The following is a 143114-nucleotide window of genomic DNA, read 5'->3' on the forward strand; positions in this document are numbered from 1 at the left end:
GCCACTAGAAGGTGTCAATGTGAACAACAGAAGTATCTACCTTCTACAGCACCGGCAAGCCCCAAAGACCGAAGGAAGGCAAAGGGAGAGTGCTTTGTGGTGCCTTTGGAAAACAGGCTTTGAAGGGATTCACTAAGGATTGTTAGTGAATAGGTAAACCACATGGGACGACTAGCCTCGAGCTCAAGCTCTCTTTTTCTCATCACACAGACAAGCAAGCCGCAGGTCCAAGGCAGCGTGTGTCAAAGCGGTGCTTGAAATGCAGGAAGCGTTTACGGTGTCTTAGGCCATGGGCCTCTGCACTAGGATGCAACATGTAAACGACGGACTGCCCGAAACTGCCGGGACCTGTAGGCCACGTTCAGTTGAGGACAACTATACGCCAAAAGAAGGGCAATGGAGGCCTTCTTTCCTTAAGCCACTAGAAGGTGTAAATGTGAACAGCAAAAGTATCTCCCTTCTTCCACACCTGGGAAGTACAAAACTCAAAAGGAAAGTGCAGGGAGAATGCTCTGTGTTTTCTTTGGAAAAGAGAGCTTGAAGGGAAACGTTTTTCTCCTCACTGGGATTTAGAGTGTTGCAGTCTCAATTGTGGCAGGGAAACACTGTTGTTCCATATCTTCTCTTCTTAACACAATCCGTTTCTCGTCACAGAAATAGGCAGGCCCCAGGTCCAAGGCAGCCTGTGTCAAAGCAGTGCTTTAACTCCAGAAAGCCCTTACGAAATCATAGCCCACTAGGCTGTGCATTAGATTCTAAGATGTAGGCGAAGGCCTGCCCGACAGTTGTGGGACATGTAGGCCACGTTCAGTTGAGGACAACTATATGCCAAAAGAAGGGCAATGGAGGCCTTCTTTCCATAAGCCACTACAAGGTGTAAATGTGAACAGCAGATGTATCTCCCTTCTACCGCAGCTGGGAAGTACAAAACACAGAACAAAGGCGCAGGGGGAATGCTCTGTGGTCCCTGTGGAGAACAGGGCTTAAAACCTGACCTGAAAACGTTCAGAGTTTTCTTAAGGCACTAGAAGGTGTCAATGTGAACAACAGAAGTAACTACCTTCTACAGCACCGGGAAACCCCAAATATCGAAGGAAGGCAAAGGGAGAGTGCTTTGTGGTCCCTTTGGAAAACAGGCTTTGAAGGGATTCACTAAGGATTGTTAGTGAATAGGTAAACCACATGGGACTACTAGCCTCGAGCTCAAGCTCTCTTTTTCTCGTCACACAGACAGGCAGGCGGCAGGTCCAAGGCAGCGTGTGTCAAAGCGGTGCTTTAACTCCAGGAAGCCTTTATGATGTCATAGGCCACTAGGCTGTGCACTAGATTCTAAGATGTAGGCGATGGACTACCCGACACTTCCGGGACCTGTAGGCCACTTTCAGGTGAGGACAACTATATGCCAAAAGAAGGGCAATGGAGGCCTTCTTTCCTTAAGCCACTAGAAGGTGTAAATGCGAACAGCAGATGTATCTCCCTTCTACCGCAGCTGGGAAGTACAAAACACAGAACGAAGGCGCAGGGGGAATGCTCTGTGGTCCTTGTGGAGAATAGGGCTTGAAACCTGACCTGAAAACGTTCAGGGATTTCTGAAGCCACTAGAAGGTGTCAATGTGAACAACAGAAGTATCTACCTTCTACAGCACCGGCAAGCCCCAAAGACCGAAGGAAGGCAAAGGGAGAGTGCTTTGTGGTGCCTTTGGAAAACAGGCTTTGAAGGGATTCACTAAGGATTGTTAGTGAATAGGTAAACCACATGGGACGACTAGCCTCGAGCTCAAGCTCTCTTTTTCTCGTCACACAGACAAGCAAGCCGCAGGTCCAAGGCAGCGTGTGTCAAAGCGGTGCTTGAAATGCAGGAAGCGTTTACGGTGTCTTAGGCTATGGGCCTCTGCACTAGGATGCAACATGTAAACGACGGACTGCCCGAAACTGCCGGGACCTGTAGGCCACGTTCAGTTGAGGACAACTATACGCCAAAAGAAGGGCAATGGAGGCCTTCTTTCCTTAAGCCACTAGAAGGTGTAAATGTGAACAGCAAAAGTATCTCCCTTCTTCCACACCTGGGAAGTACAAAACTCAAAAGGAAAGTGCAGGGAGAATGCTCTGTGTTTTCTTTGGAAAAGAGAGCTTGAAGGGAAACGTTTTTCTCCTCACTGGGATTTAGAGTGTTGCAGTCTCAATTGTGGCAGGGAAACACTGTTGTTCCATATCTTCTCTTCTTAACACAATCCATTTCTCGTCACAGAAATAGGCAGGCCCCAGGTCCAAGGCAGCCTGTGTCAAAGCAGTGCTTTAACTCCAGAAAGCCCTTACGATATCATAGGCCACTAGGCTGTGCACTAGATTCTAAGATGTAGGCGAAGGCCTGCCCGACAGTTCTGGGACCTATAGGCCACGTTCAGTTGAGGACAACTATATGCCAAAAGAAGGGCAATGGAGGTCTTCTTTCCATAAGCCACTAGAAGGTGTAAATGTGAACAGCAGATGTATCTCCCTTCTACCGCAGCTGGGAAGTACAAAACACAGAACAAAGGCGCAGGGGGAATGCTCTGTGGTCCCTGTGTTGAACAGGGCTTGAAACCTGACCTGAAAACGTTCAGAGTTTTCTTAAGGCACTAGAAGGTGTCAATGTGAACAACAGAAGTAAGTACCTTCTACAGCACCGGCAAGCCCCAAAGACCGAAGGAAGGCAAAGGGAGAGTGCTTTGTGGTCCCTTTGGAAAACAGGGTTTGAAGGGATTCACTAAGGATTGCTAGTGAATAGGTAAACCACATGGGACTACTAGCCTCGAGCTCAAGCTCTCTTTTTCTCGTCACACAGACAGGCAGGCGGCAGGTCCAAGGCAGCGTGTGTCAAAGCGGTGCTTTAACTCCAGGAAGCCTTTATGATGTCATAGGCCACTAGGCTGTGCACTAGATTCTAAGATGTAGGCGATGGACTACCCGACACTTCCGGGACCTGTAGGCCACCTTCAGGTGAGGACAACTATATGCCAAAAGAAGGGCAATGGAGGCCTTCTTTCCTTAAGCCACTAGAAGGTGAAAATGCGAACAGCAGATGTATCTCCCTTCTACCGCAGCTTGGAAGTACAAAACACAGAACGAAGGAGCAGGGGGAATGCTCTGTGGTCCTTGTGGAGAATAGGGCTTGAAACCTGACCTGAAAACGTTCAGCGATTTCTGAAGCCACTAGAAGGTGTCAATGTGAACAACAGAAGTATCTACCTTCTACAGCACCGGCAAGCCCCAAAGACCGAAGGAAGGCAAAGGGAGAGTGCTTTGTGGTGCCTTTGGAAAACAGGCTTTGAAGGGATTCACTAAGGATTGTTAGTGAATAGGTAAACCACATGGGACGACTAGCCTCGAGCTCAAGCTCTCTTTTTCTCATCACACAGACAAGCAAGCCGCAGGTCCAAGGCAGCGTGTGTCAAAGCGGTGCTTGAAATGCAGGAAGCGTTTACGGTGTCTTAGGCCATGGGCCTCTGCACTAGGATGCAACATGTAAACGACGGACTGCCCGAAACTGCCGGGACCTGTAGGCCACGTTCAGTTGAGGACAACTATACGCCAAAAGAAGGGCAATGGAGGCCTTCTTTCCTTAAGCCACTGGAAGGTGTAAATGTGAACAGCAAAAGTATCTCCCTTCTTCCACACCTGGGAAGTACAAAACTCAAAAGGAAAGTGCAGGGAGAATGCTCTGTGTTTTCTTTGGAAAAGAGAGCTTGAAGGGAAACGTTTTTCTCCTCACTGGGATTTAGAGTGTTGCAGTCTCAATTGTGGCAGGGAAACACTGTTGTTCCATATCTTCTCTTCTTAACACAATCCGTTTCTCGTCACAGAAATAGGCAGGCCCCAGGTCCAAGGCAGCCTGTGTCAAAGCAGTGCTTTAACTCCAGAAAGCCCTTACGAAATCATAGGCCACTAGGCTGTGCACTAGATTCTAAGATGTAGGCGAAGGCCTGCCCGACAGTTCTGGGACCTGTAGGCCACGTTCAGTTGAGGACAACTATATGCCAAAAGAAGGGCAATGGAGGCCTTCTTTCCATAAGCCACTACAAGGTGTAAATGTGAACAGCAGATGTATCTCCCTTCTACCGCAGCTGGGAAGTACAAAACACAGAACGAATGCGCAGGGGGAATGCTCTGTGGTCCTTGTGGAGAATAGGGCTTGAAACCTGACCTGAAAACGTTCAGCGATTTCTGAAGCCACTAGAAGGTGTCAATGTGAACAACAGAAGTATCTACCTTCTACAGCACCGGCAAGCCCCAAAGACCGAAGGAAGGCAAAGGGAGAGTGCTTTGTGGTGCCTTTGGAAAACAGGCTTTGAAGGGATTCACTAAGGATTGTTAGTGAATAGGTAAACCACATGGGACGACTAGCCTCGAGCTCAAGCTCTCTTTTTCTCATCACACAGACAAGCAAGCCGCAGGTCCAAGGCAGCGTGTGTCAAAGCGGTGCTTGAAATGCAGGAAGCGTTTACGGTGTCTTAGGCAATGGGTCTCTGCACTAGGATGCAACATGTAAACGACGGACTGCCCGAAACTGCCGGGACCTGTAGGCCACGTTCAGTTGAGGACAACTATACGCCAAAAGAAGGGCAATGGAGGCCTTCTTTCCTTAAGCCACTAGAAGGTGTAAATGTGAACAGCAAAAGTATCTCCCTTCTTCCACACCTGGGAAGTACAAAACTCAAAAGGAAAGTGCAGGGAGAATGCTCTGTGTTTTCTTTGGAAAAGAGAGCTTGAAGGGAAACGTTTTTCTCCTCACTGGGATTTAGAGTGTTGCAGTCTCAATTGTGGCAGGGAAACACTGTTGTTCCATATCTTCTCTTCTTAACACAATCCATTTCTCGTCACAGAAATAGGCAGGCCCCAGGTCCAAGGCAGCCTGTGTCAAAGCGGTGCTTTAACTCCAGAAAGCCCTTACGATATCATAGGCCACTAGGCTGTGCACTAGATTCTAAGATGTAGGCGAAGGCCTGCCCGAAAGTTGTGGGACATGTAGGCCACGTTCAGTTGAGGACAACTATATGCCAAAAGAAGGGCAATGGAGGCCTTCTTTCCATAAGCCACTACAAGGTGTAAATGTGAACAGCAGATGTATCTCCCTTCTACCGCAACTGGGAAGTACAAAACACAGAACAAAGGCGCAGGGGGAATGCTCTGTGGTCCCTGTGGAGAACAGGGCTTGAAACCTGACCTGAAAACGTTCAGAGTTTTCTTAAGGCACTAGAAGGTGTCAATGTGAACAACAGAAGTAACTACCTTCTACAGCACCGGGAAACCCCAAAGATCGAAGGAAGGCAAAGGGAGAGTGCTTTGTGGTCCCTTTGGAAAACAGGCTTTGAAGGGATTCACTAAGGATTGTTAGTGAATAGGTAAACCACATGGGACTACTAGCCTCGAGCTCAAGCTCTCTTTTTCTCGTCACACAGACAGGCAGGCGGCAGGTCCAAGGCAGCGTGTGTCAAAGCGGTGCTTTAACTCCAGGAAGCCTTTATGATGTCATAGGCCACTAGGCTGTGCACTAGATTCTAAGATGTAGGCGATGGACTACCCGACACTTCCGGGACCTGTAGGCCACTTTCAGGTGAGGACAACTATATGCCAAAAGAAGGGCAATGGAGGCCTTCTTTCCTTAAGCCACTAGAAGGTGTAAATGCGAACAGCAGATGTATCTCCCTTCGACCGCAGCTTGGAAGTACAAAACACAGAACGAAGGCACAGGGGGAATGCTCTGTGGTCCTTGTGGAGAATAGGGCTTGAAACCTGACCTGAAAACGTTCAGCGATTTCTGAAGCCACTAGAAGGTGTCAATGTGAACAACAGAAGTATCTACCTTCTACAGCACCGGCAAGCCCCAAAGACCGAAGGAAGGCAAAGGGAGAGTGCTTTGTGGTGCCTTTGGAAAACAGGCTTTGAAGGGATTCACTAAGGATTGTTAGTGAATAGGTAAACCACATGGGACGACTAGCCTCGAGCTCAAGCTCTCTTTTTCTCATCACACAGACAAGCAAGCCGCAGGTCCAAGGCAGCGTGTGTCAAAGCGGTGCTTGAAATGCAGGAAGCGTTTACGGTGTCTTAGGCCATGGGCCTCTGCACTAGGATGCAACATGTAAACGACGGACTGCCCGAAACTGCCGGGACCTGTAGGCCACGTTCAGTTGAGGACAACTATACGCCAAAAGAAGGGCAATGGAGGCCTTCTTTCCTTAAGCCACTAGAAGGTGTAAATGTGAACAGCAAAAGTATCTCCCTTCTTCCACACCTGGGAAGTACAAAACTCAAAAGGAAAGTGCAGGGAGAATGCTCTGTGTTTTCTTTGGAAAAGAGAGCTTGAAGGGAAACGTTTTTCTCCTCACTGGGATTTAGAGTGTTGCAGTCTCAATTGTGGCAGGGAAACACTGTTGTTCCATATCTTCTCTTCTTAACACAATCCATTTCTCGTCACAGAAATAGGCAGGCCCCAGGTCCAAGGCAGCCTGTGTCAAAGCGGTGCTTTAACTCCAGAAAGCCCTTACGATATCATAGGCCACTAGGCTGTGCACTAGATTCTAAGATGTAGGCGAAGGCCTGCCCGACAGTTGTGGGACATGTAGGCCACGTTCAGTTGAGGACAACTATATGCCAACAGAAGGGCAATGGAGGCCTTCTTTCCATAAGCCACTACAAGGTGTAAATGTGAACAGCAGATGTATCTCCCTTCTACCGCAGCTGGGAAGTACAAAACACAGAACAAAGGCGCAGGGGGAATGCTCTGTGGTCCCTGTGGAGAACAGGGCTTGAAACCTGACCTGAAAACGTTCAGAGTTTTCTTAAGGCACTAGAAGGTGTCAATGTGAACAACAGAAGTAACTACCTTCTACAGCACCGGGAAACCACAAAGATCGAAGGAAGGCAAAGGGAGAGTGCTTTGTGGTCCCTTTGGAAAACAGGCTTTGAAGGGATTCACTAAGGATTGTTAGTGAATAGGTAAACCACATGGGACTACTAGCCTCGAGCTCAAGCTCTCTTTTTCTCGTCACACAGACAGGCAGGCGGCAGGTCCAAGGCAGCGTGTGTCAAAGCGGTGCTTTAACTCCAGGAAGCCTTTATGATGTCATAGGCCACTAGGCTGTGCACTAGATTCTAAGATGTAGGCGATGGACTACCCGACACTTCCGGGACCTGTAGGCCACTTTCAGGTGAGGACAACTATATGCCAAAAGAAGGGCAATGGAGGCCTTCTTTCCTTAAGCCACTAGAAGGTGTAAATGCGAACAGCAGATGTATCTCCCTTCTACCGCAGCTTGGAAGTACAAAACACAGAACGAAGGCGCAGGGGGAATGCTCTGTGGTCCTTGTGGAGAATAGGGCTTGAAACCTGACCTGAAAACGTTCAGCGATTTCTGAAGCCACTAGAAGGTGTCAATGTGAACAACAGAAGTATCTACCTTCTACAGCACCGGCAAGCCCCAAAGACCGAAGGAAGGCAAAGGGAGAGTGCTTTGTGGTGCCTTTGGAAAACAGGCTTTGAAGGGATTCACTAAGGATTGTTAGTGAATAGGTAAACCACATGGGACGACTAGCCTCGAGCTCAAGCTCTCTTTTTCTCGTCACACAGACAAGCAAGCCGCAGGTCCAAGGCAGCGTGTGTCAAAGCGGTGCTTGAAATGCAGCAAGCGTTTACGGTGTCTTAGGCCATGGGCCTCTGCACTAGGATGCAACATGTAAACGACGGACTGCCCGAAACTTCTGGGACGTGTAAGCCACGTTCAGTTGAGGACAACTATACGCCAAAAGAAGGGCAATGGAGGTCTTCTTTCCTTAAGCCACTAGAAGGTGTAAATGTGAACAGCAAAAGTATCTCCCTTCTTCCACACCTGGGAAGTACAAAACTCAAAAGGAAAGTGCAGGGAGAATGCTCTGTGTTTTCTTTGGAAAAGAGAGCTTGAAGGGAAACGTTTTTCTCCTCACTGGGATTTAGAGTGTTGCAGTCTCAATTGTGGCAGGGAAACACTGTTGTTCCATATCTTCTCTTCTTAACACAATCCATTTCTCGTCACAGAAATAGGCAGGCCCCAGGTCCAAGGCAGCCTGTGTCAAAGCAGTGCTTTAACTCCAGAAAGCCCTTACAAAATCATAGGCCACTAGGCTGTGCACTAGATTGTAAGATGTAAGCGAACGCCTGCGCGACAGTTCTGGGACCTGGAGGCCACGTTCAGTTGAGGACAACTATATGCCAAAAGAAGGGCAATGGAGGCCTTCTTTCCTTAAGCCACTACAAGGTGTAAATGTGAACAGCAGATGTATCTCCCTTCTACCGCAGCTGGGAAGTACAAAACACAGAACAAAGGCGCAGGGGGAATGCTCTGTGGTCCCTGTGGAGAACAGGGCTTGAAACCTGACCTGAAAACGTTCAGAGTTTTCTTAAGGCACTAGAAGGTGTCAATGTGAACAACAGAAGTAAGTACCTTCTACAGCACCGGCAAGCCCCAAAGACCGAAGGAAGGCAAAGGGAGAGTGCTTTGTGGTGCCTTTGGAAAACAGGGTTTGAAGGGATTCACTAAGGATTGCTAGTGAATAGGTAAACCACATGGGACGACTAGCCTCGAGCTCAAGCTCTCTTTTTCTCGTCACACAGACAGGCAGGCGGCAGGTCCAAGGCAGCGTGTGTCAAAGCGGTGCTTTAACTCCAGGAAGCCTTTATGATGTCATAGGCCACTAGGCTGTGCACTAGATTCTGAGATGTAGGCGATGGACTACCCGACACTTCCGGGACCTGTAGGCCACTTTCAGGTGAGGACAACTATATGCCAAAAGAAGGGCAATGGAGGCCTTCTTTCCTTAAGCCACTAGAAGGTGTAAATGTGAACAGCAGATGTATCTCACTTCTACCGCAGCTTGGAAGTACAAAACACAGAACGAAGGCGCAGGGGGAATGCTCTGTGGTCCTTGTGGAGAATAGGGCTTGAAACCTGACCTGAAAATGTTCAGGGATTTCTGAAGCCACTAGAAGGTGTCAATGTGAACAACAGAAGTATCTACCTTCTACAGCACCGGCAAGCCCCAAAGACCGAAGGAAGGCAAAGGGAGAGTGCTTTGTGGTGCCTTTGGAAAACAGGCTTTGAAGGGATTCCCTAAGGCTTGTTAGTGAATAGGTAAACCACATGGGACGGCTAGCCTCGAGCTCAAGCTCTCTTTTTCTCGTCACACAGACAAGCAAGCCGCAGGTCCAAGGCAGCGTGTGTCAAAGCGGTGCTTGAAATGCAGGAAGCGTTTACGGTGTCTTAGGCCATGGGCCTCTGCACTAGGATGCAACATGTAAACGACGGACTGCCCGAAACTTCTGGGACGTGTAAGCCACGTTCAGTTGAGGACAACTATACGCCAAAAGAAGGGCAATGGAGGCCTTCTTTCCTTAAGCCACTAGAATGTGTAAATGTGAACAGCAAAATTATCTCCCTTCTTCCACACCTGGGAAGTACAAAACTCAAAAGGAAAGTGCAGGGAGAATGCTCTGTGTTTTCTTTGGAAAAGAGAGCTTGAAGGGAAACGTTTTTCTCCTCACTGGGATTTAGAGTGTTGCAGTCTCAATTGTGGCAGGGAAACACTGTTGTTCCATATCTTCTCTTCTTAACACAATCCGTTTCTCGTCACAGAAATAGGCAGGCCCCAGGTCCAAGGCAGCCTGTGTCAAAGCAGTGCTTTAACTCCAGAAAGCCCTTACGAAATCATAGGCCACTAGGCTGTGCACTAGATTCTAAGATGTAGGCGAAGGCCTGCCCGACAGTTCTGGGACCTATAGGCCACGTTCAGTTGAGGACAACTATATGCCAAAAGAAGGGCAATGGAGACCTTCTTTCCATAAGCCACTAGAAGGTGTAAATGTGAACAGCAGATGTATCTCCCTTCTACCGCAGCTGGGAAGTACAAAACACAGAACAAAGGCGCAGGGGGAATGCTCTGTGGTCCCTGTGGAGAACAGGGCTTGAAACCTGACCTGAAAACGTTCAGAGTTTTCTTAAGGCACTAGAAGGTGTCAATGTGAACAACAGAAGTAAGTACCTTCTACAGCACCGGCAAGCCCCAAAGACCGAAGGAAGGCAAAGGGAGAGTGCTTTGTGGTCCCTTTGGAAAACAGGGTTTGAAGGGATTCACTAAGGATTGCTAGTGAATAGGTAAACCACATGGGACGACTAGCCTCGAGCTCAAGCTCTCTTTTTCTCGTCACACAGACAGGCAGGCGGCAGGTCCAAGGCAGCGTGTGTCAAAGCGGTGCTTTAACTCCAGGAAGCCTTTATGATGTCATAGGCCACTAGGCTGTGCACTAGATTCTAAGATGTAGGCGATGGACTACCCGACACTTCCGGGACCTGTAGGCCACTTTCAGGTGAGGACAACTATATGCCAAAAGAAGGGCAATGGAGGCCTTCTTTCCTTAAGCCACTAGAAGGTGTAAATGTGAACAGCAGATGTATCTCACTTCTACCGCAGCTTGGAAGTACAAAACACAGAACGAAGGCGCAGGGGGAATGCTCTGTGGTCCTTGTGGAGAATAGGGCTTGAAACCTGACCTGAAAACGTTCAGCGATTTCTGAAGCCACTAGAAGGTGTCAATGTGAACAACAGAAGTATCTACCTTCTACAGCACCGGCAAGCCCCAAAGACCGAAGGAAGGCAAAGGGAGAGTGCTTTGTGGTGCCTTTGGAAAACAGGCTTTGAAGGGATTCACTAAGGATTGTTAGTGAATAGGTAAACCACATGGGACGACTAGCCTCGAGCTCAAGCTCTCTTTTTCTCATCACACAGACAAGCAAGCCGCAGGTCCAAGGCAGCGTGTGTCAAAGCGGTGCTTGAAATGCAGGAAGCGTTTACGGTGTCTTAGGCCATGGGCCTCTGCACTAGGATGCAACATGTAAACGACGGACTGCCCGAAACTGCCGGGACCTGTAGGCCACGTTCAGTTGAGGACAACTATACGCCAAAAGAAGGGCAATGGAGGCCTTCTTTCCTTAAGCCACTAGAAGGTGTAAATGTGAACAGCAAAAGTATCTCCCTTCTTCCACACCTGGGAAGTACAAAACTCAAAAGGAAAGTGCAGGGAGAATGCTCTGTGTTTTCTTTGGAAAAGAGAGCTTGAAGGGAAACGTTTTTCTCCTCACTGGGATTTAGAGTGTTGCAGTCTCAATTGTGGCAGGGAAACACTGTTGTTCCATATCTTCTCTTCTTAACACAATCCATTTCTCGTCACAGAAATAGGCAGGCCCCAGGTCCAAGGCAGCCTGTGTCAAAGCGGTGCTTTAACTCCAGAAAGCCCTTACGATATCATAGGCCACTAGGCTGTGCACTAGATTCTAAGATGTAGGCGAAGGCCTGCCCGACAGTTGTGGGACATGTAGGCCACGTTCAGTTGAGGACAACTATATGCCAAAAGAAGGGCAATGGAGGCCTTCTTTCCATAAGCCACTACAAGGTGTAAATGTGAACAGCAGATGTATCTCCCTTCTACCGCAGCTGGGAAGTACAAAACACAGAACAAAGGCGCAGGGGGAATGCTCTGTGGTCCCTGTGGAGAACAGGGCTTGAAACCTGACCTGAAAACGTTCAGAGTTTTCTTAAGGCACTAGAAGGTGTCAATGTGAGCAACAGAAGTAAGTACCTTCTACAGCACCGGCAAGCCCCAAAGACCGAAGGAAGGCAAAGGGAGAGTGCTTTATGGTGCCTTTGGAAAACAGGCTTTGAAGGGATTCACTAAGGATTGTTAGTGAATAGGTAAACCACATGGGACGACTAGCCTCGAGCTCAAGCTCTCTTTTTCTCGTCACACAGACAAGCAAGCCGCAGGTCCAAGGCAGCGTGTGTCAAAGCGGTGCTTGAAATGCAGGAAGCGTTTACGGTGTCTTAGGCCATGGGCCTCTGCACTAGGATGCAACATGTAAACGACGGACTGCCCGAAACTTCTAGGACGTGTAAGCCACGTTCAGTTGAGGACAACTATACGCCAAAAGAAGGGCAATGGAGGTCTTCTTTCCTTAAGCCACTAGAAGGTGTAAATGTGAACAGCAAAAGTATCTCCCTTCTTCCACACCTGGGAAGTACAAAACTCAAAAGGAAAGTGCAGGGAGAATGCTCTGTGTTTTCTTTGGAAAAGAGAGCTTGAAGGGAAACGTTTTTCTCCTCACTGGGATTTAGAGTGTTGCAGTCTCAATTGTGGCAGGGAAACACTGTTGTTCCATATCTTCTCTTCTTAACACAATCCATTTCTCGTCACAGAAATAGGCAGGCCCCAGGTCCAAGGCAGCCTGTGTCAAAGCAGTGCTTTAACTCCAGAAAGCCCTTACAAAATCATAGGCCACTAGGCTGTGCACTAGATTGTAAGATGTAAGCGAACGCCTGCGCGACAGTTCTGGGACCTGGAGGCCACGTTCAGTTGAGGACAACTATATGCCAAAAGAAGGGCAATGGAGGCCTTCTTTCCTTAAGCCACTACAAGGTGTAAATGTGAACAGCAGATGTATCTCCCTTCTACCGCAGCTGGGAAGTACAAAACACAGAACAAAGGCGCAGGGGGAATGCTCTGTGGTCCCTGTGGAGAACAGGGCTTGAAACCTGACCTGAAAACGTTCAGAGTTTTCTTAAGGCACTAGAAGGTGTCAATGTGAACAACAGAAGTAAGTACCTTCTACAGCACCGGCAAGCCCCAAAGACCGAAGGAAGGCAAAGGGAGAGTGCTTTGTGGTGCCTTTGGAAAACAGGGTTTGAAGGGATTCACTAAGGATTGCTAGTGAATAGGTAAACCACATGGGACGACTAGCCTCGAGCTCAAGCTCTCTTTTTCTCGTCACACAGACAGGCAGGCGGCAGGTCCAAGGCAGCGTGTGTCAAAGCGGTGCTTTAACTCCAGGAAGCCTTTATGATGTCATAGGCCACTAGGCTGTGCACTAGATTCTGAGATGTAGGCGATGGACTACCCGACACTTCCGGGACCTGTAGGCCACTTTCAGGTGAGGACAACTATATGCCAAAAGAAGGGCAATGGAGGCCTTCTTTCCTTAAGCCACTAGAAGGTGTAAATGTGAACAGCAGATGTATCTCACTTCTACCGCAGCTTGGAAGTACAAAACACAGAACGAAGGCGCAGGGGGAATGCTCTGTGGTCCTTGTGGAGAATAGGGCTTGAAACCTGACCTGAAAATGTTCAGGGATTTCTGAAGCCACTAGAAGGTGTCAATGTGAACAACAGAAGTATCTACCTTCTACAGCACCGGCAAGCCCCAAAGACCGAAGGAAGGCAAAGGGAGAGTGCTTTGTGGTGCCTTTGGAAAACAGGCTTTGAAGGGATTCCCTAAGGCTTGTTAGTGAATAGGTAAACCACATGGGACGGCTAGCCTCGAGCTCAAGCTCTCTTTTTCTCGTCACACAGACAAGCAAGCCGCAGGTCCAAGGCAGCGTGTGTCAAAGCGGTGCTTGAAATGCAGGAAGCGTTTACGGTGTCTTAGGCCATGGGCCTCTGCACTAGGATGCAACATGTAAACGACGGACTGCCCGAAACTTCTGGGACGTGTAAGCCACGTTCAGTTGAGGACAACTATACGCCAAAAGAAGGGCAATGGAGGCCTTCTTTCCTTAAGCCACTAGAATGTGTAAATGTGAACAGCAAAAGTATCTCCCTTCTTCCACACCTGGGAAGTACAAAACTCAAAAGGAAAGTGCAGGGAGAATGCTCTGTGTTTTCTTTGGAAAAGAGAGCTTGAAGGGAAACGTTTTTCTCCTCACTGGGATTTAGAGTGTTGCAGTCTCAATTGTGGCAGGGAAACACTGTTGTTCCATATCTTCTCTTCTTAACACAATCCGTTTCTCGTCACAGAAATAGGCAGGCCCCAGGTCCAAGGCAGCCTGTGTCAAAGCAGTGCTTTAACTCCAGAAAGCCCTTACGAAATCATAGGCCACTAGGCTGTGCACTAGATTCTAAGATGTAGGCGAAGGCCTGCCCGACAGTTCTGGGACCTATAGGCCACGTTCAGTTGAGGACAACTATATGCCAAAAGAAGGGCAATGGAGACCTTCTTTCCATAAGCCACTAGAAGGTGTAAATGTGAACAGCAGATGTATCTCCCTTCTACCGCAGCTGGGAAGTACAAAACACAGAACAAAGGCGCAGGGGGAATGCTCTGTGGTCCCTGTGGAGAACAGGGCTTGAAACCTGACCTGAAAACGTTCAGAGTTTTCTTAAGGCACTAGAAGGTGTCAATGTGAACAACAGAAGTAAGTACCTTCTACAGCACCGGCAAGCCCCAAAGACCGAAGGAAGGCAAAGGGAGAGTGCTTTGTGGTCCCTTTGGAAAACAGGGTTTGAAGGGATTCACTAAGGATTGCTAGTGAATAGGTAAACCACATGGGACGACTAGCCTCGAGCTCAAGCTCTCTTTTTCTCGTCACACAGACAGGCAGGCGGCAGGTCCAAGGCAGCGTGTGTCAAAGCGGTGCTTTAACTCCAGGAAGCCTTTATGATGTCATAGGCCACTAGGCTGTGCACTAGATTCTAAGATGTAGGCGATGGACTACCCGACACTTCCGGGACCTGTAGGCCACTTTCAGGTGAGGACAACTATATGCCAAAAGAAGGGCAATGGAGGCCTTCTTTCCTTAAGCCACTAGAAGGTGTAAATGTGAACAGCAGATGTATCTCACTTCTACCGCAGCTTGGAAGTACAAAACACAGAACGAAGGCGCAGGGGGAATGCTCTGTGGTCCTTGTGGAGAATAGGGCTTGAAACCTGACCTGAAAACGTTCAGCGATTTCTGAAGCCACTAGAAGGTGTCAATGTGAACAACAGAAGTATCTACCTTCTACAGCACCGGCAAGCCCCAAAGACCGAAGGAAGGCAAAGGGAGAGTGCTTTGTGGTGCCTTTGGAAAACAGGCTTTGAAGGGATTCACTAAGGATTGTTAGTGAATAGGTAAACCACATGGGACGACTAGCCTCGAGCTCAAGCTCTCTTTTTCTCATCACACAGACAAGCAAGCCGCAGGTCCAAGGCAGCGTGTGTCAAAGCGGTGCTTGAAATGCAGGAAGCGTTTACGGTGTCTTAGGCCATGGGCCTCTGCACTAGGATGCAACATGTAAACGACGGACTGCCCGAAACTGCCGGGACCTGTAGGCCACGTTCAGTTGAGGACAACTATACGCCAAAAGAAGGGCAATGGAGGCCTTCTTTCCTTAAGCCACTAGAAGGTGTAAATGTGAACAGCAAAAGTATCTCCCTTCTTCCACACCTGGGAAGTACAAAACTCAAAAGGAAAGTGCAGGGAGAATGCTCTGTGTTTTCTTTGGAAAAGAGAGCTTGAAGGGAAACGTTTTTCTCCTCACTGGGATTTAGAGTGTTGCAGTCTCAATTGTGGCAGGGAAACACTGTTGTTCCATATCTTCTCTTCTTAACACAATCCATTTCTCGTCACAGAAATAGGCAGGCCCCAGGTCCAAGGCAGCCTGTGTCAAAGCGGTGCTTTAACTCCAGAAAGCCCTTACGATATCATAGGCCACTAGGCTGTGCACTAGATTCTAAGATGTAGGCGAAGGCCTGCCCGACAGTTGTGGGACATGTAGGCCACGTTCAGTTGAGGACAACTATATGCCAAAAGAAGGGCAATGGAGGCCTTCTTTCCATAAGCCACTACAAGGTGTAAATGTGAACAGCAGATGTATCTCCCTTCTACCGCAGCTGGGAAGTACAAAACACAGAACAAAGGCGCAGGGGGAATGCTCTGTGGTCCCTGTGGAGAACAGGGCTTGAAACCTGACCTGAAAACGTTCAGAGTTTTCTTAAGGCACTAGAAGGTGTCAATGTGAGCAACAGAAGTAAGTACCTTCTACAGCACCGGCAAGCCCCAAAGACCGAAGGAAGGCAAAGGGAGAGTGCTTTATGGTGCCTTTGGAAAACAGGCTTTGAAGGGATTCACTAAGGATTGTTAGTGAATAGGTAAACCACATGGGACGACTAGCCTCGAGCTCAAGCTCTCTTTTTCTCGTCACACAGACAAGCAAGCCGCAGGTCCAAGGCAGCGTGTGTCAAAGCGGTGCTTGAAATGCAGGAAGCGTTTACGGTGTCTTAGGCCATGGGCCTCTGCACTAGGATGCAACATGTAAACGACGGACTGCCCGAAACTTCTAGGACGTGTAAGCCACGTTCAGTTGAGGACAACTATACGCCAAAAGAAGGGCAATGGAGGCCTTCTTTCCTTAAGCCACTGGAAGGTGTAAATGTGAACAGCAAAAGTATCTCCCTTCTTCCACACCTGGGAAGTACAAAACTCAAAAGGAAAGTGCAGGGAGAATGCTCTGTGTTTTCTTTGGAAAAGAGAGCTTGAAGGGAAACGTTTTTCTCCTCACTGGGATTTAGAGTGTTGCAGTCTCAATTGTGGCAGGGAAACACTGTTGTTCCATATCTTCTCTTCTTAACACAATCCATTTCTCGTCACAGAAATAGGCAGGCCCCAGGTCCAAGGCAGCCTGTGTCAAAGCAGTGCTTTAACTCCAGAAAGCCCTTACGAAATCATAGGCCACTAGGCTGTGCACTAGATTCTAAGATGTAGGCGAAGGCCTGCCCGACAGTTCTGGGACCTGTAGGCCACGTTCAGTTGAGGACAACTATATGCCAAAAGAAGGGCAATGGAGGCCTTCTTTCCATAAGCCACTACAAGGTGTAAATGTGAACAGCAGATGTATCTCCCTTCTACCGCAGCTGGGAAGTACAAAACACAGAACGAAGGCGCAGGGGGAATGCTCTGTGGTCCTTGTGGAGAATAGGGCTTGAAACCTGACCTGAAAACATTCAGCGATTTCTGAAGCCACTAGAAGGTGTCAATGTGAACAACAGAAGTATCTACCTTCTACAGCACCGGCAAGCCCCAAAGACCGAAGGAAGGCAAAGGGAGAGTGCTTTGTGGTCCCTTTGGAAAACAGGCTTTGAAGGGATTCACTAAGGATTGTCAGTGAATAGGTAAACCACATGGGACTACTAGCCTCGAGCTCAAGCTCTCTTTTTCTCGTCACACAGACAGGCAGGCGGCAGGTCCAAGGCAGCGTGTGTCAAAGCGGTGCTTTAACTCCAGGAAGCCTTTATGATGTCATAGGCCACTAGGCTGTGCACTAGATTCTAAGATGTAGGCGATGGACTACCCGACACTTCCGGGACCTGTAGGCCACTTTCAGGTGAGGACAACTATATGCCAAAAGAAGGGCAATGGAAGCCTTCTTTCCTTAAGCCACTAGAAGGTGTAAATGCGAACAGCAGATGTATCTCCCTTCTACTGCAGCTTGGAAGTACAAAACACAGAACGAAGGCGCAGGGGGAATGCTCTGTGGTCCTTGTGGAGAATAGGGCTTGAAACCTGACCTGAAAACGTTCAGCGATTTCTGAAGCCACTAGAAGGTGTCAATGTGAACAGCAGAAGTATCTACCTTCTACAGCACCGGCAAGCCCCAAAGACCGAAGGAAGGCAAAGGGAGAGTGCTTTGTGGTGCCTTTGGAAAACAGGCTTTGAAGGGATTCACTAAGGATTGTTAGTGAATAGGTAAACCACATGGGACGACTAGCCTCGAGCTCAAGCTCTCTTTTTCTCGTCACACAGACAAGCAAGCCGCAGGTCCAAGGCAGCGTGTGTCAAAGCGGTGCTTGAAATGCAGGAAGCGTTTACGGTGTCTTAGGCCATGGGCCTCTGCACTAGGATGCAACATGTAAACGACGGACTGCCCGAAACTTCTGGGACGTGTAAGCCACGTTCAGTTGAGGACAACTATACGCCAAAAGAAGGGCAATGGAGGCCTTCTTTCCTTAAGCCACTGGAAGGTGTAAATGTGAACAGCAAAAGTATCTCCCTTCTTCCACACCTGGGAAGTACAAAACTCAAAAGGAAAGTGCAGGGAGAATCCTCTGTGTTTTCTTTGGAAAAGAGAGCTTGAAGGGAAACCTTTTTCTCCTCACTGGGATTTAGAGTGTTGCAGTCTCAATTGTGGCAGGGAAACACTGTTGTTCCATATCTTCTCTTCTTAACACAATCCATTTCTCGTCACAGAAATAGGCAGGCCCCAGGTCCAAGGCAGCCTGTGTCAAAGCGGTGCTTTAACTCCAGAAAGCCCTTACGATATCATAGGCCACTAGGCTGTGCACTAGACTCTAAGATGTACGCGAAGGCCTGCCCGACAGTTGTGGGTCATGTAGGCCACGTTCAGTTGAGGACAACTATATGCCAACAGAAGGGCAATGGAGGCCTTCTTTCCATAAGCCACTACAAGGTGTAAATGTGAACAGCAGATGTATCTCCCTTCTACCGCAGCTGGGAAGTACAAAACACAGAACAAAGGCGCAGGGGGAATGCTCTGTGGTCCCTGTGGAGAACAGGGCTTGAAACCTGACCTGAAAACGTTCAGAGTTTTCTTAAGGCACTAGAAGGTGTCAATGTGAACAACAGAAGTAACTACCTTCTACAACACCGGGAAACCCCAAAGATCGAAGGAAGGCAAAGGGAGAGTGCTTTGTGGTCCCTTTGGAAAACAGGCTTTGAAGGGATTCACTAAGGATTGTTAGTGAATAGGTAAACCACATGGGACTACTAGCCTCGAGCTCAAGCTCTCTTTTTCTCGTCACACAGACAGGCAGGCGGCAGGTCCAAGGCAGCGTGTGTCAAAGCGGTGCTTTAACTCCAGGAAGCCTTTATGATGTCATAGGCCACTAGGCTGTGCACTAGATTCTAAGATGTAGGCGATGGACTACCCGACACTTCCGGGACCTGTAGGCCACTTTCAGGTGAGGACAACTATATGCCAAAAGAAGGGCAATGGAGGCCTTCTTTCCTTAAGCCACTAGAAGGTGTAAATGCGAACAGCAGATGTATCTCCCTTCTACCGCAGCTTGGAAGTACAAAACACAGAACGAAGGCGCAGGGGGAATGCTCTGTGGTCCTTGTGGAGAATAGGGCTTGAAACCTGACCTGAAAACGTTCAGCGATTTCTGAAGCCACTAGAAGGTGTCAATGTGAACAACAGAAGTATCTACCTTCTACAGCACCGGCAAGCCCCAAAGACCGAAGGAAGGCAAAGGGAGAGTGCTTTGTGGTGCCTTTGGAAAACAGGCTTTGAAGGGATTCACTAAGGATTGTTAGTGAATAGGTAAACCACATGGGACGACTAGCCTCGAGCTCAAGCTCTCTTTTTCTCATCACACAGACAAGCAAGCCGCAGGTCCAAGGCAGCGTGTGTCAAAGCGGTGCTTGAAATGCAGGAAGCGTTTACGGTGTCTTAGGCCATGGGCCTCTGCACTAGGATGCAACATGTAAACGACGGACTGCCCGAAACTGCCGGGACCTGTAGGCCACGTTCAGTTGAGGACAACTATACGCCAAAAGAAGGGCAATGGAGGCCTTCTTTCCTTAAGCCACTAGAAGGTGTAAATGTGAACAGCAAAAGTATCTCCCTTCTTCCACACCTGGGAAGTACAAAACTCAAAAGGAAAGTGCAGGGAGAATGCTCTGTGTTTTCTTTGGAAAAGAGAGCTTGAAGGGAAACGTTTTTCTCCTCACTGGGATTTAGAGTGTTGCAGTCTCAATTGTGGCAGGGAAACACTGTTGTTCCATATCTTCTCTTCTTAACACAATCCATTTCTCGTCACAGAAATAGGCAGGCCCCAGGTCCAAGGCAGCCTGTGTCAAAGCGGTGCTTTAACTCCAGAAAGCCCTTACGATATCATAGGCCACTAGGCTGTGCACTAGATTCTAAGATGTAGGCGAAGGCCTGCCCGACAGTTCTGGGACCTGTAGGCCACGTTCAGTTGAGGACAACTATATGCCAAAAGAAGGGCAATGGAGGCCTTCTTTCCTTAAGCCACTACAAGGTGTAAATGCGAACAGCAGATGTATCTCCCTTCTACCGCAGCTGGGAAGTACAAAACACAGAACAAAGGCGCAGGGGGAATGCTCTGTGGTCCCTGTGGAGAACAGGGCTTGAAACCTGACCTGAAAACGTTCAGAGTTTTCTTAAGGCACTAGAAGGTGTCAATGTGAGCAACAGAAGTAAGTACCTTCTACAGCACCGGCAAGCCCCAAAGACCGAAGGAAGGCAAAGGGAGAGTGCTTTGTGGTCCCTTTGGAAAACAGGGTTTGAAGGGATTCACTAAGGATTGCTAGTGAATAGGTAAACCACATGGGACGACTAGCCTCGAGCTCAAGCTCTCTTTTTCTCGTCACACAGACAGGCAGGCGGCAGGTCCAAGGCAGCGTGTGTCAAAGCGGTGCTTTAACTCCAGGAAGCCTTTATGATGTCATAGGCCACTAGGCTGTGCACTAGATTCTAAGATGTAGGCGATGGACTACCCGACACTTCCGGGACCTGTAGGCCACTTTCAGGTGAGGACAACTATATGCCAAAAGAAGGGCAATGGAGGCCTTCTTTCCTTAAGCCACTAGAAGGTGTAAATGTGAACAGCAGATGTATCTCCCTTCTACCGCAGCTTGGAAGTACAAAACACAGAACGAAGGCGCAGGGGGAATGCTCTGTGGTCCTTGTGGAGAATAGGGCTTGAAACCTGACCTGAAAACGTTCAGGGATTTCTGAAGCCACTAGAAGGTGTCAATGTGAACAACAGAAGTATCTACCTTCTACAGCACCGGCAAGCCCCAAAGACCGAAGGAAGGCAAAGGGAGAGTGCTTTGTGGTGCCTTTGGAAAACAGGCTTTGAAGGGATTCACTAAGGATTGTCAGTGAATAGGTAAACCACATGGGACTACTAGCCTCGAGCTCAAGCTCTCTTTTTCTCGTCACACAGACAGGCAGGCGGCAGGTCCAAGGCAGCGTGTGTCAAAGCGGTGCTTTAACTCCAGGAAGCCTTTATGATGTCATAGGCCACTAGGCTGTGCACTAGATTCTAAGATGTAGGCGATGGACTACCCGACACTTCCGGGACCTGTAGGCCACTTTCAGGTGAGGACAACTATATGCCAAAAGAAGGGCAATGGAAGCCTTCTTTCCTTAAGCCACTAGAAGGTGTAAATGCGAACAGCAGATGTATCTCCCTTCTACCGCAGCTTGGAAGTACAAAACACAGAACGAAGGCGCAGGGGGAATGCTCTGTGGTCCTTGTGGAGAATAGGGCTTGAAACCTGACCTGAAAACGTTCAGCGATTTCTGAAGCCACTAGAAGGTGTCAATGTGAACAACAGAAGTATCTACCTTCTACAGCACCGGCAAGCCCCAAAGACCGAAGGAAGGCAAAGGGAGAGTGCTTTGTGGTGCCTTTGGAAAACAGGCTTTGAAGGGATTCACTAAGGATTGTTAGTGAATAGGTAAACCACATGGGACGACTAGCCTCGAGCTCAAGCTCTCTTTTTCTCGTCACACAGACAAGCAAGCCGCAGGTCCAAGGCAGCGTGTGTCAAAGCGGTGCTTGAAATGCAGGAAGCGTTTACGGTGTCTTAGGCCATGGGCCTCTGCACTAGGATGCAACATGTAAACGACGGACTGCCCGAAACTTCTGGGACGTGTAAGCCACGTTCAGTTGAGGACAACTATACGCCAAAAGAAGGGCAATGGAGGCCTTCTTTCCTTAAGCCACTGGAAGGTGTAAATGTGAACAGCAAAAGTATCTCCCTTCTTCCACACCTGGGAAGTACAAAACTCAAAAGGAAAGTGCAGGGAGAATGCTCTGTGTTTTCTTTGGAAAAGAGAGCTTGAAGGGAAACGTTTTTCTCCTCACTGGGATTTAGAGTGTTGCAGTCTCAATTGTGGCAGGGAAACACTGTTGTTCCATATCTTCTCTTCTTAACACAATCCATTTCTCATCACAGAAATAGGCAGGCCCCAGGTCCAAGGCAGCCTGTGTCAAAGCAGTGCTTTAACTCCAGAAAGCCCTTACGAAATCATAGGCCACTAGGCTGTGCACTAGATTCTAAGATGTAGGCGAAGGCCTGCCCGACAGTTCTGGGACCTGTAGGCCACGTTCAGTTGAGGACAACTATATGCCAAAAGAAGGGCAATGGAGGCCTTCTTTCCATAAGCCACTACAAGGTGTAAATGTGAACAGCAGATGTATCTCCCTTCTACCGCAGCTGGGAAGTACAAAACACAGAACGAAGGCGCAGGGGGAATGCTCTGTGGTCCTTGTGGAGAATAGGGCTTGAAACCTGACCTGAAAACGTTCAGCGATTTCTGAAGCCACTAGAAGGTGTCAATGTGAACAACAGAAGTATCTACCTTCTACAGCACCGGCAAGCCCCAAAGACCGAAGGAAGGCAAAGGGAGAGTGCTTTGTGGTGCCTTTGGAAAACAGGCTTTGAAGGGATTCACTAAGGATTGTTAGTGAATAGGTAAACCACATGGGACAACTAGCCTCGAGCTCAAGCTCTCTTTTTCTCATCACACAGACAAGCAAGCCGCAGGTCCAAGGCAGCGTGTGTCAAAGCGGTGCTTGAAATGCAGGAAGCGTTTACGGTGTCTTAGGCCATGGGCCTCTGCACTAGGATGCAACATGTAAACGACGGACTGCCCGAAACTGCAGGGACCTGTAGGCCACGTTCAGTTGAGGACAACTATACGCCAAAAGAAGGGCAATGGAGGCCTTCTTTCCTTAAGCCACTAGAAGGTGTAAATGTGAACAGCAAAAGTATCTCCCTTCTTCCACACCTGGGAAGTACAAAACTCAAAAGGAAAGTGCAGGGAGAATGCTCTGTGTTTTCTTTGGAAAAGAGAGCTTGAAGGGAAACGTTTTTCTCCTCACTGGGATTTAGAGTGTTGCAGTCTCAATTGTGGCAGGGAAACACTGTTGTTCCATATCTTCTCTTCTTAACACAATCCATTTCTCGTCACAGAAATAGGCAGGCCCCAGGTCCAAGGCAGCCTGTGTCAAAGCGGTGCTTTAACTCCAGAAAGCCCTTACGATATCATAGGCCACTAGGCTGTGCACTAGATTCTAAGATGTAGGCGAAGGCCTGCCCGACAGTTGTGGGACATGTAGGCCACGTTCAGTTGAGGACAACTATATGCCAACAGAAGGGCAATGGAGGCCTTCTTTCCATAAGCCACTACAAGGTGTAAATGTGAACAGCAGATGTATCTCCCTTCTACCGCAGCTGGGAAGTACAAAACACAGAACAAAGGCGCAGGGGGAATGCTCTGTGGTCCCTGTGGAGAACAGGGCTTGAAACCTGACCTGAAAACGTTCAGAGTTTTCTTAAGGCACTAGAAGGTGTCAATGTGAACAACAGAAGTAAGTACCTTCTACAGCACAGGCAAGCCCCAAAGACCGAAGGAAGGCAAAGGGAGAGTGCTTTGTGGTCCCTTTGGAAAACAGGGTTTGAAGGGATTCACTAAGGATTGCTAGTGAATAGGTAAACCACATGGGACGACTAGCCTCGAGCTCAAGCTCTCTTTTTCTCGTCACACAGACAGGCAGGCGGCAGGTCCAAGGCAGCGTGTGTCAAAGCGGTGCTTTAACTCCAGGAAGCCTTTATGATGTCATAGGCCACTAGGCTGTGCACTAGATTCTAAGATGTAGGCGATGGACTACCCGACACTTCCGGGACCTGTAGGCCACTTTCAGGTGAGGACAACTATATGCCAAAAGAAGGGCAATGGAGGCCTTCTTTCCTTAAGCCACTAGAAGGTGTAAATGTGAACAGCAGATGTATCTCACTTCTACCGCAGCTTGGAAGTACAAAACACAGAACGAAGGAGCAGGGGGAATGCTCTGTGGTCCTTGTGGAGAATAGGGCTTGAAACCTGACCTGAAAACGTTCAGGGATTTCTGAAGCCACTAGAAAGTGTCAATGTGAACAACAGAAGTATCTACCTTCTACAGCACCGGCAAGCCCCAAAGACCGAAGGAAGGCAAAGGGAGAGTGCTTTGTGGTGCCTTTGGAAAACAGGCTTTGAAGGGATTCACTAAGGACTGTTAGTGAATAGGTAAACCACATGGGACGACTAGCCTCGTGCTCAAGCTCTCTTTTTCTCGTCACACAGACAAGCAAGCCGCAGGTCCAAGGCAGCGTGTGTCAAAGCGGTGCTTGAAATGCAGGAAGCGTTTACGGTGTCTTAGGCCATGGGCCTCTGCACTAGGATGCAACATGTAAACGACGGACTGCCCGAAACTTCTGGGACGTGTAAGCCACGTTCAGTTGAGGACAACTATACGCCAAAAGAAGGGCAATGGAGGCCTTCTTTCCTTAAGCCACTAGAAGGTGTAAATGTGAACAGCCAAAGTATCTCCCTTCTTCCACACCTGGGAAGTACAAAACTCAAAAGGAAAGTGCAGGGAGAATGCTCTGTGTTTTCTTTGGAAAAGAGAGCTTGAAGGGAAACGTTTTTCTCCTCACTGGGATTTAGAGTGTTGCAGTCTCAATTGTGGCAGGGAAACACTGTTGTTCCATATCTTCTCTTCTTAACACAATCCGTTTCTCGTCACAGAAATAGGCAGGCCCCAGGTCCAAGGCAGCCTGTGTCAAAGCAGTGCTTTAACTCCAGAAAGCCCTTACGAAATCATAGGCCACTAGGCTGTGCACTAGATTGTAAGATGTAGGCGAAGGCCTGCCCGACAGTTCTGGGACCTGTAGGCCACGTTCAGTTGAGGACAACTATATGCCAAAAGAAGGGCAATGGAGGCCTTCTTTCCATAAGCCACTACAAGGTGTAAATGTGAACAGCAGATGTATCTCCCTTCTACCGCAGCTGGGAAGTACAAAACACAGAACAAAGGCACAGGGGGAATGCTCTGTGGTCCCTGTGGAGAACAGGGCTTGAAACCTGACCTGAAAACGTTCAGAGTTTTCTTAAGGCACTAGAAGGTGTCAATGTGAACAACAGAAGTAAGTACCTTCTACAGCACCGGCAAGCCCCAAAGACCGAAGGAAGGCAAAGGGAGAGTGCTTTGTGGTCCCTTTGGAAAACAGGGTTTGAAGGGATTCACTAAGGATTGCTAGTGAATAGGTAAACCACATGGGACGACTAGCCTCGAGCTCAAGCTCTCTTTTTCTCGTCACACAGACAGGCAGGCGGCAGGTCCAAGGCAGCGTGTGTCAAAGCGGTGCTTTAACTCCAGGAAGCCTTTATGATGTCATAGGCCACTAGGCTGTGCACTAGATTCTAAGATGTAGGCGATGGACTACCCGACACTTCCGGGACCTGTAGGCCACTTTCAGGTGAGGACAACTATATGCCAAAAGAAGGGCAAAGGAGGCCTTCTTTCCTTAAGCCACTAGAAGGTGTAAATGCGAACAGCAGATGTATCTCCCTTCTACCGCAGCTTGGAAGTACAAAACACAGAACGAAGGTGCAGGGGGAATGCTCTGTGGTCCTTGTGGAGAATAGGGCTTGAAACCTGACCTGAAAACGTTCAGGGATTTCTGAAGCCACTAGAAGGTGTCAATGTGAACAACAGAAGTATCTACTTTCTACAGCACCGGCAAGCCCCAAAGACCGAAGGAAGGCAAAGGGAGAGTGCTTTGTGGTGCCTTTGGAAAACAGGCTTTGAAGGGATTCCCTAAGGCTTGTTAGTGAATAGGTAAACCACATGGGACGACTAGCCTCGAGCTCAAGCTCTCTTTTTCTCGTCACACAGACAAGCAAGCCGCAGGTCCAAGGCAGCGTGTGTCAAAGCGGTGCTTGAAATGCAGGAAGCGTTTACGGTGTCTTAGGCCATGGGCCTCTGCACTAGGATGCAACATGTAAACGACGGACTGCCCGAAACTTCTGGGACCTATAGGCCACGTTCAGTTGAGGACAACTATACGCCAAAAGAAGGGCAATGGAGGCCTTCTTTCCTTAAGCCACTAGAAGGTGTAAATGTGAACAGCAAAAGTATCTCCCTTCTTCCACACCTGGGAAGTACAAAACTCAAAAGGAAAGTGCAGGGAGAATGCTCTGTGTTTTCTTTGGAAAAGAGAGCTTGAAGGGAAACGTTTTTCTCCTCACTGGGATTTAGAGTGTTGCAGTCTCAATTGTGGCAGGGAAACACTGTTGTTCCATATCTTCTCTTCTTAACACAATACGTTTCTCGTCACAGAAATAGGCAGGCCCCAGGTCCAAGGCAGCCTGTGTCAAAGCAGTGCTTTAACTCCAGAAAGCCCTTACGAAATCATAGGCCACTAGGCTGTGCACTAGATTGTAAGATGTAGGCGAAGGCCTGCCCGACAGTTCTGGGACCTGTAGGCCACGTTCAGTTGAGGACAACTATATGCCAAAAGAAGGGCAATGGAGGCCTTCTTTCCATAAGCCACTACAAGGTGTAAATGTGAACAGCAGATGTATCTCCCTTCTACCGCAGCTGGGAAGTACAAAACACAGAACAAAGGCGCAGGGGGAATGCTCTGTGGTCCCTGTGGAGAACAGGGCTTGAAACCTGACCTGAAAACGTTCAGAGTTTTCTTAAGGCACTAGAAGGTGTCAATGTGAACAACAGAAGTAAGTACCTTCTACAGCACCGGCAAGCCCCAAAGACCGAAGGAAGGCAAAGGGAGAGTGCTTTGTGGTCCCTTTGGAAAACAGGGTTTGAAGGGATTCACTAAGGATTGCTAGTGAATAGGTAAACCACATGGGACGACTAGCCTCGAGCTCAAGCTCTCTTTTTCTCGTCACACAGACAGGCAGGCGGCAGGTCCAAGGCAGCGTGTGTCAAAGCGGTGCTTTAACTCCAGGAAGCCTTTATGATGTCATAGGCCACTAGGCTGTGCACTAGATTCTAAGATGTAGGCGATGGACTACCCGACACTTCCGGGACCTGTAGGCCACTTTCAGGTGAGGACAACTATATGCCAAAAGAAGGGCAAAGGAGGCCTTCTTTCCTTAAGCCACTAGAAGGTGTAAATGCGAACAGCAGATGTATCTCCCTTCTACCGCAGCTTGGAAGTACAAAACACAGAACGAAGGTGCAGGGGGAATGCTCTGTGGTCCTTGTGGAGAATAGGGCTTGAAACCTGACCTGAAAACGTTCAGGGATTTCTGAAGCCACTAGAAGGTGTCAATGTGAACAACAGAAGTATCTACTTTCTACAGCACCGGCAAGCCCCAAAGACCGAAGGAAGGCAAAGGGAGAGTGCTTTGTGGTGCCTTTGGAAAACAGGCTTTGAAGGGATTCCCTAAGGCTTGTTAGTGAATAGGTAAACCACATGGGACGACTAGCCTCGAGCTCAAGCTCTCTTTTTCTCGTCACACAGACAAGCAAGCCGCAGGTCCAAGGCAGCGTGTGTCAAAGCGGTGCTTGAAATGCAGGAAGCGTTTACGGTGTCTTAGGCCATGGGCCTCTGCACTAGGATGCAACATGTAAACGACGGACTGCCCGAAACTTCTGGGACGTGTAAGCCACGTTCAGTTGAGGACAACTATACGCCAAAAGAAGGGCAATGGAGGCCTTCTTTCCATAAGCCACTACAAGGTGTAAATGCGAACAGCAGATGTATCTCCCTTCTACCGCAGCTGGGAAGTACAAAACACAGAACAAGGGCGCAGGGGGAATGCTCTGTGGTCCCTGTGGAGAACAGGGCTTGAAACCTGACCTGAAAACGTTCAGAGTTTTCTTAAGGCACTAGAAGGTGTCAATGTGAGCAACAGAAGTAAGTACCTTCTACAGCACCGGCAAGCCCCAAAGACCGAAGGAAGGCAAAGGGAGAGTGCTTTGTGGTCCCTTTGGAAAACAGGGTTTGAAGGGATTCACTAAGGATTGCTAGTGAATAGGTAAACCACATGGGACGACTAGCCTCGAGCTCAAGCTCTCTTTTTCTCGTCACACAGACAGGCAGGCGGCAGGTCCAAGGCAGCGTGTGTCAAAGCGGTGCTTTAACTCCAGGAAGCCTTTATGATGTCATAGGCCACTAGGCTGTGCACTAGATTCTAAGATGTAGGCGATGGACTACCCGACACTTCCGGGACCTGTAGGCCACTTTCAGGTGAGGACAACTATATGCCAAAAGAAGGGCAATGGAGGCCTTCTTTCCTTAAGCCACTAGAAGGTGTAAATGTGAACAGCAGATCTATCTCCCTTCTACCGCAGCTTGGAAGTACAAAACACAGAACGAAGGCGCAGGGGGAATGCTCTGTGGTCCTTGTGGAGAATAGGGCTTGAAACCTGACCTGAAAACGTTCAGGAATTTCTGAAGCCACTAGAAGGTGTCAATGTGAACAACAGAAGTATCTACCTTCTACAGCACCGGCAAGCCCCAAAGACCGAAGGAAGGCAAAGGGAGAGTGCTTTGTGGTGCCTTTGGAAAACAGGCTTTGAAGGGATTCACTAAGGATTGTCAGTGAATAGGTAAACCACATGGGACTACTAGCCTCGAGCTCAAGCTCTCTTTTTCTCGTCACACAGACAGGCAGGCGGCAGGTCCAAGGCAGCGTGTGTCAAAGCGGTGCTTTAACTCCAGGAAGCCTTTATGATGTCATAGGCCACTAGGCTGTGCACTAGATTCTAAGATGTAGGCGATGGACTACCCGACACTTCCGGGACCTGTAGGCCACTTTCAGGTGAGGACAACTATATGCCAAAAGAAGGGCAATGGAAGCCTTCTTTCCTTAAGCCACTAGAAGGTGTAAATGCGAACAGCAGATGTATCTCCCTTCTACCGCAGCTTGGAAGTACAAAACACAGAACGAAGGCGCAGGGGGAATGCTCTGTGGTCCTTGTGGAGAATAGGGCTTGAAACCTGACCTGAAAACGTTCAGCGATTTCTGAAGCCACTAGAAGGTGTCAATGTGAACAACAGAAGTATCTACCTTCTACAGCACCGGCAAGCCCCAAAGACCGAAGGAAGGCAAAGGGAGAGTGCTTTGTGGTGCCTTTGGAAAACAGGCTTTGAAGGGATTCACTAAGGATTGTTAGTGAATAGGTAAACCACATGGGACGACTAGCCTCGAGCTCAAGCTCTCTTTTTCTCGTCACACAGACAAGCAAGCCGCAGGTCCAAGGCAGCGTGTGTCAAAGCGGTGCTTGAAATGCAGGAAGCGTTTACGGTGTCTTAGGCCATGGGCCTCTGCACTAGGATGCAACATGTAAACGACGGACTGCCCGAAACTTCTGGGACGTGTAAGCCACGTTCAGTTGAGGACAACTATACGCCAAAAGAAGGGCAATGGAGGCCTTCTTTCCTTAAGCCACTGGAAGGTGTAAATGTGAACAGCAAAAGTATCTCCCTTCTTCCACACCTGGGAAGTACAAAACTCAAAAGGAAAGTGCAGGGAGAATGCTCTGTGTTTTCTTTGGAAAAGAGAGCTTGAAGGGAAACGTTTTTCTCCTCACTGGGATTTAGAGTGTTGCAGTCTCAATTGTGGCAGGGAAACACTGTTGTTCCATATCTTCTCTTCTTAACACAATCCATTTCTCATCACAGAAATAGGCAGGCCCCAGGTCCAAGGCAGCCTGTGTCAAAGCAGTGCTTTAACTCCAGAAAGCCCTTACGAAATCATAGGCCACTAGGCTGTGCACTAGATTCTAAGATGTAGGCGAAGGCCTGCCCGACAGTTCTGGGACCTGTAGGCCACGTTCAGTTGAGGACAACTATATGCCAAAAGAAGGGCAATGGAGGCCTTCTTTCCATAAGCCACTACAAGGTGTAAATGTGAACAGCAGATGTATCTCCCTTCTACCGCAGCTGGGAAGTACAAAACACAGAACGAAGGCGCAGGGGGAATGCTCTGTGGTCCTTGTGGAGAATAGGGCTTGAAACCTGACCTGAAAACGTTCAGCGATTTCTGAAGCCACTAGAAGGTGTCAATGTGAACAACAGAAGTATCTACCTTCTACAGCACCGGCAAGCCCCAAAGACCGAAGGAAGGCAAAGGGAGAGTGCTTTGTGGTGCCTTTGGAAAACAGGCTTTGAAGGGATTCACTAAGGATTGTTAGTGAATAGGTAAACCACATGGGACAACTAGCCTCGAGCTCAAGCTCTCTTTTTCTCATCACACAGACAAGCAAGCCGCAGGTCCAAGGCAGCGTGTGTCAAAGCGGTGCTTGAAATGCAGGAAGCGTTTACGGTGTCTTAGGCCATGGGCCTCTGCACTAGGATGCAACATGTAAACGACGGACTGCCCGAAACTGCAGGGACCTGTAGGCCACGTTCAGTTGAGGACAACTATACGCCAAAAGAAGGGCAATGGAGGCCTTCTTTCCTTAAGCCACTAGAAGGTGTAAATGTGAACAGCAAAAGTATCTCCCTTCTTCCACACCTGGGAAGTACAAAACTCAAAAGGAAAGTGCAGGGAGAATGCTCTGTGTTTTCTTTGGAAAAGAGAGCTTGAAGGGAAACGTTTTTCTCCTCACTGGGATTTAGAGTGTTGCAGTCTCAATTGTGGCAGGGAAACACTGTTGTTCCATATCTTCTCTTCTTAACACAATCCATTTCTCGTCACAGAAATAGGCAGGCCCCAGGTCCAAGGCAGCCTGTGTCAAAGCGGTGCTTTAACTCCAGAAAGCCCTTACGATATCATAGGCCACTAGGCTGTGCACTAGATTCTAAGATGTAGGCGAAGGCCTGCCCGACAGTTGTGGGACATGTAGGCCACGTTCAGTTGAGGACAACTATATGCCAACAGAAGGGCAATGGAGGCCTTCTTTCCATAAGCCACTACAAGGTGTAAATGTGAACAGCAGATGTATCTCCCTTCTACCGCAGCTGGGAAGTACAAAACACAGAACAAAGGCGCAGGGGGAATGCTCTGTGGTCCCTGTGGAGAACAGGGCTTGAAACCTGACCTGAAAACGTTCAGAGTTTTCTTAAGGCACTAGAAGGTGTCAATGTGAACAACAGAAGTAAGTACCTTCTACAGCACAGGCAAGCCCCAAAGACCGAAGGAAGGCAAAGGGAGAGTGCTTTGTGGTCCCTTTGGAAAACAGGGTTTGAAGGGATTCACTAAGGATTGCTAGTGAATAGGTAAACCACATGGGACGACTAGCCTCGAGCTCAAGCTCTCTTTTTCTCGTCACACAGACAGGCAGGCGGCAGGTCCAAGGCAGCGTGTGTCAAAGCGGTGCTTTAACTCCAGGAAGCCTTTATGATGTCATAGGCCACTAGGCTGTGCACTAGATTCTAAGATGTAGGCGATGGACTACCCGACACTTCCGGGACCTGTGGCCACTTTCAGGTGAGGACAACTATATGCCAAAAGAAGGGCAATGGAGGCCTTCTTTCCTTAAGCCACTAGAAGGTGTAAATGTGAACAGCAGATGTATCTCACTTCTACCGCAGCTTGGAAGTACAAAACACAGAACGAAGGAGCAGGGGGAATGCTCTGTGGTCCTTGTGGAGAATAGGGCTTGAAACCTGACCTGAAAACGTTCAGGGATTTCTGAAGCCACTAGAAGGTGTCAATGTGAACAACAGAAGTATCTACCTTCTACAGCACCGGCAAGCCCCAAAGACCGAAGGAAGGCAAAGGGAGAGTGCTTTGTGGTGCCTTTGGAAAACAGGCTTTGAAGGGATTCACTAAGGATTGTTAGTGAATAGGTAAACCACATGGGACGACTAGCCTCGTGCTCAAGCTCTCTTTTTCTCGTCACACAGACAAGCAAGCCGCAGGTCCAAGGCAGCGTGTGTCAAAGCGGTGCTTGAAATGCAGGAAGCGTTTACGGTGTCTTAGGCCATGGGCCTCTGCACTAGGATGCAACATGTAAACGACGGACTGCCCGAAACTTCTGGGACGTGTAAGCCACGTTCAGTTGAGGACAACTATACGCCAAAAGAAGGGCAATGGAGGCCTTCTTTCCTTAAGCCACTAGAAGGTGTAAATGTGAACAGCAAAAGTATCTCCCTTCTTCCACACCTGGGAAGTACAAAACTCAAAAGGAAAGTGCAGGGAGAATGCTCTGTGTTTTCTTTGGAAAAGAGAGCTTGAAGGGAAACGTTTTTCTCCTCACTGGGATTTAGAGTGTTGCAGTCTCAATTGTGGCAGGGAAACACTGTTGTTCCATATCTTCTCTTCTTAACACAATCCGTTTCTCGTCACAGAAATAGGCAGGCCCCAGGTCCAAGGCAGCCTGTGTCAAAGCAGTGCTTTAACTCCAGAAAGCCCTTACGAAATCATAGGCCACTAGGCTGTGCACTAGATTGTAAGATGTAGGCGAAGGCCTGCCCGACAGTTCTGGGACCTGTAGGCCACGTTCAGTTGAGGACAACTATATGCCAAAAGAAGGGCAATGGAGGCCTTCTTTCCATAAGCCACTACAAGGTGTAAATGTGAACAGCAGATGTATCTCCCTTCTACCGCAGCTGGGAAGTACAAAACACAGAACAAAGGCGCAGGGGGAATGCTCTGTGGTCCCTGTGGAGAACAGGGCTTGAAACCTGACCTGAAAACGTTCAGAGTTTTCTTAAGGCACTAGAAGGTGTCAATGTGAACAACAGAAGTAAGTACCTTCTACAGCACCGGCAAGCCCCAAAGACCGAAGGAAGGCAAAGGGAGAGTGCTTTGTGGTCCCTTTGGAAAACAGGGTTTGAAGGGATTCACTAAGGATTGCTAGTGAATAGGTAAACCACATGGGACGACTAGCCTCGAGCTCAAGCTCTCTTTTTCTCGTCACACAGACAGGCAGGCGGCAGGTCCAAGGCAGCGTGTGTCAAAGCGGTGCTTTAACTCCAGGAAGCCTTTATGATGTCATAGGCCACTAGGCTGTGCACTAGATTCTAAGATGTAGGCGATGGACTACCCGACACTTCCGGGACCTGTAGGCCACTTTCAGGTGAGGACAACTATATGCCAAAAGAAGGGCAAAGGAGGCCTTCTTTCCTTAAGCCACTAGAAGGTGTAAATGCGAACAGCAGATGTATCTCCCTTCTACCGCAGCTTGGAAGTACAAAACACAGAACGAAGGTGCAGGGGGAATGCTCTGTGGTCCTTGTGGAGAATAGGGCTTGAAACCTGACCTGAAAACGTTCAGGGATTTCTGAAGCCACTAGAAGGTGTCAATGTGAACAACAGAAGTATCTACTTTCTACAGCACCGGCAAGCCCCAAAGACCGAAGGAAGGCAAAGGGAGAGTGCTTTGTGGTGCCTTTGGAAAACAGGCTTTGAAGGGATTCCCTAAGGCTTGTTAGTGAATAGGTAAACCACATGGGACGACTAGCCTCGAGCTCAAGCTCTCTTTTTCTCGTCACACAGACAAGCAAGCCGCAGGTCCAAGGCAGCGTGTGTCAAAGCGGTGCTTGAAATGCAGGAAGCGTTTACGGTGTCTTAGGCCATGGGCCTCTGCACTAGGATGCAACATGTAAACGACGGACTGCCCGAAACTTCTGGGACGTGTAAGCCACGTTCAGTTGAGGACAACTATACGCCAAAAGAAGGGCAATGGAGGCCTTCTTTCCTTAAGCCACTAGAAGGTGTAAATGTGAACAGCAAAAGTATCTCCCTTCTTCCACACCTGGGAAGTACAAAACTCAAAAGGAAAGTGCAGGGAGAATGCTCTGTGTTTTCTTTGGAAAAGAGAGCTTGAAGGGAAACGTTTTTCTCCTCACTGGGATTTAGAGTGTTGCAGTCTCAATTGTGGCAGGGAAACACTGTTGTTCCATATCTTCTCTTCTTAACACAATCCGTTTCTCGTCACAGAAATAGGCAGGCCCCAGGTCCAAGGCAGCCTGTGTCAAAGCAGTGCTTTAACTCCAGAAAGCCCTTACGAAATCATAGGCCACTAGGCTGTGCACTAGATTCTAAGATGTAGGCGAAGGCCTGCCCGACAGTTCTGGGACCTATAGGCCACGTTCAGTTGAGGACAACTATATGCCAAAAGAAGGGCAATGGAGGCCTTCTTTCCATAAGCCACTACAAGGTGTAAATGTGAACAGCAGATTTATCTCCCTTCTACCGCAGCTGGGAAGTACAAAACACAGAACAAAGGCGCAGGGGGAATGCTCTGTGGTCCCTGTGGAGAACAGGGCTTGAAACCTGACCTGAAAACGTTCAGAGTTTTCTTAAGGCACTAGAAGGTGTCAATGTGAACAACAGAAGTAAGTACCTTCTACAGCACAGGCAAGCCCCAAAGACCGAAGGAAGGCAAAGGGAGAGTGCTTTGTGGTCCCTTTGGAAAACAGGGTTTGAAGGGATTCACTAAGGATTGCTAGTGAATAGGTAAACCACATGGGACGACTAGCCTCGAGCTCAAGCTCTCTTTTTCTCGTCACACAGACAGGCAGGCGGCAGGTCCAAGGCAGCGTGTGTCAAAGCGGTGCTTTAACTCCAGGAAGCCTTTATGATGTCATAGGCCACTAGGCTGTGCACTAGATTCTAAGATGTAGGCGATGGACTACCCGACACTTCCGGGACCTGTAGGCCACTTTCAGGTGAGGACAACTATATGCCAAAAGAAGGGCAATGGAGGCCTTCTTTCCTTAAGCCACTAGAAGGTGTAAATGTGAACAGCAGATGTATCTCCCTTCTACCGCAGCTTGGAAGTACAAAACACAGAACGAAGGAGCAGGGGGAATGCTCTGTGGTCCTTGTGGAGAATAGGGCTTGAAACCTGACCTGAAAACGTTCAGGGATTTCTGAAGCCACTAGAAGGTGTCAATGTGAACAACAGAAGTATCTACCTTCTACAGCACCGGCAAGCCCCAAAGACCGAAGGAAGGCAAAGGGAGAGTGCTTTGTGGTGCCTTTGGAAAACAGGCTTTGAAGGGATTCCCTAAGGATTGTTAATGAATAGGTAAACCACATGGGACGACTAGCCTCGTGCTCAAGCTCTCTTTTTCTCGTCACACAGACAAGCAAGCCGCAGGTCCAAGGCAGCGTGTGTCAAAGCGGTGCTTGAAATGCAGGAAGCGTTTACGGTGTCTTAGGCCATGGGCATCTGCACTAGGATGCAACATGTAAACGACGGACTGCCCGAAACTTCTGGGACGTGTAAGCCACGTTCAGTTGAGGACAACTATACGCCAAAAGAAGGGCAATGGAGGCCTTCTTTCCTTAAGCCACTAGAAGGTGTAAATGTGAACAGCAAAAGTATCTCCCTTCTTCCACACCTGGGAAGTACAAAACTCAAAAGGAAAGTGCAGGGAGAATGCTCTGTGTTTTCTTTGGAAAAGAGAGCTTGAAGGGAAACGTTTTTCTCCTCACTGGGATTTAGAGTGTTGCAGTCTCAATTGTGGTAGGGAAACACTGTTGTTCCATATCTTCTCTTCTTAACACAATCCGTTTCTCGTCACAGAAATAGGCAGGCCCCAGGTCCAAGGCAGCCTGTGTCAAAGCAGTGCTTTAACTCCAGAAAGCCCTTACGAAATCATAGGCCACTAGGCTGTGCACTAGATTGTAAGATGTAGGCGAAGGCCTGCCCGACAGTTCTGGGACCTGTAGGCCACGTTCAGTTGAGGACAACTATATGCCAAAAGAAGGGCAATGGAGGCCTTCTTTCCATAAGCCACTACAAGGTGTAAATGTGAACAGCAGATGTATCTCCCTTCTACCGCAGCTGGGAAGTACAAAACACAGAACAAAGGCGCAGGGGGAATGCTCTGTGGTCCCTGTGGAGAACAGGGCTTGAAACCTGACCTGAAAACGTTCAGAGTTTTCTTAAGGCACTAGAAGGTGTCAATGTGAACAACAGAAGTAAGTACCTTCTACAGCACCGGCAAGCCCCAAAGACCGAAGGAAGGCAAAGGGAGAGTGCTTTGTGGTCCCTTTGGAAAACAGGGTTTGAAGGGATTCACTAAGGATTGCTAGTGAATAGGTAAACCACATGGGACGACTAGCCTCGAGCTCAAGCTCTCTTTTTCTCGTCACACAGACAGGCAGGCGGCAGGTCCAAGGCAGCGTGTGTCAAAGCGGTGCTTTAACTCCAGGAAGCCTTTATGATGTCATAGGCCACTAGGCTGTGCACTAGATTCTAAGATGTAGGCGATGGACTACCCGACACTTCCGGGACCTGTAGGCCACTTTCAGGTGAGGACAACTATATGCCAAAAGAAGGGCAATGGAGGCCTTCTTTCCTTAAGCCACTAGAAGGTGTAAATGCGAACAGCAGATGTATCTCCCTTCTACCGCAGCTTGGAAGTACAAAACACAGAACGAAGGCGCAGGGGGAATGCTCTGTGGTCCTTGTGGAGAATAGGGCTTGAAACCTGACCTGAAAACGTTCAGCGATTTCTGAAGCCACTAGAAGGTGTCAATGTGAACAACAGAAGTATCTACCTTCTACAGCACCGGCAAGCCCCAAAGACCGAAGGAAGGCAAAGGGAGAGTGCTTTGTGGTGCCTTTGGAAAACAGGCTTTGAAGGGATTCCCTAAGGCTTGTTAGTGAATAGGTAAACCACATGGGACGACTAGCCTCGAGCTCAAGCTCTCTTTTTCTCGTCACACAGACAAGCAAGCCGCAGGTCCAAGGCAGCGTGTGTCAAAGCGGTGCTTGAAATGCAGGAAGCGTTTACGGTGTCTTAGGCCATGGGCCTCTGCACTAGGATGCAACATGTAAACGACGGACTGCCCGAAACTTCTGGGACGTGTAAGCCACGTTCAGTTGAGGACAACTATACGCCAAAAGAAGGGCAATGGAGGCCTTCTTTCCTTAAGCCACTAGAAGGTGTAAATGTGAACAGCAAAAGTATCTCCCTTCTTCCACACCTGGGAAGTACAAAACTCAAAAGGAAAGTGCAGGGAGAATGCTCTGTGTTTTCTTTGGAAAAGAGAGCTTGAAGGGAAACGTTTTTCTCCTCACTGGGATTTAGAGTGTTGCAGTCTCAATTGTGGCAGGGAAACACTGTTGTTCCATATCTTCTCTTCTTAACACAATCCGTTTCTCGTCACAGAAATAGGCAGGCCCCAGGTCCAAGGCAGCCTGTGTCAAAGCAGTGCTTTAACTCCAGAAAGCCCTTACGAAATCATAGCCCACTAGGCTGTGCACTAGATTCTAAGATGTAGGCGAAGGCCTGCCCGACAGTTCTGGGACCTATAGGCCACGTTCAGTTGAGGACAACTATATGCCAAAAGAAGGGCAATGGAGGCCTTCTTTCCATAAGCCACTACAAGGTGTAAATGTGAACAGCAGATGTATCTCCCTTCTACCGCAGCTGGGAAGTACAAAACACAGAACAAAGGCGCAGGGGGAATGCTCTGTGGTCCCTGTGGAGAACAGGGCTTGAAACCTGACCTGAAAACGTTCAGAGTTTTCTTAAGGCACTAGAAGGTGTCAATGTGAACAACAGAAGTAAGTACCTTCTACAGCACCGGCAAGCCCCAAAGACCGAAGGAAGGCAAAGGGAGAGTGCTTTGTGGTCCCTTTGGAAAACAGGGTTTGAAGGGATTCACTAAGGATTGCTAGTGAATAGGTAAACCACATGGGACTACTAGCCTCGAGCTCAAGCTCTCTTTTTCTCGTCACACAGACAGGCAGGCGGCAGGTCCAAGGCAGCGTGTGTCAAAGCGGTGCTTTAACTCCAGGAAGCCTTTATGATGTCATAGGCCACTAGGCTGTGCACTAGATTCTAAGATGTAGGCGATGGACTACCCGACACTTCCGGGACCTGTAGGCCACTTTCAGGTGAGGACAACTATATGCCAAAAGAAGGGCAATGGAGGCCTTCTTTCCTTAAGCCACTAGAAGGTGTAAATGCGAACAGCAGATGTATCTCCCTTCTACCGCAGCTTGGAAGTACAAAACACAGAACGAAGGCGCAGGGGGAATGCTCTGTGGTCCTTGTGGAGAATAGGGCTTGAAACCTGACCTGAAAACGTTCAGCGATTTCTGAAGCCACTAGAAGGTGTCAATGTGAACAACAGAAGTATCTACCTTCTACAGCACCGGCAAGCCCCAAAGACCGAAGGAAGGCAAAGGGAGAGTGCTTTGTGGTGCCTTTGGAAAACAGGCTTTGAAGGGATTCCCTAAGGATTGTTAGTGAATAGGTAAACCACATGGGACGACTAGCCTCGAGCTCAAGCTCTCTTTTTCTCATCACACAGACAAGCAAGCCGCAGGTCCAAGGCAGCGTGTGTCAAAGCGGTGCTTGAAATGCAGGAAGCCTTTACGGTGTCTTAGGCCATGGGCCTCTGCACTAGGATGCAACATGTAAACGACGGACTGCCCGAAACTGCCGGGACCTGTAGGCCACGTTCAGTTGAGGACAACTATACGCCAAAAGAAGGGCAATGGAGGCCTTCTTTCCTTAAGCCACTAGAAGGTGTAAATGTGAACAGCAAAAGTATCTCCCTTCTTCCACACCTGGGAAGTACAAAACTCAAAAGGAAAGTGCAGGGAGAATGCTCTGTGTTTTCTTTGGAAAAGAGAGCTTGAAGGGAAACGTTTTTCTCCTCACTGGGATTTAGAGTGTTGCAGTCTCAATTGTGGCAGGGAAACACTGTTGTTCCATATTTTCTCTTCTTAACACAATCCATTTCTCGCCACAGAAATAGGCAGGCCCCAGGTCCAAGGCAGCCTGTGTCAAAGCGGTGCTTTAACTCCAGAAAGCCCTTACGATATCATAGGCCACTAGGCTGTGCACTAGATTCTAAGATGTAGGCGAAGGCCTGCCCGACAGTTGTGGGACATGTAGGCCACGTTCAGTTGAGGACAACTATATGCCAACAGAAGGGCAATGGAGGCCTTCTTTCCATAAGCCACTACAAGGTGTAAATGTGAACAGCAGATGTATCTCCCTTCTACCGCAGCTGGGAAGTACAAAACACAGAACAAAGGCGCAGGGGGAATGCTCTGTGGTCCCTGTGGAGAACAGGGCTTGAAACCTGACCTGAAAACGTTCAGAGTTTTCTTAAGGCACTAGAAGGTGTCAATGTGAACAACAGAAGTAACTACCTTCTACAGCACCGGGAAACCCCAAAGATCGAAGGAAGGCAAAGGGAGAGTGCTTTGTGGTCCCTTTGGAAAACAGGGTTTGAAGGGATTCACTAAGGATTGTTAGTGAATAGGTAAACCACATGGGACTACTAGCCTCGAGCTCAAGCTCTCTTTTTCTCGTCACACAGACAGGCAGGCGGCAGGTCCAAGGCAGCGTGTGTCAAAGCGGTGCTTTAACTCCAGGAAGCCTTTATGATGTCATAGGCCACTAGGCTGTGCACTAGATTCTAAGATGTAGGCGATGGACTACCCGACACTTCCGGGACCTGTAGGCCACTTTCAGGTGAGGACAACTATATGCCAAAAGAAGGGCAATGGAGGCCTTCTTTCCTTAAGCCACTAGAAGGTGTAAATGCGAACAGCAGATGTATCTCCCTTCTACCGCAGCTGGGAAGTACAAAACACAGAACGAAGGCGCAGGGGGAATGCTCTGTGGTCCTTGTGGAGAATAGGGCTTGAAACCTGACCTGAAAACGTTCAGGGATTTCTGAAGCCACTAGAAGGTGTCAATGTGAATAACAGAAGTATCTACCTTCTACAGCACCGGCAAGCCCCAAAGACCGAAGGAAGGCAAAGGGAGAGTGCTTTGTGGTGCCTTTGGAAAACAGGCTTTGAAGGGATTCACTAAGGATTGTTAGTGAATAGGTAAACCACATGGGACGACTAGCCTCGAGCTCAAGCTCTCTTTTTCTCGTCACACAGACAAGCAAGCCGCAGGTCCAAGGCAGCGTGTGTCAAAGCGGTGCTTGAAATGCAGGAAGCGTTTACGGTGTCTTAGGCCATGGGCCTCTGCACTAGGATGCAACATGTAAACGACGGACTGCCCGAAACTTCTGGGACGTGTAAGCCACGTTCAGTTGAGGACAACTATACGCCAAAAGAAGGGCAATGGAGGCCTTCTTTCCTTAAGCCACTAGAAGGTGTAAATGTGAACAGCAAAAGTATCTCCCTTCTTCCACACCTGGGAAGTACAAAACTCAAAAGGAAAGTGCAGGGAGAATGCTCTGTGTTTTCTTTGGAAAAGAGAGCTTGAAGGGAAACGTTTTTCTCCTCACTGGGATTTAGAGTGTTGCAGTCTCAATTGTGGCAGGGAAACACTGTTGTTCCATATCTTCTCTTCTTAACACAATCCATTTCTCGTCACAGAAATAGGCAGGCCCCAGGTCCAAGGCAGCCTGTGTCAAAGCAGTGCTTTAACTCCAGAAAGCCCTTACGAAATCATAGACCACTAGGCTGTGCACTAGATTCTAAGATGTAGGCGAAGGCCTGCCCGACAGTTCTGGGACCTGTAGGCCACGTTCAGTTGAGGACAACTATATGCCAAAAGAAGGGCAATGGAGGCCTTCTTTCCATAAGCCACTAGAAGGTGTAAATGTGAACAGCAGATGTATCTCCCTCCTACCGCAGCTGGGAAGTCCAAAACACAGAACAAAGGCGCAGGTGGAATGCTCTGTGGTCCCTGTGGAGAACAGGGCTTGAAACCTGACCTGAAAACGTTCAGAGTTTTCTTAAGGCACTAGAAGGTGTCAATGTGAGCAACAGAAGTAAGTACCTTCTACAGCACCGGCAAGCCCCAAAGACCGAAGGAAGGCAAAGGGAGAGTGCTTTGTGGTCCCTTTGGAAAACAGGGTTTGAAGGGATTCACTAAGGATTGCTAGTGAATAGGTAAACCACATGGGACGACTAGCCTCGAGCTCAAGCTCTCTTTTTCTCGTCACAAAGACAAGCAAGCCGCAGGTCCAAGGCAGCGTGTGTCAAAGCGGTGCTTTAACTCCAGGAAGCCTTTATGATGTCATAGGCCACTAGGCTGTGCACTAGATTCTAAGATGTAGGCGATGGACTACCCGACACTTCCGGGACCTGTAGGCCACTTTCAGGTGAGGACAACTATATGCCAAAAGAAGGGCAATGGAGGCCTTCTTTCCTTAAGCCACTAGAAGGTGTAAATGCGAACAGCAGATGTATCTCCCTTCTACCGCAGCTTGGAAGTACAAAACACAGAACGAAGGCGCAGGGGGAATGCTCTGTGGTCCTTGTGGAGAATAGGGCTTGAAACCTGACCTGAAAACGTTCAGGGATTTCTGAAGCCACTAGAAGGTGTCAATGTGAACAACAGAAGTATCTACCTTCTACAGCACCGGCAAGCCCCAAAGACCGAAGGAAGGCAAAGGGAGAGTGCTTTGTGGTGCCTTTGGAAAACAGGCTTTGAAGGGATTCCCTAAGGCTTGTTAGTGAATAGGTAAACCACATGGGACGACTAGCCTCGAGCTCAAGCTCTCTTTTTCTCGTCACACAGACAAGCAAGCCGCAGGTCCAAGGCAGCGTGTGTCAAAGCGGTGCTTGAAATGCAGGAAGCGTTTACGGTGTCTTAGGCCATGGGCCTCTGCACTAGGATGCAACATGTAAACGACGGACTGCCCGAAACTTCTGGGACGTGTAAGCCAAGTTCAGTTGAGGACAACTATACGCCAAAAGAAGGGCAATGGAGGCCTTCTTTCCTTAAGCCACTAGAAAGTGTAAATGTGAACAGCAAAAGTATCTCCCTTCTTCCACACCTGGGAAGTACAAAACTCAAAAGGAAAGTGCAGGGAGAATGCTCTGTGTTTTCTTTGGAAAAGAGAGCTTGAAGGGAAACGTTTTTCTCCTCACTGGGATTTAGAGTGTTGCAGTCTCAATTGTGGCAGGGAAACACTGTTGTTCCATATCTTCTCTTCTTAACACAATCCGTTTCTCGTCACAGAAATAGGCAGGCCCCAGGTCCAAGGCAGCCTGTGTCAAAGCAGTGCTTTAACTCCAGAAAGCCCTTACGAAATCATAGGCCACTAGGCTGTGCACTAGATTCTAAGATGTAGGCGAAGGCCTGCCCGACAGTTCTGGGACCTATAGGCCACGTTCAGTTGAGGACAACTATATGCCAAAAGAAGGGCAATGGAGGCCTTCTTTCCATAAGCCACTAGAAGGTGTAAATGTGAACAGCAGATGTATCTCCCTTCTACCGCAGCTGGGAAGTACAAAACACAGAACAAAGGCGCAGGGGGAATGCTCTGTGGTCCCTGTGGAGAACAGGGCTTGAAACCTGACCTGAAAACGTTCAGAGTTTTCTTAAGGCACTAGAAGGTGTCAATGTGAACAACAGAAGTAAGTACCTTCTACAGCACCGGCCAGCCCCAAAGACCGAAGGAAGGCAAAGGGAGAGTGCTTTGTGGTCCCTTTGGAAAACAGGGTTTGAAGGGATTCACTAAGGATTGCTAGTGAATAGGTAAACCACATGGGACTACTAGCCTCGAGCTCAAGCTCTCTTTTTCTCGTCACACAGACAGGCAGGCGGCAGGTCCAAGGCAGCGTGTGTCAAAGCGGTGCTTTAACTCCAGGAAGCCTTTATGATGTCATAGGCCACTAGGCTGTGCACTAGATTCTAAGATGTAGGCGATGGACTACCCGACACTTCCGGGACCTGTAGGCCACTTTCAGGTGAGGACAACTATATGCCAAAAGAAGGGCAATGGAGGCCTTCTTTCCTTAAGCCACTAGAAGGTGTAAATGCGAACAGCAGATGTATCTCACTTCTACCGCAGCTTGGAAGTACAAAACACAGAACGAAGGCGCAGGGGGAATGCTCTGTGGTCCTTGTGGAGAATAGGGCTTGAAACCTGACCTGAAAACGTTCAGGGATTTCTGAAGCCACTAGAAGGTGTCAATGTGAACAACAGAAGTATCTACCTTCTACAGCACCGGCAAGCCCCAAAGACCGAAGGAAGGCAAAGGGAGAGTGCTTTGTGGTGCCTTTGGAAAACAGGCTTTGAAGGGATTCACTAAGGATTGTTAGTGAATAGGTAAACCACATGGGACGACTAGCCTCGAGCTCAAGCTCTCTTTTTCTCATCACACAGACAAGCAAGCCGCAGGTCCAAGGCAGCGTGTGTCAAAGCGGTGCTTGAAATGCAGGAAGCGTTTACGGTGTCTTAGGCCATGGGCCTCTGCACTAGGATGCAACATGTAAACGACGGACTGCCCGAAACTGCCGGGACCTGTAGGCCACGTTCAGTTGAGGACAACTATACGCCAAAAGAAGGGCAATGGAGGCCTTCTTTCCTTAAGCCACTAGAAGGTGTAAATGTGAACAGCAAAAGTATCTCCTTTCTTCCACACCTGGGAAGTACAAAACTCAAAAGGAAAGTGCAGGGAGAATGCTCTGTGTTTTCTTTGGAAAAGAGAGCTTGAAGGGAAACGTTTTTCTCCTCACTGGGATTTAGAGTGTTGCAGTCTCAATTGTGGCAGGGAAACACTGTTGTTCCATATCTTCTCTTCTTAACACAATCCATTTCTCGTCACAGAAATAGGCAGGCCCCAGGTCCAAGGCAGCCTGTGTCAAAGCGGTGCTTTAACTCCAGAAAGCCCTTACGATATCATAGGCCACTAGGCTGTGCACTAGGTTCTAAGATGTAGGCGAAGGCCTGCCCGACATTTGTGGGACATGTAAGCCACGTTCAGTTGAGGACAACTATATGCCAAAAGAAGGGCAATGGAGGCCTTCTTTCCATAAGCCACTACAAGGTGTAAATGTGAACAGCAGATGTATCTCCCTTCTACCGCAGCTGGGAAGTACAAAACACAGAACAAAGGCGCAGGGGGAATGCTCTGTGGTCCCTGTGGAGAACAGGGCTTGAAACCTGACCTGAAAACGTTCAGAGTTTTCTTAAGGCACTAGAAGGTGTCAATGTGAACAACAGAAGTAACTACCTTCTACAGCACCGGGAAACCCCAAAGATCGAAGGAAGGCAAAGGGAGAGTGCTTTGTGGTCCCTTTGGAAAACAGGGTTTGAAGGGATTCACTAAGGATTGCTAGTGAATAGGTAAACCACATGGGACGACTAGCCTCGAGCTCAAGCTCTCTTTTTCTCGTCACACAGACAGGCAGGCGGCAGGTCCAAGGCAGCGTGTGTCAAAGCGGTGCTTTAACTCCAGGAAGCCTTTATGATGTCATAGGCCACTAGGCTGTGCACTAGATTCTAAGATGTAGGCGATGGACTACCCGACACTTCCGGGACCTGTAGGCCACTTTCAGGTGAGGACAACTATATGCCAAAAGAAGGGCAATGGAGGCCTTCTTTCCTTAAGCCACTAGAAGGTGTAAATGCGAACAGCAGATGTATCTCCCTTCTACCGCAGCTTGGAAGTACAAAACACAGAACGAAGGCGCAGGGGGAATGCTCTGTGGTCCTTGTGGAGAATAGGGCTTGAAACCTGACCTGAAAACGTTCAGGGATTTCTGAAGCCACTAGAAGGTGTCAATGTGAACAACAGAAGTATCTACCTTCTACAGCACCGGCAAGCCCCAAAGACCGAAGGAAGGCAAAGGGAGAGTGCTTTGTGGTGCCTTTGGAAAACAGGCTTTGAAGGGATTCCCTAAGGCTTGTTAGTGAATAGGTAAACCACATGGGACGACTAGCCTCGAGCTCAAGCTCTCTTTTTCTCGTCACACAGACAAGCAAGCCGCAGGTCCAAGGCAGCGTGTGTCAAAGCGGTGCTTGAAATGCAGGAAGCGTTTACGGTGTCTTAGGCCATGGGCCTCTGCACTAGGATGCAACATGTAAACGACGGACTGCCCGAAACTTCTGGGACGTGTAAGCCAAGTTCAGTTGAGGACAACTATACGCCAAAAGAAGGGCAATGGAGGCCTTCTTTCCTTAAGCCACTAGAAGGTGTAAATGTGAACAGCAAAAGTATCTCCCTTCTTCCACACCTGGGAAGTACAAAACTCAAAAGGAAAGTGCAGGGAGAATGCTCTGTGTTTTCTTTGGAAAAGAGAGCTTGAAGGGAAACGTTTTTCTCCTCACTGGGATTTAGAGTGTTGCAGTCTCAATTGTGGCAGGGAAACACTGTTGTTCCATATCTTCTCTTCTTAACACAATCCGTTTCTCGTCACAGAAATAGGCAGGCCCCAGGTCCAAGGCAGCCTGTGTCAAAGCAGTGCTTTAACTCCAGAAAGCCCTTACGAAATCATAGGCCACTAGGCTGTGCACTAGATTCTAAGATGTAGGCGAAGGCCTGCCCGACAGTTCTGGGACTTATAGGCCACGTTCAGTTGAGGACAACTATATGCCAAAAGAAGGGCAATGGAGGCCTTCTTTCCATAAGCCACTAGAAGGTGTAAATGTGAACAGCAGATGTATCTCCCTTCTACCGCAGCTGGGAAGTACAAAACACAGAACAAAGGCGCAGGGGGAATGCTCTGTGGTCCCTGTGGAGAACAGGGCTTGAAACCTGACCTGAAAACGTTCAGAGTTTTCTTAAGGCACTAGAAGGTGTCAATGTGAACAACAGAAGTAAGTACCTTCTACAGCACCGGCCAGCCCCAAAGACCGAAGGAAGGCAAAGGGAGAGTGCTTTGTGGTCCCTTTGGAAAACAGGGTTTGAAGGGATTCACTAAGGATTGCTAGTGAATAGGTAAACCACATGGGACTACTAGCCTCGAGCTCAAGCTCTCTTTTTCTCGTCACACAGACAGGCAGGCGGCAGGTCCAAGGCAGCGTGTGTCAAAGCGGTGCTTTAACTCCAGGAAGCCTTTATGATGTCATAGGCCACTAGGCTGTGCACTAGATTCTAAGATGTAGGCGATGGACTACCCGACACTTCCGGGACCTGTAGGCCAGTTTCAGGTGAGGACAACTATATGCCAAAAGAAGGGCAATGGAGGCCTTCTTTCCTTAAGCCACTAGAAGGTGTAAATGCGAACAGCAGATGTATCTCACTTCTACCGCAGCTTGGAAGTACAAAACACAGAACGAAGGCGCAGGGGGAATGCTCTGTGGTCCTTGTGGAGAATAGGGCTTGAAACCTGACCTGAAAACGTTCAGGGATTTCTGAAGCCACTAGAAGGTGTCAATGTGAACAACAGAAGTATCTACCTTCTACAGCACCGGCAAGCCCCAAAGACCGAAGGAAGGCAAAGGGAGAGTGCTTTGTGGTGCCTTTGGAAAACAGGCTTTGAAGGGATTCACTAAGGATTGTTAGTGAATAGGTAAACCACATGGGACGACTAGCCTCGAGCTCAAGCTCTCTTTTTCTCATCACACAGACAAGCAAGCCGCAGGTCCAAGGCAGCGTGTGTCAAAGCGGTGCTTGAAATGCAGGAAGCGTTTACGGTGTCTTAGGCCATGGGCCTCTGCACTAGGATGCAACATGTAAACGACGGACTGCCCGAAACTGCCGGGACCTGTAGGCCACGTTCAGTTGAGGACAACTATACGCCAAAAGAAGGGCAATGGAGGCCTTCTTTCCTTAAGCCACTAGAAGGTGTAAATGTGAACAGCAAAAGTATCTCCCTTCTTCCACACCTGGGAAGTACAAAACTCAAAAGGAAAGTGCAGGGAGAATGCTCTGTGTTTTCTTTGGAAAAGAGAGCTTGAAGGGAAACGTTTTTCTCCTCACTGGGATTTAGAGTGTTGCAGTCTCAATTGTGGCAGGGAAACACTGTTGTTCCATATCTTCTCTTCTTAACACAATCCATTTCTCGTCACAGAAATAGGCAGGCCCCAGGTCCAAGGCAGCCTGTGTCAAAGCGGTGCTTTAACTCCAGAAAGCCCTTACGATATCATAGGCCACTAGGCTGTGCACTAGATTCTAAGATGTAGGCGAAGGCCTGCCCGACATTTGTGGGACATGTAAGCCACGTTCAGTTGAGGACAACTATATGCCAAAAGAAGGGCAATGGAGGCCTTCTTTCCATAAGCCACTACAAGGTGTAAATGTGAACAGCAGATGTATCTCCCTTCTACCGCAGCTGGGAAGTACAAAACACAGAACAAAGGCGCAGGGGGAATGCTCTGTGGTCCCTGTGGAGAACAGGGCTTGAAACCTGACCTGAAAACGTTCAGAGTTTTCTTAAGGCACTAGAAGGTGTCAATGTGAACAACAGAAGTAACTACCTTCTACAGCACCGGGAAACCCCAAAGATCGAAGGAAGGCAAAGGGAGAGTGCTTTGTGGTCCCTTTGGAAAACAGGCTTTGAAGGGATTCACTAAGGATTGTTAGTGAATAGGTAAACCACATGGGACTACTAGCCTCGAGCTCAAGCTCTCTTTTTCTCGTCACACAGACAGGCAGGCGGCAGGTCCAAGGCAGCGTGTGTCAAAGCGGTGCTTTAACTCCAGGAAGCCTTTATGATGTCATAGGCCACTAGGCTGTGCACTAGATTCTAAGATGTAGGCGATGGACTACCCGACACTTCCGGGACCTGTAGGCCACTTTCAGGTGAGGACAACTATATGCCAAAAGAAGGGCAATGGAGGCCTTCTTTCCTTAAGCCACTAGAAGGTGTAAATGCGAACAGCAGATGTATCTCCCTTCTACCGCAGCTTGGAAGTACAAAACACAGAACGAAGGCGCAGGGGGAATGCTCTGTGGTCCTTGTGGAGAATAGGGCTTGAAACCTGACCTGAAACCGTTCAGCAATTTCTGAAGCCACTAGAAGGTGTCAATGTGAACAACAGAAGTATCTACCTTCTACAGCACCGGCAAGCCCCAAAGACCGAAGGAAGGCAAAGGGAGAGTGCTTTGTGGTGCCTTTGGAAAACAGGCTTTGAAGGGATTCACTAAGGATTGTTAGTGAATAGGTAAACCACATGGGACGACTAGCCTCGAGCTCAAGCTCTCTTTTTCTCATCACACAGACAAGCAAGCCGCAGGTCCAAGGCAGCGTGTGTCAAAGCGGTGCTTGAAATGCAGGAAGCGTTTACGGTGTCTTAGGCCATGGGCCTCTGCACTAGGATGCAACATGTAAACGACGGACTGCCCGAAACTGCCGGGACCTGTAGGCCACGTTCAGTTGAGGACAACTATACGCCAAAAGAAGGGCAATGGAGGCCTTCTTTCCTTAAGCCACTAGAAGGTGTAAATGTGAACAGCAAAAGTATCTCCCTTCTTCCACACCTGGGAAGTACAAAACTCAAAAGGAAAGTGCAGGGAGAATGCTCTGTGTTTTCTTTGGAAAAGAGAGCTTGAAGGGAAACGTTTTTCTCCTCACTGGGATTTAGAGTGTTGCAGTCTCAATTGTGGCAGGGAAACACTGTTGTTCCATATCTTCTCTTCTTAACACAATCCGTTTCTCGTCACAGAAATAGGCAGGCCCCAGGTCCAAGGCAGCCTGTGTCAAAGCAGTGCTTTAACTCCAGAAAGCCCTTACGAAATCATAGCCCACTAGTCTGTGCATTAGATTCTAAGATGTAGGCGAAGGCCTGCCCGACAGTTGTGGGACATGTAGGCCACGTTCAGTTGAGGACAACTATATGCCAACAGAAGGGCAATGGAGGCCTTCTTTCCATAAGCCACTACAAGGTGTAAATGCGAACAGCAGATGTATCTCCCTTCTACCGCAGCTGGGAAGTACAAAACACAGAACAAAGGCGCAGGGGGAATGCTCTGTGGTCCCTGTGGAGAACAGGGCTTGAAACCTGACCTGAAAACGTTCAGAGTTTTCTTTTTTTTTTTTTTTTTTTTTTTTTTTTTTTTTTTGTGGTATGTGGGCCTCTCACTGTTGTGGCCTCTCCCGTTGCGGAGCACAGGCTCCGGACGCACAGGCCCAGCGGCCATGGCTCACGGGCCCAGCCGCTCCGCGGCATGTGGGATCTTCCCAGACCGGGGCACGAACCCGTTTCCCCTGCATCGGCAGGCGGACTCTCAACCACTGCGCCACCAGGGAAGCCCCAGAGTTTTCTTAAGGCACTAGAAGGTGTCAATGTGAACAACAGAAGTAACTACCTTCTACAGCACCGGGAAACCCCAAAGATCGAAGGAAGGCAAAGGGAGAGTGCTTTGTGGTCCCTTTGGAAAACAGGCTTTGAAGGGATTCACTAAGGATTGTTAGTGAATAGGTAAACCACATGGGACTACTAGCCTCGAGCTCAAGCTCTCTTTTTCTCGTCACACAGACAGGCAGGCGGCAGGTCCAAGGCAGCGTGTGTCAAAGCGGTGCTTTAACTCGAGGAAGCCTTTATGATGTCATAGGCCACTAGGCTGTGCACTAGATTCTAAGATGTAGGCGATGGACTACCCGACACTTCCGGGACCTGTAGGCCACTTTCAGGTGAGGACAACTATATGCCAAAAGAAAGGCAATGGAGGCCTTCTTTCCTTAAGCCACTAGAAGGTGTAAATGCGAACAGCAGATGTATCTCCCTTCTACCGCAGCTTGGAAGTACAAAACACAGAACGAAGGCGCAGGGGGAATGCTCTGTGGTCCTTGTGGAGAATAGGGCTTGAAACCTGACCTGAAAACGTTCAGCGATTTCTGAAGCCACTAGAAGGTGTCAATGTGAACAACAGAAGTATCTACCTTCTACAGCACCGGCAAGCCCCAAAGACCGAAGGAAGGCAAAGGGAGAGTGCTTTGTGGTGCCTTTGGAAAACAGGGTTTGAAGGGATTCACTAAGGATTGTTAGTGAATAGGTAAACCACATGGGACGACTAGCCTCGAGCTCAAGCTCTCTTTTTCTCATCACACAGACAAGCAAGCCGCAGGTCCAAGGCAGCGTGTGTCAAAGCGGTGCTTGAAATGCAGGAAGCGTTTACGGTGTCTTAGGCCATGGGCCTCTGCACTAGGATGCAACATGTAAACGACGGACTGCCCGAAACTGCCGGGACCTGTAGGCCACGTTCAGTTGAGGACAACTATACGCCAAAAGAAGGGCAATGGAGGCCTTCTTTCCTTAAGCCACTAGAAGGTGTAAATGTGAACAGCAAAAGTATCTCCCTTCTTCCACACCTGGGAAGTACAAAACTCAAAAGGAAAGTGCAGGGAGAATGCTCTGTGTTTTCTTTGGAAAAGAGAGCTTGAAGGGAAACGTTTTTCTCCTCACTGGGATTTAGAGTTTTGCAGTCTCAATTGTGGCAGGGAAACACTGTTGTTCCATATCTTCTCTTCTTAACACAATCCATTTCTCGTCACAGAAATAGGCAGGCCCCAGGTCCAAGGCAGCCTGTGTCAAAGCGGTGCTTTAACTCCAGAAAGCCCTTACGATATCATAGGCCACTAGGCTGTGCACTAGATTCTAAGATGTAGGCGAAGGCCTGCCCGACAGTTGTGGGACATGTAGGCCACGTTCAGTTGAGGACAACTATATGCCAAAAGAAGGGCAATGGAGGCCTTCTTTCCATAAGCCACTACAAGGTGTAAATGTGAACAGCAGATGTATCTCCCTTCTACCGCAGCTGGGAAGTACAAAACACAGAACAAAGGCGCAGGGGGAATGCTCTGTGGTCCCTGTGGAGAACAGGGCTTGAAACCTGACCTGAAAACGTTCAGAGTTTTCTTAAGGCACTAGAAGGTGTCAATGTGAGCAACAGAAGTAAGTACCTTCTACAGCACCGGCAAGCCCCAAAGACCGAAGGAAGGCAAAGGGAGAGTGCTTTGTGGTGCCTTTGGAAAACAGGCTTTGAAGGGATTCACTAAGGATTGTTAGTGAATAGGTAAACCACATGGGACGACTAGCCTCGAGCTCAAGCTCTCTTTTTCTCGTCACACAGACAAGCAAGCCGCAGGTCCAAGGCAGCGTGTGTCAAAGCGGTGCTTGAAATGCAGGAAGCGTTTACGGTGTCTTAGGCCATGGGCCTCTGCACTAGGATGCAACATGTAAACGACGGACTGCCCGAAACTTCTGGGACGTGTAAGCCACGTTCAGTTGAGGACAACTATACGCCAAAAGAAGGGCAATGGAGGCCTTCTTTCCTTAAGCCACTAGAAGCTGTAAATGTGAACAGCAAAAGTATCTCCCTTCTTCCACACCTGGGAAGTACAAAACTCAAAAGGAAAGTGCAGGGAGAATGCTCTGTGTTTTCTTTGGAAAAGAGAGCTTGAAGGGAAACGTTTTTCTCCTCACTGGGATTTAGAGTGTTGCAGTCTCAATTGTGGCAGGGAAACACTGTTGTTCCATATCTTCTCTTCTTAACACAATCCATTTCTCATCACAGAAATAGGCAGGCCCCAGGTCCAAGGCAGCCTGTGTCAAAGCAGTGCTTTAACTCCAGAAAGCCCTTACGAAATCATAGGCCACTAGGCTGTGCACTAGATTGTAAGATGTAGGCGAAGGCCTGCCCGACAGTTCTGGGACCTGTAGGCCACGTTCAGTTGAGGACAACTATATGCCAAAAGAAGGGCAATGGAGGCCTTCTTTCCATAAGCCACTACAAGGTGTAAATGTGAACAGCAGATGTATCTCCCTTCTACCGCAGCTGGGAAGTACAAAACACAGAACGAAGGCGCAGGGGGAATGCTCTGTTGTCCTTGTGGAGAATAGGGCTTGAAACCTGACCTGAAAACGTTCAGCGATTTCTGAAGCCACTAGAAGGTGTCAATGTGAACAACAGAAGTATCTACCTTCTACAGCACCGGCAAGCCCCAAAGACCGAAGGAAGGCAAAGGGAGAGTGCTTTGTGGTGCCTTTGGAAAACAGGCTTTGAAGGGATTCCCTAAGGATTGTTAGTGAATAGGTAAACCACATGGGACAACTAGCCTCGAGCTCAAGCTCTCTTTTTCTCGTCACACAGACAAGCAAGCCGCAGGTCCAAGGCAGCGTGTGTCAAAGCGGTGCTTGAAATGCAGGAAGCGTTTACGGTGTCTTAGGCCATGGGCCTCTGCACTAGGATGCAACATGTAAACGACGGACTGCCCGAAACTGCCGGGACCTGTAGGCCACGTTCAGTTGAGGACAACTATACGCCAAAAGAAGGGCAATGGAGGCCTTCTTTCCTTAAGCCACTAGAAGGTGTAAATGTGAACAGCAAAAGTATCTCCCTTCTTCCACACCTGGGAAGTACAAAACTCAGAAGGAAAGTGCAGGGAGAATGCTCTGTGTTTTCTTTGGAAAAGAGAGCTTGAAGGGAAACGTTTTTCTCCTCACTGGGATTTAGAGTGTTGCAGTCTCAATTGTGGCAGGGAAACACTGTTGTTCCATATCTTCTCTTCTTAACACAATCCATTTCTCGCCACAGAAATAGGCAGGCCCCAGGTCCAAGGCAGCCTGTGTCAAAGCGGTGCTTTAACTCCAGAAAGCCCTTACGATATCATAGGCCACTAGGCTGTGCACTAGATTCTAAGATGTAGGCGAAGGCCTGCCCGACAGTTGTGGGACATGTAGGCCACGTTCAGTTGAGGACAACTATATGCCAAAAGAAGGGCAATGGAGGCCTTCTTTCCATAAGCCACTACAAGGTGTAAATGTGAACAGCAGATGTATCTCCCTTCTACCGCAGCTGGGAAGTACAAAACACAGAACAAAGGCGCAGGGGGAATGCTCTGTGGTCCCTGTGGAGAACAGGGCTTGAAACCTGACCTGAAAACGTTCAGAGTTTTCTTAAGGCACTAGAAGGTGTCAATGTGAACAACAGAAGTAACTACCTTCTACAGCACCGGGAAACCCCAAAGATCGAAGGAAGGCAAAGGGAGAGTGCTTTGTGGTCCCTTTGGAAAACAGGCTTTGAAGGGATTCACTAAGGATTGTTAGTGAATAGGTAAACCACATGGGACTACTAGCCTCGAGCTCAAGCTCTCTTTTTCTCGTCACACAGACAGGCAGGCGGCAGGTCCAAGGCAGCGTGTGTCAAAGCGGTGCTTTAACTCCAGGAAGCCTTTATGATGTCATAGGCCACTAGGCTGTGCACTAGATTCTAAGATGTAGGCGATGGACTACCCGACACTTCCGGGACCTGTAGGCCACTTTCAGGTGAGGACAACTATATGCCAAAAGAAGGGCAATGGAGGCCTTCTTTCCTTAAGCCACTAGAAGGTGTAAATGCGAACAGCAGATGTATCTCCCTTCTACCGCAGCTGGGAAGTAAAAAACACAGAACGAAGGCGCAGGGGGAATGCTCTGTGGTCCTTGTGGAGAATAGGGCTTGAAACCTGACCTGAAAACGTTCAGGGATTTCTGAAGCCACTAGAAGGTGTCAATGTGAACAACAGAAGTATCTACCTTCTACAGCACCGGCAAGCCCCAAAGACCGAAGGAAGGCAAAGGGAGAGTGCTTTGTGGTGCCTTTGGAAAACAGGCTTTGAAGGGATTCCCTAAGGCTTGTTAGTGAATAGGTAAATAACATTGGACGACTAGCCTCGAGCTCAAGCTCTCTTTTTCTCGTCACACAGACAAGCAAGCCGCAGGTCCAAGGCAGCGTGTGTCAAAGCGGTGCTTGAAATGCAGGAAGCGTTTACGGTGTCTTAGGCCATGGGCCTCTGCACTAGGATGCAACATGTAAACGACGGACTGCCCGAAACTGCCGGGACCTGTAGGCCACGTTCAGTTGAGGACAACTATACGCCAAAAGAAGGGCAATGGAGGCCTTCTTTCCTTAAGCCACTAGAAGGTGTAAATGTGAACAGCAAAAGTATCTCCCTTCTTCCACACCTGGGAAGTACAAAACTCAGAAGGAAAGTGCAGGGAGAATGCTCTGTGTTTTCTTTGGAAAAGAGAGCTTGAAGGGAAACGTTTTTCTCCTCACTGGGATTTAGAGTGTTGCAGTCTCAATTGTGGCAGGGAAACACTGTTGTTCCATATCTTCTCTTCTTAACACAATCCATTTCTCGCCAAAGAAATAGGCAGGCCCCAGGTCCAAGGCAGCCTGTGTCAAAGCGGTGCTTTAACTCCAGAAAGCCCTTACGATATCATAGGCCACTAGGCTGTGCACTAGATTCTAAGATGTAGGCGAAGGCCTGCCCGACAGTTCTGGGACCTGTAGGCCACGTTCAGTTGAGGACAACTATATGCCAAAAGAAGGGCAATGGAGGCCTTCTTTCCATAAGCCACTACAAGGTGTAAATGTGAACAGCAGATGTATCTCCCTTCTACCGCAGCTGGGAAGTACAAAACACAGAACAAAGGCGCAGGGGGAATGCTCTGTGGTCCCTGTGGAGAACAGGGCTTGAAACCTGACCTGAAAACGTTCAGAGTTTTCTTAAGGCACTAGAAGGTGTCAATGTGAACAACAGAAGTAACTACCTTCTACAGCACCTGCAAGCCCCAAAGACCGAAGGAAGGCAAAGGGAGAGTGCTTTGTGGTCCCTTTGGAAAACAGGGTTTGAAGGGATTCACTAAGGATTGCTAGTGAATAGGTAAACCACATGGGACGACTAGCCTCGAGCTCAAGCTCTCTTTTTCTCGTCACACAGACAGGCAGGCGGCAGGTCCAAGGCAGCGTGTGTCAAAGCGGTGCTTTAACTCCAGGAAGCCTTTATGATGTCATAGGCCACTAGGCTGTGCACTAGATTCTAAGATGTAGGCGATGGACTACCCGACACTTCCGGGACCTGTAGGCCACTTTCAGGTGAGGACAACTATATGCCAAAAGAAGGGCAATGGAGGCCTTCTTTCCTTAAGCCACTAGAAGGTGTAAATGCGAACAGCAGATGTATCTCCCTTCTACCGCAGCTTGGAAGTACAAAACACAGAACGAAGGCGCAGGGGGAATGCTCTGTGGTCCTTGTGGAGAATAGGGCTTGAAACCTGACCTGAAAACGTTCAGGGATTTCTGAAGCCACTAGAAGGTGTCAATGTGAACAACAGAAGTATCTACCTTCTACAGCACCGGCAAGCCCCAAAGACCGAAGGAAGGCAAAGGGAGAGTGCTTTGTGGTGCCTTTGGAAAACAGGCTTTGAAGGGATTCACTAAGGATTGTTAGTGAATAGGTAAACCACATGGGACGACTAGCTTCGAGCTCAAGCTCTCTCTTTCTCGTCACACAGACAAGCAAGCCGCAGGTCCAAGGCAGCGTGTGTCAAAGCGGTGCTTGAAATGCAGGAAGCGTTTACGGTGTCTTAGGCCATGGGCCTCTGCACTAGGATGCAACATGTAAACGACGGACTGCCCGAAACTGCCGGGACCTGTAGGCCACGTTCAGTTGAGGACAACTATACGCCAAAAGAAGGGCAATGGAGGCCTTCTTTCCTTAAGCCACTAGAAGGTGTAAATGTGAACAGCAAAAGTATCTCCCTTCTTCCACACCTGGGAAGTACAAAACTCAGAAGGAAAGTGCAGGGAGAATGCTCTGTGTTTTCTTTGGAAAAGAGAGCTTGAAGGGAAACGTTTTTCTCCTCACTGGGATTTAGAGTGTTGCAGTCTCAATTGTGGCAGGGAAACACTGTTGTTCCATATCTTCTCTTCTTAACACAATCCATTTCTCGCCACAGAAATAGGCAGGCCCCAGGTCCAAGGCAGCCTGTGTCAAAGCGGTGCTTTAACTCCAGAAAGCCCTTACGATATCATAGGCCACTAGGCTGTGCACTAGATTCTAAGATGTAGGCGAAGGCCTGCCCGACAGTTGTGGGACATGTAGGCCACGTTCAGTTGAGGACAACTATATGCCAAAAGAAGGGCAATGGAGGCCTTCTTTCCATAAGCCACTACAAGGTGTAAATGTGAACAGCAGATGTATCTCCCTTCTACCGCAGCTGGGAAGTACAAAACACAGAACAAAGGCGCAGGGGGAATGCTCTGTGGTCCCTGTGGAGAACAGGGCTTGAAACCTGACCTGAAAACGTTCAGAGTTTTCTTAAGGCACTAGAAGGTGTCAATGTGAACAACAGAAGTAACTACCTTCTACAGCACCGGGAAACCCCAAAGATCGAAGGAAGGCAAAGGGAGAGTGCTTTGTGGTCCCTTTGGAAAACAGGGTTTGAAGGGATTCACTAAGGATTGTTAGTGAATAGGTAAACCACATGGGACTACTAGCCTCGAGCTCAAGCTCTCTTTTTCTCGTCACACAGACAGGCAGGCGGCAGGTCCAAGGCAGCGTGTGTCAAAGCGGTGCTTTAACTCCAGGAAGCCTTTATGATGTCATAGGCCACTAGGCTGTGCACTAGATTCTAAGATGTAGGCGATGGACTACCCGACACTTCCGGGACCTGTAGGCCACTTTCAGGTGAGGACAACTATATGCCAAAAGAAGGGCAATGGAGGCCTTCTTTCCTTAAGCCACTAGAAGGTGTAAATGCGAACAGCAGATGTATCTCCCTTCTACCGCAGCTGGGAAGTAAAAAACACAGAACGAAGGCGCAGGGGGAATGCTCTGTGGTCCTTGTGGAGAATAGGGCTTGAAACCTGACCTGAAAACGTTCAGGGATTTCTGAAGCCACTAGAAGGTGTCAATGTGAACAACAGAAGTATCTACCTTCTACAGCACCGGCAAGCCCCAAAGACCGAAGGAAGGCAAAGGGAGAGTGCTTTGTGGTGCCTTTGGAAAACAGGCTTTGAAGGGATTCCCTAAGGCTTGTTAGTGAATAGGTAAATAACATTGGACGACTAGCCTCGAGCTCAAGCTCTCTTTTTCTCGTCACACAGACAAGCAAGCCGCAGGTCCAAGGCAGCGTGTGTCAAAGCGGTGCTTGAAATGCAGGAAGCGTTTACGGTGTCTTAGGCCATGGGCCTCTGCACTAGGATGCAACATGTAAACGACGGACTGCCCGAAACTTCTGGGACGTGTAAGCCACGTTCAGTTGAGGACAACTATACGCCAAAAGAAGGGCAATGGAGGCCTTCTTTCCTTAAGCCACTAGAAGGTGTAAATGTGAACAGCAAAAGTATCTCCCTTCTTCCACACCTGGGAAGTACAAAACTCAAAAGGAAAGTGCAGGGAGAATGCTCTGTGTTTTCTTTGGAAAAGAGAGCTTGAAGGGAAACGTTTTTCTCCTCACTGGGATTTAGAGTGTTGCAGTCTCAATTGTGGCAGGGAAACACTGTTGTTCCATATCTTCTCTTCTTAACACAATCCATTTCTCGTCACAGAAATAGGCAGGCCCCAGGTCCAAGGCAGCCTGTGTCAAAGCAGTGCTTTAACTCCAGAAAGCCCTTACGAAATCATAGGCCACTAGGCTGTGCACTAGATTGTAAGATGTAGGCGAAGGCCTGCCCGACAGTTCTGGGACCTGTAGGCCACGTTCAGTTGAGGACAACTATATGCCAAAAGAAGGGCAATGGAGGCCTTCTTTCCATAAGCCACTAGAAGGTGTAAATGTGAACAGCAGATGTATCTCACTTCTACCGCAGCTGGGAAGTACAAAACACAGAACAAAGGCGCAGGGGGAATGCTCTGTGGTCCCTGTGGAGAACAGGGCTTGAAACCTGACCTGAAAACGTTCAGAGATTTCTTAAGGCACTAGAAGGTGTCAATGTGAGCAACAGAATTAAGTACCTTCTACAGCACCGGCAAGCCCCAAAGACCGAAGGAAGGCAAAGGGAGAGTGCTTTGTGGTGCCTTTGGAAAACAGGCTTTGAAGGGATTCACTAAGGATTGTTAGTGAATAGGTAAACCACATGGGACGACTAGCCTCGAGCTCAAGCTCTCTTTTTCTCGTCACACAGACAAGCAAGCCGCAGGTCCAAGGCAGCGTGTGTCAAAGCGGTGCTTGAAATGCAGGAAGCGTTTACGGTGTCTTAGGCCATGGGCCTCTGCACTAGGATGCAACATGTAAACGACGGACTGCCCGAAACTGCCGGGACCTGTAGGCCACGTTCAGTTGAGGACAACTATACGCCAAAAGAAGGGCAATGGAGGCCTTCTTTCCTTAAGCCACTAGAAGGTGTAAATGTGAACAGCAAAAGTATCTCCCTTCTTCCACACCTGGGAAGTACAAAACTCAGAAGGAAAGTGCAGGGAGAATGCTCTGTGTTTTCTTTGGAAAAGAGAGCTTGAAGGGAAACGTTTTTCTCCTCACTGGGATTTAGAGTGTTGCAGTCTCAATTGTGGCAGGGAAACACTGTTGTTCCATATCTTCTCTTCTTAACACAATCCATTTCTCGCCAAAGAAATAGGCAGGCCCCAGGTCCAAGGCAGCCTGTGTCAAAGCGGTGCTTTAACTCCAGAAAGCCCTTACGATATCATAGGCCACTAGGCTGTGCACTAGATTCTAAGATGTAGGCGAAGGCCTGCCCGACAGTTCTGGGACCTGTAGGCCACGTTCAGTTGAGGACAACTATATGCCAAAAGAAGGGCAATGGAGGCCTTCTTTCCATAAGCCACTACAAGGTGTAAATGTGAACAGCAGATGTATCTCCCTTCTACCGCAGCTGGGAAGTACAAAACACAGAACAAAGGCGCAGGGGGAATGCTCTGTGGTCCCTGTGGAGAACAGGGCTTGAAACCTGACCTGAAAACGTTCAGAGTTTTCTTAAGGCACTAGAAGGTGTCAATGTGAACAACAGAAGTAACTACCTTCTACAGCACCTGCAAGCCCCAAAGACCGAAGGAAGGCAAAGGGAGAGTGCTTTGTGGTCCCTTTGGAAAACAGGGTTTGAAGGGATTCACTAAGGATTGCTAGTGAATAGGTAAACCACATGGGACGACTAGCCTCGAGCTCAAGCTCTCTTTTTCTCGTCACACAGACAGGCAGGCGGCAGGTCCAAGGCAGCGTGTGTCAAAGCGGTGCTTTAACTCCAGGAAGCCTTTATGATGTCATAGGCCACTAGGCTGTGCACTAGATTCTAAGATGTAGGCGATGGACTACCCGACACTTCCGGGACCTGTAGGCCACTTTCAGGTGAGGACAACTATATGCCAAAAGAAGGGCAATGGAGGCCTTCTTTCCTTAAGCCACTAGAAGGTGTAAATGCGAACAGCAGATGTATCTCCCTTCTACCGCAGCTTGGAAGTACAAAACACAGAACGAAGGCGCAGGGGGAATGCTCTGTGGTCCTTGTGGAGAATAGGGCTTGAAACCTGACCTGAAAACGTTCAGGGATTTCTGAAGCCACTAGAAGGTGTCAATGTGAACAACAGAAGTATCTACCTTCTACAGCACCGGCAAGCCCCAAAGACCGAAGGAAGGCAAAGGGAGAGTGCTTTGTGGTGCCTTTGGAAAACAGGCTTTGAAGGGATTCACTAAGGATTGTTAGTGAATAGGTAAACCACATGGGACGACTAGCTTCGAGCTCAAGCTCTCTCTTTCTCGTCACACAGACAAGCAAGCCGCAGGTCCAAGGCAGCGTGTGTCAAAGCGGTGCTTGAAATGCAGGAAGCGTTTACGGTGTCTTAGGCCATGGGCCTCTGCACTAGGATGCAACATGTAAACGACGGACTGCCCGAAACTGCCGGGACCTGTAGGCCACGTTCAGTTGAGGACAACTATACGCCAAAAGAAGGGCAATGGAGGCCTTCTTTCCTTAAGCCACTAGAAGGTGTAAATGTGAACAGCAAAAGTATCTCCCTTCTTCCACACCTGGGAAGTACAAAACTCAGAAGGAAAGTGCAGGGAGAATGCTCTGTGTTTTCTTTGGAAAAGAGAGCTTGAAGGGAAACGTTTTTCTCCTCACTGGGATTTAGAGTGTTGCAGTCTCAATTGTGGCAGGGAAACACTGTTGTTCCATATCTTCTCTTCTTAACACAATCCATTTCTCGCCACAGAAATAGGCAGGCCCCAGGTCCAAGGCAGCCTGTGTCAAAGCGGTGCTTTAACTCCAGAAAGCCCTTACGATATCATAGGCCACTAGGCTGTGCACTAGATTCTAAGATGTAGGCGAAGGCCTGCCCGACAGTTGTGGGACATGTAGGCCACGTTCAGTTGAGGACAACTATATGCCAAAAGAAGGGCAATGGAGGCCTTCTTTCCATAAGCCACTACAAGGTGTAAATGTGAACAGCAGATGTATCTCCCTTCTACCGCAGCTGGGAAGTACAAAACACAGAACAAAGGCGCAGGGGGAATGCTCTGTGGTCCCTGTGGAGAACAGGGCTTGAAACCTGACCTGAAAACGTTCAGAGTTTTCTTAAGGCACTAGAAGGTGTCAATGTGAACAACAGAAGTAACTACCTTCTACAGCACCGGGAAACCCCAAAGATCGAAGGAAGGCAAAGGGAGAGTGCTTTGTGGTCCCTTTGGAAAACAGGCTTTGAAGGGATTCACTAAGGATTGTTAGTGAATAGGTAAACCACATGGGACTACTAGCCTCGAGCTCAAGCTCTCTTTTTCTCGTCACACAGACAGGCAGGCGGCAGGTCCAAGGCAGCGTGTGTCAAAGCGGTGCTTTAACTCCAGGAAGCCTTTATGATGTCATAGGCCACTAGGCTGTGCACTAGATTCTAAGATGTAGGCGATGGACTACCCGACACTTCCGGGACCTGTAGGCCACTTTCAGGTGAGGACAACTATATGCCAAAAGAAGGGCAATGGAGGCCTTCTTTCCTTAAGCCACTAGAAGGTGTAAATGCGAACAGCAGATGTATCTCCCTTCTACCGCAGCTGGGAAGTAAAAAACACAGAACGAAGGCGCAGGGGGAATGCTCTGTGGTCCTTGTGGAGAATAGGGCTTGAAACCTGACCTGAAAACGTTCAGGGATTTCTGAAGCCACTAGAAGGTGTCAATGTGAACAACAGAAGTATCTACCTTCTACAGCACCGGCAAGCCCCAAAGACCGAAGGAAGGCAAAGGGAGAGTGCTTTGTGGTGCCTTTGGAAAACAGGCTTTGAAGGGATTCCCTAAGGCTTGTTAGTGAATAGGTAAATAACATTGGACGACTAGCCTCGAGCTCAAGCTCTCTTTTTCTCGTCACACAGACAAGCAAGCCGCAGGTCCAAGGCAGCGTGTGTCAAAGCGGTGCTTGAAATGCAGGAAGCGTTTACGGTGTCTTAGGCCATGGGCCTCTGCACTAGGATGCAACATGTAAACGACGGACTGCCCGAAACTTCTGGGACGTGTAAGCCACGTTCAGTTGAGGACAACTATACGCCAAAAGAAGGGCAATGGAGGCCTTCTTTCCTTAAGCCACTAGAAGGTGTAAATGTGAACAGCAAAAGTATCTCCCTTCTTCCACACCTGGGAAGTACAAAACTCAAAAGGAAAGTGCAGGGAGAATGCTCTGTGTTTTCTTTGGAAAAGAGAGCTTGAAGGGAAACGTTTTTCTCCTCACTGGGATTTAGAGTGTTGCAGTCTCAATTGTGGCAGGGAAACACTGTTGTTCCATATCTTCTCTTCTTAACACAATCCATTTCTCGTCACAGAAATAGGCAGGCCCCAGGTCCAAGGCAGCCTGTGTCAAAGCAGTGCTTTAACTCCAGAAAGCCCTTACGAAATCATAGGCCACTAGGCTGTGCACTAGATTGTAAGATGTAGGCGAAGGCCTGCCCGACAGTTCTGGGACCTGTAGGCCACGTTCAGTTGAGGACAACTATATGCCAAAAGAAGGGCAATGGAGGCCTTCTTTCCATAAGCCACTAGAAGGTGTAAATGTGAACAGCAGATGTATCTCCCTTCTACCGCAGCTGGGAAGTACAAAACACAGAACAAAGGCGCAGGGGGAATGCTCTGTGGTCCCTGTGGAGAACAGGGCTTGAAACCTGACCTGAAAACGTTCAGAGATTTCTTAAGGCACTAGAAGGTGTCAATGTGAGCAACAGAATTAAGTACCTTCTACAGCACCGGCAAGCCCCAAAGACCGAAGGAAGGCAAAGGGAGAGTGCTTTGTGGTGCCTTTGGAAAACAGGCTTTGAAGGGATTCACTAAGGATTGTTAGTGAATAGGTAAACCACATGGGACGACTAGCCTCGAGCTCAAGCTCTCTTTTTCTCGTCACACAGACAAGCAAGCCGCAGGTCCAAGGCAGCGTGTGTCAAAGCGGTGCTTGAAATGCAGGAAGCGTTTACGGTGTCTTAGGCCATGGGCCTCTGCACTAGGATGCAACATGTAAACGACGGACTGCCCGAAACTTCTGGGACGTGTAAGCCACGTTCAGTTGAGGACAACTATACGCCAAAAGAAGGGCAATGGAGGCCTTCTTTCCTTAAGCCACTAGAAGGTGTAAATGTGAACAGCAAAAGTATCTCCCTTCTTCCACACCTGGGAAGTACAAAACTCAAAAGGAAAGTGCAGGGAGAATGCTCTGTGTTTTCTTTGGAAAAGAGAGCTTGAAGGGAAACGTTTTTCTCCTCACTGGGATTTAGAGTGTTGCAGTCTCAATTGTGGCAGGGAAACACTGTTGTTCCATATCTTCTCTTCTTAACACAATCCATTTCTCGTCACAGAAATAGGCAGGCCCCAGGTCCAAGGCAGCCTGTGTCAAAGCAGTGCTTTAACTCCAGAAAGCCCTTACGAAATCATAGGCCACTAGGCTGTGCACTAGATTCTAAGATGTAGGCGAAGGCCTGCCCGACAGTTCTGGGACCTGTAGGCCACGTTCAGTTGAGGACAACTATATGCCAAAAGAAGGGCAATGGAGGCCTTCTTTCCATAAGCCACTACAAGGTGTAAATGTGAACAGCAGATGTATCTCCCTTCTACCGCAGCTGGGAAGTACAAAACACAGAACGAAGGCGCAGGGGGAATGCTCTGTTGTCCTTGTGGAGAATAGGGCTTGAAACCTGACCTGAAAACGTTCAGCGATTTCTGAAGCCACTAGAAGGTGTCAATGTGAACAACAGAAGTATCTACCTTCTACAGCACCGGCAAGCCCCAAAGACCGAAGGAAGGCAAAGGGAGAGTGCTTTGTGGTGCCTTTGGAAAACAGGCTTTGAAGGGATTCCCTAAGGATTGTTAGTGAATAGGTAAACCACATGGGACAACTAGCCTCGAGCTCAAGCTCTCTTTTTCTCGTCACACAGACAAGCAAGCCGCAGGTCCAAGGCAGCGTGTGTCAAAGCGGTGCTTTAACTCCAGGAAGCCTTTATGATGTCATAGGCCACTAGGCTGTGCACTAGATTCTAAGATGTAGGCGATGGACTACCCGACACTTCCGGGACCTGTAGGCCACTTTCAGGTGAGGACAACTATATGCCAAAAGAAGGGCAATGGAGGCCTTCTTTCCTTAAGCCACTAGAAGGTGTAAATGCGAACAGCAGATGTATCTCCCTTCTACCGCAGCTTGGAAGTACAAAACACAGAACGAAGGCGCAGGGGGAATGCTCTGTGGTCCTTGTGGAGAATAGGGCTTGAAACCTGACCTGAAAACGTTCAGGGATTTCTGAAGCCACTAGAAGGTGTCAATGTGAACAACAGAAGTATCTACCTTCTACAGCACCGGCAAGCCCCAAAGACCGAAGGAAGGCAAAGGGAGAGTGCTTTGTGGTGCCTTTGGAAAACAGGCTTTGAAGGGATTCCCTAAGGCTTGTTAGTGAATAGGTAAATAACATTGGACGACTAGCCTCGAGCTCAAGCTCTCTTTTTCTCGTCACACAGACAAGCAAGCCGCAGGTCCAAGGCAGCGTGTGTCAAAGCGGTGCTTGAAATGCAGGAAGCGTTTACGGTGTCTTAGGCCATGGGCCTCTGCACTAGGATGCAACATGTAAACGATGGACTGCCCGAAACTTCTGGGACGTGTAAGCCACGTTCAGTTGAGGACAACTATACGCCAAAAGAAGGGCAATGGAGGCCTTCTTTCCTTAAGCCACTGGAAGGTGTAAATGTGAACAGCAAAAGTATCTCCCTTCTTCCACACCTGGGAAGTACAAAACTCAAAAGGAAAGTGCAGGGAGAATGCTCTGTGTTTTCTTTGGAAAAGAGAGCTTGAAGGGAAACGTTTTTCTCCTCACTGGGATTTAGAGTGTTGCAGTCTCAATTGTGGCAGGGAAACACTGTTGTTCCATATCTTCTCTTCTTAACACAATCCGTTTCTCGTCACAGAAATAGGCAGGCCCCAGGTCCAAGGCAGCCTGTTTCAAAGCAGTGCTTTAACTCCAGAAAGCCCTTACGAAATCATAGGCCACTAGGCTGTGCACTAGATTGTAAGATGTAGGCGAAGGCTTGCCCGACACTTCTGGGACCTGTAGGACACGTTCAGTTGAGGACAACTATATGCCAAAAGAAGGGCAATGGAGGCCTTCTTTCCATAAGCCACTACAAGGTGTAAATGTGAACAGCAGATGTATCTCCCTTCTACCACAGCTGGGAAGTACAAAACACAGAACGAAGGCGCAGGGGGAATGCTCTGTGGTCCTTGTGGAGAATAGGGCTTGAAACCTGACCTGAAAACGTTCTGCGATTTCTGAAGCCACTAGAAGGTGTCAATGTGAACAACAGAAGTATCTACCTTCTACAGCACCGGCAAGCCCCAAAGACCGAAGGAAGGCAAAGGGAGAGTGCTTTGTGGTGCCTTTGGAAAACAGGCTTTGAAGGGATTCCCTAAGGATTGTTAGTGAATAGGTAAACCACATGGGACGACTAGCCTCGAGCTCAAGCTCTCTTTTTCTCATCACACCGACAAGCAAGCCGCAGGTCCAAGGCAGCGTGTGTCAAAGCGGTGCTTGAAATGCAGGAAGCGTTTACGGTGTCTTAGGCCATGGGCCTCTGCACTAGGATGCAACATGTAAACGACGGACTGCCCGAAACTGCCGGGACCTGTAGGCCACGTTCAGTTGAGGACAACTATACGCCAAAAGAAGGGCAATGGAGGCCTTCTTTCCTTAAGCCACTAGAAGGTGTAAATGTGAACAGCAAAAGTATCTCCCTTCTTCCACACCTGGGAAGTACAAAACTCAAAAGGAAAGTGCAGGGAGAATGCTCTGTGTTTTCTTTGGAAAAGAGAGCTTGAAGGGAAACGTTTTTCTCCTCACTGGGATTTAGAGTGTTGCAGTCTCAATTGTGGCAGGGAAACACTGTTGTTCCATATCTTCTCTTCTTAACACAATCCATTTCTCGCCACAGAAATAGGCAGGCCCCAGGTCCAAGGCAGCCTGTGTCAAAGCGGTGCTTTAACTCCAGAAAGCCCTTACGATATCATAGGCCACTAGGCTGTGCACTAGATTCTAAGATGTAGGCGAAGGCCTGCCCGACAGTTGTGGGACATGTAGGCCACTTTCAGTTGAGGACAACTATATGCCAACAGAAGGGCAATGGAGGCCTTCTTTCCATAAGCCACTACAAGGTGTAAATGCGAACAGCAGATGTATCTCCCTTCTACCGCAGCTGGGAAGTACAAAACACAGAACAAAGGCGCAGGGGGAATGCTCTGTGGTCCCTGTGGAGAACAGGGCTTGAAACCTGACCTGAAAACGTTCAGAGTTTTCTTAAGGCACTAGAAGGTGTCAATGTGAACAACAGAAGTAACTACCTTCTACAGCACCGGGAAACCCCAAAGATCGAAGGAAGGCAAAGGGAGAGTGCTTTGTGGTCCCTTTGGAAAACAGGCTTTGAAGGGATTCACTAAGGATTGTTAGTGAATAGGTAAACCACATGGGACTACTAGCCTCGAGCTCAAGCTCTCTTTTTCTCGTCACACAGACAGGCAGGCGGCAGGTCCAAGGCAGCGTGTGTCAAAGCGGTGCTTTAACTCCAGGAAGCCTTTATGATGTCATAGGCCACTAGGCTGTGCACTAGATTCTAAGATGTAGGCGATGGACTACCCGACACTTCCGGGACCTGTAGGCCACTTTCAGGTGAGGACAACTATATGCCAAAAGAAGGGCAATGGAGGCCTTCTTTCCTTAAGCCACTAGAAGGTGTAAATGCGAACAGCAGATGTATCTCCCTTCTACCGCAGCTTGGAAGTACAAAACACAGAACGAAGGCGCAGGGGGAATGCTCTGTGGTCCTTGTGGAGAATAGGGCTTGAAACCTGACCTGAAAACGTTCAGGGATTTCTGAAGCCACTAGAAGGTGTCAATGTGAACAACAGAAGTATCTACCTTCTACAGCACCGGCAAGCCCCAAAGACCGAAGGAAGGCAAAGGGAGAGTGCTTTGTGGTGCCTTTGGAAAACAGGCTTTGAAGGGATTCCCTAAGGCTTGTTAGTGAATAGGTAAATAACATTGGACGACTAGCCTCGAGCTCAAGCTCTCTTTTTCTCGTCACACAGACAAGCAAGCCGCAGGTCCAAGGCAGCGTGTGTCAAAGCGGTGCTTGAAATGCAGGAAGCGTTTACGGTGTCTTAGGCCATGGGCCTCTGCACTAGGATGCAACATGTAAACGACGGACTGCCCGAAACTTCTGGGACGTGTAAGCCACGTTCAGTTGAGGACAACTATACGCCAAAAGAAGGGCAATGGAGGCCTTCTTTCCTTAAGCCACTAGAAGGTGTAAATGTGAACAGCAAAAGTATCTCCCTTCTTCCACACCTGGGAAGTACAAAACTCAAAAGGAAAGTGCAGGGAGAATGCTCTGTGTTTTCTTTGGAAAAGAGAGCTTGAAGGGAAACGTTTTTCTCCTCACTGGGATTTAGAGTGTTGCAGTCTCAATTGTGGCAGGGAAACACTGTTGTTCCATATCTTCTCTTCTTAACACAATCCATTTCTCGTCACAGAAATAGGCAGGCCCCAGGTCCAAGGCAGCCTGTGTCAAAGCAGTGCTTTAACTCCAGAAAGCCCTTACGAAATCATAGGCCACTAGGCTGTGCACTAGATTGTAAGATGTAGGCGAAGGCCTGCCCGACAGTTCTGGGACCTGTAGGCCACGTTCAGTTGAGGACAACTATATGCCAAAAGAAGGGCAATGGAGGCCTTCTTTCCATAAGCCACTAGAAGGTGTAAAGGTGAACAGCAGATGTATCTCACTTCTACCGCAGCTGGGAAGTACAAAACACAGAACAAAGGCGCAGGGGGAATGCTCTGTGGTCCCTGTGGAGAACAGGGCTTGAAACCTGACCTGAAAACGTTCAGAGATTTCTTAAGGCACTAGAAGGTGTCAATGTGAGCAACAGAAGTAAGTACCTTCTACAGCACCGGCAAGCCGCAAAGACCGAAGGAAGGCAAAGGGAGAGTGCTTTGTGGTGCCTTTGGAAAACAGGCTTTGAAGGGATTCACTAAGGATTGTTAGTGAATAGGTAAACCACATGGGACGACTAGCCTCGAGCTCAAGCTCTCTTTTTCTCGTCACACAGACAAGCAAGCCGCAGGTCCAAGGCAGCGTGTGTCAAAGCGGTGCTTGAAATGCAGGAAGCGTTTACGGTGTCTTAGGCCATGGGCCTCTGCACTAGGATGCAACATGTAAACGATGGACTGCCCGAAACTTCTGGGACGTGTAAGCCACGTTCAGTTGAGGACAACTATACGCCAAAAGAAGGGCAATGGAGGCCTTCTTTCCTTAAGCCACTAGAAGGTGTAAATGTGAACAGCAAAAGTATCTCCCTTCTTCCACACCTGGGAAGTACAAAACTCAAAAGGAAAGTGCAGGGAGAATGCTCTGTGTTTTCTTTGGAAAAGAGAGCTTGAAGGGAAACGTTTTTCTCCTCACTGGGATTTAGAGTGTTGCAGTCTCAATTGTGGCAGGGAAACACTGTTGTTCCATATCTTCTCTTCTTAACACAATCCATTTCTCGTCACACAAATAGGCAGGCCCCAGGTCCAAGGCAGCCTGTGTCAAAGCAGTGCTTTAACTCCAGAAAGCCCTTACGAAATCATAGGCCACTAGGCTGTGCACTAGATTCTAAGATGTAGGCGAAGGCCTGCCCGACAGTTCTGGGACCTGTAGGCCACGTTCAGTTGAGGACAACTATATGCCAAAAGAAGGGCAATGGAGGCCTTCTTTCCATAAGCCACTACAAGGTGTAAATGTGAACAGCAGATGTATCTCCCTTCTACCGCAGCTGGGAAGTACAAAACACAGAACGAAGGCGCAGGGGAAATGCTCTGTTGTCCTTGTGGAGAATAGGGCTTGAAACCTGACCTGAAAACGTTCAGCGATTTCTGAAGCCACTAGAAGGTGTCAATGTGAACAACAGAAGTATCTACCTTCTACAGCACCGGCAAGCCCCAAAGACCAAAGGAAGGCAAAGGGAGAGTGCTTTGTGGTGCCTTTGGAAAACAGGCTTTGAAGGGATTCCCTAAGGATTGTTAGTGAATAGGTAAACCACATGGGACAACTAGCCTCGAGCTCAAGCTCTCTTTTTCTCGTCACACAGACAAGCAAGCCGCAGGTCCAAGGCAGCGTGTGTCAAAGCGGTGCTTGAAATGCAGGAAGCGTTTACGGTGTCTTAGGCCATGGGCCTCTGCACTAGGATGCAACATGTAAACGACGGACTGCCCGAAACTGCCGGGACCTGTAGGCCACGTTCAGTTGAGGACAACTATACGCCAAAAGAAGGGCAATGGAGGCCTTCTTTCCTTAAGCCACTAGAAGGTGTAAATGTGAACAGCAAAAGTATCTCCCTTCTTCCACACCTGGGAAGTACAAAACTCAGAAGGAAAGTGCAGGGAGAATGCTCTGTGTTTTCTTTGGAAAAGAGAGCTTGAAGGGAAACGTTTTTCTCCTCACTGGGATTTAGAGTGTTGCAGTCTCAATTGTGGCAGGGAAACACTGTTGTTCCATATCTTCTCTTCTTAACACAATCCATTTCTCGCCACAGAAATAGGCAGGCCCCAGGTCCAAGGCAGCCTGTGTCAAAGCGGTGCTTTAACTCCAGAAAGCCCTTACGATATCATAGGCCACTAGGCTGTGCACTAGATTGTAAGATGTAGGCGAAGGCCTGCCCGACAGTTCTGGGACCTGTAGGCCACGTTCAGTTGAGGACAACTATATGCCAAAAGAAGGGCAATGGAGGCCTTCTTTCCATAAGCCACTACAAGGTGTAAATGTGAACAGCAGATGTATCTCCTTTCTACCACAGCTGGGAAGTACAAAACACAGAACAAAGGCGCAGGGGGAATGCTCTGTGGTCCCTGTGGAGAACAGGGCTTGAAACCTGACCTGAAAACGTTCAGAGTTTTCTTAAGGCACTAGAAGGTGTCAATGTGAACAACAGAAGTAACTACCTTCTACAGCACCGGCAAGCCCCAAAGACCGAAGGAAGGCAAAGGGAGAGTGCTTTGTGGTCCCTTTGGAAAACAGGCTTTGAAGGGATTCACTAAGGATTGCTAGTGAATAGGTAAACCACATGGGACTACTAGCCTCGAGCTCAAGCTCTCTTTTTCTCGTCACACAGACAGGCAGGCGGCAGGTCCAAGGCAGCGTGTGTCAAAGCGGTGCTTTAACTCCAGGAAGCCTTTATGATGTCATAGGCCACTAGGCTGTGCACTAGATTCTAAGATGTAGGCGATGGACTACCCGACACTTCCGGGACCTGTAGGCCACTTTCAGGTGAGGACAACTATATGCCAAAAGAAGGGCAATGGAGGCCTTCTTTCCTTAAGCCACTAGAAGGTGTAAATGCGAACAGCAGATGTATCTCCCTTCTACCGCAGCTTGGAAGTACAAAACACAGAACGAAGGCGCAGGGGGAATGCTCTGTGGTCCTTGTGGAGAATAGGGCTTGAAACCTGACCTGAAAACGTTCAGGGATTTCTGAAGCCACTAGAAGGTGTCAATGTGAACAACAGAAGTATCTACCTTCTACAGCACCGGCAAGCCCCAAAGACCGAAGGAAGGCAAAGGGAGAGTGCTTTGTGGTGCCTTTGGAAAACAGGCTTTGAAGGGATTCCCTAAGGCTTGTTAGTGAATAGGTAAATAACATTGGACGACTAGCCTCGAGCTCAAGCTCTCTTTTTCTCGTCACACAGACAAGCAAGCCGCAGGTCCAAGGCAGCGTGTGTCAAAGCGGTGCTTGAAATGCAGGAAGCGTTTACGGTGTCTTAGGCCATGGGCCTCTGCACTAGGATGCAACATGTAAACGACGGACTGCCCGAAACTTCTGGGACGTGTAAGCCACGTTCAGTTGAGGACAACTATACGCCAAAAGAAGGGCAATGGAGGCCTTCTTTCCTTAAGCCACTGGAAGGTGTAAATGTGAACAGCAAAAGTATCTCCCTTCTTCCACACCTGGGAAGTACAAAACTCAAAAGGAAAGTGCAGGGAGAATGCTCTGTGTTTTCTTTGGAAAAGAGAGCTTGAAGGGAAACGTTTTTCTCCTCACTGGGATTTAGAGTGTTGCAGTCTCAATTGTGGCAGGGAAACACTGTTGTTCCATATCTTCTCTTCTTAACACAATCCGTTTCTCGTCACAGAAATAGGCAGGCCCCAGGTCCAAGGCAGCCTGTGTCAAAGCAGTGCTTTAACTCCAGAAAGCCCTTACGAAATCATAGGCCACTAGGCTGTGCACTAGATTGTAAGATGTAGGCGAAGGCCTGCCCGACACTTCTGGGACCTGTAGGACACGTTCAGTTGAGGACAACTATATGCCAAAAGAAGGGCAATGGAGGCCTTCTTTCCATAAGCCACTACAAGGTGTAAATGTGAACAGCAGATGTATCTCCTTTCTACCACAGCTGGGAAGTACAAAACACAGAACGAAGGCGCAGGGGGAATGCTCTGTGGTCCTTGTGGAGAATAGGGCTTGAAACCTGACCTGAAAACGTTCAGCGATTTCTGAAGCCACTAGAAGGTGTCAATGTGAACAACAGAAGTATCTACCTTCTACAGCACCGGCAAGCCCCAAAGACCGAAGGAAGGCAAAGGGAGAGTGCTTTGTGGTGCCTTTGGAAAACAGGCTTTGAAGGGATTCCCTAAGGATTGTTAGTGAATAGGTAAACCACATGGGACGACTAGCCTCGAGCTCAAGCTCTCTTTTTCTCATCACACAGACAAGCAAGCCGCAGGTCCAAGGCAGCGTGTGTCAAAGCGGTGCTTGAAATGCAGGAAGCGTTTACGGTGTCTTAGGCCATGGGCCTCTGCACTAGGATGCAACATGTAAACGACGGACTGCCCGAAACTGCCGGGACCTGTAGGCCACGTTCAGTTGAGGACAACTATACGCCAAAAGAAGGGCAATGGAGGCCTTCTTTCCTTAAGCCACTAGAAGGTGTAAATGTGAACAGCAAAAGTATCTCCCTTCTTCCACACCTGGGAAGTACAAAACTCAAAAGGAAAGTGCAGGGAGAATGCTCTGTGTTTTCTTTGGAAAAGAGAGCTTGAAGGGAAACGTTTTTCTCCTCACTGGGATTTAGAGTGTTGCAGTCTCAATTGTGGCAGGGAAACACTGTTGTTCCATATCTTCTCTTCTTAACACAATCCATTTCTCGTCACAGAAATAGGCAGGCCCCAGGTCCAAGGCAGCCTGTGTCAAAGCGGTGCTTTAACTCCAGAAAGCCCTTACGATATCATAGGCCACTAGGCTGTGCACTAGATTCTAAGATGTAGGCGAAGGCCTGCCCGACAGTTGTGGGACATGTAGGCCACGTTCAGTTGAGGACAACTATATGCCAACAGAAGGGCAATGGAGGCCTTCTTTCCATAAGCCACTACAAGGTGTAAATGCGAACAGCAGATGTATCTCCCTTCTACCGCAGCTGGGAAGTACAAAACACAGAACAAAGGCGCAGGGGGAATGCTCTGTGGTCCCTGTGGAGAACAGGGCTTGAAACCTGACCTGAAAACGTTCAGAGTTTTCTTAAGGCACTAGAAGGTGTCAATGTGAACAACAGAAGTAACTACCTTCTACAGCACCGGGAAACCCCAAAGATCAAAGGAAGGCAAAGGGAGAGTGCTTTGTGGTCCCTTTGGAAAACAGGCTTTGAAGGGATTCACTAAGGATTGTTAGTGAATAGGTAAACCACATGGGACTACTAGCCTCGAGCTCAAGCTCTCTTTTTCTCGTCACACAGACAGGCAGGCGGCAGGTCCAAGGCAGCGTGTGTCAAAGCGGTGCTTTAACTCCAGGAAGCCTTTATGATGTCATAGGCCACTAGGCTGTGCACTAGATTCTAAGATGTAGGCGATGGACTACCCGACACTTCCGGGACCTGTAGGCCACTTTCAGGTGAGGACAACTATATGCCAAAAGAAGGGCAATGGAGGCCTTCTTTCCTTAAGCCACTAGAAGGTGTAAATGCGAACAGCAGATGTATCTCCCTTCTACCGCAGCTTGGAAGTACAAAACACAGAACGAAGGCGCAGGGGGAATGCTCTGTGGTCCTTGTGGAGAATAGGGCTTGAAACCTGACCTGAAAACTTTCAGCGATTTCTGAAGCCACTAGAAGGTGTCAATGTGAACAACAGAAGTATCTACCTTCTACAGCACCGGCAAGCCCCAAAGACCGAAGGAAGGCAAAGGGAGAGTGCTTTGTGGTGCCTTTGGAAAACAGGCTTTGAAGGGATTCACTAAGGATTGTTAGTGAATAGGTAAACCACATGGGACGACTAGCCTCGAGCTCAAGCTCTCTTTTTCTCATCACACAGACAAGCAAGCCGCAGGTCCAAGGCAGCGTGTGTCAAAGCGGTGCTTGAAATGCAGGAAGCGTTTACGGTGTCTTAGGCCATGGGCCTCTGCACTAGGATGCAACATGTAAACGACGGACTGCCCGAAACTGCCGGGACCTGTAGGCCACGTTCAGTTGAGGACAACTATACGCCAAAAGAAGGGCAATGGAGGCCTTCTTTCCTTAAGCCACTAGAAGGTGTAAATGTGAACAGCAAAAGTATCTCCCTTCTTCCACACCTGGGAAGTACAAAACTCAAAAGGAAAGTGCAGGGAGAATGCTCTGTGTTTTCTTTGGAAAAGAGAGCTTGAAGGGAAACGTTTTTCTCCTCACTGGGATTTAGAGTGTTGCAGTCTCAATTGTGGCAGGGAAACACTGTTGTTCCATATCTTCTCTTCTTAACACAATCCATTTCTCGCCACAGAAATAGGCAGGCCCCAGGTCCAAGGCAGCCTGTGTCAAAGCGGTGCTTTAACTCCAGAAAGCCCTTACGATATCATAGGCCACTAGGCTGTGCACTAGATTCTAAGATGTAGGCGAAGGCCTGCCCGACAGTTCTGGGACCTGTAGGCCACGTTCAGTTGAGGACAACTATATGCCAAAAGAAGGGCAATGGAGGCCTTCTTTCCATAAGCCACTACAAGGTGTAAATGTGAACAGCAGATGTATCTCCCTTCTACCGCAGCTGGGAAGTACAAAACACAGAACAAAGGCGCAGGGGGAATGCTCTGTGGTCCCTGTGGAGAACAGGGCTTGAAACCTGACCTGAAAACGTTCAGAGTTTTCTTAAGGCACTAGAAGGTGTCAATGTGAACAACAGAAGTAACTACCTTCTACAGCACCGGCAAGCCCCAAAGACCGAAGGAAGGCAAAGGGAGAGTGCTTTGTGGTCCCTTTGGAAAACAGGCTTTGAAGGGATTCACTAAGGATTGCTAGTGAATAGGTAAACCACATGGGACGACTAGCCTCGAGCTCAAGCTCTCTTTTTCTCGTCACACAGACAGGCAGGCGGCAGGTCCAAGGCAGCGTGTGTCAAAGCGGTGCTTTAACTCCAGGAAGCCTTTATGATGTCATAGGCCACTAGGCTGTGCACTAGATTCTAAGATGTAGGCGATGGACTACCCGACACTTCCGGGACCTGTAGGCCACTTTCAGGTGAGGACAACTATATGCCAAAAGAAGGGCAATGGAGGCCTTCTTTCCTTAAGCCACTAGAAGGTGTAAATGCGAACAGCAGATGTATCTCCCTTCTACCGCAGCTTGGAAGTACAAAACACAGAACGAAGGCGCAGGGGGAATGCTCTGTGGTCCTTGTGGAGAATAGGGCTTGAAACCTGACCTGAAAACGTTCAGGGATTTCTGAAGCCACTAGAAGGTGTCAATGTGAACAACAGAAGTATCTACCTTCTACAGCACCGGCAAGCCCCAAAGACCGAAGGAAGGCAAAGGGAGAGTGCTTTGTGGTGCCTTTGGAAAACAGGCTTTGAAGGGATTCCCTAAGGCTTGTTAGTGAATAGGTAAATAACATTGGACGACTAGCCTCGAGCTCAAGCTCTCTTTTTCTCGTCACACAGACAAGCAAGCCGCAGGTCCAAGGCAGCGTGTGTCAAAGCGGTGCTTGAAATGCAGGAAGCGTTTACGGTGTCTTAGGCCATGGGCCTCTGCACTAGGATGCAACATGTAAACGACGGACTGCCCGAAACTTCTGGGACGTGTAAGCCACGTTCAGTTGAGGACAACTATACGCCAAAAGAAGGGCAATGGAGGCCTTCTTTCCTTAAGCCACTGGAAGGTGTAAATGTGAACAGCAAAAGTATCTCCCTTCTTCCACACCTGGGAAGTACAAAACTCAAAAGGAAAGTGCAGGGAGAATGCTCTGTGTTTTCTTTGGAAAAGAGAGCTTGAAGGGAAACGTTTTTCTCCTCACTGGGATTTAGAGTGTTGCAGTCTCAATTGTGGCAGGGAAACACTGTTGTTCCATATCTTCTCTTCTTAACACAATCCGTTTCTCGTCACAGAAATAGGCAGGCCCCAGGTCCAAGGCAGCCTGTGTCAAAGCAGTGCTTTAACTCCAGAAAGCCCTTACGAAATCATAGGCCACTAGGCTGTGCACTAGATTGTAAGATGTAGGCGAAGGCCTGCCCGACACTTCTGGGACCTGTAGGACACGTTCAGTTGAGGACAACTATATGCCAAAAGAAGGGCAATGGAGGCCTTCTTTCCATAAGCCACTACAAGGTGTAAATGTGAACAGCAGATGTATCTCCTTTCTACCACAGCTGGGAAGTACAAAACACAGAACGAAGGCGCAGGGGGAATGCTCTGTGGTCCTTGTGGAGAATAGGGCTTGAAACCTGACCTGAAAACGTTCAGCGATTTCTGAAGCCACTAGAAGGTGTCAATGTGAACAACAGAAGTATCTACCTTCTACAGCACCGGCAAGCCCCAAAGACCGAAGGAAGGCAAAGGGAGAGTGCTTTGTGGTGCCTTTGGAAAACAGGCTTTGAAGGGATTCCCTAAGGATTGTTAGTGAATAGGTAAACCACATGGGACGACTAGCCTCGAGCTCAAGCTCTCTTTTTCTCATCACACAGACAAGCAAGCCGCAGGTCCAAGGCAGCGTGTGTCAAAGCGGTGCTTGAAATGCAGGAAGCGTTTACGGTGTCTTAGGCCATGGGCCTCTGCACTAGGATGCAACATGTAAACGACGGACTGCCCGAAACTGCCGGGACCTGTAGGCCACGTTCAGTTGAGGACAACTATACGCCAAAAGAAGGGCAATGGAGGCCTTCTTTCCTTAAGCCACTAGAAGGTGTAAATGTGAACAGCAAAAGTATCTCCCTTCTTCCACACCTGGGAAGTACAAAACTCAAAAGGAAAGTGCAGGGAGAATGCTCTGTGTTTTCTTTGGAAAAGAGAGCTTGAAGGGAAACGTTTTTCTCCTCACTGGGATTTAGAGTGTTGCAGTCTCAATTGTGGCAGGGAAACACTGTTGTTCCATATCTTCTCTTCTTAACACAATCCATTTCTCGCCACAGAAATAGGCAGGCCCCAGGTCCAAGGCAGCCTGTGTCAAAGCGGTGCTTTAACTCCAGAAAGCCCTTACGATATCATAGGCCACTAGGCTGTGCACTAGATTCTAAGATGTAGGCGAAGGCCTGCCCGACAGTTGTGGGACATGTAGGCCACTTTCAGTTGAGGACAACTATATGCCAACAGAAGGGCAATGGAGGCCTTCTTTCCATAAGCCACTACAAGGTGTAAATGTGAACAGCAGATGTATCTCCCTTCTACCGCAGCTGGGAAGTACAAAACACAGAACAAAGGCGCAGGGGGAATGCTCTGTGGTCCCTGTGGAGAACAGGGCTTGAAACCTGACCTGAAAACGTTCAGAGTTTTCTTAAGGCACTAGAAGGTGTCAATGTGAACAACAGAAGTAACTACCTTCTACAGCACCGGGAAACCCCAAAGATCGAAGGAAGGCAAAGGGAGAGTGCTTTGTGGTCCCTTTGGAAAACAGGCTTTGAAGGGATTCACTAAGGATTGTTAGTGAATAGGTAAACCACATGGGACTACTAGCCTCGAGCTCAAGCTCTCTTTTTCTCGTCACACAGACAGGCAGGCGGCAGGTCCAAGGCAGCGTGTGTCAAAGCGGTGCTTTAACTCCAGGAAGCCTTTATGATGTCATAGGCCACTAGGCTGTGCACTAGATTCTAAGATGTAGGCGATGGACTACCCGACACTTCCGGGACCTGTAGGCCACTTTCAGGTGAGGACAACTATATGCCAAAAGAAGGGCAATGGAGGCCTTCTTTCCTTAAGCCACTAGAAGGTGTAAATGCGAACAGCAGATGTATCTCCCTTCTACCGCAGCTTGGAAGTACAAAACACAGAACGAAGGCGCAGGGGGAATGCTCTGTGGTCCTTGTGGAGAATAGGGCTTGAAACCTGACCTGAAAACGTTCAGCCATTTCTGAAGCCACTAGAAGGTGTCAATGTGAACAACAGAAGTATCTACCTTCTACAGCACCGGCAAGCCCCAAAGACCGAAGGAAGGCAAAGGGAGAGTGCTTTGTGGTGCCTTTGGAAAACAGGCTTTGAAGGGATTCCCTAAGGCTTGTTAGTGAATAGGTAAATAACATTGGACGACTAGCCTCGAGCTCAAGCTCTCTTTTTCTCGTCACACAGACAAGCAAGCCGCAGGTCCAAGGCAGCGTGTGTCAAAGCGGTGCTTGAAATGCAGGAAGCGTTTACGGTGTCTTAGGCCATGGGCCTCTGCACTAGGATGCAACATGTAAACGACGGACTGCCCGAAACTTCTGGGACGTGTAAGCCACGTTCAGTTGAGGACAACTATACGCCAAAAGAAGGGCAATGGAGGCCTTCTTTCCTTAAGCCACTAGAAGGTGTAAATGTGAACAGCAAAAGTATCTCCCTTCTTCCACACCTGGGAAGTACAAAACTCAAAAGGAAAGTGCAGGGAGAATGCTCTGTGTTTTCTTTGGAAAAGAGAGCTTGAAGGGAAACGTTTTTCTCCTCACTGGGATTTAGAGTGTTGCAGTCTCAATTGTGGCAGGGAAACACTGTTGTTCCATATCTTCTCTTCTTAACACAATCCATTTCTCGTCACAGAAATAGGCAGGCCCCAGGTCCAAGGCAGCCTGTGTCAAAGCAGTGCTTTAACTCCAGAAAGCCCTTACGAAATCATAGGCCACTAGGCTGTGCACTAGATTGTAAGATGTAGGCGAAGGCCTGCCCGACAGTTCTGGGACCTGTAGGCCACGTTCAGTTGAGGACAACTATATGCCAAAAGAAGGGCAATGGAGGCCTTCTTTCCATAAGCCACTAGAAGGTGTAAAGGTGAACAGCAGATGTATCTCACTTCTACCGCAGCTGGGAAGTACAAAACACAGAACAAAGGCGCAGGGGGAATGCTCTGTGGTCCCTGTGGAGAACAGGGCTTGAAACCTGACCTGAAAACGTTCAGAGATTTCTTAAGGCACTAGAAGGTGTCAATGTGAGCAACAGAAGTAAGTACCTTCTACAGCACCGGCAAGCCCCAAAGACCGAAGGAAGGCAAAGGGAGAGTGCTTTGTGGTGCCTTTGGAAAACAGGCTTTGAAGGGATTCACTAAGGATTGTTAGTGAATAGGTAAACCACATGGGACGACTAGCCTCGAGCTCAAGCTCTCTTTTTCTCGTCACACAGACAAGCAAGCCGCAGGTCCAAGGCAGCGTGTGTCAAAGCGGTGCTTGAAATGCAGGAAGCGTTTACGGTGTCTTAGGCCATGGGCCTCTGCACTAGGATGCAACATGTAAACGATGGACTGCCCGAAACTTCTGGGACGTGTAAGCCACGTTCAGTTGAGGACAACTATACGCCAAAAGAAGGGCAATGGAGGCCTTCTTTCCTTAAGCCACTAGAAGGTGTAAATGTGAACAGCAAAAGTATCTCCCTTCTTCCACACCTGGGAAGTACAAAACTCAAAAGGAAAGTGCAGGGAGAATGCTCTGTGTTTTCTTTGGAAAAGAGAGCTTGAAGGGAAACGTTTTTCTCCTCACTGGGATTTAGAGTGTTGCAGTCTCAATTGTGGCAGGGAAACACTGTTGTTCCATATCTTCTCTTCTTAACACAATCCATTTCTCGTCACACAAATAGGCAGGCCCCAGGTCCAAGGCAGCCTGTGTCAAAGCAGTGCTTTAACTCCAGAAAGCCCTTACGAAATCATAGGCCACTAGGCTGTGCACTAGATTCTAAGATGTAGGCGAAGGCCTGCCCGACAGTTCTGGGACCTGTAGGCCACGTTCAGTTGAGGACAACTATATGCCAAAAGAAGGGCAATGGAGGCCTTCTTTCCATAAGCCACTACAAGGTGTAAATGTGAACAGCAGATGTATCTCCCTTCTACCGCAGCTGGGAAGTACAAAACACAGAACGAAGGCGCAGGGGAAATGCTCTGTTGTCCTTGTGGAGAATAGGGCTTGAAACCTGACCTGAAAACGTTCAGCGATTTCTGAAGCCACTAGAAGGTGTCAATGTGAACAACAGAAGTATCTACCTTCTACAGCACCGGCAAGCCCCAAAGACCAAAGGAAGGCAAAGGGAGAGTGCTTTGTGGTGCCTTTGGAAAACAGGCTTTGAAGGGATTCCCTAAGGATTGTTAGTGAATAGGTAAACCACATGGGACAACTAGCCTCGAGCTCAAGCTCTCTTTTTCTCGTCACACAGACAAGCAAGCCGCAGGTCCAAGGCAGCGTGTGTCAAAGCGGTGCTTGAAATGCAGGAAGCGTTTACGGTGTCTTAGGCCATGGGCCTCTGCACTAGGATGCAACATGTAAACGACGGACTGCCCGAAACTGCCGGGACCTGTAGGCCACGTTCAGTTGAGGACAACTATACGCCAAAAGAAGGGCAATGGAGGCCTTCTTTCCTTAAGCCACTAGAAGGTGTAAATGTGAACAGCAAAAGTATCTCCCTTCTTCCACACCTGGGAAGTACAAAACTCAGAAGGAAAGTGCAGGGAGAATGCTCTGTGTTTTCTTTGGAAAAGAGAGCTTGAAGGGAAACGTTTTTCTCCTCACTGGGATTTAGAGTGTTGCAGTCTCAATTGTGGCAGGGAAACACTGTTGTTCCATATCTTCTCTTCTTAACACAATCCATTTCTCGCCACAGAAATAGGCAGGCCCCAGGTCCAAGGCAGCCTGTGTCAAAGCGGTGCTTTAACTCCAGAAAGCCCTTACGATATCATAGGCCACTAGGCTGTGCACTAGATTGTAAGATGTAGGCGAAGGCCTGCCCGACAGTTCTGGGACCTGTAGGCCACGTTCAGTTGAGGACAACTATATGCCAAAAGAAGGGCAATGGAGGCCTTCTTTCCATAAGCCACTACAAGGTGTAAATGTGAACAGCAGATGTATCTCCCTTCTACCGCAGCTGGGAAGTACAAAACACAGAACAAAGGCGCAGGGGGAATGCTCTGTGGTCCCTGTGGAGAACAGGGCTTGAAACCTGACCTGAAAACGTTCAGAGTTTTCTTAAGGCACTAGAAGGTGTCAATGTGAACAACAGAAGTAACTACCTTCTACAGCACCGGCAAGCCCCAAAGACCGAAGGAAGGCAAAGGGAGAGTGCTTTGTGGTCCCTTTGGAAAACAGGCTTTGAAGGGATTCACTAAGGATTGCTAGTGAATAGGTAAACCACATGGGACTACTAGCCTCGAGCTCAAGCTCTCTTTTTCTCGTCACACAGACAGGCAGGCGGCAGGTCCAAGGCAGCGTGTGTCAAAGCGGTGCTTTAACTCCAGGAAGCCTTTATGATGTCATAGGCCACTAGGCTGTGCACTAGATTCTAAGATGTAGGCGATGGACTACCCGACACTTCCGGGACCTGTAGGCCACTTTCAGGTGAGGACAACTATATGCCAAAAGAAGGGCAATGGAGGCCTTCTTTCCTTAAGCCACTAGAAGGTGTAAATGCGAACAGCAGATGTATCTCCCTTCTACCGCAGCTTGGAAGTACAAAACACAGAACGAAGGCGCAGGGGGAATGCTCTGTGGTCCTTGTGGAGAATAGGGCTTGAAACCTGACCTGAAAACGTTCAGGGATTTCTGAAGCCACTAGAAGGTGTCAATGTGAACAACAGAAGTATCTACCTTCTACAGCACCGGCAAGCCCCAAAGACCGAAGGAAGGCAAAGGGAGAGTGCTTTGTGGTGCCTTTGGAAAACAGGCTTTGAAGGGATTCCCTAAGGCTTGTTAGTGAATAGGTAAATAACATTGGACGACTAGCCTCGAGCTCAAGCTCTCTTTTTCTCGTCACACAGACAAGCAAGCCGCAGGTCCAAGGCAGCGTGTGTCAAAGCGGTGCTTGAAATGCAGGAAGCGTTTACGGTGTCTTAGGCCATGGGCCTCTGCACTAGGATGCAACATGTAAACGACGGACTGCCCGAAACTTCTGGGACGTGTAAGCCACGTTCAGTTGAGGACAACTATACGCCAAAAGAAGGGCAATGGAGGCCTTCTTTCCTTAAGCCACTGGAAGGTGTAAATGTGAACAGCAAAAGTATCTCCCTTCTTCCACACCTGGGAAGTACAAAACTCAAAAGGAAAGTGCAGGGAGAATGCTCTGTGTTTTCTTTGGAAAAGAGAGCTTGAAGGGAAACGTTTTTCTCCTCACTGGGATTTAGAGTGTTGCAGTCTCAATTGTGGCAGGGAAACACTGTTGTTCCATATCTTCTCTTCTTAACACAATCCGTTTCTCGTCACAGAAATAGGCAGGCCCCAGGTCCAAGGCAGCCTGTGTCAAAGCAGTGCTTTAACTCCAGAAAGCCCTTACGAAATCATAGGCCACTAGGCTGTGCACTAGATTGTAAGATGTAGGCGAAGGCCTGCCCGACACTTCTGGGACCTGTAGGACACGTTCAGTTGAGGACAACTATATGCCAAAAGAAGGGCAATGGAGGCCTTCTTTCCATAAGCCACTACAAGGTGTAAATGTGAACAGCAGATGTATCTCCTTTCTACCACAGCTGGGAAGTACAAAACACAGAACGAAGGCGCAGGGGGAATGCTCTGTGGTCCTTGTGGAGAATAGGGCTTGAAACCTGACCTGAAAACGTTCAGCGATTTCTGAAGCCACTAGAAGGTGTCAATGTGAACAACAGAAGTATCTACCTTCTACAGCACCGGCAAGCCCCAAAGACCGAAGGAAGGCAAAGGGAGAGTGCTTTGTGGTGCCTTTGGAAAACAGGCTTTGAAGGGATTCCCTAAGGATTGTTAGTGAATAGGTAAACCACATGGGACGACTAGCCTCGAGCTCAAGCTCTCTTTTTCTCATCACACAGACAAGCAAGCCGCAGGTCCAAGGCAGCGTGTGTCAAAGCGGTGCTTGAAATGCAGGAAGCGTTTACGGTGTCTTAGGCCATGGGCCTCTGCACTAGGATGCAACATGTAAACGACGGACTGCCCGAAACTGCCGGGACCTGTAGGCCACGTTCAGTTGAGGACAACTATACGCCAAAAGAAGGGCAATGGAGGCCTTCTTTCCTTAAGCCACTAGAAGGTGTAAATGTGAACAGCAAAAGTATCTCCCTTCTTCCACACCTGGGAAGTACAAAACTCAAAAGGAAAGTGCAGGGAGAATGCTCTGTGTTTTCTTTGGAAAAGAGAGCTTGAAGGGAAACGTTTTTCTCCTCACTGGGATTTAGAGTGTTGCAGTCTCAATTGTGGCAGGGAAACACTGTTGTTCCATATCTTCTCTTCTTAACACAATCCATTTCTCGTCACAGAAATAGGCAGGCCCCAGGTCCAAGGCAGCCTGTGTCAAAGCGGTGCTTTAACTCCAGAAAGCCCTTACGATATCATAGGCCACTAGGCTGTGCACTAGATTCTAAGATGTAGGCGAAGGCCTGCCCGACAGTTGTGGGACATGTAGGCCACGTTCAGTTGAGGACAACTATATGCCAACAGAAGGGCAATGGAGGCCTTCTTTCCATAAGCCACTACAAGGTGTAAATGCGAACAGCAGATGTATCTCCCTTCTACCGCAGCTGGGAAGTACAAAACACAGAACAAAGGCGCAGGGGGAATGCTCTGTGGTCCCTGTGGAGAACAGGGCTTGAAACCTGACCTGAAAACGTTCAGAGTTTTCTTAAGGCACTAGAAGGTGTCAATGTGAACAACAGAAGTAACTACCTTCTACAGCACCGGGAAACCCCAAAGATCAAAGGAAGGCAAAGGGAGAGTGCTTTGTGGTCCCTTTGGAAAACAGGCTTTGAAGGGATTCACTAAGGATTGTTAGTGAATAGGTAAACCACATGGGACTACTAGCCTCGAGCTCAAGCTCTCTTTTTCTCGTCACACAGACAGGCAGGCGGCAGGTCCAAGGCAGCGTGTGTCAAAGCGGTGCTTTAACTCCAGGAAGCCTTTATGATGTCATAGGCCACTAGGCTGTGCACTAGATTCTAAGATGTAGGCGATGGACTACCCGACACTTCCGGGACCTGTAGGCCACTTTCAGGTGAGGACAACTATATGCCAAAAGAAGGGCAATGGAGGCCTTCTTTCCTTAAGCCACTAGAAGGTGTAAATGCGAACAGCAGATGTATCTCCCTTCTACCGCAGCTTGGAAGTACAAAACACAGAACGAAGGCGCAGGGGGAATGCTCTGTGGTCCTTGTGGAGAATAGGGCTTGAAACCTGACCTGAAAACGTTCAGCGATTTCTGAAGCCACTAGAAGGTGTCAATGTGAACAACAGAAGTATCTACCTTCTACAGCACCGGCAAGCCCCAAAGACCGAAGGAAGGCAAAGGGAGAGTGCTTTGTGGTGCCTTTGGAAAACAGGCTTTGAAGGGATTCACTAAGGATTGTTAGTGAATAGGTAAACCACATGGGACGACTAGCCTCGAGCTCAAGCTCTCTTTTTCTCATCACACAGACAAGCAAGCCGCAGGTCCAAGGCAGCGTGTGTCAAAGCGGTGCTTGAAATGCAGGAAGCGTTTACGGTGTCTTAGGCCATGGGCCTCTGCACTAGGATGCAACATGTAAACGACGGACTGCCCGAAACTGCCGGGACCTGTAGGCCACGTTCAGTTGAGGACAACTATACGCCAAAAGAAGGGCAATGGAGGCCTTCTTTCCTTAAGCCACTAGAAGGTGTAAATGTGAACAGCAAAAGTATCTCCCTTCTTCCACACCTGGGAAGTACAAAACTCAAAAGGAAAGTGCAGGGAGAATGCTCTGTGTTTTCTTTGGAAAAGAGAGCTTGAAGGGAAACGTTTTTCTCCTCACTGGGATTTAGAGTGTTGCAGTCTCAATTGTGGCAGGGAAACACTGTTGTTCCATATCTTCTCTTCTTAACACAATCCATTTCTCGCCACAGAAATAGGCAGGCCCCAGGTCCAAGGCAGCCTGTGTCAAAGCGGTGCTTTAACTCCAGAAAGCCCTTACGATATCATAGGCCACTAGGCTGTGCACTAGATTCTAAGATGTAGGCGAAGGCCTGCCCGACAGTTCTGGGACCTGTAGGCCACGTTCAGTTGAGGACAACTATATGCCAAAAGAAGGGCAATGGAGGCCTTCTTTCCATAAGCCACTACAAGGTGTAAATGTGAACAGCAGATGTATCTCCCTTCTACCGCAGCTGGGAAGTACAAAACACAGAACGAAGGCGCAGGGGGAATGCTCTGTTGTCCTTGTGGAGAATAGGGCTTGAAACCTGACCTGAAAACGTTCAGCGATTTCTGAAGCCACTAGAAGGTGTCAATGTGAACAACAGAAGTATCTACCTTCTACAGCACCGGCAAGCCCCAAAGACCGAAGGAAGGCAAAGGGAGAGTGCTTTGTGGTGCCTTTGGAAAACAGGCTTTGAAGGGATTCCCTAAGGATTGTTAGTGAATAGGTAAACCACATGGGACAACTAGCCTCGAGCTCAAGCTCTCTTTTTCTCGTCACACAGACAAGCAAGCCGCAGGTCCAAGGCAGCGTGTGTCAAAGCGGTGCTTGAAATGCAGGAAGCGTTTACGGTGTCTTAGGCCATGGGCCTCTGCACTAGGATGCAACATGTAAACGACGGACTGCCCGAAACTGCCGGGACCTGTAGGCCACGTTCAGTTGAGGACAACTATACGCCAAAAGAAGGGCAATGGAGGCCTTCTTTCCTTAAGCCACTAGAAGGTGTAAATGTGAACAGCAAAAGTATCTCCCTTCTTCCACACCTGGGAAGTACAAAACTCAGAAGGAAAGTGCAGGGAGAATGCTCTGTGTTTTCTTTGGAAAAGAGAGCTTGAAGGGAAACGTTTTTCTCCTCACTGGGATTTAGAGTGTTGCAGTCTCAATTGTGGCAGGGAAACACTGTTGTTCCATATCTTCTCTTCTTAACACAATCCATTTCTCGCCACAGAAATAGGCAGGCCCCAGGTCCAAGGCAGCCTGTGTCAAAGCGGTGCTTTAACTCCAGAAAGCCCTTACGATATCATAGGCCACTAGGCTGTGCACTAGATTGTAAGATGTAGGCGAAGGCCTGCCCGACAGTTCTGGGACCTGTAGGCCACGTTCAGTTGAGGACAACTATATGCCAAAAGAAGGGCAATGGAGGCCTTCTTTCCATAAGCCACTACAAGGTGTAAATGTGAACAGCAGATGTATCTCCCTTCTACCGCAGCTGGGAAGTACAAAACACAGAACAAAGGCGCAGGGGGAATGCTCTGTGGTCCCTGTGGAGAACAGGGCTTGAAACCTGACCTGAAAACGTTCAGAGTTTTCTTAAGGCACTAGAAGGTGTCAATGTGAACAACAGAAGTAACTACCTTCTACAGCACCGGCAAGCCCCAAAGACCGAAGGAAGGCAAAGGGAGAGTGCTTTGTGGTCCCTTTGGAAAACAGGCTTTGAAGGGATTCACTAAGGATTGCTAGTGAATAGGTAAACCACATGGGACGACTAGCCTCGAGCTCAAGCTCTCTTTTTCTCGTCACACAGACAGGCAGGCGGCAGGTCCAAGGCAGCGTGTGTCAAAGCGGTGCTTTAACTCCAGGAAGCCTTTATGATGTCATAGGCCACTAGGCTGTGCACTAGATTCTAAGATGTAGGCGATGGACTACCCGACACTTCCGGGACCTGTAGGCCACTTTCAGGTGAGGACAACTATATGCCAAAAGAAGGGCAATGGAGGCCTTCTTTCCTTAAGCCACTAGAAGGTGTAAATGCGAACAGCAGATGTATCTCCCTTCTACCGCAGCTTGGAAGTACAAAACACAGAACGAAGGCGCAGGGGGAATGCTCTGTGGTCCTTGTGGAGAATAGGGCTTGAAACCTGACCTGAAAACGTTCAGGGATTTCTGAAGCCACTAGAAGGTGTCAATGTGAACAACAGAAGTATCTACCTTCTACAGCACCGGCAAGCCCCAAAGACCGAAGGAAGGCAAAGGGAGAGTGCTTTGTGGTGCCTTTGGAAAACAGGCTTTGAAGGGATTCCCTAAGGCTTGTTAGTGAATAGGTAAATAACATTGGACGACTAGCCTCGAGCTCAAGCTCTCTTTTTCTCGTCACACAGACAAGCAAGCCGCAGGTCCAAGGCAGCGTGTGTCAAAGCGGTGCTTGAAATGCAGGAAGCGTTTACGGTGTCTTAGGCCATGGGCCTCTGCACTAGGATGCAACATGTAAACGACGGACTGCCCGAAACTTCTGGGACGTGTAAGCCACGTTCAGTTGAGGACAACTATACGCCAAAAGAAGGGCAATGGAGGCCTTCTTTCCTTAAGCCACTGGAAGGTGTAAATGTGAACAGCAAAAGTATCTCCCTTCTTCCACACCTGGGAAGTACAAAACTCAAAAGGAAAGTGCAGGGAGAATGCTCTGTGTTTTCTTTGGAAAAGAGAGCTTGAAGGGAAACGTTTTTCTCCTCACTGGGATTTAGAGTGTTGCAGTCTCAATTGTGGCAGGGAAACACTGTTGTTCCATATCTTCTCTTCTTAACACAATCCGTTTCTCGTCACAGAAATAGGCAGGCCCCAGGTCCAAGGCAGCCTGTGTCAAAGCAGTGCTTTAACTCCAGAAAGCCCTTACGAAATCATAGGCCACTAGGCTGTGCACTAGATTGTAAGATGTAGGCGAAGGCCTGCCCGACACTTCTGGGACCTGTAGGACACGTTCAGTTGAGGACAACTATATGCCAAAAGAAGGGCAATGGAGGCCTTCTTTCCATAAGCCACTACAAGGTGTAAATGTGAACAGCAGATGTATCTCCTTTCTACCACAGCTGGGAAGTACAAAACACAGAACGAAGGCGCAGGGGGAATGCTCTGTGGTCCTTGTGGAGAATAGGGCTTGAAACCTGACCTGAAAACGTTCAGCGATTTCTGAAGCCACTAGAAGGTGTCAATGTGAACAACAGAAGTATCTACCTTCTACAGCACCGGCAAGCCCCAAAGACCGAAGGAAGGCAAAGGGAGAGTGCTTTGTGGTGCCTTTGGAAAACAGGCTTTGAAGGGATTCCCTAAGGATTGTTAGTGAATAGGTAAACCACATGGGACGACTAGCCTCGAGCTCAAGCTCTCTTTTTCTCATCACACAGACAAGCAAGCCGCAGGTCCAAGGCAGCGTGTGTCAAAGCGGTGCTTGAAATGCAGGAAGCGTTTACGGTGTCTTAGGCCATGGGCCTCTGCACTAGGATGCAACATGTAAACGACGGACTGCCCGAAACTGCCGGGACCTGTAGGCCACGTTCAGTTGAGGACAACTATACGCCAAAAGAAGGGCAATGGAGGCCTTCTTTCCTTAAGCCACTAGAAGGTGTAAATGTGAACAGCAAAAGTATCTCCCTTCTTCCACACCTGGGAAGTACAAAACTCAAAAGGAAAGTGCAGGGAGAATGCTCTGTGTTTTCTTTGGAAAAGAGAGCTTGAAGGGAAACGTTTTTCTCCTCACTGGGATTTAGAGTGTTGCAGTCTCAATTGTGGCAGGGAAACACTGTTGTTCCATATCTTCTCTTCTTAACACAATCCATTTCTCGTCACACAAATAGGCAGGCCCCAGGTCCAAGGCAGCCTGTGTCAAAGCAGTGCTTTAACTCCAGAAAGCCCTTACGAAATCATAGGCCACTAGGCTGTGCACTAGATTCTAAGATGTAGGCGAAGGCCTGCCCGACAGTTCTGGGACCTGTAGGCCACGTTCAGTTGAGGACAACTATATGCCAAAAGAAGGGCAATGGAGGCCTTCTTTCCATAAGCCACTACAAGGTGTAAATGTGAACAGCAGATGTATCTCCCTTCTACCGCAGCTGGGAAGTACAAAACACAGAACGAAGGCGCAGGGGAAATGCTCTGTTGTCCTTGTGGAGAATAGGGCTTGAAACCTGACCTGAAAACGTTCAGCGATTTCTGAAGCCACTAGAAGGTGTCAATGTGAACAACAGAAGTATCTACCTTCTACAGCACCGGCAAGCCCCAAAGACCAAAGGAAGGCAAAGGGAGAGTGCTTTGTGGTGCCTTTGGAAAACAGGCTTTGAAGGGATTCCCTAAGGATTGTTAGTGAATAGGTAAACCACATGGGACAACTAGCCTCGAGCTCAAGCTCTCTTTTTCTCGTCACACAGACAAGCAAGCCGCAGGTCCAAGGCAGCGTGTGTCAAAGCGGTGCTTGAAATGCAGGAAGCGTTTACGGTGTCTTAGGCCATGGGCCTCTGCACTAGGATGCAACATGTAAACGACGGACTGCCCGAAACTGCCGGGACCTGTAGGCCACGTTCAGTTGAGGACAACTATACGCCAAAAGAAGGGCAATGGAGGCCTTCTTTCCTTAAGCCACTAGAAGGTGTAAATGTGAACAGCAAAAGTATCTCCCTTCTTCCACACCTGGGAAGTACAAAACTCAGAAGGAAAGTGCAGGGAGAATGCTCTGTGTTTTCTTTGGAAAAGAGAGCTTGAAGGGAAACGTTTTTCTCCTCACTGGGATTTAGAGTGTTGCAGTCTCAATTGTGGCAGGGAAACACTGTTGTTCCATATCTTCTCTTCTTAACACAATCCATTTCTCGCCACAGAAATAGGCAGGCCCCAGGTCCAAGGCAGCCTGTGTCAAAGCGGTGCTTTAACTCCAGAAAGCCCTTACGATATCATAGGCCACTAGGCTGTGCACTAGATTCTAAGATGTAGGCGAAGGCCTGCCCGACAGTTCTGGGACCTGTAGGCCACGTTCAGTTGAGGACAACTATATGCCAAAAGAAGGGCAATGGAGGCCTTCTTTCCATAAGCCACTACAAGGTGTAAATGTGAACAGCAGATGTATCTCCCTTCTACCGCAGCTGGGAAGTACAAAACACAGAACAAAGGCGCAGGGGGAATGCTCTGTGGTCCCTGTGGAGAACAGGGCTTGAAACCTGACCTGAAAACGTTCAGAGTTTTCTTAAGGCACTAGAAGGTGTCAATGTGAACAACAGAAGTAACTACCTTCTACAGCACCGGCAAGCCCCAAAGACCGAAGGAAGGCAAAGGGAGAGTGCTTTGTGGTCCCTTTGGAAAACAGGCTTTGAAGGGATTCACTAAGGATTGCTAGTGAATAGGTAAACCACATGGGACTACTAGCCTCGAGCTCAAGCTCTCTTTTTCTCGTCACACAGACAGGCAGGCGGCAGGTCCAAGGCAGCGTGTGTCAAAGCGGTGCTTTAACTCCAGGAAGCCTTTATGATGTCATAGGCCACTAGGCTGTGCACTAGATTCTAAGATGTAGGCGATGGACTACCCGACACTTCCGGGACCTGTAGGCCACTTTCAGGTGAGGACAACTATATGCCAAAAGAAGGGCAATGGAGGCCTTCTTTCCTTAAGCCACTAGAAGGTGTAAATGCGAACAGCAGATGTATCTCCCTTCTACCGCAGCTTGGAAGTACAAAACACAGAACGAAGGCGCAGGGGGAATGCTCTGTGGTCCTTGTGGAGAATAGGGCTTGAAACCTGACCTGAAAACGTTCAGCGATTTCTGAAGCCACTAGAAGGTGTCAATGTGAACAACAGAAGTATCTACCTTCTACAGCACCGGCAAGCCCCAAAGACCGAAGGAAGGCAAAGGGAGAGTGCTTTGTGGTGCCTTTGGAAAACAGGCTTTGAAGGGATTCCCTAAGGCTTGTTAGTGAATAGGTAAATAACATTGGACGACTAGCCTCGAGCTCAAGCTCTCTTTTTCTCGTCACACAGACAAGCAAGCCGCAGGTCCAAGGCAGCGTGTGTCAAAGCGGTGCTTGAAATGCAGGAAGCGTTTACGGTGTCTTAGGCCATGGGCCTCTGCACTAGGATGCAACATGTAAACGACGGACTGCCCGAAACTTCTGGGACGTGTAAGCCACGTTCAGTTGAGGACAACTATACGCCAAAAGAAGGGCAATGGAGGCCTTCTTTCCTTAAGCCACTGGAAGGTGTAAATGTGAACAGCAAAAGTATCTCCCTTCTTCCACACCTGGGAAGTACAAAACTCAAAAGGAAAGTGCAGGGAGAATGCTCTGTGTTTTCTTTGGAAAAGAGAGCTTGAAGGGAAACGTTTTTCTCCTCACTGGGATTTAGAGTGTTGCAGTCTCAATTGTGGCAGGGAAACACTGTTGTTCCATATCTTCTCTTCTTAACACAATCCGTTTCTCGTCACAGAAATAGGCAGGCCCCAGGTCCAAGGCAGCCTGTGTCAAAGCAGTGCTTTAACTCCAGAAAGCCCTTACGAAATCATAGGCCACTAGGCTGTGCACTAGATTGTAAGATGTAGGCGAAGGCCTGCCCGACACTTCTGGGACCTGTAGGACACGTTCAGTTGAGGACAACTATATGCCAAAAGAAGGGCAATGGAGGCCTTCTTTCCATAAGCCACTACAAGGTGTAAATGTGAACAGCAGATGTATCTCCTTTCTACCACAGCTGGGAAGTACAAAACACAGAACGAAGGCGCAGGGGGAATGCTCTGTGGTCCTTGTGGAGAATAGGGCTTGAAACCTGACCTGAAAACGTTCAGCGATTTCTGAAGCCACTAGAAGGTGTCAATGTGAACAACAGAAGTATCTACCTTCTACAGCACCGGCAAGCCCCAAAGACCGAAGGAAGGCAAAGGGAGAGTGCTTTGTGGTGCCTTTGGAAAACAGGCTTTGAAGGGATTCCCTAAGGATTGTTAGTGAATAGGTAAACCACATGGGACGACTAGCCTCGAGCTCAAGCTCTCTTTTTCTCATCACACAGACAAGCAAGCCGCAGGTCCAAGGCAGCGTGTGTCAAAGCGGTGCTTGAAATGCAGGAAGCGTTTACGGTGTCTTAGGCCATGGGCCTCTGCACTAGGATGCAACATGTAAACGACGGACTGCCCGAAACTGCCGGGACCTGTAGGCCACGTTCAGTTGAGGACAACTATACGCCAAAAGAAGGGCAATGGAGGCCTTCTTTCCTTAAGCCACTAGAAGGTGTAAATGTGAACAGCAAAAGTATCTCCCTTCTTCCACACCTGGGAAGTACAAAACTCAAAAGGAAAGTGCAGGGAGAATGCTCTGTGTTTTCTTTGGAAAAGAGAGCTTGAAGGGAAACGTTTTTCTCCTCACTGGGATTTAGAGTGTTGCAGTCTCAATTGTGGCAGGGAAACACTGTTGTTCCATATCTTCTCTTCTTAACACAATCCATTTCTCGTCACAGAAATAGGCAGGCCCCAGGTCCAAGGCAGCCTGTGTCAAAGCGGTGCTTTAACTCCAGAAAGCCCTTACGATATCATAGGCCACTAGGCTGTGCACTAGATTCTAAGATGTAGGCGAAGGCCTGCCCGACAGTTGTGGGACATGTAGGCCACGTTCAGTTGAGGACAACTATATGCCAACAGAAGGGCAATGGAGGCCTTCTTTCCATAAGCCACTACAAGGTGTAAATGCGAACAGCAGATGTATCTCCCTTCTACCGCAGCTGGGAAGTACAAAACACAGAACAAAGGCGCAGGGGGAATGCTCTGTGGTCCCTGTGGAGAACAGGGCTTGAAACCTGACCTGAAAACGTTCAGAGTTTTCTTAAGGCACTAGAAGGTGTCAATGTGAACAACAGAAGTAACTACCTTCTACAGCACCGGGAAACCCCAAAGATCAAAGGAAGGCAAAGGGAGAGTGCTTTGTGGTCCCTTTGGAAAACAGGCTTTGAAGGGATTCACTAAGGATTGTTAGTGAATAGGTAAACCACATGGGACTACTAGCCTCGAGCTCAAGCTCTCTTTTTCTCGTCACACAGACAGGCAGGCGGCAGGTCCAAGGCAGCGTGTGTCAAAGCGGTGCTTTAACTCCAGGAAGCCTTTATGATGTCATAGGCCACTAGGCTGTGCACTAGATTCTAAGATGTAGGCGATGGACTACCCGACACTTCCGGGACCTGTAGGCCACTTTCAGGTGAGGACAACTATATGCCAAAAGAAGGGCAATGGAGGCCTTCTTTCCTTAAGCCACTAGAAGGTGTAAATGCGAACAGCAGATGTATCTCCCTTCTACCGCAGCTTGGAAGTACAAAACACAGAACGAAGGCGCAGGGGGAATGCTCTGTGGTCCTTGTGGAGAATAGGGCTTGAAACCTGACCTGAAAACGTTCAGCGATTTCTGAAGCCACTAGAAGGTGTCAATGTGAACAACAGAAGTATCTACCTTCTACAGCACCGGCAAGCCCCAAAGACCGAAGGAAGGCAAAGGGAGAGTGCTTTGTGGTGCCTTTGGAAAACAGGCTTTGAAGGGATTCACTAAGGATTGTTAGTGAATAGGTAAACCACATGGGACGACTAGCCTCGAGCTCAAGCTCTCTTTTTCTCATCACACAGACAAGCAAGCCGCAGGTCCAAGGCAGCGTGTGTCAAAGCGGTGCTTGAAATGCAGGAAGCGTTTACGGTGTCTTAGGACATGGGCCTCTGCACTAGGATGCAACATGTAAACGACGGACTGCCCGAAACTGCCGGGACCTGTAGGCCACGTTCAGTTGAGGACAACTATACGCCAAAAGAAGGGCAATGGAGGCCTTCTTTCCTTAAGCCACTAGAAGGTGTAAATGTGAACAGCAAAAGTATCTCCCTTCTTCCACACCTGGGAAGTACAAAACTCAAAAGGAAAGTGCAGGGAGAATGCTCTGTGTTTTCTTTGGAAAAGAGAGCTTGAAGGGAAACGTTTTTCTCCTCACTGGGATTTAGAGTGTTGCAGTCTCAATTGTGGCAGGGAAACACTGTTGTTCCATATCTTCTCTTCTTAACACAATCCATTTCTCGCCACAGAAATAGGCAGGCCCCAGGTCCAAGGCAGCCTGTGTCAAAGCGGTGCTTTAACTCCAGAAAGCCCTTACGATATCATAGGCCACTAGGCTGTGCACTAGATTCTAAGATGTAGGCGAAGGCCTGCCCGACAGTTCTGGGACCTGTAGGCCACGTTCAGTTGAGGACAACTATATGCCAAAAGAAGGGCAATGGAGGCCTTCTTTCCATAAGCCACTACAAGGTGTAAATGTGAACAGCAGATGTATCTCCCTTCTACCGCAGCTGGGAAGTACAAAACACAGAACGAAGGCGCAGGGGGAATGCTCTGTTGTCCTTGTGGAGAATAGGGCTTGAAACCTGACCTGAAAACGTTCAGCGATTTCTGAAGCCACTAGAAGGTGTCAATGTGAACAACAGAAGTATCTACCTTCTACAGCACCGGCAAGCCCCAAAGACCGAAGGAAGGCAAAGGGAGAGTGCTTTGTGGTGCCTTTGGAAAACAGGCTTTGAAGGGATTCCCTAAGGATTGTTAGTGAATAGGTAAACCACATGGGACAACTAGCCTCGAGCTCAAGCTCTCTTTTTCTCGTCACACAGACAAGCAAGCCGCAGGTCCAAGGCAGCGTGTGTCAAAGCGGTGCTTGAAATGCAGGAAGCGTTTACGGTGTCTTAGGCCATGGGCCTCTGCACTAGGATGCAACATGTAAACGACGGACTGCCCGAAACTGCCGGGACCTGTAGGCCACGTTCAGTTGAGGACAACTATACGCCAAAAGAAGGGCAATGGAGGCCTTCTTTCCTTAAGCCACTAGAAGGTGTAAATGTGAACAGCAAAAGTATCTCCCTTCTTCCACACCTGGGAAGTACAAAACTCAGAAGGAAAGTGCAGGGAGAATGCTCTGTGTTTTCTTTGGAAAAGAGAGCTTGAAGGGAAACGTTTTTCTCCTCACTGGGATTTAGAGTGTTGCAGTCTCAATTGTGGCAGGGAAACACTGTTGTTCCATATCTTCTCTTCTTAACACAATCCATTTCTCGCCACAGAAATAGGCAGGCCCCAGGTCCAAGGCAGCCTGTGTCAAAGCGGTGCTTTAACTCCAGAAAGCCCTTACGATATCATAGGCCACTAGGCTGTGCACTAGATTCTAAGATGTAGGCGAAGGCCTGCCCGACAGTTCTGGGACCTGTAGGCCACGTTCAGTTGAGGACAACTATATGCCAAAAGAAGGGCAATGGAGGCCTTCTTTCCATAAGCCACTACAAGGTGTAAATGTGAACAGCAGATGTATCTCCCTTCTACCGCAGCTGGGAAGTACAAAACACAGAACAAAGGCGCAGGGGGAATGCTCTGTGGTCCCTGTGGAGAACAGGGCTTGAAACCTGACCTGAAAACGTTCAGAGTTTTCTTAAGGCACTAGAAGGTGTCAATGTGAACAACAGAAATAACTACCTTCTACAGCACCGGCAAGCCCCAAAGACCGAAGGAAGGCAAAGGGAGAGTGCTTTGTGGTCCCTTTGGAAAACAGGCTTTGAAGGGATTCACTAAGGATTGCTAGTGAATAGGTAAACCACATGGGACGACTAGCCTCGAGCTCAAGCTCTCTTTTTCTCGTCACACAGACAGGCAGGCGGCAGGTCCAAGGCAGCGTGTGTCAAAGCGGTGCTTTAACTCCAGGAAGCCTTTATGATGTCATAGGCCACTAGGCTGTGCACTAGATTCTAAGATGTAGGCGATGGACTACCCGACACTTCCGGGACCTGTAGGCCACTTTCAGGTGAGGACAACTATATGCCAAAAGAAGGGCAATGGAGGCCTTCTTTCCTTAAGCCACTAGAAGGTGTAAATGCGAACAGCAGATGTATCTCCCTTCTACCGCAGCTTGGAAGTACAAAACACAGAACGAAGGCGCAGGGGGAATGCTCTGTGGTCCTTGTGGAGAATAGGGCTTGAAACCTGACCTGAAAACGTTCAGGGATTTCTGAAGCCACTAGAAGGTGTCAATGTGAACAACAGAAGTATCTACCTTCTACAGCACCGGCAAGCCCCAAAGACCGAAGGAAGGCAAAGGGAGAGTGCTTTGTGGTGCCTTTGGAAAACAGGCTTTGAAGGGATTCCCTAAGGCTTGTTAGTGAATAGGTAAATAACATTGGACGACTAGCCTCGAGCTCAAGCTCTCTTTTTCTCGTCACACAGACAAGCAAGCCGCAGGTCCAAGGCAGCGTGTGTCAAAGCGGTGCTTGAAATGCAGGAAGCGTTTACGGTGTCTTAGGCCATGGGCCTCTGCACTAGGATGCAACATGTAAACGACGGACTGCCCGAAACTTCTGGGACGTGTAAGCCACGTTCAGTTGAGGACAACTATACGCCAAAAGAAGGGCAATGGAGGCCTTCTTTCCTTAAGCCACTGGAAGGTGTAAATGTGAACAGCAAAAGTATCTCCCTTCTTCCACACCTGGGAAGTACAAAACTCAAAAGGAAAGTGCAGGGAGAATGCTCTGTGTTTTCTTTGGAAAAGAGAGCTTGAAGGGAAACGTTTTTCTCCTCACTGGGATTTAGAGTGTTGCAGTCTCAATTGTGGCAGGGAAACACTGTTGTTCCATATCTTCTCTTCTTAACACAATCCGTTTCTCGTCACAGAAATAGGCAGGCCCCAGGTCCAAGGCAGCCTGTGTCAAAGCAGTGCTTTAACTCCAGAAAGCCCTTACGAAATCATAGGCCACTAGGCTGTGCACTAGATTGTAAGATGTAGGCGAAGGCCTGCCCGACACTTCTGGGACCTGTAGGACACGTTCAGTTGAGGACAACTATATGCCAAAAGAAGGGCAATGGAGGCCTTCTTTCCATAAGCCACTACAAGGTGTAAATGTGAACAGCAGATGTATCTCCTTTCTACCACAGCTGGGAAGTACAAAACACAGAACGAAGGCGCAGGGGGAATGCTCTGTGGTCCTTGTGGAGAATAGGGCTTGAAACCTGACCTGAAAACGTTCAGCGATTTCTGAAGCCACTAGAAGGTGTCAATGTGAACAACAGAAGTATCTACCTTCTACAGCACCGGCAAGCCCCAAAGACCGAAGGAAGGCAAAGGGAGAGTGCTTTGTGGTGCCTTTGGAAAACAGGCTTTGAAGGGATTCCCTAAGGATTGTTAGTGAATAGGTAAACCACATGGGACGACTAGCCTCGAGCTCAAGCTCTCTTTTTCTCATCACACAGACAAGCAAGCCGCAGGTCCAAGGCAGCGTGTGTCAAAGCGGTGCTTGAAATGCAGGAAGCGTTTACGGTGTCTTAGGCCATGGGCCTCTGCACTAGGATGCAACATGTAAACGACGGACTGCCCGAAACTGCCGGGACCTGTAGGCCACGTTCAGTTGAGGACAACTATACGCCAAAAGAAGGGCAATGGAGGCCTTCTTTCCTTAAGCCACTAGAAGGTGTAAATGTGAACAGCAAAAGTATCTCCCTTCTTCCACACCTGGGAAGTACAAAACTCAAAAGGAAAGTGCAGGGAGAATGCTCTGTGTTTTCTTTGGAAAAGAGAGCTTGAAGGGAAACGTTTTTCTCCTCACTGGGATTTAGAGTGTTGCAGTCTCAATTGTGGCAGGGAAACACTGTTGTTCCATATCTTCTCTTCTTAACACAATCCATTTCTCGCCACAGAAATAGGCAGGCCCCAGGTCCAAGGCAGCCTGTGTCAAAGCGGTGCTTTAACTCCAGAAAGCCCTTACGATATCATAGGCCACTAGGCTGTGCACTAGATTCTAAGATGTAGGCGAAGGCCTGCCCGACAGTTGTGGGACATGTAGGCCACTTTCAGTTGAGGACAACTATATGCCAACAGAAGGGCAATGGAGGCCTTCTTTCCATAAGCCACTACAAGGTGTAAATGCGAACAGCAGATGTATCTCCCTTCTACCGCAGCTGGGAAGTACAAAACACAGAACAAAGGCGCAGGGGGAATGCTCTGTGGTCCCTGTGGAGAACAGGGCTTGAAACCTGACCTGAAAACGTTCAGAGTTTTCTTAAGGCACTAGAAGGTGTCAATGTGAACAACAGAAGTAACTACCTTCTACAGCACCGGGAAACCCCAAAGATCGAAGGAAGGCAAAGGGAGAGTGCTTTGTGGTCCCTTTGGAAAACAGGCTTTGAAGGGATTCACTAAGGATTGTTAGTGAATAGGTAAACCACATGGGACTACTAGCCTCGAGCTCAAGCTCTCTTTTTCTCGTCACACAGACAGGCAGGCGGCAGGTCCAAGGCAGCGTGTGTCAAAGCGGTGCTTTAACTCCAGGAAGCCTTTATGATGTCATAGGCCACTAGGCTGTGCACTAGATTCTAAGATGTAGGCGATGGACTACCCGACACTTCCGGGACCTGTAGGCCACTTTCAGGTGAGGACAACTATATGCCAAAAGAAGGGCAATGGAGGCCTTCTTTCCTTAAGCCACTAGAAGGTGTAAATGCGAACAGCAGATGTATCTCCCTTCTACCGCAGCTTGGAAGTACAAAACACAGAACGAAGGCGCAGGGGGAATGCTCTGTGGTCCTTGTGGAGAATAGGGCTTGAAACCTGACCTGAAAACGTTCAGCCATTTCTGAAGCCACTAGAAGGTGTCAATGTGAACAACAGAAGTATCTACCTTCTACAGCACCGGCAAGCCCCAAAGACCGAAGGAAGGCAAAGGGAGAGTGCTTTGTGGTGCCTTTGGAAAACAGGCTTTGAAGGGATTCCCTAAGGCTTGTTAGTGAATAGGTAAATAACATTGGACGACTAGCCTCGAGCTCAAGCTCTCTTTTTCTCGTCACACAGACAAGCAAGCCGCAGGTCCAAGGCAGCGTGTGTCAAAGCGGTGCTTGAAATGCAGGAAGCGTTTACGGTGTCTTAGGCCATGGGCCTCTGCACTAGGATGCAACATGTAAACGACGGACTGCCCGAAACTTCTGGGACGTGTAAGCCACGTTCAGTTGAGGACAACTATACGCCAAAAGAAGGGCAATGGAGGCCTTCTTTCCTTAAGCCACTAGAAGGTGTAAATGTGAACAGCAAAAGTATCTCCCTTCTTCCACACCTGGGAAGTACAAAACTCAAAAGGAAAGTGCAGGGAGAATGCTCTGTGTTTTCTTTGGAAAAGAGAGCTTGAAGGGAAACGTTTTTCTCCTCACTGGGATTTAGAGTGTTGCAGTCTCAATTGTGGCAGGGAAACACTGTTGTTCCATATCTTCTCTTCTTAACACAATCCATTTCTCGTCACAGAAATAGGCAGGCCCCAGGTCCAAGGCAGCCTGTGTCAAAGCAGTGCTTTAACTCCAGAAAGCCCTTACGAAATCATAGGCCACTAGGCTGTGCACTAGATTGTAAGATGTAGGCGAAGGCCTGCCCGACAGTTCTGGGACCTGTAGGCCACGTTCAGTTGAGGACAACTATATGCCAAAAGAAGGGCAATGGAGGCCTTCTTTCCATAAGCCACTAGAAGGTGTAAAGGTGAACAGCAGATGTATCTCACTTCTACCGCAGCTGGGAAGTACAAAACACAGAACAAAGGCGCAGGGGGAATGCTCTGTGGTCCCTGTGGAGAACAGGGCTTGAAACCTGACCTGAAAACGTTCAGAGATTTCTTAAGGCACTAGAAGGTGTCAATGTGAGCAACAGAAGTAAGTACCTTCTACAGCACCGGCAAGCCCCAAAGACCGAAGGAAGGCAAAGGGAGAGTGCTTTGTGGTGCCTTTGGAAAACAGGCTTTGAAGGGATTCACTAAGGATTGTTAGTGAATAGGTAAACCACATGGGACGACTAGCCTCGAGCTCAAGCTCTCTTTTTCTCGTCACACAGACAAGCAAGCCGCAGCTCCAAGGCAGCGTGTGTCAAAGCGGTGCTTGAAATGCAGGAAGCGTTTACGGTGTCTTAGGCCATGGGCCTCTGCACTAGGATGCAACATGTAAACGACGGACTGCCCGAAACTTCCGGGACCTGTAGGCCACGTTCAGTTGAGGACAACTATACGCCAAAAGAAGGGCAATGGAGGCCTTCTTTCCTTAAGCCACTAGAAGGTGTAAATGTGAACAGCAAAAGTATCTCCCTTCTTCCACACCTGGGAAGTACAAAACTCAGAAGGAAAGTGCAGGGAGAATGCTCTGTGTTTTCTTTGGAAAAGAGAGCTTGAAGGGAAACGTTTTTCTCCTCACTGGGATTTAGAGTGTTGCAGTCTCAATTGTGGCAGGGAAACACTGTTGTTCCATATCTTCTCTTCTTAACACAATCCATTTCTCGCCACAGAAATAGGCAGGCCCCAGGTCCAAGGCAGCCTGTGTCAAAGCGGTGCTTTAACTCCAGAAAGCCCTTACGATATCATAGGCCACTAGGCTGTGCACTAGATTCTAAGATGTAGGCGAAGGCCTGCCCGACAGTTCTGGGACCTGTAGGCCACGTTCAGTTGAGGACAACTATATGCCAAAAGAAGGGCAATGGAGGCCTTCTTTCCATAAGCCACTACAAGGTGTAAATGTGAACAGCAGATGTATCTCCCTTCTACCGCAGCTGGGAAGTACAAAACACAGAACAAAGGCGCAGGGGGAATGCTCTGTGGTCCCTGTGGAGAACAGGGCTTGAAACCTGACCTGAAAACGTTCAGAGTTTTCTTAAGGCACTAGAAGGTGTCAATGTGAACAACAGAAGTAACTACCTTCTACAGCACCGGCAAGCCCCAAAGACCGAAGGAAGGCAAAGGGAGAGTGCTTTGTGGTCCCTTTGGAAAACAGGCTTTGAAGGGATTCACTAAGGATTGCTAGTGAATAGGTAAACCACATGGGACGACTAGCCTCGAGCTCAAGCTCTCTTTTTCTCGTCACACAGACAGGCAGGCGGCAGGTCCAAGGCAGCGTGTGTCAAAGCGGTGCTTTAACTCCAGGAAGCCTTTATGATGTCATAGGCCACTAGGCTGTGCACTAGATTCTAAGATGTAGGCGATGGACTACCCGACACTTCCGGGACCTGTAGGCCACTTTCAGGTGAGGACAACTATATGCCAAAAGAAGGGCAATGGAGGCCTTCTTTCCTTAAGCCACTAGAAGGTGTAAATGCGAACAGCAGATGTATCTCCCTTCTACCGCAGCTTGGAAGTACAAAACACAGAACGAAGGCGCAGGGGGAATGCTCTGTGGTCCTTGTGGAGAATAGGGCTTGAAACCTGACCTGAAAACGTTCAGGGATTTCTGAAGCCACTAGAAGGTGTCAATGTGAACAACAGAAGTATCTACCTTCTACAGCACCGGCAAGCCCCAAAGACCGAAGGAAGGCAAAGGGAGAGTGCTTTGTGGTGCCTTTGGAAAAGAGGCTTTGAAGGGATTCCCTAAGGCTTGTTAGTGAATAGGTAAATAACATTGGACGACTAGCCTCGAGCTCAAGCTCTCTTTTTCTCGTCACACAGACAAGCAAGCCGCAGGTCCAAGGCAGCGTGTGTCAAAGCGGTGCTTGAAATGCAGGAAGCGTTTACGGTGTCTTAGGCCATGGGCCTCTGCACTAGGATGCAACATGTAAACGACGGACTGCCCGAAACTTCTGGGACGTGTAAGCCACGTTCAGTTGAGGACAACTATACGCCAAAAGAAGGGCAATGGAGGCCTTCTTTCCTTAAGCCACTGGAAGGTGTAAATGTGAACAGCAAAAGTATCTCCCTTCTTCCACACCTGGGAAGTACAAAACTCAAAAGGAAAGTGCAGGGAGAATGCTCTGTGTTTTCTTTGGAAAAGAGAGCTTGAAGGGAAACGTTTTTCTCCTCACTGGGATTTAGAGTGTTGCAGTCTCAATTGTGGCAGGGAAACACTGTTGTTCCATATCTTCTCTTCTTAACACAATCCGTTTCTCGTCACAGAAATAGGCAGGCCCCAGGTCCAAGGCAGCCTGTGTCAAAGCAGTGCTTTAACTCCAGAAAGCCCTTACGAAATCATAGGCCACTAGGCTGTGCACTAGATTGTAAGATGTAGGCGAAGGCCTGCCCGACACTTCTGGGACCTGTAGGACACGTTCAGTTGAGGACAACTATATGCCAACAGAAGGGCAATGGAGGCCTTCTTTCCATAAGCCACTACAAGGTGTAAATGCGAACAGCAGATGTATCTCCCTTCTACCGCAGCTGGGAAGTACAAAACACAGAACAAAGGCGCAGGGGGAATGCTCTGTGGTCCCTGTGGAGAACAGGGCTTGAAACCTGACCTGAAAACGTTCAGAGTTTTCTTAAGGCACTAGAAGGTGTCAATGTGAACAACAGAAGTAACTACCTTCTACAGCACCGGGAAACCCCAAAGATCAAAGGAAGGCAAAGGGAGAGTGCTTTGTGGTCCCTTTGGAAAACAGGCTTTGAAGGGATTCACTAAGGATTGTTAGTGAATAGGTAAACCACATGGGACTACTAGCCTCGAGCTCAAGCTCTCTTTTTCTCGTCACACAGACAGGCAGGCGGCAGGTCCAAGGCAGCGTGTGTCAAAGCGGTGCTTTAACTCCAGGAAGCCTTTATGATGTCATAGGCCACTAGGCTGTGCACTAGATTCTAAGATGTAGGCGATGGACTACCCGACACTTCCGGGACCTGTAGGCCACTTTCAGGTGAGGACAACTATATGCCAAAAGAAGGGCAATGGAGGCCTTCTTTCCTTAAGCCACTAGAAGGTGTAAATGCGAACAGCAGATGTATCTCCCTTCTACCGCAGCTTGGAAGTACAAAACACAGAACGAAGGCGCAGGGGGAATGCTCTGTGGTCCTTGTGGAGAATAGGGCTTGAAACCTGACCTGAAAACGTTCAGCGATTTCTGAAGCCACTAGCAGGTGTCAATGTGAACAACAGAAGTATCTACCTTCTACAGCACCGGCAAGCCCCAAAGACCGAAGGAAGGCAAAGGGAGAGTGCTTTGTGGTGCCTTTGGAAAACAGGCTTTGAAGGGATTCACTAAGGATTGTTAGTGAATAGGTAAACCACATGGGACGACTAGCCTCGAGCTCAAGCTCTCTTTTTCTCATCACACAGACAAGCAAGCCGCAGGTCCAAGGCAGCGTGTGTCAAAGCGGTGCTTGAAATGCAGGAAGCGTTTACGGTGTCTTAGGCCATGGGCCTCTGCACTAGGATGCAACATGTAAACGACGGACTGCCCGAAACTGCCGGGACCTGTAGGCCACGTTCAGTTGAGGACAACTATACGCCAAAAGAAGGGCAATGGAGGCCTTCTTTCCTTAAGCCACTAGAAGGTGTAAATGTGAACAGCAAAAGTATCTCCCTTCTTCCACACCTGGGAAGTACAAAACTCAAAAGGAAAGTGCAGGGAGAATGCTCTGTGTTTTCTTTGGAAAAGAGAGCTTGAAGGGAAACGTTTTTCTCCTCACTGGGATTTAGAGTGTTGCAGTCTCAATTGTGGCAGGGAAACACTGTTGTTCCATATCTTCTCTTCTTAACACAATCCATTTCTCGTCACAGAAATAGGCAGGCCCCAGGTCCAAGGCAGCCTGTGTCAAAGCGGTGCTTTAACTCCAGAAAGCCCTTACGATATCATAGGCCACTAGGCTGTGCACTAGATTCTAAGATGTAGGCGAAGGCCTGCCCGACAGTTGTGGGACATGTAGGCCACGTTCAGTTGAGGACAACTATATGCCAAAAGAAGGGCAATGGAGGCCTTCTTTCCATAAGCCACTACAAGGTGTAAATGTGAACAGCAGATGTATCTCCCTTCTACCGCAGCTGGGAAGTACAAAACACAGAACAAAGGCGCAGGGGGAATGCTCTGTGGTCCCTGTGGAGAACAGGGCTTGAAACCTGACCTGAAAACGTTCAGAGTTTTCTTAAGGCACTAGAAGGTGTCAATGTGAACAACAGAAGTAACTACCTTCTACAGCACCGGGAAACCCCAAAGATCGAAGGAAGGCAAAGGGAGAGTGCTTTGTGGTCCCTTTGGAAAACAGGCTTTGAAGGGATTCACTAAGGATTGTTAGTGAATAGGTAAACCACATGGGACTACTAGCCTCGAGCTCAAGCTCTCTTTTTCTCGTCACACAGACAGGCAGGCGGCAGGTCCAAGGCAGCGTGTGTCAAAGCGGTGCTTTAACTCCAGGAAGCCTTTATGATGTCATAGGCCACTAGGCTGTGCACTAGATTCTAAGATGTAGGCGATGGACTACCCGACACTTCCGGGACCTGTAGGCCACTTTCAGGTGAGGACAACTATATGCCAAAAGAAGGGCAATGGAGGCCTTCTTTCCTTAAGCCACTAGAAGGTGTAAATGTGAACAGCAGATGTATCTCACTTCTACCGCAGCTTGGAAGTACAAAACACAGAACGAAGGCGCAGGGGGAATGCTCTGTGGTCCTTGTGGAGAATAGGGCTTGAAACCTGACCTGAAAACGTTCAGGGATTTCTGAAGCCACTAGAAGGTGTCAATGTGAACAACAGAAGTATCTACCTTCTACAGCACCGGCAAGCCCCAAAGACCGAAGGAAGGCAAAGGGAGAGTGCTTTGTGGTGCCTTTGGAAAACAGGCTTTGAAGGGATTCCCTAAGGCTTGTTAGTGAATAGGTAAATAACATTGGACGACTAGCCTCGAGCTCAAGCTCTCTTTTTCTCGTCACACAGACAAGCAAGCCGCAGGTCCAAGGCAGCGTGTGTCAAAGCGGTGCTTGAAATGCAGGAAGCGTTTACGGTGTCTTAGGCCATGGGCCTCTGCACTAGGATGCAACATGTAAACGACGGACTGCCCGAAACTTCTGGGACGTGTAAGCCACGTTCAGTTGAGGACAACTATACGCCAAAAGAAGGGCAATGGAGGCCTTCTTTCCTTAAGCCACTGGAAGGTGTAAATGTGAACAGCAAAAGTATCTCCCTTCTTCCACACCTGGGAAGTACAAAACTCAAAAGGAAAGTGCAGGGAGAATGCTCTGTGTTTTCTTTGGAAAAGAGAGCTTGAAGGGAAACGTTTTTCTCCTCACTGGGATTTAGAGTGTTGCAGTCTCAATTGTGGCAGGGAAACACTGTTGTTCCATATCTTCTCTTCTTAACACAATCCGTTTCTCGTCACAGAAATAGGCAGGCCCCAGGTCCAAGGCAGCCTGTGTCAAAGCAGTGCTTTAACTCCAGAAAGCCCTTACGAAATCATAGGCCACTAGGCTGTGCACTAGATTGTAAGATGTAGGCGAAGGCCTGCCCGACAGTTCTGGGACCTGTAGGCCACGTTCAGTTGAGGACAACTATATGCCAAAAGAAGGGCAATGGAGGCCTTCTTTCCATAAGCCACTAGAAGGTGTAAATGTGAACAGCAGATGTATCTCACTTCTACCGCAGCTGGGAAGTACAAAACACAGAACAAAGGCGCAGGGGGAATGCTCTGTGGTCCCTGTGGAGAACAGGGCTTGAAACCTGACCTGAAAACGTTCAGAGATTTCTTAAGGCACTAGAAGGTGTCAATGTGAGCAACAGAAGTAAGTACCTTCTACAGCACCGGCAAGCCCCAAAGACCGAAGGAAGGCAAAGGGAGAGTGCTTTGTGGTGCCTTTGGAAAACAGGCTTTGAAGGGATTCACTAAGGATTGTTAGTGAATAGGTAAACCACATGGGACGACTAGCCTCGAGCTCAAGCTCTCTTTTTCTCGTCACACAGACAAGCAAGCCGCAGGTCCAAGGCAGCGTGTGTCAAAGCGGTGCTTGAAATGCAGGAAGCGTTTACGGTGTCTTAGGCCATGGGCCTCTGCACTAGGATGCAACATGTAAACGACGGACTGCCCGAAACTTCTGGGACGTGTAAGCCACGTTCAGTTGAGGACAACTATACGCCAAAAGAAGGGCAATGGAGGCCTTCTTTCCTTAAGCCACTGGAAGGTGTAAATGTGAACAGCAAAAGTATCTCCCTTCTTCCACACCTGGGAAGTACAAAACTCAAAAGGAAAGTGCAGGGAGAATGCTCTGTGTTTTCTTTGGAAAAGAGAGCTTGAAGGGAAACGTTTTTCTCCTCACTGGGATTTAGAGTGTTGCAGTCTCAATTGTGGCAGGGAAACACTGTTGTTCCATATCTTCTCTTCTTAACACAATCCATTTCTCGTCACAGAAATAGGCAGGCCCCAGGTCCAAGGCAGCCTGTGTCAAAGCAGTGCTTTAACTCCAGAAAGCCCTTACGAAATCATAGGCCACTAGGCTGTGCACTAGATTGTAAGATGTAGGCGAAGGCCTGCCCGACACTTCTGGGACCTGTAGGCCACGTTCAGTTGAGGACAACTATATGCCAAAAGAAGGGCAATGGAGGCCTTCTTTCCATAAGCCACTACAAGGTGTAAATGTGAACAGCAGATGTATCTCCCTTCTACCGCAGCTGGGAAGTACAAAACACAGAACGAAGGCGCAGGGGGAATGCTCTGTGGTCCTTGTGGAGAATAGGGCTTGAAACCTGACCTGAAAACGTTCAGCGATTTCTGAAGCCACTAGAAGGTGTCAATGTGAACAACAGAAGTATCTACCTTCTACAGCACCGGCAAGCCCCAAAGACCGAAGGAAGGCAAAGGGAGAGTGCTTTGTGGTGCCTTTGGAAAACAGGCTTTGAAGGGATTCCCTAAGGATTGTTAGTGAATAGGTAAACCACATGGGACGACTAGCCTCGAGCTCAAGCTCTCTTTTTGTCGTCACACAGACAAGCAAGCCGCAGATCCAAGGCAGCGTGTGTCAAAGCGGTGCTTGAAATGCAGGAAGCGTTTACGGTGTCTTAGGCCATGGGCCTCTGCACTAGGATGCAACATGTAAACGACGGACTGCCCGAAACTGCCGGGACCTGTAGGCCACGTTCAGTTGAGGACAACTATATGCCAAAAGAAGGGCAATGGAGGCCTTCTTTCCTTAAGCCACTAGAAGGTGTAAATGTGAACAGCAAAAGTATCTCCCTTCTTCCACACCTGGGAAGTACAAAACTCAAAAGGAAAGTGCAGGGAGAATGCTCTGTGTTTTCTTTGGAAAAGAGAGCTTGAAGGGAAACGTTTTTCTCCTCACTGGGATTTAGAGTGTTGCAGTCTCAATTGTGGCAGGGAAACACTGTTGTTCCATATCTTCTCTTCTTAACACAATCCATTTCTCGTCACAGAAATAGGCAGGCCCCAGGTCCAAGGCAGCCTGTGTCAAAGCAGTGCTTTAACTCCAGAAAGCCCTTACGAAATCATAGGCGACTAGGCTGTGCACTAGATTGTAAGATGTAGGCGAAGGCCTGCCCGACACTTCTGGGACCTGTAGGCCACGTTCAGTTGAGGACAACTATATGCCAAAAGAAGGGCAATGGAGGCCTTCTTTCCATAAGCCACTACAAGGTGTAAATGTGAACAGCAGATGTATCTCCCTTCTACCGCAGCTGGGAAGTACAAAACACAGAACGAAGGCGCAGGGGGAATGCTCTGTGGTCCTTGTGGAGAATAGGGCTTGAAACCTGACCTGAAAACGTTCAGCGATTTCTGAAGCCACTAGAAGGTGTCAATGTGAACAACAGAAGTATCTACCTTCTACAGCACCGGCAAGCCCCAAAGACCGAAGGAAGGCAAAGGGAGAGTGCTTTGTGGTGCCTTTGGAAAACAGGCTTTGAAGGGATTCCCTAAGGATTGTTAGTGAATAGGTAAACCACATGGGACGACTAGCCTCGAGCTCAAGCTCTCTTTTTGTTGTCACACAGACAAGCAAGCCGCAGGTCCAAGGCAGCGTGTGTCAAAGCGGTGCTTGAAATGCAGGAAGCGTTTACGGTGTCTTAGGCCATGGGCCTCTGCACTAGGATGCAACATGTAAACGACGGACTGCCCGAAACTGCCGGGACCTGTAGGCCACGTTCAGTTGAGGACAACTATACGCCAAAAGAAGGGCAATGGAGGCCTTCTTTCCTTAAGCCACTAGAAGGTGTAAATGTGAACAGCAAAAGTATCTCCCTTCTTCCACACCTGGGAAGTACAAAACTCAAAAGGAAAGTGCAGGGAGAATGCTCTGTGTTTTCTTTGGAAAAGAGAGCTTGAAGGGAAACGTTTTTCTCCTCACTGGGATTTAGAGTGTTGCAGTCTCAATTGTGGCAGGGAAACACTGTTGTTCCATATCTTCTCTTCTTAACACAATCCATTTCTCGTCACAGAAATAGGCAGGCCCCAGGTCCAAGGCAGCCTGTGTCAAAGCAGTGCTTTAACTCCAGAAAGCCCTTACGAAATCATAGGCCACTAGGCTGTGCACTAGATTGTAAGATGTAGGCGAAGGCCTGCCCGACACTTCTGGGACCTGTAGGCCACGTTCAGTTGAGGACAACTATATGCCAAAAGAAGGGCAATGGAGGCCTTCTTTCCATAAGCCACTACAAGGTGTAAATGTGAACAGCAGATGTATCTCCCTTCTACCGCAGCTGGGAAGTACAAAACACAGAACGAAGGCGCAGGGGGAATGCTCTGTGGTCCTTGTGGAGAATAGGGCTTGAAACCTGACCTGAAAACGTTCAGGGATTTCTGAAGCCACTAGAAGGTGTCAATGTGAACAACAGAAGTATCTACCTTCTACAGCACCGGCAAGCCCCAAAGACCGAAGGAAGGCAAAGGGAGAGTGCTTTGTGGTGCCTTTGGAAAACAGGCTTTGAAGGGATTCCCTAAGGATTGTTAGTGAATAGGTAAACCACATGGGACGACTAGCCTCGAGCTCAAGCTCTCTTTTTGTCGTCACACAGACAAGCAAGCCGCAGGTCCAAGGCAGCGTGTGTCAAAGCGGTGCTTGAAATGCAGGAAGCGTTTACGGTGTCTTAGGCCATGGGCCTCTGCACTAGGATGCAACATGTAAACGACGGACTGCCCGAAACTGCCGGGACCTGTAGGCCACGTTCAGTTGAGGACAACTATACGCCAAAAGAAGGGCAATGGAGGCCTTCTTTCCTTAAGCCACTAGAAGGTGTAAATGTGAACAGCAAAAGTATCTCCCTTCTTCCACACCTGGGAAGTACAAAACTCAAAAGGAAAGTGCAGGGAGAATGCTCTGTGTTTTCTTTGGAAAAGAGAGCTTGAAGGGAAACGTTTTTCTCCTCACTGGGATTTAGAGTGTTGCAGTCTCAATTGTGGCAGGGAAACACTGTTGTTCCATATCTTCTCTTCTTAACACAATCCATTTCTCGTCACAGAAATAGGCAGGCCCCAGGTCCAAGGCAGCCTGTGTCAAAGCAGTGCTTTAACTCCAGAAAGCCCTTACGAAATCATAGGCCACTAGGCTGTGCACTAGATTGTAAGATGTAGGCGAAGGCCTGCCCGACACTTCTGGGACCTGTAGGCCACGTTCAGTTGAGGACAACTATATGCCAAAAGAAGGGCAATGGAGGCCTTCTTTCCATAAGCCACTACAAGGTGTAAATGTGAACAGCAGATGTATCTCCCTTCTACCGCAGCTGGGAAGTACAAAACACAGAACGAAGGCGCAGGGGGAATGCTCTGTGGTCCTTGTGGAGAATAGGGCTTGAAACCTGACCTGAAAACGTTCAGCGATTTCTGAAGCCACTAGAAGGTGTCAATGTGAGCAACAGAAGTATCTACCTTCTACAGCACCGGCAAGCCCCAAAGACCGAAGGAAGGCAAAGGGAGAGTGCTTTGTGGTGCCTTTGGAAAACAGGCTTTGAAGGGATTCCCTAAGGATTGTTAGTGAATAGGTAAACCACATGGGACGACTAGCCTCGAGCTCAAGCTCTCTTTTTGTCGTCACACAGACAAGCAAGCCGCAGGTCCAAGGCAGCGTGTGTCAAAGCGGTGCTTGAAATGCAGGAAGCGTTTACGGTGTCTTAGGCCATGGGCCTCTGCACTAGGATGCAACATGTAAACGACGGACTGCCCGAAACTTCTGGGACGTGTAAGCCACGTTCAGTTGAGGACAACTATACGCCAAAAGAAGGGCAATGGAGGCCTTCTTTCCTTAAGCCACTAGAAGGTGTAAATGTGAACAGCAAAAGTATCTCCCTTCTTCCACACCTGGGAAGTACAAAACTCAAAAGGAAAGTGCAGGGAGAATGCTCTGTGTTTTCTTTGGAAAAGAGAGCTTGAAGGGAAACGTTTTTCTCCTCACTGGGATTTAGAGTGTTGCAGTCTCAATTGTGGCAGGGAAACACTGTTGTTCCATATCTTCTCTTCTTAACACAATCCATTTCTCGTCACAGAAATAGGCAGGCCCCAGGTCCAAGGCAGCCTGTGTCAAAGCAGTGCTTTAACTCCAGAAAGCCCTTACGAAATCATAGGCCACTAGGCTGGGCACTAGATTGTAAGATGTAGGCGAAGGCCTGCCCGACAGTTCTGGGACCTGTAGGCCACGTTCAGTTGAGGACAACTATATGCCAAAAGAAGGGCAATGGAGGCCTTCTTTCCATAAGCCACTACAAGGTGTAAATGTGAACAGCAGATGTATCTCCCTTCTACCGCAGCTGGGAAGTACAAAACACAGAACGAAGGCGCAGGGGGAATGCTCTGTGGTCCTTGTGGAGAATAGGGCTTGAAACCTGACCTGAAAACGTTCAGCGATTTCTGAAGCCACTAGAAGGTGTCAATGTGAACAACAGAAGTATCTACCTTCTACAGCACCGGCAAGCCCCAAAGACCGAAGGAAGGCAAAGGGAGAGTGCTTTGTGGTGCCTTTGGAAAACAGGCTTTGAAGGGATTCCCTAAGGATTGTTAGTGAATAGGTAAACCACATGGGACGACTAGCCTCGAGCTCAAGCTCTCTTTTTCTCGTCACACAGACAAGCAAGCCGCAGGTCCAAGGCAGCGTGTGTCAAAGCGGTGCTTGAAATGCAGGAAGCGTTTACGGTGTCTTAGGCCATGGGCCTCTGCACTAGGATGCAACATGTAAACGACGGACTGCCCGAAACTGCCGGGACCTGTAGGCCACGTTCAGTTGAGGACAACTATACGCCAAAAGAAGGGCAATGGAGGCCTTCTTTCCTTAAGCCACTAGAAGGTGTAAATGTGAACAGCAAAAGTATCTCCCTTCTTCCACACCTGGGAAGTACAAAACTCAAAAGGAAAGTGCAGGGAGAATGCTCTGTGTTTTCTTTGGAAAAGAGAGCTTGAAGGGAAACGTTTTTCTCCTCACTGGGATTTAGAGTGTTGCAGTCTCAATTGTGGCAGGGAAACACTGTTGTTCCATATCTTCTCTTCTTAACACAATCCATTTCTCGTCACAGAAATAGGCAGGCCCCAGGTCCAAGGCAGCCTGTGTCAAAGCAGTGCTTTAACTCCAGAAAGCCCTTACGAAATCATAGGCCACTAGGCTGTGCACTAGATTGTAAGATGTAGGCGAAGGCCTGCCCGACACTTCTGGGACCTGTAGGCCACGTTCAGTTGAGGACAACTATATGCCAAAAGAAGGGCAATGGAGGCCTTCTTTCCATAAGCCACTACAAGGTGTAAATGTGAACAGCAGATGTATCTCCCTTCTACCGCAGCTGGGAAGTACAAAACACAGAACGAAGGCGCAGGGGGAATGCTCTGTGGTCCTTGTGGAGAATAGGGCTTGAAACCTGACCTGAAAACGTTCAGCGATTTCTGAAGCCACTAGAAGGTGTCAATGTGAACAACAGAAGTATCTACCTTCTACAGCACCGGCAAGCCCCAAAGACCGAAGGAAGGCAAAGGGAGAGTGCTTTGTGGTGCCTTTGGAAAACAGGCTTTGAAGGGATTCCCTAAGGATTGTTAGTGAATAGGTAAACCACATGGGACGACTAGCCTCGAGCTCAAGCTCTCTTTTTGTCGTCACACAGACAAGCAAGCCGCAGGTCCAAGGCAGCGTGTTTCAAAGCGGTGCTTGAAATGCAGGAAGCGTTTACAGTGTCTTAGGCCATGGGCCTCTGCACTAGGATGCAACATGTAAACGACGGACTGCCCGAAACTGCCGGGACCTGTAGGCCACGTTCAGTTGAGGACAACTATACGCCAAAAGAAGGGCAATGGAGGCCTTCTTTCCTTAAGCCACTAGAAGGTGTAAATGTGAACAGCAAAAGTATCTCCCTTCTTCCACACCTGGGAAGTACAAAACTCAAAAGGAAAGTGCAGGGAGAATGCTCTGTGTTTTCTTTGGAAAAGAGAGCTTGAAGGGAAACGTTTTTCTCCTCACTGGGATTTAGAGTGTTGCAGTCTCAATTGTGGCAGGGAAACACTGTTGTTCCATATCTTCTCTTCTTAACACAATCCATTTCTCGTCACAGAAATAGGCAGGCCCCAGGTCCAAGGCAGCCTGTGTCAAAGCGGTGCTTTAACTCCAGAAAGCCCTTACGAAATCATAGGCCACTAGGCTGTGCACTAGATTCTAAGATGTAGGCGAAGGCCTGCCCGACAGTTGTGGGACATGTAGGCCACGTTCAGTTGAGGACAACTATATGCCAACAGAAGGGCAATGGAGGCCTTCTTTCCATAAGCCACTACAAGGTGTAAATGTGAACAGCAGATGTATCTCCCTTCTACCGCAGCTGGGAAGTACAAAACACAGAACAAAGGCGCAGGGGGAATGCTCTGTGGTCCCTGTGGAGAACAGGGCTTGAAACCTGACCTGAAAACGTTCAGAGTTTTCTTAAGGCACTAGAAGGTGTCAATGTGAACAACAGAAGTAACTACCTTCTACAGCACCGGGAAACCCCAAAGATCGAAGGAAGGCAAAGGGAGAGTGCTTTGTGGTCCCTTTGGAAAACAGGCTTTGAAGGGATTCACTAAGGATTGTTAGTGAATAGGTAAACCACATGGGACTACTAGCCTCGAGCTCAAGCTCTCTTTTTCTCGTCACACAGACAGGCAGGCGGCAGGTCCAAGGCAGCGTGTGTCAAAGCGGTGCTTTAACTCCAGGAAGCCTTTATGATGTCATAGGCCACTAGGCTGTGCACTAGATTCTAAGATGTAGGCGATGGACTACCCGACACTTCCGGGACCTGTAGGCCACTTTCAGGTGAGGACAACTATATGCCAAAAGAAGGGCAATGGAGGCCTTCTTTCCTTAAGCCACTAGAAGGTGTAAATGCGAACAGCAGATGTATCTCCCTTCTACCGCAGCTGGGAAGTACAAAACACAGAACGAAGGCGCAGGGGGAATGCTCTGTGGTCCTTGTGGAGAATAGGGCTTGAAACCTGACCTGAAAACGTTCAGCCATTTCTGAAGCCACTAGAAGGTGTCAATGTGAACAACAGAAGTATCTACCTTCTACAGCACCGGCAAGCCCCAAAGACCGAAGGAAGGCAAAGGGAGAGTGCTTTGTGGTGCCTTTGGAAAACAGGCTTTGAAGGGATTCACTAAGGATTGCTAGTGAATAGGTAAACCACATGGGACGACTAGCCTCGAGCTCAAGCTCTCTTTTTCTCATCACACAGACAAGCAAGCCGCAGGTCCAAGGCAGCGTGTGTCAAAGCGGTGCTTGAAATGCAGGAAGCGTTTACGGTGTCTTAGGCCATGGGCCTCTGCACTAGGATGCAACATGTAAACGACGGACTGCCCGAAACTGCCGGGACCTGTAGGCCACGTTCAGTTGAGGACAACTATACGCCAAAAGAAGGGCAATGGAGGCCTTCTTTCCTTAAGCCACTAGAAGGTGTAAATGTGAACAGCAAAAGTATCTCCCTTCTTCCACACCTGGGAAGTACAAAACTCAAAAGGAAAGTGCAGGGAGAATGCTCTGTGTTTTCTTTGGAAAAGAGAGCTTGAAGGGAAACGTTTTTCTCCTCACTGGGATTTAGAGTGTTGCAGTCTCAATTGTGGCAGGGAAACACTGTTGTTCCATATCTTCTCTTCTTAACACAATCCATTTCTCGTCACAGAAATAGGCAGGCCCCAGGTCCAAGGCAGCCTGTGTCAAAGCGGTGCTTTAACTCCAGAAAGCCCTTACGATATCATAGGCCACTAGGCTGTGCACTAGATTCTAAGATGTAGGCGAAGGCCTGCCCGACAGTTGTGGGACATGTAGGCCACGTTCAGTTGAGGACAACTATATGCCAAAAGAAGGGCAATGGAGGCCTTCTTTCCATAAGCCACTACAAGGTGTAAATGTGAACAGCAGATGTATCTCCCTTCTACCGCAGCTGGGAAGTACAAAACACAGAACAAAGGCGCAGGGGGAATGCTCTGTGGTCCCTGTGGAGAACAGGGCTTGAAACCTGACCTGAAAACGTTCAGAGTTTTCTTAAGGCACTAGAAGGTGTCAATGTGAACAACAGAAGTAACTACCTTCTACAGCACCGGGAAACCCCAAAGATCGAAGGAAGGCAAAGGGAGAGTGCTTTGTGGTCCCTTTGGAAAACAGGCTTTGAAGGGATTCACTAAGGATTGTTAGTGAATAGGTAAACCACATGGGACTACTAGCCTCGAGCTCAAGCTCTCTTTTTCTCGTCACACAGACAGGCAGGCGGCAGGTCCAAGGCAGCGTGTGTCAAAGCAGTGCTTTAACTCCAGGAAGCCTTTATGATGTCATAGGCCACTAGGCTGTGCACTAGATTCTAAGATGTAGGCGATGGACTACCCGACACTTCCGGGACCTGTAGGCCACTTTCAGGTGAGGACAACTATATGCCAAAAGAAGGGCAATGGAGGCCTTCTTTCCTTAAGCCACTAGAAGGTGTAAATGCGAACAGCAGATGTATCTCCCTTCTACCGCAGCTGGGAAGTAAAAAACACAGAACGAAGGCGCAGGGGGAATGCTCTGTGGTCCTTGTGGAGAATAGGGCTTGAAACCTGACCTGAAAACGTTCAGGGATTTCTGAAGCCACTAGAAGGTGTCAATGTGAACAACAGAAGTATCTACCTTCTACAGCACCGGCAAGCCCCAAAGACCGAAGGAAGGCAAAGGGAGAGTGCTTTGTGGTGCCTTTGGAAAACAGGCTTTGAAGGGATTCCCTAAGGCTTGTTAGTGAATAGGTAAATAACATTGGACGACTAGCCTCGAGCTCAAGCTCTCTTTTTGTCGTCACACAGACAAGCAAGCCGCAGGTCCAAGGCAGCGTGTGTCAAAGCGGTGCTTGAAATGCAGGAAGCGTTTACAGTGTCTTAGGCCATGGGCCTCTGCACTAGGATGCAACATGTAAACGACGGACTGCCCGAAACTGCCGGGACCTGTAGGCCACGTTCAGTTGAGGACAACTATACGCCAAAAGAAGGGCAATGGAGGCCTTCTTTCCTTAAGCCACTAGAAGGTGTAAATGTGAACAGCAAAAGTATCTCCCTTCTTCCACACCTGGGAAGTACAAAACTCAAAAGGAAAGTGCAGGGAGAATGCTCTGTGTTTTCTTTGGAAAAGAGAGCTTGAAGGGAAACGTTTTTCTCCTCACTGGGATTTAGAGTGTTGCAGTCTCAATTGTGGCAGGGAAACACTGTTGTTCCATATCTTCTCTTCTTAACACAATCCATTTCTCGTCACAGAAATAGGCAGGCCCCAGGTCCAAGGCAGCCTGTGTCAAAGCGGTGCTTTAACTCCAGAAAGCCCTTACGAAATCATAGGCCACTAGGCTGTGCACTAGATTCTAAGATGTAGGCGAAGGCCTGCCCGACAGTTGTGGGACATGTAGGCCACGTTCAGTTGAGGACAACTATATGCCAACAGAAGGGCAATGGAGGCCTTCTTTCCATAAGCCACTACAAGGTGTAAATGTGAACAGCAGATGTATCTCCCTTCTACCGCAGCTGGGAAGTACAAAACACAGAACAAAGGCGCAGGGGGAATGCTCTGTGGTCCCTGTGGAGAACAGGGCTTGAAACCTGACCTGAAAACGTTCAGAGTTTTCTTAAGGCACTAGAAGGTGTCAATGTGAACAACAGAAGTAACTACCTTCTACAGCACCGGGAAACCCCAAAGATCGAAGGAAGGCAAAGGGAGAGTGCTTTGTGGTCCCTTTGGAAAACAGGCTTTGAAGGGATTCACTAAGGATTGTTAGTGAATAGGTAAACCACATGGGACTACTAGCCTCGAGCTCAAGCTCTCTTTTTCTCGTCACACAGACAGGCAGGCGGCAGGTCCAAGGCAGCGTGTGTCAAAGCGGTGCTTTAACTCCAGGAAGCCTTTATGATGTCATAGGCCACTAGGCTGTGCACTAGATTCTAAGATGTAGGCGATGGACTACCCGACACTTCCGGGACCTGTAGGCCACTTTCAGGTGAGGACAACTATATGCCAAAAGAAGGGCAATGGAGGCCTTCTTTCCTTAAGCCACTAGAAGGTGTAAATGCGAACAGCAGATGTATCTCCCTTCTACCGCAGCTGGGAAGTACAAAACACAGAACGAAGGCGCAGGGGGAATGCTCTGTGGTCCTTGTGGAGAATAGGGCTTGAAACCTGACCTGAAAACGTTCAGCCATTTCTGAAGCCACTAGAAGGTGTCAATGTGAACAACAGAAGTATCTACCTTCTACAGCACCGGCAAGCCCCAAAGACCGAAGGAAGGCAAAGGGAGAGTGCTTTGTGGTGCCTTTGGAAAACAGGCTTTGAAGGGATTCACTAAGGATTGCTAGTGAATAGGTAAACCACATGGGACGACTAGCCTCGAGCTCAAGCTCTCTTTTTCTCATCACACAGACAAGCAAGCCGCAGGTCCAAGGCAGCGTGTGTCAAAGCGGTGCTTGAAATGCAGGAAGCGTTTACGGTGTCTTAGGCCATGGGCCTCTGCACTAGGATGCAACATGTAAACGACGGACTGCCCGAAACTGCCGGGACCTGTAGGCCACGTTCAGTTGAGGACAACTATACGCCAAAAGAAGGGCAATGGAGGCCTTCTTTCCTTAAGCCACTAGAAGGTGTAAATGTGAACAGCAAAAGTATCTCCCTTCTTCCACACCTGGGAAGTACAAAACTCAAAAGGAAAGTGCAGGGAGAATGCTCTGTGTTTTCTTTGGAAAAGAGAGCTTGAAGGGAAACGTTTTTCTCCTCACTGGGATTTAGAGTGTTGCAGTCTCAATTGTGGCAGGGAAACACTGTTGTTCCATATCTTCTCTTCTTAACACAATCCATTTCTCGTCACAGAAATAGGCAGGCCCCAGGTCCAAGGCAGCCTGTGTCAAAGCGGTGCTTTAACTCCAGAAAGCCCTTACGATATCATAGGCCACTAGGCTGTGCACTAGATTCTAAGATGTAGGCGAAGGCCTGCCCGACAGTTGTGGGACATGTAGGCCACGTTCAGTTGAGGACAACTATATGCCAAAAGAAGGGCAATGGAGGCCTTCTTTCCATAAGCCACTACAAGGTGTAAATGTGAACAGCAGATGTATCTCCCTTCTACCGCAGCTGGGAAGTACAAAACACAGAACAAAGGCGCAGGGGGAATGCTCTGTGGTCCCTGTGGAGAACAGGGCTTGAAACCTGACCTGAAAACGTTCAGAGTTTTCTTAAGGCACTAGAAGGTGTCAATGTGAACAACAGAAGTAACTACCTTCTACAGCACCGGGAAACCCCAAAGATCGAAGGAAGGCAAAGGGAGAGTGCTTTGTGGTCCCTTTGGAAAACAGGCTTTGAAGGGATTCACTAAGGATTGTTAGTGAATAGGTAAACCACATGGGACTACTAGCCTCGAGCTCAAGCTCTCTTTTTCTCGTCACACAGACAGGCAGGCGGCAGGTCCAAGGCAGCGTGTGTCAAAGCGGTGCTTTAACTCCAGGAAGCCTTTATGATGTCATAGGCCACTAGGCTGTGCACTAGATTCTAAGATGTAGGCGATGGACTACCCGACACTTCCGGGACCTGTAGGCCACTTTCAGGTGAGGACAACTATATGCCAAAAGAAGGGCAATGGAGGCCTTCTTTCCTTAAGCCACTAGAAGGTGTAAATGCGAACAGCAGATGTATCTCCCTTCTACCGCAGCTGGGAAGTAAAAAACACAGAACGAAGGCGCAGGGGGAATGCTCTGTGGTCCTTGTGGAGAATAGGGCTTGAAACCTGACCTGAAAACGTTCAGGGATTTCTGAAGCCACTAGAAGGTGTCAATGTGAACAACAGAAGTATCTACCTTCTACAGCACCGGCAAGCCCCAAAGACCGAAGGAAGGCAAAGGGAGAGTGCTTTGTGGTGCCTTTGGAAAACAGGCTTTGAAGGGATTCCCTAAGGCTTGTTAGTGAATAGGTAAATAACATTGGACGACTAGCCTCGAGCTCAAGCTCTCTTTTTCTCGTCACACAGACAAGCAAGCCGCAGGTCCAAGGCAGCGTGTGTCAAAGCGGTGCTTGAAATGCAGGAAGCGTTTACGGTGTCTTAGGCCATGGGCCTCTGCACTAGGATGCAACATGTAAACGATGGACTGCCCGAAACTTCTGGGACGTGTAAGCCACGTTCAGTTGAGGACAACTATACGCCAAAAGAAGGGCAATGGAGGCCTTCTTTCCTTAAGCCACTAGAAGGTGTAAATGTGAACAGCAAAAGTATCTCCCTTCTTCCACACCTGGGAAGTACAAAACTCAAAAGGAAAGTGCAGGGAGAATGCTCTGTGTTTTCTTTGGAAAAGAGAGCTTGAAGGGAAACGTTTTTCTCCTCACTGGGATTTAGAGTGTTGCAGTCTCAATTGTGGCAGGGAAACACTGTTGTTCCATATCTTCTCTTCTTAACACAATCCATTTCTCGTCACAGAAATAAGCAGGCCCCAGGTCCAAGGCAGCCTGTGTCAAAGCAGTGCTTTAACTCCAGAAAGCCCTTACGAAATCATAGGCCACTAGGCTGTGCACTAGATTGTAAGATGTAGGCGAAGGCCTGCCCGACAGTTCTGGGACCTGTAGGCCACGTTCAGTTGAGGACAACTATATGCCAAAAGAAGGGCAATGGAGGCCTTCTTTCCATAAGCCACTAGAAGGTGTAAAGGTGAACAGCAGATGTATCTCACTTCTACCGCAGCTGGGAAGTACAAAACACAGAACAAAGGCGCAGGGGGAATGCTCTGTGGTCCCTGTGGAGAACAGGGCTTGAAACCTGACCTGAAAACGTTCAGAGATTTCTTAAGGCACTAGAAGGTGTCAATGTGAGCAACAGAAGTAAGTACCTTCTACAGCACCGGCAAGCCCCAAAGACCGAAGGAAGGCAAAGGGAGAGTGCTTTGTGGTGCCTTTGGAAAACAGGCTTTGAAGGGATTCACTAAGGATTGTTAGTGAATAGGTAAACCACATGGGACGACTAGCCTCGAGCTCAAGCTCTCTTTTTCTCGTCACACAGACAAGCAAGCCGCAGGTCCAAGGCAGCGTGTGTCAAAGCGGTGCTTGAAATGCAGGAAGCGTTTACGGTGTCTTAGGCCATGGGCCTCTGCACTAGGATGCAACATGTAAACGACGGACTGCCCGAAACTTCTGGGACGTGTAAGCCACGTTCAGTTGAGGACAACTATACGCCAAAAGAAGGGCAATGGAGGCCTTCTTTCCTTAAGCCACTAGAAGGTGTAAATGTGAACAGCAAAAGTATCTCCCTTCTTCCACACCTGGGAAGTACAAAACTCAAAAGGAAAGTGCAGGGAGAATGCTCTGTGTTTTCTTTGGAAAAGAGAGCTTGAAGGGAAACGTTTTTCTCCTCACTGGGATTTAGAGTGTTGCAGTCTCAATTGTGGCAGGGAAACACTGTTGTTCCATATCTTCTCTTCTTAACACAATCCATTTCTCGTCACAGAAATAGGCAGGCCCCAGGTCCAAGGCAGCCTGTGTCAAAGCAGTGCTTTAACTCCAGAAAGCCCTTACGAAATCATAGGCCACTAGGCTGTGCACTAGATTCTAAGATGTAGGCGAAGGCCTGCCCGACAGTTCTGGGACCTGTAGGCCACGTTCAGTTGAGGACAACTATATGCCAAAAGAAGGGCAATGGAGGCCTTCTTTCCATAAGCCACTACAAGGTGTAAATGTGAACAGCAGATGTATCTCCCTTCTACCGCAGCTGGGAAGTACAAAACACAGAACGAAGGCGCAGGGGAAATGCTCTGTTGTCCTTGTGGAGAATAGGGCTTGAAACCTGACCTGAAAACGTTCAGCGATTTCTGAAGCCACTAGAAGGTGTCAATGTGAACAACAGAAGTATCTACCTTCTACAGCACCGGCAAGCCCCAAAGACCAAAGGAAGGCAAAGGGAGAGTGCTTTGTGGTGCCTTTGGAAAACAGGCTTTGAAGGGATTCCCTAAGGATTGTTAGTGAATAGGTAAACCACATGGGACAACTAGCCTCGAGCTCAAGCTCTCTTTTTCTCGTCACACAGACAAGCAAGCCGCAGGTCCAAGGCAGCGTGTGTCAAAGCGGTGCTTGAAATGCAGGAAGCGTTTACGGTGTCTTAGGCCATGGGCCTCTGCACTAGGATGCAACATGTAAACGACGGACTGCCCGAAACTGCCGGGACCTGTAGGCCACGTTCAGTTGAGGACAACTATACGCCAAAAGAAGGGCAATGGAGGCCTTCTTTCCTTAAGCCACTAGAAGGTGTAAATGTGAACAGCAAAAGTATCTCCCTTCTTCCACACCTGGGAAGTACAAAACTCAGAAGGAAAGTGCAGGGAGAATGCTCTGTGTTTTCTTTGGAAAAGAGAGCTTGAAGGGAAACGTTTTTCTCCTCACTGGGATTTAGAGTGTTGCAGTCTCAATTGTGGCAGGGAAACACTGTTGTTCCATATCTTCTCTTCTTAACACAATCCATTTCTCGTCACAGAAATAGGCAGGCCCCAGGTCCAAGGCAGCCTGTGTCAAAGCGGTGCTTTAACTCCAGAAAGCCCTTACGATATCATAGGCCACTAGGCTGTGCACTAGATTCTAAGATGTAGGCGAAGGCCTGCCCGACAGTTCTGGGACCTGTAGGCCACGTTCAGTTGAGGACAACTATATGCCAAAAGAAGGGCAATGGAGGCCTTCTTTCCATAAGCCACTACAAGGTGTAAATGTGAACAGCAGATGTATCTCCCTTCTACCGCAGCTGGGAAGTACAAAACACAGAACAAAGGCGCAGGGGGAATGCTCTGTGGTCCCTGTGGAGAACAGGGCTTGAAACCTGACCTGAAAACGTTCAGAGTTTTCTTAAGGCACTAGAAGGTGTCAATGTGAACAACAGAAGTAACTACCTTCTACAGCACCGGCAAGCCCCAAAGACCGAAGGAAGGCAAAGGGAGAGTGCTTTGTGGTCCCTTTGGAAAACAGGCTTTGAAGGGATTCACTAAGGATTGCTAGTGAATAGGTAAACCACATGGGACTACTAGCCTCGAGCTCAAGCTCTCTTTTTCTCGTCACACAGACAGGCAGGCGGCAGGTCCAAGGCAGCGTGTGTCAAAGCGGTGCTTTAACTCCAGGAAGCCTTTATGATGTCATAGGCCACTAGGCTGTGCACTAGATTCTAAGATGTAGGCGATGGACTACCCGACACTTCCGGGACCTGTAGGCCACTTTCAGGTGAGGACAACTATATGCCAAAAGAAGGGCAATGGAGGCCTTCTTTCCTTAAGCCACTAGAAGGTGTAAATGCGAACAGCAGATGTATCTCACTTCTACCGCAGCTTGGAAGTACAAAACACAGAACGAAGGCGCAGGGGGAATGCTCTGTGGTCCTTGTGGAGAATAGGGCTTGAAACCTGACCTGAAAACGTTCAGGGATTTCTGAAGCCACTAGAAGGTGTCAATGTGAACAACAGAAGTATCTACCTTCTACAGCACCGGCAAGCCCCAAAGACCGAAGGAAGGCAAAGGGAGAGTGCTTTGTGGTGCCTTTGGAAAACAGGCTTTGAAGGGATTCCCTAAGGCTTGTTAGTGAATCGGTAAACCACATGGGACGACTAGCCTCGAGCTCAAGCTCTCTTTTTCTCGTCACACAGACAAGCAAGCCGCAGGTCCAAGGCAGCGTGTGTCAAAGCGGTGCTTGAAATGCAGGAAGCGTTTACGGTGTCTTAGGCCATGGGCCTCTGCACTAGGATGCAACATGTAAACGACGGACTGCCCGAAACTTCTGGGACGTGTAAGCCACGTTCAGTTGAGGACAACTATACGCCAAAAGAAGGGCAATGGAGGCCTTCTTTCCTTAAGCCACTGGAAGGTGTAAATGTGAACAGCAAAAGTATCTCCCTTCTTCCACACCTGGGAAGTACAAAACTCAAAAGGAAAGTGCAGGGAGAATGCTCTGTGTTTTCTTTGGAAAAGAGAGCTTGAAGGGAAACGTTTTTCTCCTCACTGGGATTTAGAGTGTTGCAGTCTCAATTGTGGCAGGGAAACACTGTTGTTCCATATCTTCTCTTCTTAACACAATCCGTTTCTCGTCACAGAAATAGGCAGGCCCCAGGTCCAAGGCAGCCTGTGTCAAAGCAGTGCTTTAACTCCAGAAAGCCCTTACGAAATCATAGGCCACTAGGCTGTGCACTAGATTGTAAGATGTAGGCGAAGGCCTGCCCGACACTTCTGGGACCTGTAGGACACGTTCAGTTGAGGACAACTATATGCCAAAAGAAGGGCAATGGAGGCCTTCTTTCCATAAGCCACTACAAGGTGTAAATGTGAACAGCAGATGTATCTCCTTTCTACCACAGCTGGGAAGTACAAAACACAGAACGAAGGCGCAGGGGGAATGCTCTGTGGTCCTTGTGGAGAATAGGGCTTGAAACCTGACCTGAAAACGTTCAGCGATTTCTGAAGCCACTAGAAGGTGTCAATGTGAACAACAGAAGTATCTACCTTCTACAGCACCGGCAAGCCCCAAAGACCGAAGGAAGGCAAAGGGAGAGTGCTTTGTGGTGCCTTTGGAAAACAGGCTTTGAAGGGATTCCCTAAGGCTTGTTAGTGAATAGGTAAACCACATGGGACGACTAGCCTCGAGCTCAAGCTCTCTTTTTCTCATCACACAGACAAGCAAGCCGCAGGTCCAAGGCAGCGTGTGTCAAAGCGGTGCTTGAAATGCAGGAAGCGTTTACGGTGTCTTAGGCCATGGGCCTCTGCACTAGGATGCAACATGTAAACGACGGACTGCCCGAAACTGCCGGGACCTGTAGGCCACGTTCAGTTGAGGACAACTATACGCCAAAAGAAGGGCAATGGAGGCCTTCTTTCCTTAAGCCACTAGAAGGTGTAAATGTGAACAGCAAAAGTATCTCCCTTCTTCCACACCTGGGAAGTACAAAACTCAAAAGGAAAGTGCAGGGAGAATGCTCTGTGTTTTCTTTGGAAAAGAGAGCTTGAAGGGAAACGTTTTTCTCCTCACTGGGATTTAGAGTGTTGCAGTCTCAATTGTGGCAGGGAAACACTGTTGTTCCATATCTTCTCTTCTTAACACAATCCATTTCTCGTCACAGAAATAGGCAGGCCCCAGGTCCAAGGCAGCCTGTGTCAAAGCGGTGCTTTAACTCCAGAAAGCCCTTACGATATCATAGGCCACTAGGCTGTGCACTAGATTCTAAGATGTAGGCGAAGGCCTGCCCGACAGTTGTGGGACATGTAGGCCACGTTCAGTTGAGGACAACTATATGCCAACAGAAGGGCAATGGAGGCCTTCTTTCCATAAGCCACTACAAGGTGTAAATGCGAATAGCAGATGTATCTCCCTTCTACCGCAGCTGGGAAGTACAAAACACAGAACAAAGGCGCAGGGGGAATGCTCTGTGGTCCCTGTGGAGAACAGGGCTTGAAACCTGACCTGAAAACGTTCAGAGTTTTCTTAAGGCACTAGAAGGTGTCAATGTGAACAACAGAAGTAACTACCTTCTACAGCACCGGGAAACGCCAAAGATCAAAGGAAGGCAAAGGGAGAGTGCTTTGTGGTCCCTTTGGAAAACAGGCTTTGAAGGGATTCACTAAGGATTGTTAGTGAATAGGTAAACCACATGGGACTACTAGCCTCGAGCTCAAGCTCTCTTTTTCTCGTCACACAGACAGGCAGGCGGCAGGTCCAAGGCAGCGTGTGTCAAAGCGGTGCTTTAACTCCAGGAAGCCTTTATGATGTCATAGGCCACTAGGCTGTGCACTAGATTCTAAGATGTAGGCGATGGACTACCCGACACTTCCGGGACCTGTAGGCCACTTTCAGGTGAGGACAACTATATGCCAAAAGAAGGGCAATGGAGGCCTTCTTTCCTTAAGCCACTAGAAGGTGTAAATGCGAACAGCAGATGTATCTCCCTTCTACCGCAGCTTGGAAGTACAAAACACAGAACGAAGGCGCAGGGGGAATGCTCTGTGGTCCTTGTGGAGAATAGGGCTTGAAACCTGACCTGAAAACGTTCAGCGATTTCTGAAGCCACTAGAAGGTGTCAATGTGAACAACAGAAGTATCTACCTTCTACAGCACCGGCAAGCCCCAAAGACCGAAGGAAGGCAAAGGGAGAGTGCTTTGTGGTGCCTTTGGAAAACAGGCTTTGAAGGGATTCACTAAGGATTGTTAGTGAATAGGTAAACCACATGGGACGACTAGCCTCGAGCTCAAGCTCTCTTTTTCTCATCACACAGACAAGCAAGCCGCAGGTCCAAGGCAGCGTGTGTCAAAGCGGTGCTTGAAATGCAGGAAGCGTTTACGGTGTCTTAGGCCATGGGCCTCTGCACTAGGATGCAACATGTAAACGACGGACTGCCCGAAACTGCCGGGACCTGTAGGCCACGTTCAGTTGAGGACAACTATACGCCAAAAGAAGGGCAATGGAGGCCTTCTTTCCTTAAGCCACTAGAAGGTGTAAATGTGAACAGCAAAAGTATCTCCCTTCTTCCACACCTGGGAAGTACAAAACTCAAAAGGAAAGTGCAGGGAGAATGCTCTGTGTTTTCTTTGGAAAAGAGAGCTTGAAGGGAAACGTTTTTCTCCTCACTGGGATTTAGAGTGTTGCAGTCTCAATTGTGGCAGGGAAACACTGTTGTTCCATATCTTCTCTTCTTAACACAATCCATTTCTCGTCACAGAAATAGGCAGGCCCCAGGTCCAAGGCAGCCTGTGTCAAAGCGGTGCTTTAACTCCAGAAAGCCCTTACGATATCATAGGCCACTAGGCTGTGCACTAGATTCTAAGATGTAGGCGAAGGCCTGCCCGACAGTTGTGGGACATGTAGGCCACGTTCAGTTGAGGACAACTATATGCCAAAAGAAGGGCAATGGAGGCCTTCTTTCCATAAGCCACTACAAGGTGTAAATGTGAACAGCAGATGTATCTCCCTTCTACCGCAGCTGGGAAGTACAAAACACAGAACAAAGGCGCAGGGGGAATGCTCTGTGGTCCCTGTGGAGAACAGGGCTTGAAACCTGACCTGAAAACGTTCAGAGTTTTCTTAAGGCACTAGAAGGTGTCAATGTGAACAACAGAAGTAACTACCTTCTACAGCACCGGGAAACCCCAAAGATCGAAGGAAGGCAAAGGGAGAGTGCTTTGTGGTCCCTTTGGAAAACAGGCTTTGAAGGGATTCACTAAGGATTGTTAGTGAATAGGTAAACCACATGGGACTACTAGCCTCGAGCTCAAGCTCTCTTTTTCTCGTCACACAGACAGGCAGGCGGCAGGTCCAAGGCAGCGTGTGTCAAAGCGGTGCTTTAACTCCAGGAAGCCTTTATGATGTCATAGGCCACTAGGCTGTGCACTAGATTCTAAGATGTAGGCGATGGACTACCCGACACTTCCGGGACCTGTAGGCCACTTTCAGGTGAGGACAACTATATGCCAAAAGAAGGGCAATGGAGGCCTTCTTTCCTTAAGCCACTAGAAGGTGTAAATGTGAACAGCAGATGTATCTCCCTTCTACCGCAGCTTGGAAGTACAAAACACAGAACGAAGGCGCAGGGGGAATGCTCTGTGGTCCTTGTGGAGAATAGGGCTTGAAACCTGACCTGAAAACGTTCAGGGATTTCTGAAGCCACTAGAAGGTGTCAATGTGAACAACAGAAGTATCTACCTTCTACAGCACCGGCAAGCCCCAAAGACCGAAGGAAGGCAAAGGGAGAGTGCTTTGTGGTGCCTTTGGAAAACAGGCTTTGAAGGGATTCCCTAAGGCTTGTTAGTGAATAGGTAAATAACATTGGACGACTAGCCTCGAGCTCAAGCTCTCTTTTTCTCGTCACACAGACAAGCAAGCCGCAGGTCCAAGGCAGCGTGTGTCAAAGCGGTGCTTGAAATGCAGGAAGCGTTTACGGTGTCTTAGGCCATGGGCCTCTGCACTAGGATGCAACATGTAAACGACGGACTGCCCGAAACTTCTGGGACGTGTAAGCCACGTTCAGTTGAGGACAACTATACGCCAAAAGAAGGGCAATGGAGGCCTTCTTTCCTTAAGCCACTGGAAGGTGTAAATGTGAACAGCAAAAGTATCTCCCTTCTTCCACACCTGGGAAGTACAAAACTCAAAAGGAAAGTGCAGGGAGAATGCTCTGTGTTTTCTTTGGAAAAGAGAGCTTGAAGGGAAACGTTTTTCTCCTCACTGGGATTTAGAGTGTTGCAGTCTCAATTGTGGCAGGGAAACACTGTTGTTCCATATCTTCTCTTCTTAACACAATCCGTTTCTCGTCACAGAAATAGGCAGGCCCCAGGTCCAAGGCAGCCTGTGTCAAAGCAGTGCTTTAACTCCAGAAAGCCCTTACGAAATCATAGGCCACTAGGCTGTGCACTAGATTGTAAGATGTAGGCGAAGGCCTGCCCGACAGTTCTGGGACCTGTAGGCCACGTTCAGTTGAGGACAACTATATGCCAAAAGAAGGGCAATGGAGGCCTTCTTTCCATAAGCCACTAGAAGGTGTAAATGTGAACAGCAAATGTATCTCACTTCTACCGCAGCTGGGAAGTACAAAACACAGAACAAAGGCGCAGGGGGAATGCTCTGTGGTCCCTGTGGAGAACAGGGCTTGAAACCTGACCTGAAAACGTTCAGAGATTTCTTAAGGCACTAGAAGGTGTCAATGTGAGCAACAGAAGTAAGTACCTTCTACAGCACCGGCAAGCCCCAAAGACCGAAGGAAGGCAAAGGGAGAGTGCTTTGTGGTGCCTTTGGAAAACAGGCTTTGAAGGGATTCACTAAGGATTGTTAGTGAATAGGTAAACCACATGGGACGACTAGCCTCGAGCTCAAGCTCTCTTTTTCTCGTCACACAGACAAGCAAGCCGCAGGTCCAAGGCAGCGTGTGTCAAAGCGGTGCTTGAAATGCAGGAAGCGTTTACGGTGTCTTAGGCCATGGGCCTCTGCACTAGGATGCAACATGTAAACGACGGACTGCCCGAAACTTCTGGGACGTGTAAGCCACGTTCAGTTGAGGACAACTATACGCCAAAAGAAGGGCAATGGAGGCCTTCTTTCCTTAAGCCACTAGAAGGTGTAAATGTGAACAGCAAAAGTATCTCCCTTCTTCCACACCTGGGAAGTACAAAACTCAAAAGGAAAGTGCAGGGAGAATGCTCTGTGTTTTCTTTGGAAAAGAGAGCTTGAAGGGAAACGTTTTTCTCCTCACTGGGATTTAGAGTGTTGCAGTCTCAATTGTGGCAGGGAAACACTGTTGTTCCATATCTTCTCTTCTTAACACAATCCATTTCTCGTCACAGAAATAGGCAGGCCCCAGGTCCAAGGCAGCCTGTGTCAAAGCAGTGCTTTAACTCCAGAAAGCCCTTACGAAATCATAGGCCACTAGGCTGTGCACTAGATTGTAAGATGTAGGCGAAGGCCTGCCCGACAGTTCTGGGACCTGTAGGCCACGTTCAGTTGAGGACAACTATATGCCAAAAGAAGGGCAATGGAGGCCTTCTTTCCATAAGCCACTACAAGGTGTAAATGTGAACAGCAGATGTATCTCCCTTCTACCGCAGCTGGGAAGTACAAAACACAGAACGAAGGCGCAGGGGGAATGCTCTGTGGTCCTTGTGGAGAATAGGGCTTGAAACCTGACCTGAAAACGTTCAGCGATTTCTGAAGCCACTAGAAGGTGTCAATGTGAACAACAGAAGTATCTACCTTCTACAGCACCGGCAAGCCCCAAAGACCGAAGGAAGGCAAAGGGAGAGTGCTTTGTGGTGCCTTTGGAAAACAGGCTTTGAAGGGATTCCCTAAGGATTGTTAGTGAATAGGTAAACCACATGGGACGACTAGCCTCGAGCTCAAGCTCTCTTTTTGTCGTCACACAGACAAGCAAGCCGCAGGTCCAAGGCAGCGTGTGTCAAAGCGGTGCTTGAAATGCAGGAAGCGTTTACGGTGTCTTAGGCCATGGGCCTCTGCACTAGGATGCAACATGTAAACGACGGACTGCCCGAAACTGCCGGGACCTGTAGGCCACGTTCAGTTGAGGACAACTATACGCCAAAAGAAGGGCAATGGAGGCCTTCTTTCCTTAAGCCACTAGAAGGTGTAAATGTGAACAGCAAAAGTATCTCCCTTCTTCCACACCTGGGAAGTACAAAACTCAAAAGGAAAGTGCAGGGAGAATGCTCTGTGTTTTCTTTGGAAAAGAGAGCTTGAAGGGAAACGTTTTTCTCCTCACTGGGATTTAGAGTGTTGCAGTCTCAATTGTGGCAGGGAAACACTGTTGTTCCATATCTTCTCTTCTTAACACAATCCATTTCTCGTCACAGAAATAGGCAGGCCCCAGGTCCAAGGCAGCCTGTGTCAAAGCGGTGCTTTAACTCCAGAAAGCCCTTACGAAATCATAGGCCACTAGGCTGTGCACTAGATTGTAAGATGTAGGCGAAGGCCTGCCCGACAGTTCTGGGACATGGAGGCCACGTTCAGTTGAGGACAACTATATGCCAAAAGAAGGGCAATGGAGGCCTTCTTTCCATAAGCCACTACAAGGTGTAAATGTGAACAGCAGATGTATCTCCCTTCTACCGCAGCTGGGAAGTACAAAACACAGAACGAAGGCGCAGGGGGAATGCTCTGTGGTCCTTGTGGAGAATAGGGCTTGAAACCTGACCTGAAAACGTTCAGCGATTTCTGAAGCCACTAGAAGGTGTCAATGTGAACAACAGAAGTATCTACCTTCTACAGCACCGGCAAGCCCCAAAGACCGAAGGAAGGCAAAGGGAGAGTGCTTTGTGGTGCCTTTGGAAAACAGGCTTTGAAGGGATTCCCTAAGGATTGTTAGTGAATAGGTAAACCACATGGGACGACTAGCCTCGAGCTCAAGCTCTCTTTTTGTCGTCACACAGACAAGCAAGCCGCAGGTCCAAGGCAGCGTGTGTCAAAGCGGTGCTTGAAATGCAGGAAGCGTTTACGGTGTCTTAGGCCATGGGCCTCTGCACTAGGATGCAACATGTAAACGACGGACTGCCCGAAACTGCCGGGACCTGTAGGCCACGTTCAGTTGAGGACAACTATACGCCAAAAGAAGGGCAATGGAGGCCTTCTTTCCTTGAGCCACTAGAAGGTGTAAATGTGAACAGCAAAAGTATCTCCCTTCTTCCACACCTGGGAAGTACAAAACTCAAAAGGAAAGTGCAGGGAGAATGCTCTGTGTTTTCTTTGGAAAAGAGAGCTTGAAGGGAAACGTTTTTCTCCTCACTGGGATTTAGAGTGTTGCAGTCTCAATTGTGGCAGGGAAACACTGTTGTTCCATATCTTCTCTTCTTAACACAATCCATTTCTCGTCACAGAAATAGGCAGGCCCCAGGTCCAAGGCAGCCTGTGTCAAAGCAGTGCTTTAACTCCAGAAAGCCCTTACGAAATCATAGGCCACTAGGCTGTGCACTAGATTGTAAGATGTAGGCGAAGGCCTGCCCGATACTTCTGGGACCTGTAGGCCACGTTCAGTTGAGGACAACTATATGCCAAAAGAAGGGCAATGGAGGCCTTCTTTCCATAAGCCACTACAAGGTGTAAATGTGAACAGCAGATGTATCTCCCTTCTACCGCAGCTGGGAAGTACAAAACACAGAACAAAGGCGCAGGGGGAATGCTCTGTGGTCCCTGTGGAGAACAGGGCTTGAAACCTGACCTGAAAACGTTCAGAGTTTTCTTAAGGCACTAGAAGGTGTCAATGTGAACAACAGAAGTAACTACCTTCTACAGCACCGGGAAACCCCAAAGATCGAAGGAAGGCAAAGGGAGAGTGCTTTGTGGTCCCTTTGGAAAACAGGCTTTGAAGGGATTCACTAAGGATTGTTAGTGAATAGGTAAACCACATGGGACTACTAGCCTCGAGCTCAAGCTCTCTTTTTCTCGTCACACAGACAGGCAGGCGGCAGGTCCAAGGCAGCGTGTGTCAAAGCGGTGCTTTAACTCCAGGAAGCCTTTATGATGTCATAGGCCACTAGGCTGTGCACTAGATTCTAAGATGTAGGCGATGGACTACCCGACACTTCCGGGACCTGTAGGCCACTTTCAGGTGAGGACAACTATATGCCAAAAGAAGGGCAATGGAGGCCTTCTTTCCTTAAGCCACTAGAAGGTGTAAATGTGAACAGCAGATGTATCTCACTTCTACCGCAGCTTGGAAGTACAAAACACAGAACGAAGGCGCAGGGGGAATGCTCTGTGGTCCTTGTGGAGAATAGGGCTTGAAACCTGACCTGAAAACGTTCAGGGATTTCTGAAGCCACTAGAAGGTGTCAATGTGAACAACAGAAGTATCTACCTTCTACAGCACCGGCAAGCCCCAAAGACCGAAGGAAGGCAAAGGGAGAGTGCTTTGTGGTGCCTTTGGAAAACAGGCTTTGAAGGGATTCCCTAAGGCTTGTTAGTGAATAGGTAAACCACATGGGACGACTAGCCTCGAGCTCAAGCTCTCTTTTTCTCGTCACACAGACAAGCAAGCCGCAGGTCCAAGGCAGCGTGTGTCAAAGCGGTGCTTGAAATGCAGGAAGCGTTTACGGTGTCTTAGGCCATGGGCCTCTGCACTAGGATGCAACATGTAAACGACGGACTGCCCGAAACTTCTGGGAAGTGTAAGCCACGTTCAGTTGAGGACAACTATACGCCAAAAGAAGGGCAATGGAGGCCTTCTTTCCTTAAGCCACTGGAAGGTGTAAATGTGAACAGCAAAAGTATCTCCCTTCTTCCACACCTGGGAAGTACAAAACTCAAAAGGAAAGTGCAGGGAGAATGCTCTGTGTTTTCTTTGGAAAAGAGAGCTTGAAGGGAAACGTTTTTCTCCTCACTGGGATTTAGAGTGTTGCAGTCTCAATTGTGGCAGGGAAACACTGTTGTTCCATATCTTCTCTTCTTAACACAATCCATTTCTCGTCACAGAAATAGGCAGGCCCCAGGTCCAAGGCAGCCTGTGTCAAAGCAGTGCTTTAACTCCAGAAAGCCCTTACGAAATCATAGGCCACTAGGCTGTGCACTAGATTGTAAGATGTAGGCGAAGGCCTGCCCGACAGTTCTGGGACCTGTAGGCCACGTTCAGTTGAGGACAACTATATGCCAAAAGAAGGGCAATGGAGGCCTTCTTTCCATAAGCCACTAGAAGGTGTAAATGTGAACAGCAGATGTATCTCACTTCTACCGCAGCTGGGAAGTACAAAACACAGAACAAAGGCGCAGGGGGAATGCTCTGTGGTCCCTGTGGAGAACAGGGCTTGAAACCTGACCTGAAAACGTTCAGAGATTTCTTAAGGCACTAGAAGGTGTCAATGTGAGCAACAGAAGTAAGTACCTTCTACAGCACCGGCAAGCCCCAAAGACCGAAGGAAGGCAAAGGGAGAGTGCTTTGTGGTGCCTTTGGAAAACAGGCTTTGAAGGGATTCACTAAGGATTGTTAGTGAATAGGTAAACCACATGGGACGACTAGCCTCGAGCTCAAGCTCTCTTTTTCTCGTCACACAGACAAGCAAGCCGCAGGTCCAAGGCAGCGTGTGTCAAAGCGGTGCTTGAAATGCAGGAAGCGTTTACGGTGTCTTAGGCCATGGGCCTCTGCACTAGGATGCAACATGTAAACGACGGACTGCCCGAAACTTCTGGGACGTGTAAGCCACGTTCAGTTGAGGACAACTATACGCCAAAAGAAGGGCAATGGAGGCCTTCTTTCCTTAAGCCACTAGAAGGTGTAAATGTGAACAGCAAAAGTATCTCCCTTCTTCCACACCTGGGAAGTACAAAACTCAAAAGGAAAGTGCAGGGAGAATGCTCTGTGTTTTCTTTGGAAAAGAGAGCTTGAAGGGAAACGTTTTTCTCCTCACTGGGATTTAGAGTGTTGCAGTCTCAATTGTGGCAGGGAAACACTGTTGTTCCATATCTTCTCTTCTTAACACAATCCATTTCTCGTCACAGAAATAGGCAGGCCCCAGGTCCAAGGCAGCCTGTGTCAAAGCAGTGCTTTAACTCCAGAAAGCCCTTACGAAATCATAGGCCACTAGGCTGTGCACTAGATTGTAAGATGTAGGCGAAGGCCTGCCCGACAGTTCTGGGACCTGTAGGCCACGTTCAGTTGAGGACAACTATATGCCAAAAGAAGGGCAATGGAGGCCTTCTTTCCATAAGCCACTACAAGGTGTAAATGTGAACAGCAGATGTATCTCCCTTCTACCGCAGCTGGGAAGTACAAAACACAGAACGAAGGCGCAGGGGGAATGCTCTGTGGTCCTTGTGGAGAATAGGGCTTGAAACCTGACCTGAAAACGTTCAGCGATTTCTGAAGCAACTAGAAGGTGTCAATGTGAACAACAGAAGTATCTACCTTCTACAGCACCGGCAAGTCCCAAAGACCGAAGGAAGGCAAAGGGAGAGTGCTTTGTGGTGCCTTTGGAAAACAGGCTTTGAAGGGATTCCCTAAGGATTGTTAGTGAATAGGTAAACCACATGGGACGACTAGCCTCGAGCTCAAGCTCTCTTTTTGTCGTCACACAGACAAGCAAGCCGCAGGTCCAAGGCAGCGTGTGTCAAAGCGGTGCTTGAAATGCAGGAAGCGTTTACGGTGTCTTAGGCCATGGGCCTCTGCACTAGGATGCAACATGTAAACGACGGACTGCCCGAAACTGCCGGGACCTGTAGGCCACGTTCAGTTGAGGACAACTATACGCCAAAAGAAGGGCAATGGAGGCCTTCTTTCCTTAAGCCACTAGAAGGTGTAAATGTGAACAGCAAAAGTATCTCCCTTCTTCCACACCTGGGAAGTACAAAACTCAAAAGGAAAGTGCAGGGAGAATGCTCTGTGTTTTCTTTGGAAAAGAGAGCTTGAAGGGAAACGTTTTTCTCCTCACTGGGATTTAGAGTGTTGCAGTCTCAATTGTGGCAGGGAAACACTGTTGTTCCATATCTTCTCTTCTTAACACAATCCATTTCTCGTCACAGAAATAGGCAGGCCCCAGGTCCAAGGCAGCCTGTGTCAAAGCAGTGCTTTAACTCCAGAAAGCCCTTACGAAATCATAGGCCACTAGGCTGTGCACTAGATTGTAAGATGTAGGCGAAGGCCTGCCCGACACTTCTGGGACCTGTAGGCCACGTTCAGTTGAGGACAACTATATGCCAAAAGAAGGGCAATGGAGGCCTTCTTTCCATAAGCCACTACAAGGTGTAAATGTGAACAGCAGATGTATCTCCCTTCTACCGCAGCTGGGAAGTACAAAACACAGAACGAAGGCGCAGGGGGAATGCTCTGTGGTCCTTGTGGAGAATAGGGCTTGAAACTTGACCTGAAAACGTTCAGCGATTTCTGAAGCCACTAGAAGGTGTCAATGTGAACAACAGAAGTATCTACCTTCTACAGCACCGGCAAGCCCCAAAGACCGAAGGAAGGCAAAGGGAGAGTGCTTTGTGGTGCCTTTGGAAAACAGGCTTTGAAGGGATTCCCTAAGGATTGTTAGTGAATAGGTAAACCACATGGGACGACTAGCCTCGAGCTCAAGCTCTCTTTTTGTCGTCACACAGACAAGCAAGCCGCAGGTCCAAGGCAGCGTGTGTCAAAGCGGTGCTTGAAATGCAGGAAGCGTTTACGGTGTCTTAGGCCATGGGCCTCTGCACTAGGATGCAACATGTAAACGACGGACTGCCCGAAACTGCCGGGACCTGTAGGCCACGTTCAGTTGAGGACAACTATACGCCAAAAGAAGGGCAATGGAGGCCTTCTTTCCTTAAGCCACTAGAAGGTGTAAATGTGAACAGCAAAAGTATCTCCCTTCTTCCACACCTGGGAAGTACAAAACTCAAAAGGAAAGTGCAGGGAGAATGCTCTGTGTTTTCTTTGGAAAAGAGAGCTTGAAGGGAAACGTTTTTCTCCTCACTGGGATTTAGAGTGTTGCAGTCTCAATTGTGGCAGGGAAACACTGTTGTTCCATATCTTCTCTTCTTAACACAATCCATTTCTCGTCACAGAAATAGGCAGGCCCCAGGTCCAAGGCAGCCTGTGTCAAAGCGGTGCTTTAACTCCAGAAAGCCCTTACGATATCATAGGCCACTAGGCTGTGCACTAGATTGTAAGATGTAGGCGAAGGCCTGCCCGACAGTTGTGGGACATGTAGGCCACGTTCAGTTGAGGACAACTATATGCCAACAGAAGGGCAATGGAGGCCTTCTTTCCATAAGCCACTACAAGGTGTAAATGTGAACAGCAGATGTATCTCCCTTCTACCGCAGCTGGGAAGTACAAAACACAGAACAAAGGCGCAGGGGGAATGCTCTGTGGTCCCTGTGGAGAACAGGGCTTGAAACCTGACCTGAAAACGTTCAGAGTTTTCTTAAGGCACTAGAAGGTGTCAATGTGAACAACAGAAGTAACTACCTTCTACAGCACCGGGAAACCCCAAAGATCGAAGGAAGGCAAAGGGAGAGTGCTTTGTGGTCCCTTTGGAAAACAGGCTTTGAAGGGATTCACTAAGGATTGTTAGTGAATAGGTAAACCACATGGGACTACTAGCCTCGAGCTCAAGCTCTCTTTTTCTCGTCACACAGACAGGCAGGCGGCAGGTCCAAGGCAGCGTGTGTCAAAGCGGTGCTTTAACTCCAGGAAGCCTTTATGATGTCATAGGCCACTAGGCTGTGCACTAGATTCTAAGATGTAGGCGATGGACTACCCGACACTTCCGGGACCTGTAGGCCACTTTCAGGTGAGGACAACTATATGCCAAAAGAAGGGCAATGGAGGCCTTCTTTCCTTAAGCCACTAGAAGGTGTAAATGCGAACAGCAGATGTATCTCCCTTCTACCGCAGCTGGGAAGTACAAAACACAGAACGAAGGCGCAGGGGGAATGCTCTGTGGTCCTTGTGGAGAATAGGGCTTGAAACCTGACCTGAAAATGTTCAGGGCTTTCTGAAGCCACTAGAAGGTGTCAATGTGAACAACAGAAGTATCTACCTTCTACAGCACTGGCAAGCCCCAAAGACCGAAGGAAGGCAAAGGGAGAGTGCTTTGTGGTGCCTTTGGAAAACAGGCTTTGAAGGGATTCCCTAAGGCTTGTTAGTGAATAGGTAAATAACATGGGACGACTAGCCTCGAGCTCAAGCTCTCTTTTTCTCGTCACACAGACAAGCAAGCCGCAGGTCCAAGGCAGCGTGTGTCAAAGCGGTGCTTGAAATGCAGGAAGCGTTTACGGTGTCTTAGGCCATGGGCCTCTGCACTAGGATGCAACATGTAAACGACGGACTGCCCTAAACTTCTGGGACGTGTAAGCCACGTTCAGTTGAGGACAACTATACGCCAAAAGAAGGGCAATGGAGGCCTTCTTTCCTTAAGCCACTAGAAGGTGTAAATGTGAACAGCAAAAGTATCTCCCTTCTTCCACACCTGGGAAGTACAAAACTCAAAAGGAAAGTGCAGGGAGAATGCTCTGTGTTTTCTTTGGAAAAGAGAGCTTGAAGGGAAACGTTTTTCTCCTCACTGGGATTTAGAGTGTTGCAGTCTCAATTGTGGCAGGGAAACACTGTTGTTCCATATCTTCTCTTCTTAACACAATCCATTTCTCGTCACAGAAATAGGCAGGCCCCAGGTCCAAGGCAGCCTGTGTCAAAGCAGTGCTTTAACTCCAGAAAGCCCTTACGAAATCATAGGCCACTAGGCTGTGCACTAGATTGTAAGATGTAGGCGAAGGCCTGCCCGACAGTTCTGGGACCTGTAGGCCACGTTCAGTTGAGGACAACTATATGCCAAAAGAAGGGCAATGGAGGCCTTCTTTCCATAAGCCACTAGAAGGTGTAAATGTGAACAGCAGATGTATCTCACTTCTACCGCAGCTGGGAAGTACAAAACACAGAACAAAGGTGCAGGGGGAATGCTCTGTGGTCCCTGTGGAGAACAGGGCTTGAAACCTGACCTGAAAATGTTCAGAGATTTCTTAAGGCACTAGAAGGTGTCAATGTGAGCAACAGAAGTAAGTACCTTCTACAGCACCGGCAAGCCCCAAAGACCGAAGGAAGGCAAAGGGAGAGTGCTTTGTGGTGCCTTTGGAAAACAGGCTTTGAAGGGATTCACTAAGGATTGTTAGTGAATAGGTAAACCACATGGGACGACTAGCCTCGAGCTCAAGCTCTCTTTTTCTCGTCACACAGACAAGCAAGCCGCAGGTCCAAGGCAGCGTGTGTCAAAGCGGTGCTTGAAATGCAGGAAGCGTTTACGGTGTCTTAGGCCATGGGCCTCTGCACTAGGATGCAACATGTAAACGACGGACTGCCCGAAACTTCTGGGACGTGTAAGCCACGTTCAGTTGAGGACAACTATACGCCAAAAGAAGGGCAATGGAGGCCTTCTTTCCTTAAGCCACTAGAAGGTGTAAATGTGAACAGCAAAAGTATCTCCCTTCTTCCACACCTGGGAAGTACAAAACTCAAAAGGAAAGTGCAGGGAGAATGCTCTGTGTTTTCTTTGGAAAAGAGAGCTTGAAGGGAAACGTTTTTCTCCTCACTGGGATTTAGAGTGTTGCAGTCTCAATTGTGGCAGGGAAACACTGTTGTTCCATATCTTCTCTTCTTAACACAATCCATTTCTCGTCACAGAAATAGGCAGGCCCCAGGTCCAAGGCAGCCTGTGTCAAAGCAGTGCTTTAACTCCAGAAAGCCCTTACGAAATCATAGGCCACTAGGCTGTGCACTAGATTGTAAGATGTAGGCGAAGGCCTGCCCGACAGTTCTGGGACCTGTAGGCCACGTTCAGTTGAGGACAACTATATGCCAAAAGAAGGGCAATGGAGGCCTTCTTTCCATAAGCCACTACAAGGTGTAAATGTGAACAGTAGATGTATCTCCCTTCTACCGCAGCTGGGAAGTACAAAACACAGAACGAAGGCGCAGGGGGAATGCTCTGTGGTCCTTGTGGAGAATAGAGCTTGAAACCTGACCTGAAAACGTTCAGGGATTTCTGAAGCCACTAGAAGGTGTCAATGTGAACAACAGAAGTATCTACCTTCTACAGCACCGGCAAGCCCCAAAGACCGAAGGAAGGCAAAGGGAGAGTGCTTTGTGGTGCCTTTGGAAAACAGGCTTTGAAGGGATTCACTAAGGATTGTTAGTGAATAGGTAAACCACATGGGACGACTAGCCTCGAGCTCAAGCTCTCTTTTTCTCATCACACAGACAAGCAAGCCGCAGGTCCAAGGCAGCGTGTGTCAAAGCGGTGCTTGAAATGCAGGAAGCGTTTACGGTGTCTTAGGCCATGGGCCTCTGCACTAGGATGCAACATGTAAACGACGGACTGCCCGAAACTGCCGGGACCTGTAGGCCACGTTCAGTTGAGGACAACTATACGCCAAAAGAAGGGCAATGGAGGCCTTCTTTCCTTAAGCCACTAGAAGGTGTAAATGTGAACAGCAAAAGTATCTCCCTTCTTCCACACCTGGGAAGTACAAAACTCAAAAGGAAAGTGCAGGGAGAATGCTCTGTGTTTTCTTTGGAAAAGAGAGCTTGAAGGGAAACGTTTTTCTCCTCACTGGGATTTAGAGTGTTGCAGTCTCAATTGTGGCAGGGAAACACTGTTGTTCCATATCCTCTCTTCTTAACACAATCCATTTCTCGTCACAGAAATAGGCAGGCCCCAGGTCCAAGGCAGCCTGTGTCAAAGCGGTGCTTTAACTCCAGAAAGCCCTTACGAAATCATAGGCCACTAGGCTGTGCACTAGATTCTAAGATGTAGGCGAAGGCCTGCCCGACAGTTGTGGGACATGTAGGCCACGTTCAGTTGAGGACAACTATATGCCAACAGAAGGGCAATGGAGGCCTTCTTTCCATAAGCCACTACAAGGTGTAAATGTGAACAGCAGATGTATCTCCCTTCTACCGCAGCTGGGAAGTACAAAACACAGAACAAAGGCGCAGGGGGAATGCTCTGTGGTCCCTGTGGAGAACAGGGCTTGAAACCTGACCTGAAAACGTTCAGAGTTTTCTTAAGGCACTAGAAGGTGTCAATGTGAACAACAGAAGTAACTACCTTCTACAGCACCGGGAAACCCCAAAGATCGAAGGAAGGCAAAGGGAGAGTGCTTTGTGGTCCCTTTGGAAAACAGGCTTTGAAGGGATTCACTAAGGATTGTTAGTGAATAGGTAAACCACATGGGACTACTAGCCTCGAGCTCAAGCTCTCTTTTTCTCGTCACACAGACAGGCAGGCGGCAGGTCCAAGGCAGCGTGTGTCAAAGCGGTGCTTTAACTCCAGGAAGCCTTTATGATGTCATAGGCCACTAGGCTGTGCACTAGATTCTAAGATGTAGGCGATGGACTACCCGACACTTCCGGGACCTGTAGGCCACTTTCAGGTGAGGACAACTATATGCCAAAAGAAGGGCAATGGAGGCCTTCTTTCCTTAAGCCACTAGAAGGTGTAAATGCGAACAGCAGATGTATCTCCCTTCTACCGCAGCTTGGAAGTACAAAACACAGAACGAAGGCGCAGGGGGAATGCTCTGTGGTCCTTGTGGAGAATAGGGCTTGAAACCTGACCTGAAAACGTTCAGCGATTTCTGAAGCCACTAGAAGGTGTCAATGTGAACAACAGAAGTATCTACCTTCTACAGCACCGGCAAGCCCCAAAGACCGAAGGAAGGCAAAGGGAGAGTGCTTTGTGGTGCCTTTGGAAAACAGGCTTTGAAGGGATTCACTAAGGATTGTTAGTGAATAGGTAAACCACATGGGACGACTAGCCTCGAGCTCAAGCTCTCTTTTTCTCGTCACACAGACAAGCAAGCCGCAGGTCCAAGGCAGCGTGTGTCAAAGCGGTGCTTGAAATGCAGGAAGCGTTTACGGTGTTTTAGGCCATGGGCCTCTGCACTAGGATGCAACATGTAAACGACGGACTGCCCGAAACTGCCGGGACCTGTAGGCCACGTTCAGTTGAGGACAACTATACGCCAAAAGAAGGGCAATGGAGGCCTTCTTTCCTTAAGCCACTAGAAGGTGTAAATGTGAACAGCAAAAGTATCTCCCTTCTTCCACACCTGGGAAGTACAAAACTCAGAAGGAAAGTGCAGGGAGAATGCTCTGTGTTTTCTTTGGAAAAGAGAGCTTGAAGGGAAACGTTTTTCTCCTCACTGGGATTTAGAGTGTTGCAGTCTCAATTGTGGCAGGGAAACACTGTTGTTCCATATCTTCTCTTCTTAACACAATCCATTTCTCGCCACAGAAATAGGCAGGCCCCAGGTCCAAGGCAGCCTGTGTCAAAGCGGTGCTTTAACTCCAGAAAGCCCTTACGATATCATAGGCCACTAGGCTGTGCACTAGATTCTAAGATGTAGGCGAAGGCCTGCCCGACAGTTCTGGGACCTGTAGGCCACGTTCAGTTGAGGACAACTATATGCCAAAAGAAGGGCAATGGAGGCCTTCTTTCCATAAGCCACTACAAGGTGTAAATGTGAACAGCAGATGTATCTCCCTTCTACCGCAGCTGGGAAGTACAAAACACAGAACAAAGGCGCAGGGGGAATGCTCTGTGGTCCCTGTGGATAACAGGGCTTGAAACCTGACCTGAAAACGTTCAGAGTTTTCTTAAGGCACTAGAAGGTGTCAATGTGAACAACAGAAGTAACTACCTTCTACAGCACCGGCAAGCACCAAAGACCGAAGGAAGGCAAAGGGAGAGTGCTTTGTGGTCCCTTTGGAAAACAGGCTTTGAAGGGATTCACTAAGGATTGCTAGTGAATAGGTAAACCACATGGGACGACTAGCCTCGAGCTCAAGCTCTCTTTTTCTCGTCACACAGACAGGCAGGCGGCAGGTCCAAGGCAGCGTGTGTCAAAGCGGTGCTTTAACTCCAGGAAGCCTTTATGATGTCATAGGCCACTAGGCTGTGCACTAGATTCTAAGATGTAGGCGATGGACTACCCGACACTTCCGGGACCTGTAGGCCACTTTCAGGTGAGGACAACTATATGCCAAAAGAAGGGCAATGGAGGCCTTCTTTCCTTAAGCCACTAGAAGGTGTAAATGCGAACAGCAGATGTATCTCCCTTCTACCGCAGCTGGGAAGTACAAAACACAGAACGAAGGCGCAGGGGGAATGCTCTGTGGTCCTTGTGGAGAATAGGGCTTGAAACCTGACCTGAAAACGTTCAGGGATTTCTGAAGCCACTAGAAGGTGTCAATGTGAACAACAGAAGTATCTACCTTCTACAGCACCGGCAAGCCCCAAAGACCGAAGGAAGGCAAAGGGAGAGTGCTTTGTGGTGCCTTTGGAAAACAGGCTTTGAAGGGATTCACTAAGGATTGTTAGTGAATAGGTAAACCACATGGGACGACTAGCCTCGAGCTCAAGCTCTCTTTTTGTCGTCACACAGACAAGCAAGCCGCAGGTCCAAGGCAGTGTGTGTCAAAGCGGTGCTTGAAATGCAGGAAGCGTTTACGGTGTCTTAGGCCATGGGCCTCTGCACTAGGATGCAACATGTAAACGACGGACTGCCCGAAACTGCCGGGACCTGTAGGCCACGTTCAGTTGAGGACAACTATACGCCAAAAGAAGGGCAATGGAGGCCTTCTTTCCTTAAGCCACTAGAAGGTGTAAATGTGAACAGCAAAAGTATCTCCCTTCTTCCACACCTGGGAAGTACAAAACTCAAAAGGAAAGTGCAGGGAGAATGCTCTGTGTTTTCTTTGGAAAAGAGAGCTTGAAGGGAAACGTTTTTCTCCTCACTGGGATTTAGAGTGTTGCAGTCTCAATTGTGGCAGGGAAACACTGTTGTTCCATATCTTCTCTTCTTAACACAATCCATTTCTCGTCACAGAAATAGGCAGGCCCCAGGTCCAAGGCAGCCTGTGTCAAAGCAGTGCTTTAACTCCAGAAAGCCCTTACGAAATCATAGGCCACTAGGCTGTGCACTAGATTGTAAGATGTAGGCGAAGGCCTGCCCGACAGTTCTGGGACCTGTAGGCCACGTTCAGTTGAGGACAACTATATGCCAAAAGAAGGGCAATGGAGGCCTTCTTTCCATAAGCCACTACAAGGTGTAAATGTGAACAGCAGATGTATCTCCCTTCTACCGCAGCTGGGAAGTACAAAACAAAGAACGAAGGCGCAGGGGGAATGCTCTGTGGTCCCTGTGGATAACAGGGCTTGAAACCTGACCTGAAAACGTTCAGCGATTTCTGAAGCCACTAGAAGGTGTCAATGTGAACAACAGAAGTATCTACCTTCTACAGCACCGGCAAGCCCCAAAGACCGAAGGAAGGCAAAGGGAGAGTGCTTTGTGGTGCCTTTGGAAAACAGGCTTTGAAGGGATTCCCTAAGGATTGTTAGTGAATAGGTAAACCACATGGGACGACTAGCCTCGAGCTCAAGCTCTCTTTTTCTCGTCACACAGACAAGCAAGCCGCAGGTCCAAGGCAGCGTGTGTCAAAGCGGTGCTTGAAATGCAGGAAGCGTTTACGGTGTCTTAGGCCATGGGCCTCTGCACTAGGATGCAACATGTAAACGACGGACTGCCCGAAACTGCCGGGACCTGTAGGCCACGTTCAGTTGAGGACAACTATACGCCAAAAGAAGGGCAATGGAGGCCTTCTTTCCTTAAGCCACTAGAAGGTGTAAATGTGAACAGCAAAAGTATCTCCCTTCTTCCACACCTGGGAAGTACAAAACTCAAAAGGAAAGTGCAGGGAGAATGCTCTGTGTTTTCTTTGGAAAAGAGAGCTTGAAGGGAAACGTTTTTCTCCTCACTGGGATTTAGAGTGTTGCAGTCTCAATTGTGGCAGGGAAACACTGTTGTTCCATATCTTCTCTTCTTAACACAATCCATTTCTCGTCACAGAAATAGGCAGGCCCCAGGTCCAAGGCAGCCTGTGTCAAAGCGGTGCTTTAACTCCAGAAAGCCCTTACGAAATCATAGGCCACTAGGCTGTGCACTAGATTCTAAGATGTAGGCGAAGGCCTGCCCGACAGTTGTGGGACATGTAGGCCACGTTCAGTTGAGGACAACTATATGCCAAAAGAAGGGCAATGGAGGCCTTCTTTCCATAAGCCACTACAAGGTGTAAATGTGAACAGCAGATGTATCTCCCTTCTACCGCAGCTGGGAAGTACAAAACACAGAACAAAGGCGCAGGGGGAATGCTCTGTGGTCCCTGTGGAGAACAGGGCTTGAAACCTGACCTGAAAACGTTCAGAGTTTTCTTAAGGCACTAGAAGGTGTCAATGTGAGCAACAGAAGTAAGTACCTTCTACAGCACCGGCAAGCCCCAAAGACCGAAGGAAGGCAAAGGGAGAGTGCTTTGTGGTCCCTTTGGAAAACAGGGTTTGAAGGGATTCACTAAGGATTGCTAGTGAATAGGTAAACCACATGGGACGACTAGCCTCGAGCTCAAGCTCTCTTTTTCTCGTCACACAGACAGGCAGGCGGCAGGTCCAAGGCAGCGTGTGTCAAAGCGGTGCTTTAACTCCAGGAAGCCTTTATGATGTCATAGGCCACTAGGCTGTGCACTAGACTCTAAGATGTAGGCGATGGACTACCCGACACTTCCGGGACCTGTAGGCCACTTTCAGGTGAGGACAACTATATGCCAAAAGAAGGGCAATGGAGGCCTTGTTTCCTTAAGCCACTAGAAGGTGTAAATGTGAACAGCAGATGTATCTCACTTCTACCGCAGCTTGGAAGTACAAAACACAGAACGAAGGCGCAGGGGGAATGCTCTGTGGTCCTTGTGGAGAATAGGGCTTGAAACCTGACCTGAAAACGTTCAGGGATTTCTGAAGCCACTAGAAGGTGTCAATGTGAACAACAGAAGTATCTACCTTCTACAGCACCGGCAAGCCCCAAAGACCGAAGGAAGGCAAAGGGAGAGTGCTTTGTGGTGCCTTTGGAAAACAGGCTTTGAAGGGATTCACTAAGGATTGTTAGTGAATAGGTAAACCACATGGGACGACTAGCCTCGAGCTCAAGCTCTCTTTTTCTCGTCACACAGACAAGCAAGCCGCAGGTCCAAGGCAGCGTGTGTCAAAGCGGTGCTTGAAATGCAGGAAGCGTTTACGGTGTCTTAGGCCATGGGCCTCTGCACTAGGATGCAACATGTAAACGACGGACTGCCCGAAACTTCTGGGACGTGTAAGCCACGTTCAGTTGAGGACAACTATACGCCAAAAGAAGGGCAATGGAGGCCTTCTTTCCTTAAGCCACTAGAAGGTGTAAATGTGAACAGCAAAAGTATCTCCCTTCTTCCACACCTGGGAAGTACAAAACTCAAAAGGAAAGTGCAGGGAGAATGCTCTGTGTTTTCTTTGGAAAAGAGAGCTTGAAGGGAAACGTTTTTCTCCTCACTGGGATTTAGAGTGTTGCAGTCTCAATTGTGGCAGGGAAACACTGTTGTTCCATATCTTCTCTTCTTAACACAATCCGTTTCTCGTCACAGAAATAGGCAGGCCCCAGGTCCAAGGCAGCCTGTGTCAAAGCAGTGCTTTAACTCCAGAAAGCCCTTACGAAATCATAGGCCACTAGGCTGTGCACTAGATTGTAAGATGTAGGCGAAGGCCTGCCCGACAGTTCTGGGACATGGAGGCCACGTTCAGTTGAGGACAACTATATGCCAAAAGAAGGGCAATGGAGGCCTTCTTTCCATAAGCCACTACAAGGTGTAAATGTGAACAGCAGATGTATCTCCCTTCTACCGCAGCTGGGAAGTACAAAACACAGAACAAAGGCGCAGGGGGAATGCTCTGTGGTCCCTGTGGAGAACAGGGCTTGAAACCTGACCTGAAAACGTTCAGAGTTTTCTTAAGGCACTAGAAGGTGTCAATGTGAACAACAGAAGTAAGTACCTTCTACAGCACCGGCAAGCCCCAAAGACCGAAGGAAGGCAAAGGGAGAGTGCTTTGTGGTCCCTTTGGAAAACAGGGTTTGAAGGGATTCACTAAGGATTGCTAGTGAATAGGTAAACCACATGGGACGACTAGCCTCGAGCTCAAGCTCTCTTTTTCTCGTCACACAGACAGGCAGGCGGCAGGTCCAAGGCAGCGTGTGTCAAAGCGGTGCTTTAACTCCAGGAAGCCTTTATGATGTCATAGGCCACTAGGCTGTGCACTAGATTCTAAGATGTAGGCGATGGACTACCCGACACTTCCGGGACCTGTAGGCCACTTTCAGGTGAGGACAACTATATGCCAAAAGAAGGGCAATGGAGGCCTTCTTTCCTTAAGCCACTAGAAGGTGTAAATGCGAACAGCAGATGTATCTCACTTCTACCGCAGCTTGGAAGTACAAAACACAGAACGAAGGCGCAGGGGGAATGCTCTGTGGTCCTTGTGGAGAATAGGGCTTGAAACCTGACCTGAAAAGGTTCAGCGATTTCTGAAGCCACTAGAAGGTGTCAATGTGAACAACAGAAGTATCTACCTTCTACAGCACCGGCAAGCCCCAAAGACCGAAGGAAGGCAAAGGGAGAGTGCTTTGTGGTGCCTTTGGAAAACAGGCTTTGAAGGGATTCACTAAGGATTGTTAGTGAATAGGTAAACCACATGGGACGACTAGCCTCGAGCTCAAGCTCTCTTTTTCTCGTCACACAGACAAGCAAGCCGCAGGTCCAAGGCAGCGTGTGTCAAAGCGGTGCTTGAAATGCAGGAAGCGTTTACGGTGTCTTAGGCCATGGGCCTCTGCACTAGGATGCAACATGTAAACGACGGACTGCCCGAAACTTCTGGGACGTGTAAGCCACGTTCACTTGAGGACAACTATATGCCAAAAGAAGGGCAATGGAGGCCTTCTTTCCATAAGCCACTACAAGGTGTAAATGTGAACAGCAGATGTATCTCCCTTCTACCGCAGCTGGGAAGTACAAAACACAGAACAAAGGCGCAGGGGGAATGCTCTGTGGTCCCTGTGGAGAACAGGGCTTGAAACCTGACCTGAAAACGTTCAGAGTTTTCTTAAGGCACTAGAAGGTGTCAATGTGAGCAACAGAAGTAAGTATCTTCTACAGCACCGGCAAGCCCCAAAGACCGAAGGAAGGCAAAGGGAGAGTGCTTTGTGGTCCCTTTGGAAAACAGGCTTTGAAGGGATTCACTAAGGATTGCTAGTGAATAGGTAAACCACATGGGACGACTAGCCTCGAGCTCAAGCTCTCTTTTTCTCGTCACACAGACAGGCAGGCGGCAGGTCCAAGGCAGCGTGTGTCAAAGCGGTGCTTTAACTCCAGGAAGCCTTTATGATGTCATAGGCCACTAGGCTGTGCACTAGACTCTAAGATGTAGGCGATGGACTACCCGACACTTCCGGGACCTGTAGGCCACTTTCAGGTGAGGACAACTATATGCCAAAAGAAGGGCAATGGAGGCCTTGTTTCCTTAAGCCACTAGAAGGTGTAAATGTGAACAGCAGATGTATCTCACTTCTACCGCAGCTTGGAAGTACAAAACACAGAACGAAGGCGCAGGGGGAA

This window comes from Hyperoodon ampullatus (genome assembly GCF_949752795.1).
Source record: "Hyperoodon ampullatus genome assembly, chromosome: 10".
In the NCBI taxonomy this organism is placed as follows: Eukaryota; Metazoa; Chordata; class Mammalia; order Artiodactyla; family Ziphiidae; genus Hyperoodon; species Hyperoodon ampullatus.